At 32.2% G+C, this 127,732-nt stretch overlaps 3 protein-coding genes and 1 long non-coding RNA gene across 4 annotated transcripts in view; 1 reads left to right on the top strand and 3 right to left on the bottom strand.

Annotated features, from left to right (window-relative positions):
- Positions 1 to 18,677: 18,677 nt before the first annotated feature.
- Positions 18,678 to 20,868, bottom strand: LOC143044611 (uncharacterized). The gene has a single exon (XM_076216669.1). It carries the CDS (start codon positions 20,294 to 20,296, stop codon positions 19,127 to 19,129), a length of 1,170 nt encoding a protein of 389 aa, XP_076072784.1. The 5' UTR covers positions 20,297 to 20,868; the 3' UTR covers positions 18,678 to 19,126.
- A 7,895-nt stretch (positions 20,869 to 28,763) lies between these two features.
- On the top strand, positions 28,764 to 30,087 carry LOC143046695 (uncharacterized). Its single transcript, XM_076219798.1, has one exon. The coding sequence runs from the start codon at positions 28,851 to 28,853 to the stop codon at positions 29,706 to 29,708; it is 858 nt and encodes a 285-aa protein (XP_076075913.1). The 5' UTR covers positions 28,764 to 28,850; the 3' UTR covers positions 29,709 to 30,087.
- Positions 30,088 to 33,576: 3,489 nt separating this feature from the next.
- On the bottom strand, positions 33,577 to 110,281 carry LOC143044610 (kinesin-like protein KIF19). The gene is made up of 20 exons (XM_076216668.1): positions 109,977 to 110,281; positions 106,888 to 106,968; positions 81,191 to 81,301; positions 63,783 to 63,870; positions 61,509 to 61,645; positions 52,539 to 52,664; positions 51,392 to 51,671; positions 50,613 to 50,797; positions 49,714 to 49,870; positions 49,066 to 49,162; positions 47,075 to 47,152; positions 44,294 to 44,349; positions 43,206 to 43,393; positions 42,545 to 42,758; positions 41,906 to 42,030; positions 40,947 to 41,044; positions 38,106 to 38,631; positions 36,896 to 36,950; positions 35,296 to 35,358; positions 33,577 to 34,673 (listed from the first exon to the last, which is right to left on the bottom strand). The coding sequence occupies exons 1-20, from the start codon at positions 110,037 to 110,039 to the stop codon at positions 34,558 to 34,560; spliced, it is 2,844 nt and encodes a 947-aa protein (XP_076072783.1). The 5' UTR covers positions 110,040 to 110,281; the 3' UTR covers positions 33,577 to 34,557.
- A 16,160-nt stretch (positions 110,282 to 126,441) lies between these two features.
- Positions 126,442 to 127,732, bottom strand: part of LOC143044609 (uncharacterized) — a 4,572-nt gene continuing 3,281 nt past the window's right edge. Inside the window, exon 5 of the long non-coding RNA XR_012968734.1 lies at positions 126,442 to 126,840. This is a non-coding gene — a long non-coding RNA (uncharacterized LOC143044609). The remainder of the gene's footprint in view (positions 126,841 to 127,732) is intronic.

The following is a 127,732-nucleotide window of genomic DNA, read 5'->3' as shown; positions in this document are numbered from 1 at the left end:
ACTTACGTGTTTGGTTTTGAATAGAAGAAATAAATATAATTTACGGATCATGCAAAAATACACAACTCAAAAACACAAAATATGTTTAACTTAATGGTACTGCAATACACATTACCATCAATGTTATTTCTAGTAATTATGTTGTTTGATGGACCTGATCGAGATACACATGACACACATATACACCGGAACAAAATATATAACTTCCAAATTTCTAGTTTTTACCTTTTCTTTTAGTACCTATAATCACTCTCTCGTTTTTGGTATGAAAAGCATCTTAACTATGTATGCTTAAATTCATGTACAAGTGACATCTTTCAAACATGACTTGTAATCATAATATTCCACAAGACTGAATAGTATGTAATGGTACATATAATCTATATAAGAAGATATGGTATTAGTGCCAATAAGACAACTCTCCATCAACTAATATAGGTCAAAACGCGGTCTTTAACACGAACCTTGGCTTACACCGAACAGCATGCTATAATGGACCCAAAAAATGACTAGTGTATAAGCATTCAAACAGGAAAACCTCTTCATAACAAAAAACGAAAAACGAGAAACACTTATAAACGACAACCACTAAATATCAGGTTCCGGACTTAGGAAAAAATGCAAACAAATACAGCGGGTAAAAACGTTTTAATACGAACTAACCTTTACCCTTATCTGAAACAATAGTGTAACATCACAACATAGAAAGACGCACTATAAAACTTCAATTGGAATAGCTTGACTGAAATCAGACGAAAAGTTTAACGTTGAACATTGATCATCATTCAAACCAACAACCATTACGGAACTCACGAAGATCATTACAATCTGCACCATCAAAACACTGTGAACTAGATCCAATGCCTACCTATTTACTAAAATCTTGTTGAAACGAACTTCATCTTCTAGCCATTTTTCAACTACTAAATTGTCTGTTTTACTTACTAGTACACTTGGTACAATAAAAAACCTGATAATAAATTGTTCAAATAAGGCCTTTGAAAATAGTGGAATTAATTACTTTTGGAGTGTCAAAAACTCGTTGGAAGTACTTGATAAATTGCATGCATATATTGGTGATTTTGAATCTGTTCAAAGTTTTGATTTTTCTACCCTATATACCACTTTGCCTCATATTCTTATTAAGAAAAAATTCACATCCCTAATTAACTGGGCATTTAAAAAGTCGGAATGCGAGTACATATGTTCAAACTCTTTTAGATCATTTTTAAGTAGCAATAAACAAAAGAACTATGTCAATTGGACATGCTTTGATACTATTTATGCACTTGAATTTTTACTTGATAACATTTTTGTTCGCTTTGGAGATTCCGTATATCGTCAAGTTATTGGAATTCTAATGGGGACTAACTGTGCACCACTTATTGCGGACCTGTTTTTGTATTGTTATGAGTTACAATTTATGACTAAAATTAGCAAAGACCCATCAAAACAACATTTGATACAAAAATTTAACAATACTTTTAGATATTTGGATGATATATTGGCTCTAAATAATGACGACTTCAGTATGTATACTTAAGAAATTTATCCTGTAGAACTTACTTTAAATAAAGCTAATGATAACAATGACCACTGCCCTTTCCTCGATCTTGATATCTATATCATAAACGGGAAGCTTAATACAAAAATTTATGATAAAAGAGATGATTTTTCATTTCCTATTGTTAATTATCCATTTTTAGATGGTGACGTTCCCTTGTCACCATCTTATGGTGTTTATATATCTCAACTTGTACGATTCGCTCGTGTATGTAACAATGTATTAGATTTTAACGAGAGAAATTTATGTATTACTGAAAAATTATTACACCAGGGTTTTCGATATCACAAACTGGTCAAAACATTTACTAAATTTTATCACCGGTATAAGGAAATAATTCGTAAATATAACTCAACATGCAGACATCTTATACGTTCAGGTATTTCACATCCAAAATTTTATGGAAATATTCTTTATAAAGCACAAAAATGTCAGTATTCTCCTCAGAAACTAACAAAACCTTTAAATAGACTTATTAAAAGGGGATATAGTTACGATACTGTTGTCAGGTCATTAAAGATTGCATATTTTGGCTTTAACATTGATTCACTGATAGGGTCTTTGCATCGGAACTAAACACATTTATTTCTAAAAAAAACAGTTGTTGGCATGACACGGGTTATGTTCTTCTCATATATTTTATGATAGTATGATACGAAACCCCTAACGGGAGGGATTGTACCTGATATTCATATGATGAAGACATAATCTTTCAATCAGTTTAATTGAGGTCTGGAGCTGGCATGTCAGTTAACTGCTAGTAGTCTGTTGTTATTTATGTATTATTGTCATTTTATTTATTTTCTTTTGTTACATCTTTTGACATCGGACTCGGACTTCTCTTAAACTGAATTTTAATGTGCGTATTGTTATTCTTTTACTTTTCTACATTGGCTAGAGGTATAGGGGGAGGGTTGAGATCTCATAAACATGTTTAACCCCGCCGCAATTTTGCGCCTGTCCCAAGTCAGGAGCCTCTGGCCTTTGTTAGTCTTGTATGATTTTAAATTTTAGTTTCTTGTGTATAATTCGGAGTTTAGTATGACGTCCATTATCACTGTACTATTATGCATATTTTAGGGGCCAGCTGAAGGACACCTACGGGTGCGGGAATTCTCGCTACATTGAAGACCTATTGGTTGCCTTCGGCTGTTGTTTGCTCTATGGTCGGATGGTTGTCGCTTTGACATATTCACCATTTCCTTTCTCAATTTTATTTTTTACAGAGTTTGTCTTTAGTGCCGTGTGGAGACAGTAGAGTGCCTCCCCGTGCTTAAGGTTTATGCTCTTATATTATACTAGATTATGGAGTGTGTGTCCGAGCGAGAACTTCTCTATGTTCATTACTTTAGGAATATCTATCAAAAAGTAGTATTTTAATATTCAGCCCCATTCACCTATTTAGTCAGACGTCAGTCGCTACCTTGATATACCCTATCTTTTGTTAAATTTGTCGGGTAACTTATGACAATAAGCATTTGACGTCTTGAGCCGAACAGTTTTATCATTTTTACACAATTTAATCTACTGTGTGATGGTTCATATTCTGGACGCCAGTCTTTGCTCCTTTGATATAAATCTACATACCAAAAAACAAATATGAAGCTTAGAAATGGAAAAATATTAAATACTAAACTCGTTCAAAGGGTATCTACACGTCTCAATCTTCAGAATCGCTTATCTAAAAATACTACTATCGCCAACGTTTTTAACAATAAAAATCGTGGTTACCCTTCTATCGATAAGTGTCATGCCAAAAAATGACTTACGTGTCCCCGTCTTTCCACCAACAATACAGTAAGGTCCACATTTAATGGTCGCACATTTTCTCTAAATTTTGAAACTGATATTACTTGAAAAACAAACAGTATTATTTATTTACTCACATGAAACAAACCGGGATGCGGTATTCAGTACGTAGGTGAAACTGGGCGATATTTATCTAAACGCACGCAAGAACACCTGTATCGTTTTAAAAGACCCAATAAATTCAAAAGTATCATTTATCAACATCTTAAGAAGCACAGTCATCCTATTAAATATTTAACAGTTCAACCTTTAGAAGTAGTAAATAAGCAGCCTGGTGAATCTCATTCCAAGTTTGTACGATCACGAAAAATAAGTGAATTAAATTGGATTAAAAAATTACAGACAGTCTACCCTCTCGGTCTTAATGATAATATCATGGGAATTGGCAATATATCAAGAACCGATTCTGTTAACATTTTGGATATAGTTTCTAAAACTGTTCGTAAAAATCGTTCTCATGGACGCAGAAAAAATCGCAATCAAAGAAAATTTCGGACCAACCATACAAATATTTCGGACCTAATTTCCATTTCAAAAAACAACGGCAGACATTATCTGTTAACCAAGCTTTGTTCTTTACCTATAAATAAATTAAATAAAATTTTAGAGCATTGCAACACAATTTCATATTACAGTCCTAAGTATGAAATTGTCCAAATTATAATGGCATATTGTTATTCTAAACTGTTTCCAAAAATTGATCGCCCTGAAGATCATAAAAAACATTTTATTAAAATAAAGTATGTCAATAAAGGTTTTGATTTTGTAAATATTGCCGGTATTTTTAACGACCATTCTGTTAAAGACCAAATTCCTGGATATTTTGATAATACTGAACTCCCTCTCATTTGTTATATTTACAAGAAATCTACCCGAAAATATGTGTTTAATTATAGCCAATTGTGTAAAGATGTAAATATCACTGAAAATACACCTATGTCGTGTAATTGCAGTAATTCAGAATACACCTATGGACCAACTTCCCATGTTATAACAGGAGACCTTAACATCGTTCGCGACCGAGAGTTAAAATCATTCCTCAGTAAAGGACCTAAATATCGTCCCCCGTCAACTATTAACTGGAATGAGTGTCGTAATATCATCAACGACTCACTCCGTGCCTACTGTTTGAAATGGGTAAAACGGGAAAAAGCTGACAAAAAATCTTTGGACTCTTTTTTTAATTCAGTAATGAAGATAGTTGATATTCGAATACAACATTTTAAAGAACATTTTACCCTCAACAAAAACTATAAAAACCCTATTTCGCGTATCAAAAATAAACTAACAGAACTAGCCAAGCAATTTGTTTTTGTCCCGGCTGATAAAGCTGCTAATAATATCATTATTGTTTGACGTAAATTTTATATAGAGGTTCTGCAAAAGGAAATCACGAATTCACCAACATTCCAACTGACTTCATTTTCAGAAAACGACATCTGTAACAAACATAAACTTTTAGCTACTTCTTTACAAGCAGAACCAAACACAATGAAAGTCCCAACTATGTACTGGCTTCCGAAGCTGCACAAAAAACCTTACAAATATAGATTTATTTCATCTTCTAGCCATTGTTCAACTACTAAATTGTCTGTTTTACTTACTAGTACACTTGGTACAATAAAAAACCTGATAATAAATTGTTCAAATAAGGCCTTTGAAAATAGTGGAATTAATTACTTTTGGAGTGTCAAAAACTCGTTGGAAGTACTTGATAAATTGCATGCATATATTGGTGATTTTGAATCTGTTCAAAGTTTTGATTTTTCTACCCTATATACCACTTTGCCTCATATTCTTATTAAGAAAAAATTCACATCCCTAATTAACTGGGCATTTAAAAAGTCGGAATGCGAGTACATATGTTCAAACTCTTTTAGATCATTTTTTAGTAGCAATAAACAAAAGAACTATGTCAATTGGACATGCTTTGATACTATTTATGCACTTGAATTTTTACTTGATAACATTTTTGTTCGCTTTGGAGATTCCGTATATCGTCAAGTTATTGGAATTCCAATGGGGACTAACTGTGCACCACTTATTGCGGACCTGTTTTTGTATTGTTATGAGTTACAATTTATGACTAAAATTAGCAAAGACCCATCAAAACAACATTTGATACAAAAATTTAACAATACTTTTAGATATTTGGATGATATATTGGCTCTAAATAATGACGACTTCAGTATGTATACTAAAGAAATTTATCCTGTAGAACTTACTTTAAATAAAGCTAATGATGACAATGACCACTGCCCTTTCCTCGATCTTGATATCTATATCATAAACGGGAAGCTTAATACAAAAATTTATGATAAAAGAGATGATTTTTCATTTCCTATTGTTAATTATCCATTTTTAGATGGTGACGTTCCCTTGTCACCATCTTATGGTGTTTATATATCTCAACTTGTACGATTCGCTCGTGTATGTAACAATGTATTAGATTTTAACGAGAGAAATTTATGTATTACTGAAAAATTATTACACCAGGGTTTTCGATATCACAAACTGGTCAAAACATTTACTAAATTTTATCACCGGTATAAGGAAATAATTCGTAAATATAACTCAACATGCAGACATCTTATACGTTCAGGTATTTCACATCCAAAATTTTATGGAAATATTCTTTATAAAGCACAAAAATGTCAGTATTCTCCTCAGAAACTAACAAAATCTTTAAATAGACTTATTAAAAGGGGATATAGTTACGATACTGTTGTCAGGTCATTAAAGATTGCATATTTTGGCTTTAACATTGATTCACTGATAGGGTCTTTGCATCGGAACTAAACACATTTATTTCTAAAAAAACAGTTGTTGGCATGACACGGGTTATGTTCTTCTCATATATTTTATGATAGTATGATACGAAACCCCTAACGGGAGGGATTGTACCTGATATTCATATGATGAAGACATAATCTTTCAATCAGTTTAATTGAGGTCTGGAGCTGGCATGTCAGTTAACTGCTAGTAGTCTGTTGTTATTTATGTATTATTGTCATTTTATTTATTTTCTTTTGTTACATCTTTTGACATCGGACTCGGACTTCTCTTAAACTGAATTTTAATGTGCGTATTGTTATTCTTTTACTTTTCTACATTGGCTAGAGGTATAGGGGGAGGGTTGAGATCTCATAAACATGTTTAACCCCGCCGCAATTTTGCGCCTGTCCCAAGTCAGGAGCCTCTGGCCTTTGTTAGTCTTGTATGATTTTAAATTTTAGTTTCTTGTGTATAATTCGGAGTTTAGTATGACGTCCATTATCACTGTACTATTATGCATATTTTAGGGGCCAGCTGAAGGACACCTACGGGTGCGGGAATTCTCGCTACATTGAAGACCCATTGGTTGCCTTCGGCTGTTGTTTGCTCTATGGTCGGATGGTTGTCGCTTTGACATATTCACCATTTCCTTTCTCAATTTTATTCTACCGGCAGTGACAAACATTGTTAATTGCTCGTTGTCAGATTCACTGGTGCCATCTTCATTTAAGCAAGCTATCGTTCGACCATTGCTAAAGAAACCTAGTCTAGATCGTGAAGTGTTCAAAAGTTACCGTCCGGTGTCAAACTTCCGTTTTTTGTCAAAGGTCTTAGAAAAAGTTGTTTCATCTCGGCTTGAACACCACATAGAATCGAATAATCTGAACGAAAATCTGCAATCGGCATACCGAGCTCGTCATTTTATAGAAACAGTTCCTCTACGTGTTCAACACGATATAGTTTATACACTGGACAAAAACAATTGTGTTGTACTTCTGATGATCGATCTTTCGGCCGCATTTGATGTTATTGACCACAAGATTTTTACTAGAACGTCTGAACTATTCTTTCGGAGTCTCCGAGAGCGCCTTATGTTCGAGTCTAACTTGAAAAACATAACTCAGCAAGTTGCCATTGGCACCAAGCAATCTGACGATCTACGTCTTCAATATAGTGTGCCTCAAGGCTTTGTTCTAGGACCATAATATGCATGTACTCGAAACCTATTGGTGAAATATGCAGGCGACATAAAATGCTATACCACTCGTATATATGCTGACGACACTCAGGCATATCAAGTGATTAAACCGGAAGGTGATTGGGACGATCTGTCGGACCGTTTAAAAGCGTTTTTGTCAGAGATAAGCGACTGGATGACTTCAAATATGCTGAAACTGAATCAGGCCAAAACAGAGCTCATCGTCTTTGCTTCAAAACATAGAGTCAAACAGTTATCAAAGTATGAGCTACCCTTTGATGGCACTATTTTAAGTGATGCGAACTGTTTTAGGAATCTGGGAGACCTTGAGTATGTAACAGCAGGTAACAGCCGTCTCAAAATCATGTTACCACCAGATTCGAACCATCGGAAACATTAGATCATATATATCACTGAAAATGCGTGTAAGTCTGCTCTCTTGTCACCTCCAGATTAGAATATGGAAACGCTTTGTTATATAATGTAAACTCTTTCACTATAGCAAGACTGCAACGCGTTCAAAACACAGCAGCTAGACTTGTCAGAAGAAAAATGCAGTTTGACTCCATCACACTTGTTCTGATGCAGCTACATTGGCTCCACGTACAATACCGATCACATTTTAAAATTTTACTTTACGTTTTTAAAGCATTACACGATAAAGCACCTAAATATTTGAAAACTGAGTTTACCATACGCTCCGATTAGAACACTTCGGTCAGAAATGATCATGAAGGACTCATAACGAAACCAAGAGATGTCCGCACTAAAATATACTGTGAATGACACTGGAGCTACATTGTGGAATGACCTACAAACTCATTTACGGAAAGAACAATCGCTTCCTCTTTTAAAAAAAGGTTTAAAGACACATATTTTCAAACTGGCGTACTGTGATGTGTAAGACCTGTGATATTTATTCATTATTCTAACAGTTTAAGTGATAGGGCCTTTTTATTTTTAATTACTCAATTTTTTGTTTTCTCTGTGTTTTACTAGTTAAATTTCTACCTTATATTCTGTGATGAAAATATTTGAAAATCTTGTGTAAATGCATTCAACAAATTATCATAGAAAAAGAAGAAAACTGAAACAAAAAGGAAAATATTTCAAGAGTTGCCGTTCTTTTTCCATGATTTATTCATTTGCGGGTTGTTATTATTATTGGTTGAAACTAAATTGCAGCCTTAACAAACTATTTTCCTTTCAAGATCAGACTCACGAAATTATTCTTTAACATTCAAATCGTTTATTATTCAATCTTTTTTTGCGAAATATGTCATGATTTCCACCAAAAAGCTAACAAAGTTGTTCTCTTATCTGTTATTTCTGTTTATATCAAATACAATCCATGTATTGTGATTCATTATTTTTAGTTGGATACCAATTGTCGTGGATATCGTAGGTAGAGATGAACCACGCATTTAAAAGTTCAACGAATAACAAATTTCTATAAGGTCGTATGCAGATTTTTACAAAACCACGAAATCAAATATACACGAAATGCAATGCATTTCCTCAATTCACGAAAATTGGTACCAATGAATATAAATGAATCCACAATAGTGATTTTTGATTTATTTGCAATTGACAACTGTTACAGTAGAAGTACATTGTTTTTGTGATTGGAATATTTATACAATTGTGACGTGTTATTTGGGCTCTTATTCTCTAAAACGATTTAAAATGCATGGTTTCTCAAACTATTTGTCTTATATGCATCTGATAAAGGTTATTTTAGAACACATGTCGTGTTCACGGAAATCAGGATTGTTCTTTTTTTAAAGAACTGAATATGTCACGCCAATGTATAAGTAATCAAGTTGTAATAGCTATGGTTTTCCTGATTCAAATTTTATTAAACAGCTTATTAATAGTCAGACTGATAATTGCAATTCTTTCCTCATCAGCGTTCCTGGTGAAGGTAGATCACAAAATAGCGCTTCGGAAACAAAAAAATCCCACGTTCTATTTTCATTTATATAGCACTTGGCCGATAGGTCATCCATTGTGATATCGATAGCAGCTATTGTTGTGAATACTTTATAAACATATAAATAGGCAATAGCCTGTTCTTAGTTTAGCATGAAATTTGCCTTATTTTTTTATACAATATCGTACAGCATACAATGTATCAACTCAAAGACAAATAACATCTTGAACAGACACTCTCTGGAGTGTTTTGATGTCTCAGCTTGATACCAGTGTGATATTGAGAAAACAATTTCTTAATTTTATATAAATATTTAATGTTATTGTTAACAAGTGTAAATAATAGTAAATACAATTTAAGTAGTGTACCGATGTTCTCAAAAGTCATGATTAAATTAAACAATCAAAGAATTGCATTAACTTCAATCGAAGTGAGACTAGATATATTGTACGTTGACAAGTTAAACATCCCCTAGTGTTTTACAGTGTTGCACTATTGTGTCTAGAAGAGATATTTATATAACCAAAGGGGGAATCGAATACCTCTATTTTCCTGGAAATTATTGCAGATTATTGAACAAATAGATTTGTGTTCCATTGCAATGAGCGTCATGTCTGATCATACTGATTATCACATAATTATACAACTTATATGCATTCTAATACAAAAAATGTGAGATTTTAAACGTATTTGAGAATCCAGATGGTATCCCTAAATGCAATATTATGATACTGCTCAGAAATATTTATTTTTATATTCCTTTATTTAGATTAAAGTATGAGGTACTCTGTGGCGGTTCTTTCTATATCTTTAGCTAGTAGATTTATAACCATCATCTATTCGAGTACCACAAACGGTTTGACACGGATATAAAAATATCGTCTCCCGGATTTGACCCTTCCGGTGGGTTCGTTTTCCTTTTTGAGTTGTATAAATTCCCACAGCACGAGCTGACAATAAAGTGCATGCTTCGTATGAATGTAGTTACTTTTTAGAGAGGTAACTAGACGGTTTTGGTATACAAAATTTTATGTCCTTAATTAAAAAACTCTTTTGCCAGTGGCAGTCGACATTATATTTTGAAAAACCTACTTTTTGGTTGATCAATATGTTCTGAATATTAAGCATGATATATTTGACACAAACATCAATCAGTTAATACAATAGCGTATGGCACTGTCACAAGTTCAACTCCGACTGAAGTCATGTCTGTAAATTTCCCGGAAAAAAAATTAAAAATTACTTTACTGTTGTTTGAATCATATTTCACACCTCCAACTTAAAACTAGTTGTCAAATTTAACATGTGCTATAAATGTCCGATGTTGTTTTTTTATGTTGTTGTTCATTGTTAGGGCACAATATAGTGTTTCTAGAAGCTAAAATTTGTCTATAAATAAAGATTTTGAACTTTGGACTTAAGCTTAGAATATTTTGTTCATTTCAAGTACAAAAATGTGAAACACGACCGAAGTATAAATTCTATATGATTATTTGTAATAAAATGTCTTAATAAAATATGCAGCCTCCAAGGAACTTCATTAAATGATACGAATAACCCAATCAATTATTTAAATGTCTTAAATTACACACATTTCAAATACAGGTCATCTAAGTGATTTTTTTCTTTAGTTTAGGAAACAAAATATTAGTCGGTTTATTGTCCGTAAATACCTTACTTAATCAAGGCCACGAATTATGATGATTTTATCTGACATAGACCAAAGATAAGTTACCTGAGATTTACCTGTAATTATCAACAACGTAGTGGATTGTTTCAAAGATGATATTCCCGACTCTAGATAACATTTATATCATTGCCGAATGATGAAATATTAGATTGTTTAGTGATTAGTTACTAAAACAAAATCCCCAGGGGATCTTATTTGATGGAATTGCATAACCTCTTAACAAATTGTAAAATAAAAAGCATGCCGACCTTTGGGTGACAATCAAGATTGAAATAAATAGTATGGTGACCGAGTAAGAAAAAGACGCTTATTTAAGGAGTTTAACTGTCATTCGGACTATACGGCTATAAATCACAGTATTGGTAGTTCAAAGGTTAAAGCTGACATTTTAACTTGTCGTCAAAACATAGTACGGTGCAATTTTCGTAAAATGGACTTTGAAGTACGTTAGTTTACTTGAAGGAAAAATCGACTTTGAGGTCTACATTGTAAAAGAACATCCGTGTTATGATTTCTGTTGTAATATACACTGTTGTTACACCTTATTTTAACGATTTCAAATAAGTTTAGCAAAATTAATCCGTTATTAAAGAGTTTATGTAAAAGATTACCACTACGAATATTTTGCATTAAATAGAGTATGTTTCAATTTAGTTTCTTACGCAAAATGTAAAATAATTAACATTTATATGATATTTCATACCTTTATTAATCAGTAATATTAAATTCATTTATTTTAGAAGCATTATTTCAGCAATCCAAGCCATACACAATTCCAAATGCTCATATGACGGAGCTATTTGAAGCTCATACACAGACTCTTAAAGATGCATATAAGCAATGAGAATGTGCTGTATCACTTACATTCAAATACTAGGATATTTTCCTTGAAGCAGTAGACATTTTGCTTTCAAATGGTTGTGCAGAACGATAGAGAATGATCAATTCCTTGAAATCGTCATCCCAAATGTATCCTTATTATTTGTGTAACCAAGCGTACCAATTACTGAAGGTGGATGCCAGTTTACATACTCGATATGCTACAACTTTCTGAGAATTTTATAGATCGCTACTTTGCTTTAAGACAGACTCGTTGACATTATAACGGTACATGGGCCGACATGGCAACATTAAAGACCGTTATAAAAGCCTCAAGCGGATCAGGTGGCACTATATATGGGCATAACAAATCAAAAGTCTGCGCTTGTTAGATTGACCTTTACTAGACATTTCTAAGAATCCCTTAGTCGTATAACGCTAAAAAGAGCTGGAATGCTGCAAATAATGCAAATTTACAAGAGGAAACAAAACCAACAACAATGAAAAGAGATGAAGAACATGGTATTACCATTGTGAACTAGTTGATGATCCATGACTGATCAGTTTGATATCTTCTCCATGTCTTATTAATATCTCTTCTAGAATGCATGCTAAAAGAGATATTCATTTCTTTGCTCAAAGCTGTAGATGAAGGCTTGAACATGTCTAAACATTGTATCACTAGTGCTCTTTCTTTAGATCCAGTCAAGGAGTTTTTATAGTTCAATATCAAAGTCAAAACTAAAAGCGTTTGAACACATGACCACAAAAACATACCTTAAATATAAATCGGGGGAAATACTTTTAAGTCACATAAATCCATAACTAATATTTGGACGTGCACTTATTTTGACAAAATGTAGAGATGATGTTACCGTAGAACATGTTTTGTTGCACCCTGTAGGTCCCATTCGAATTTCCTTTTTTTTCAAGATAACAAAACCATGAGAAAATCATGCAAAACTTTGAAATATCCCCTATGATTCCACCTGATGTGAAATTGTCACTAACACTGTTAATGGCTGTCGTAACTTGTTTAGCACTCAATAGGAGACCTAGGTCGATACTCACTGCTTAACTTTTGACACAAAGTTCAGAGAAATGGGGAAAGAGCGGAAGAACAATCATACGGACCTCTATTACAAATGTGATTGGGCTGTGTGTTCACTATTTTAAATATATGAAACATGTAAGCGAGTTGTGATTGCAGATGGGGAACATTAGCAGTGTAAAGGATGGGCTGATATTTTCACCTATTCACTAACTATGTCTGTTTTCCCCAACAATTTGTTAACTATTAACTGCTGTACATGCAGTTACCGGATGAGACACAACTTTGTCTCTGTTTGGAGTAGGTGAACACACTGTTTACAAGATTTTGAATGACACGCACGACTATTTCAGTGGCTTTTAGAGTTTCGGTAATATTGACAAAGATAGACCCTCTTCTTGGGTATGGACGTTAATTCCAAAGCTTTATGGTAAGAAAATTCTTTTGAACTTGCCACCAGTAAATTTGTAGGTTTTTTCGGGTCACCTCCCTGTGAGGCGGTAGTGAAACAGCATGTTTCACGTACTTCGTTTCAAACTAAAAATTTGGACCGCCTTTCACATTGCTAAACCTCTATTCCGTCAATTTTACAATACAGTTGATGAAAGTTATATGATTCATTACACCCCGTGTATTTTAAAGGGCATATGTCAGCAGAATTCGTGCAGAATCTTGTGTTATCATTGAAGGAAAAATCTCCATGTAAAAAAGTCAGGTGTTTGTTCACAACAAAACCCTACATGTCCTGAGCTTTGCTACTGTAAAGGGTCAGAATTATGTAGAAATTTAAATCATATTCCTTGACAGATGAACCAGAAGATACTCCTGGTATAATTCTGTTGTGTGGGTCTCTTTGGTTCGATTTTTGAGTTGTAACTGTTTTCAAGGTATGAGTGCTTTTTGGTTTTAATGAGTTATATGAACGAGCTTAGGCAAAATACGCCTTCATTATATTAGGCTTCTCCAGGTAAAATAATAATATTTATCTTTTATTGCTGAGGTTGAATGTCAGCCGGCAAGGTAACTACTGTAACTTTAACAGAAATTGTGTAGAATAGATTTAAGTGTTTGAAAAACGCCAATGACAAGAATAAATCGATTTCCTAATTCATTTTTTTTTATACATTTTTGAGATAATTCATTGTTAATTGATTTGAAAACATGTCTGATTTTAAAAGGATGGAAGAAAAAAAATGTTAACACAGAATTTGATCTTTGACCCTCTTTCATGCAAAACTGTTATCCCATTTCTTTTTGACGACATCGATATTATAAAAGTACTCATTTTCCTGAATCCAATGATAGAATATAGCCATATAGTATATTTGACGATTAAATATAAAAAAAAATATTGGGTCTGGTCACCGTACTAAAAAATCTCCTACATAACGAAATGAACCAGTTTAAAATAACCGTAGTGATAATGATGAATATAATTTAACATAGTATATATGGTATTAGCAATTGCTCCAAAAGTTATTTTTTTACGCTGTAGCTCTCCCTTTCTTTTAATGAATAAAATTTTCAAACTACGCAAAGAGATGAAGGAGTCCAATCAACATTTTGTTTTGAAAACTAGTATATTAAGCAAACTCTCTATACTTGTAAAATTTTATAAATGAAGTTTCAGTCGTTCTGATCAGATCTTTGCCGTTGCTTTCATTTTTTTTAAATACATGAAATATGTATACTGTGTCTCTGTTTTGTTCATTTTTCCACATCCTGCATATGCTTTATTTACAAATAAAACGAAGCTGACCATAGAGAACAGATTTTTCAATCTGGTCACATGAAACTATATCATGTGTCTGTCCTGAGTAACCACGTAAAACTTCCCATTAGATTTCAAGAAAAGAAGACTTGGCAGCGGACACACACAAAAAGGCAAAAATGACAAACCCAGAGCACCTGAGCTCACCACAGGTGTTTAAATGGTCCACGTTACATGTTAGTTTTATTTAATGTGTTGTAGACTTCTGTGTCCTTGTGTTATTTGTTGGTTTGGTTTTTATACATTATTTTGAGTTTTTTGTTCTCCCTTTGATATCTTCCATCTCCCTTTTATTCCTGACCTTATCGACTCATTTACATCTAGCAGCTCCTTCCACTCAATTCTTCATTTTTTTCCTATTCCAAATATGCGTGGCCTATAAAATTGATGTAGTCGATACTTGACGTTAAACCAGCAGAATTGTTCGAGTTTATTTTCCTCAAGAGAGGTGACTACAAACTAAATTTAAGACCTCCATTTATCAGTCGTGTACCTGTCACATGACAGGAACCTGTGATCCAGCGGTTCTCGTTGGTTTTATTCATCATATTTGTTTTAAGCATACATCAGGCTTTTGTTTTATTTTTTGGAATATGAATGTTGTTATACAGGAGTATTTCTTGTAAGTTAAATGATTGATTGACTAATAGTTGATGTTTAACGCCATTTAAAGAGTTATTGGCTAAATGATCATGACGGTTATTTCAATTTTTTTGGAGGAAGACGCAACCAGATCTTAGACAGGAAAACAAGCACTTCAAGTCAATATAAACGTATTTACACTTGTAGCGTTTATTGGATTCGAGCGCATTTGCTTGCCACGTTCTGATATGTACTCACAACCTCAGTGTTAACAGACAAGTTATACACCAGATGATTGAACAATTTATATCACTCGACTATTGAGGCCCCTTAAACATTGAAAATGTGTGCCCTATCATTCGCCATTCCTCTCGTTTTGACAATAAAGTAGGTTTAAAGTACAGTATGTCGTGGCCTTTTATGGCTTAGTATACGGTTGTTTGAAGGTCGAACAGTTTCCTATTTAAAAGTTGTCAACACCCACACTATCGGATTTTCTAATTTTCATAAAAATTTGAAAGTCTAAAAGAAATGATTATATAGCATCAGACATTTTCAGTCATTAGTACTATAATGATACTAGTTGTCATGCAAGTATTTGTACTTTAAGGAAATTGTTTGGGATACGTTTTAATTAATAAACCATGATCATTTTGAGTAAATTAATTCTTTAAGTGATATGCTTTGAAGATTTTTCCTATCCTTAAAGATATCACTTCAAGAATCTTAATTTGAAATCAATAAGATAATTACTTTTTTATTATACCTTAAACCCAGTTTTAATTGTTTCAACGTCATATGTCTAGGCTTTATATTGCTACTAAAAATGCATCGCATTTCATCTTTTCAGAAATAAAGAAGACTTAACGAGATCTTCGAATTTTTTAATCCGATACAAATTGGGTTCGTTATTTGACTGGTATACTATTGATGTTTGTGGTGGAAAGAATCTTTGGTTAGAATTACAATGCTTTTGTATAGCAATGTATATGAATAAAAGCCATCTACATGTCAGCGTAAAGTCCTCTACAATCGAAAGATGTCTTGACATAATCGTCTGTAAAGTTTTTTTTTAAAAGAACAAAAAATATGCCGTTAACAACAAATAAACAAATTGCTTAAAGATTTGATTTTGAAATTAAAACAAACTGAGGCTATTTTTAGGTCCTTTTTAGTAATACTGCTCTTCGTCTCTTTCGGTTTTTATTCATTCTCGGTTTCAACTATTTAGCTTTGAGTGTTCTTGGTGAAGGTAATCAGTCCATAAAAGCGCTTCGGACGCATGAAATTTATCACGTGCTGGTTATTTTTTTTAACAATCAACAAAGAAGAAAATGTGGTGTTTACGTCAATGAGATTGCAACCAGAGAACGCGCTAAATCAACCAAAACTAGAAATAAGTTATCATATTACAGTTTTGACACATTTACAAACTGAAGGTTAATCAATACCGAATGATAAGAGGATCTAAAAGGTAAGAGGGTCTAATAGGGAGAGGTCTTCATTTCTATTTTTCGCGTCATTTTTCTCCGTTTCCGTATTCGTTTTGCCCAATTTTTTTCTTAAATATTGTTGTCTTTTTTTTTTTTCACATTTGTCTCCATCTTTCGTTTTTCCATTATTCGCTATTCTGTTTACATAACCCGTACCCTCATTTAAGACTCTTCCGTGAAAAAAGAAGGCTAGATAAATGTATATATGCATGTGGTAACGTGTGAATTTTAATCCCTCAGAAGGTGCAAATAGCGAAATCATATTATAGACAGGTGGACATTAAGAAATAGCAGATGTAAAACAGTATTTGTCCAACTGTTGTTGAACTCGCGTTTTCAATATGGATTTCTACAGGAGTTCTTCGTTTGTTTCTGGCTTCTGTGAAACATCAGGGTGATTGATCATTTAAAACTGGGGTGGGGTGCTTTTTGGAAATAAAAAAATCCGTCTCTGTAATTGACACAAAATAATAGTAGACACTGCATATTCGGTATAGAGAACATTCGTTATGGCAGGGTTGTGAAATATCTGCCTGTGCACTGTTGTCTTGTCAACTACACGTTATAGGTCCGGTTCAATGTGTTGGTCTAGAAGTCAGCATGTTTAATATTTGTTTAATGTGTTCCTGTCTTGAATATTCTTAAAAAAGCTGTCACTGAACTTAAAACAGTTTTTAATGCACATTAAATGCGATTTGGTTGCCAAGGAGATACGAAAGATACCGGCGGGCATATAATTATACAACTCAAAAGAAAAAAAATGAAATTAACAACGCCATTGCAAAAACCCCAAAAAGATAAACAACAGTACTAGTGTTAGAAATGCAGCATAAAAAACTTAAGACCGAGCGACATGATCTTTTGAGCAGATCCTGCTCCACGTGTGACACCCGATGGGACAATTATCCCCTAATATTCAAATAATGCGGATTTAAGCAATTACGCCCTTTAAGAATGAGAAAAAATGAAAACCATAAAGTCAACCATTATAACATGACCCCGCATGACAAATTGTAAAACAGTTCAAACGAAAAACCTAACGACCCGGGACGATTTAATGACAAAAACAATAAACGAAAAGCAAAAATGACAGACAGAAACCATTTGTCGTCAACATTGATCTCAAAATATTTTTTGAATAAACCAGTTACACGTCTGAAATATACTCATGATTTGTTCAGTCTTCCATGTAAAGACTGCACACTGGAATATATTTCCGATACCCTTACAATTTGGAAACAAAAGGTGCGAATGTACTCGCGACTATTAATAAACCAGCTGTAATGTTAACGTTGCTGCTGAAGAACACACATGGTCTGAGTTAACACTCCTTACAAAGTTTTATGAAATTTCGTCGAAGAATCGAATCAGGAAAAATATTGCCTAATCTTCCAGGAGTATATTTCCTTATACGTCCTTTCTCATCAAAGAAAATGTTGATCTCTTGGAGCAAAGACGAAAACAGCAACTAAGTAGACCTATTTCTACCTGGAAACATACCCTATCGAAACACTATTTCATATGAAACTGTGCATGATGATAATTTATTTTGCTTTATCTATATTTACATTCTAAGTGTAATTACCAAGTTGTCTTGAGAGTGCATAAGGTATGTTTCTGATTACCATTGCCCCTCTGTATTCACATTGTATTCATACCGAGTTGAATTTTAATGCCATCTAATTTTTAAAAAAATTGAATATTTCTAATAAATAGGATACGATTTATTTTCGGTGAATATGACTTTTCCTTACAAAAAAAAAACGAAAGCAAAAAAAAAAAAAAAAGCATAAGTACATTGAACACAGAGCATAAAATAGAAAACTAAAGACTGACCAACAAGAACCCCATTCGTCTCAACTCGGCCGATTCCGTACCCTCAGAAGGAGAGTAGCAGATTCTACCGAGGATTGCCGAATGCAAGAACCCCATACATTTTGGTTTCTTTTTACATTTAATATATGACAAACTATGGTGTATAATCAACAATCATTCTGTTTTGTACGTTTTATTATTACTACACTTACTTTCTGTAGTATTTTGAGCTTAATTGTTCTGAATCATTTCAATGATCTTCAATCACAAACTAAAAGGATTTACGAATATGTCACCTTAAGTGTGATTGCTTCCGAACACCACTCTATAGAAGCAATTCTTTCTCTCGTAAATTAACTGTTTACGTATATAAAAGTCTTGTCTACACGACATCAAAAGCATTTTAACAGTTAATGCGTAGTATATAAAAACTATCAAACACGAAACTGTCTAATAGTAACTAATTTTGGCTTCACTGTAATGATTGTCGTAAGATTTTGATAAAGCTTGTATAACAAATATGTCTACTCACATGACTTGATTGCAAATTGTTAGCAATGAGAACAAAAATTCACATTATTAGAAGAAATATCGAAAATGAACGTGAAACTAAATGTTAATGTATGTTAATCCGTCAAAAACGAGGGCTTCCTTTCGTTTTCTTTTTCATAGTTACTCGCCACCGCCTCGAATTCCTTACTGCATTTATATTTTAGATTAAATGGGTTACGTTTGAATGTCACTTGTTGTCTCCGAGAAGCAGACGAAGGAATCGGTGATTTCAGTTTTCCTATATGATTATTATATACTGATGACGTAGAATGTGTTTTAGCTGGAAAACTGTTCACAACAGTGTCTGTATTTTTGTCTATTTTCTTCAGGATAGAACGTTTCGGATTTTTCACTCGTGGACTTGTTCGATTATACTCATGTTTGGATTCCAAAGGAGGTAGCTTAACAGTTCGTTTTGCCTTTTGGTGAAGATTAAATTCCACCTTCCGTCGTTTTGAAACTTCATTTTCATCATTCGCTACAATGGTAGAGGTGTTGCTTTCGTCACTCGGGTTTGTTAGTGTGCTCTCTCGACTCTTCCTATCGAAAATAGGTTTCTGTTTTATTGGAGGCAATACGAGGCGGTTACTTATGTCACCTGTAATTGATTGTGGTGTGCTTTCGTCGTCTCGTTTTACCTTCTTGTTTTTCTTTTTCTTTGAATGTTTGTCTTTTTTCAATTTACATGCATACAGATGTGTTAAGAATTCACTATTATCTGAATAACGTTCTTTAACTTCATCCAATTCTTTAAGTTTTTTCGCCCAATATCCTTCATCGTGTTCCGACGTCGTTGAATATATCGTACTACGACTTTTCGTAGTTGCAGTACTTGTTGTACTGGTTTCCGATCCTATTCGTGCTGGTTTCCTACTAGGTAAAATGAATTTGGAGGGTGAAAACTGGTCGTGATATCTGTGATAACCTTTAGTCGGGGACATTTCTCCATCACTCATGAACATTTCTGTATCTGACACAACACCGTTCTTATTTTTCTTCCTTCTTGGCTTAGTATAGGAAGTGAATCGGTTTTGAAATTCATGGTCATCTAAATTCCCAATTAGTCTTAAATTATCTAAACCGCCTCCATATGGCACCGAAATGACAGCTGAACTAAGTTTCTGACGTATTCCACTGAAAGCAGATTCTCGTCTGTCTTCCTTGGAAAGCTTCCCCAGTTCTCGTCGAGAATATCTAACGTAACTAGGCAACGCAGTTAGTACATCATCATGAGAATCCATCATGAGCAGATGATACCGATTCTCGAGAATTTGATTAATTTAATATCTTTTTTCAATATTCCTTATCCAAATTATCTTTCCGAAATGTAATTCAACATGTGCTTGGTCAATTTAATCATCTTAACCTCATTACAGATACTTCAAAAAGACTGGGCCAAATAAAACCTATTTTCTTCAGGTAATTATTCTGATGAAAAATAGATCATGAATGTTATTCCTCAAGGCGAATTAATCCCATTTCACCGTATAATGTTATCTATTGCAAGAAGTAACTACGGATGCTTTTAAAAAATATAATCTCCGATTTTCACCTTGTTATCAAATTCTAATTAGAAATGATTATTCCATATTAGCACACATTTTTGTTAATAATCCGTTTCATGTTATATTTGACTGTTTTCTGTGTCACGATTGTATTTATATAATCCTGTTTTATTGGTGAAATATTTATTTTGCATGTGTTTTCAATATTAACGTACTAGCTAGATGTCGATTCCACAAACGACCATCCAAAAATGACAGGTAGATCTTAATTAAACGTCACTTGATACTATAATGACTGCTGTACTAGTTAATTTTATTTGTCTATCTGAAATGATACTTAAACATTAAAACAAGTCCAAAATTTAAAACATAAATAATCTATTGTTTAATGACGTAGATTCTATTACTTATATACAGATCACAAAAGAAAGACGAGAGCTATTTGATTTAAAACAAACAACATTTCATTGGAGATCGTAATCAGAGTTTGACTGAGAATTTAAGGACAGTTTGGATTGTTTGGTCACAATGTAGCCATCGGTTCGTGTAATCTAAACGATAACAAGTGTATATCTCTGTTAACCTTAATAATTGTAAAGTCCTTGTCAAAATAGTACATGCAAATCTAATTCTCGTGAAAGAAAGTTTGTCAATGAATTTTAATCTAGCATAACAATAAAATATATAATTTCTTTCTTACAAACACTGACATAATAATGATTATATATGATCTTTTCACCTTTGGCTTTGGTCGATTGCTTGTGGCACATGCAAACATAGTGGTATAAGGATAATCTATAAACCGGCAAAATATCCGACACATATTTCTTATGATAAATATATAGATTTTAGTATTCCTTTCCATTTCCTCGTGATTTAAAATATTTCTTATAGTTTTTCAACACTCCTTGTGTTTATAAGTACTTACGATTATTTGACTGTTTCTAAAATAACTCGGGAACTTCCATTCATTCAAGATGTCATGTAATTGTACATGCATACGTATAGGATATGTTGCACCTAGTTTCTTAGATGATGTTTTGTTATCTATTTCCAATACAGCATAATTAATTATGTTTAATGTCAATTAAATCAAGGTGGTTATTAGTTACCTTCACATAATAATGGTAAACATCATTTTAAGTCTATGCACATTTTTTTGTATAGGAAGAATAGAAAACATGTTCAAGACTTAACATGTATTATGCATCTGCTTCTATGCTTAACACGCAACAATTAAGAGAAAGAACGAAGACTGGTCTGTATAGGAGTTAGGATTATAAAGTGTCTGTTATGATGACATAGAATGATATCCAAAACAGTGTGGCTGTGGCCATTGCTTGACACATTAAATTCATCCATTGACTGGGACAATTTACGTGAACGTTTGTCTGTAACGACCACTGTTCACGACGTACCTTCGATAGACATTTAAACTGTGGGGTCACCAAAGGTTTCTTAACGCCTTTAATTATAAAATAATTCGAAAAATTTATCAGGAATAACCTTTATGTTTTGATTTATATAATTAATATAAATCAAAACATCGTGTTATTTCTGATTAATTTTTCGAATTACTTTATTAAGGTGTTGAGAACCTTTGGTGACCCCATAGTTTAAGTGTCTTAAAAAAGTACATAGTTAGCAGTGGTCGTTACAAACAAACCTTCACCTAAATTGTCCCAGTCAATGGATGAATTTAATGTGTCATTCAATGGCCACAGCCACACTGTTTTGAATTTCATTCTATCTTCCGATGACTTATTCAATTTCTTGAGAAAGAGAGGCGAAAGATACCACAGGGACATTCAAACTCATAGATCAAAAATAAACTGACAACGACCTGGCTAAAAAAGAAAAAGATAAACAATAGTACACAAAGCACAACATAGAAAAATAAAGACTAAGCAACACAAACCCCACCAAAATCGATCGGAGGTGATTTCAGGAGCTTCGGAATGGTACTTAGATCCTGCTCCACATGGGACACCCGTTGTGTTGCTAATGGTATTACAAACCCGTTAAATATTATAATTTGGTTGGTCACATTCGTGGAAAGGGAACGGAATTAGAGTTACGACACAATGAATATATATTGAGAAATAGCACGTTAAAAATCCAGCAACGTCAAATTTGTCATCAGCATCACCATCATGTGGAATAAATGAAGTTATGCATGATTTAAAAATAGATCTTTTGACCCTAAAATATGTGTATTGAAAGAATTTTATTCGTTGACTTTATAAAAGTTAAAATAAAATATATGTCGACAGCGTTTTGTTACATTCCTCAGATAGTATATGAGAAATCGAAACATTGATTTCAAGTAACCTGATAAAAATAATGCAAGTTGTGTCTCTATTTAAACACTAGAAATTCATTTATTATAATGCCCAAAGAAGATGTTTGTCAACAATACAAAATACCATTACAAGTTAAATATCTTATAATTTAAAATTGAGAATGGAAATGGGGAATGTGTCAAAGAGACAACAACCCGACCAAATAAAAAACAACAGCAGAGGGTCACCAACAGGTCTTCAATGTAGCGAGAAATTCCCGCACCCGGAGGCGTCCTTCAGCTGGCCCCTAAACAAATATATACTAGTCCAGTGATAATGAACGCCATACTAATTTCCCAATTGTACACAAGAAACTAAAATTAAAATAATACAAGACTAACAAATGCCAGAGGCTCCTGACTTGGGACATGCAGGCGCAAAAATGCGGTGGGGTTAAACATGTTTGTGAGATCTCAACCCTCCCCCTATACCTCTAACCAATGTAGAAAAGTAAACGCATAACAATACGCACATTAAAATTCAGTTCAAGAGAAGTCCGAGTCTGATGTCAGAAGATGTAACCAAAGAAAATAAGCAAAATGACAATAATACATAAATAACAACAGACTACTAGCAGTTAACTGACATGGCTTGTACAGCGGTGACTAAAAGTTTATGTTTGTTACAGATTTCGTTTTCTGAAAATGGAGTCAGTTGGAATGTTGGTGAATTGGTGATTTCCTTTTTCAGAACCTCAATGTAAAATTTACGTCAAACAATAATAATATTATAAGCAGCTTTATAATTTGAATACTTCAGCCCGGTAAGTCAGGAGCCTGTAATTCTGGGTTGTCTTTTTTTTTTTATGTGTAACATACTCAATTATTTTTCGTTCATTTGTTTGGTACATTAATTAGGCCGATAGTATTCGGCGACTATATATGCAGTATGAGCTTTGCTTATAGTTGAAGGCCGTACAGTGACCTATAGTTCTTAATTTCAGTGTCATTAAGTCTCTTACAGAGATTTGTCTCATTAGCAATCATACCACATCATCTTTTATACCAGAAAATTTTAACTACATGTAAATGAATGAAAAGAGAAAACTGATTAAATGCTGTAACTTTAGACAGTATACATGTGCATCATAGATATCAGGATTAAATTTTAAAGTTATTCAATTTGAATAAAATTGAATAGTGAATAGTGCAAAAAAACACAGTTCACTATTCATGAATTTTGAATAGTGAAAAGTGAAAAGTGAATAGTGAACGTACTTCAGCCCGGTTAATTTGAAAGATAAACTAAATGGGCTTTGTGTCCACGTCACAGAAAAATTGAACGAGATTCTATTTTCCGTATATATAGATTAATAAATATTTTATCTAGTCAATTTAAACAGATTTCTAAATACAACGTTCATCTCTAATATTCATGGAGTATATTTCCCACTGGACATAAAGCAAACAACGATCAACAATATTACAATTAATAACGAACATCAGTTATTCATTTCAATTATTTTGGTCTCGATTTGTAAAGTATGTGTTTTAATCAGCTAATAATGTTAATTCGTTTGATGTTCAGTGACAAATATTACAGAACAATGACAAATTTGATAAGTTAAAAAACAGGATAGTTCTGCAATATGATCAACCTGGATAAAGGACTGCCACTAGAAAAAGAGGCATAGATAGTGGAAGAACATTTGCCTAGAAATATGTCATATTTGAACCATAAAGGAACCGCCTCGGTTGTCGTGTTTTATCCAGTTCACATCGTGTGCTGTAAATGGTCAAACCAAAGACTTCAATATTTATAATTTCTGCTTCTCCGCTTAACACGCTGTATTTATAGGAGTAAAAGCAAGGATTTATCGAGTCGGAATAATATGTCCGGGTAGAGTCAACTGTCTACCTCATTGAAATTCTGTTTAGGCCTTTCTGTCTAATACAAATAACATTGAGAAAGGAAATGAGGAATGTGTCAAAGAGACAACAACCCGACCATAGAGCAGACAACATCCGAGGGTCACCAACAGCTCTTGAATGTAGCGAGAAACTCCAGCACCCAGAGGCGTCCTTCAGCTGCCCCCGAAAAAATATGTATACTATAGTTCAGTGATAATGGACGTCATACTAACCTCCGAATTATACACAAGAAACTACAATTAAAGCATAGTATATATAGCTTCATATTATCCGTTCCAACCCGACATGGCTGTTTATTTTTAAATTTAGCACAGCCAGTTACATGGCTCATCAATAAAGTTACGGTGATAAGAAGTCATTGTAACAATATTGCTTAAACCTTAAGCCCGGGTTATCAAATCAAAAACCAGTGCATGTGTGTTTGCTTTTCTACATTGGCTAGAAGTATAGGATGAGGGTTGAGATCTCACAAAACCCCTGTCCCAAGACAGGAGCCTCTGGCCTTTGTTAGTCTTGTATGATTTTTTTTTAATTTTAGTTCAAATATATATATTTCGGAGTTTAGTATGACGTCCAGCTGATTAACATTTTTGTTTAGGGGCCAGCTGAATCACTCCTCCAATGCGGGATTTTTTCGCTCTGTTGAAGACCCATTGGTGGCTTTCGGCTGTTTTCTGCTCTTTGGTCGGGTCGTCTCTTTGACACATTCCCCATTTCCATTCTCATCGATCAATTTTATGATTACAAATCTATATTAAAATCAAGTATTCAATTATGTTGACGGAATACACATCTAGAAATTAAATGAAGAGAGGATGCCAATCAGATTAAAACTCTTGTGCTCGTATAAGCTCTACATATTTACTAGCGTGCTCGTATAGGCTCTACATATTAACTAGAGTGCTCGTATAGGTTCTCAGAGGTGGATTTAGGGGGGCAGGGGGCCCGGGCCTCCCCTTTTTGGGAAAAAAAATTGGTTGCTTATATAGGGAATCACTGAAGCGTGACTCGAGCGGGCCATCTCTTAGGTCAGTCAGTGGGCTCCCACTGATGAAAATTTCTGGATCCGCCACTGGCTCTACATATTAACGAGTGTGCTCGTATAGGGTCTACATATTAACTAGCGTGCTCGTATAGGCTCTATACATATATTAACTAGTGCACATGTGCTCGTATAGGCTCTACATATTAACTATAGCGTGCTCGTATAGGCTCTATATACATATATTAACTAGTGTGCTCGTATAGGCTCTACGTTTTAACTCGCGTGTTCGTATAGGCTCTACATATTTACTCGCGTGTTCGTGTAGGCTCATACCAGTAACGACATCAGAGAAGAATATTTTAATTATATAGAGAGGATGGTGCATGGATTTCAGTTTAAATCTAACTAAATAACAAACAAAAAACTTAAATGTTTTAAAATTACCTTCTCCAAAAATATCCATGATATTACACCGTTTCACGAATGATTTTCATTCCGAACAAAGTGCCATTAATCCCTGATAAGGGAAAATGAAATTTATATAAGAGCCCTTACAATAAGAATGTTTTAATGATAGTTATTTTGAAAATTAATGAGCTCGTAAGGGAGAAACTTTAAATCCGCAACTCGGCAAAGAGTAGAGAATTTCAAATTAAATTAAATCATTCATCTAAATTTATCCGTACCTTATATTTCTTATTATCACCTGCTTGCAGCGATCAAGGAAGTTTGTTCAGGATTTGTGTGTAGTTATTATACCAAAAAGACTCAATAATTTATTTTGTGATTTCAACGTTTTGCTTAGAAATAACTTGATAAAGTTTCTGTTGACGGTTTTGTAATTCATCTGCATGGGATCAGCATTTTAATTTTGCTATTTTCAATTCCTGCTGCTACTAGGACTGTGCCACTGCTTTTGGACTGCAGTGTCAAATATTCCCAGATTTTCTTTATTTCTTATTTTTAAAATGTCCCATATTTTATTCCATGTCCTATAAATACTCAATCTTTTAAAAAATCACAAGAAAATATTTTTTTTCATGCCAGGTTTTACCATTGGAGTATTAGCATCAAATAACACCTCAGCTAACTAACAAGCATATTTTTCTTTTTTTTTTTTTTTTAAATTTTCAGGACATGAAATGAGGGAAATTTCGTATTTGCACTTATATAAGTATTTGCCAAAATCACGCAAACCCCTACAAAGGAATCATACACACATACATTATGGACAATCATAATTTAAAAAAATAATCTATTCCAATTCTGATTTGAATTCACCAGCTGAGTTCCGATCATCAAATTAAGATTCTCAATCGGATATATGAAGCAGAAGTGGAAAATTATAAAAGGATGGAATAATTGTTTTAAACCAAGAAAAATATTCCTGGCATTTCCTGTGAAGAGCGGATATCTATTGTAGGCAAGATATTGATCGATCATGATTCCTTGGTTTATACAAATACAAACACTGTAAATTTATTCCCAGTATATAGTTTTAAGAATTAAGGAGCGCTGTTGACTGGTAGTGTGTTTATCATTATTCTGGCGCTCCCCCTCCAATATATAGGATCGTACATGACCTACTTTTTTTATGAATAATAGGCACACACTTAATTATGTGTGAAAAATCTGAAACATATATAATAGTTCTTTCCTAACAAATTCTGCTACTGTAAATTAAATATGCACGGACAAGACGTGCAGCATCTTCGCTGTGAGCCAGGGGTTACGATCCTCTCGATCGGGTAGCGAAGATGACAGGACAGGTCCACGGAATCAGCTGAAAACCTGTCGTGACAAGTTATTTACTGTACCATCTGATTTAATAAAAACATGAAACTTGAAACATTCAATTCTATATTATTTATGGTACTAATTAGTTTAACTTATTATAATAATGTCAGTATGCCACGGTCAAAATGATTTAAGCCTGCAATCCACCCGCCTATTGTTACAATGTACAAATAAAACAGAGATATTGCTTGATTGCCCGTGGCCAATGAGTCAAATTTCTAGCCATAAAACCAGGTTTGATCCGTGACCATTTCTACACCATTTCTACATAAATTATACAAAATTACGAATACGGAAATTTTTAGATTTGATTCGGTTCAAATCTAACAATACAAAAATAAGCTCTAAACATAACATATATACATATACATATCACATACATAAAATATACATAACATATACATAACATGCCCATACATAACATATACATAACATATACATAACATATACATAACATACATATAACATATACAAAACATATACATGCCATAAACATAACATATACATAACATATACATAACATACATATAACATATGTACAAAACATATACATGCCATAAACATAACATATACATAACATATACATAACATATACATAACATATACATAACATATACATAACATATACATAACATGTACATAACATATACATAACATATACATATACATAACATATACATATACATAACATATACATACCATATACATATAACATTAAAACACACACCATGTGCATAATATATTTGAGCAACAAATCATTTCAACTTGCATAGAAACAGCACAGACATATTAAAATACAGGCAAAGCATTTCTAAACTACACATCTAAACATGCCAGAACTGAAACATAATTAAAATCAATCACAAATAAATTACAGCACACATGTATTCTATTTGTTTGATATGTTTGAGCAAGGAATTGTATATTTAAATATACAATTCCTTGGTTTGAGCAAGGATTTGTATAGTATACATATCCTTGGTTTGAGCATTTGATTTTGCTATAGGACTTAGGACTGTTGCCGTTTTGAATTTTCCTTGGTATTTTTGTAATTTTACTTTTTATAACCAGATCCTAATATTTGTATTTAAAAAAAAGCTTTAGAAACTTATGACGGTTAAATATATCAATTGGCTTAGTGTGTGCCTGTACAAGGAGGAATATAAACGCATCCGATACGAATATTGTAGATAATAAACTATCATGTTCGTCTCTGTCCCCTATCTTTAAATGTCCGGTCAAAAAATAGAACGCTTCACCAACCTTTGTGAATAACTTTGCGTCTTAATTTGTGAAAGATGACACACTATACAATAAACGAGGTGACACCAGAAAAATCAGATGTAACATTTCGTGGAATACCTTATGCTGACGCCGATAGGACAGGACATTGGAGTATATGGGCAATATCATTACTCTTTCAAGCGAACAGAGCTGTTAGTATGACGAATTCCTTCATGCATATGAACATATTGCGCATAAAAAACGTCGGGCATGTAATTACAAAACAGATATTAGACATCAACCCATTGCTTTATAGATACACATACAAGACACCTATCAAGTTGAGATTTAAAATGGAAATGAAGGAGATCGGAAACTCTTCCATCATCTTCAGCACGCGTCTATACGACGAAGAGACTGGTTTAAAACTTGGTCAGAATGTACTTAAGTTTGTCCAGATCAACACAGAGACTAGGAAGTCATTGCCATTTCCAGCCTGGTTTCAAACAAGTTTGTCTCATTTGAAAATGAACGGGAAGTATACCAGCCTGAATAGAGCCACCCTTTCTGAAACACCCGAAAACTGTTTTCGATGGAAAGTTATTGTTCGTTACAGTGATTTAGATAAAAACATGCATTCTAATCAAGCCACTTACTTGAAACTGTTCATGGACTGTTCAACCAAAGCAGCCATATCAGGATATTATCGCCATTTTAAAACTGATATGTGCTGGTTTAATGTGGAACATGTTGCTATTAATTATATCGGTGAAAGTTTTGTGGATGACGAACTTGAGGTTCATACCTGGCAAGACAATTCAGATGATTCTAAAATATTCTTTTCGTGTTGTAAAGACAAAAAACGGATTACCTTCGCAGAGTTTAGATATGGTTTAGAAAGAACTAAGCTTCTTTCATCTCCAAAGTTATAGCTTTATCGAACAACACACAACTATATGTAATTGGATAATTTATTGTATGCTACTCATTGGATATATTGGATTATAATCAGTTCAACATGTTCAATCTAATTGATAATTATATGTTCTGTGCTCATTCAAGGACTAAGTTCTGCCATGCACAATGATGCAATTTATGCACATTTGTATGTAATTCTATATAAATTCATTATATATGGACAGATAATATATTTTTAATTACCCCTAATGGGTTAGAATGCAAAAAAAATATACACAACTGTGACATGAAACAGAGATACTTGAAAAAAAGTGTTTTAAAACAATTGAAAATACTCCATGTGTACTCACATTTATAAATCAAGATGAGAGATAAATTAAAATTTATGAATGTATGCATGTCTTCTTATTTTAATATATATGCAAATTCCTGTATTAAATGTATTGACTTCAAAGGTTTTGCTGTGCAAGAATGCCATGGTAGATATGCATGATATACATGATATACATGTATGAAGAAGTTTATAAAAATGTTGCAGTACATATATGTATTACACTGTTCCCAGAGTACATGTATTTACTGGAGTATTTATATAGAAATTCTGTTGCCAGGGCTTTTCCAACTTTGCAGTATTAAAAATCCATTCTAAAGATCTTGAATGTCATCTAGTTGACTATTAACTATTGGATGTCTAATTATGTAGCCATGTCCAGCATGTCCAGAGCTAGTTGGAATGCTATAAATGTATATCTTCCAAACAATGCTTATGAGGGTTCAGGGCTGTAAATTCTGTTGCAAAATATCATCTTTTTAATGTCAATTTTCATTTCCAAACCTTCATCCCAGTCAAATATCTTTGGAGAATGTACCAATAATAATTCAGGCTTTATTGATTAATTTTTTGATTTAACTGCCTTAAAATGATTAAATCAAAATGATGGTATAATATGTTCAACTACACATGATGGTAAACAATCCTACAAAGTATGAGAGCTTTCTGTACAACAATCTCTGAAGTGTTAAATTTACTATTGTTAAAATACTAAGACAAAAAGTTAAAAGTCCCATAACTCCAAGTTTGGTCACATCAAATGGCAGTAAAATATTTGGTACACAAGCTGGCAAATAATCCTACCATGCATGAGAGCTGTTTGTAAATTGGAACAAGAGCAGTTACCTGATATTCAGTATAGTTGTTGTTTGTTGATGTTGTTCATAAGTGTTTCTTGTTTCTTGTTTTATAAAAGGATTACTGATTGAGAACAGCAATAAAGTTCCTTTTCTTTTGCATTAAATCATTTTGTAAATTGGTTAGTTGTTTCTGGATTTTTTGTTGTTTTTTGTAGTTACAAGAAAACTAAATTTGTTTTTTCGAAAATTCATATTTTATTAAATATAATGTCATTTTCAATATATATGTATATATATCATCAAAACATATTAACAAGATATCTTGTCCAATAATCAACAATGTAATTAAACATTTCAATCAAAGTTTTAATCAACTTGTGAAATTTTAACAGTAGAAACATAATGATAAAAAGACATGTACAATGTATGAAAAATCTCTCCAAAATTTGGAGTCTTAAAATGTTTCTTATAAAGTAACGTCTGCTTCATAATTGAATGTGTGTGATGGGTAGGGGGATACAGAGTACAGAGGGGTTCTGACACAACCATTGAGTTCTGGAACTGCCCTTTATACACAATTCAAATTCAAATTTTTACAATATTTCAAAAACTTTTTCCAATCAAATTGTCCTAAATTGCTAAAAGATGTAAATATTGAAAAAGATTTACGAAATTGTACGGCAACAATACCAAATAATTTTTACATTAAATTTCTATCATCAGTAGGTTTGTGGTGAAAGGGGGGGATTTTGGGGTTTAGGATTTATCTTTAGGTCATTTTTTGAAACAGACTTCCTCTAGTATCTTAAGCTTTCCAATCAGGAAATATAAATAATATCATTGACAATTGTCTAAATTTTCCCTCTGGGAAACATATGAAACAAATCGGGCATTAATTTAAATTGAAAACATGAGACAATACACGTAACTAATATCACCTATGTAGAAAAACAAAACTACCATGTAACAATGTAAAAACTAATAAATAACTAAAACAAACGACTAGATGTACAAAAAAATAGGCAATTGTGAGTTCATCGTAAAATGTTGTATATCAATTTTCTCTGCTTTACTGGTAAAAATACAGTTTTGAAAAGACAAATAGGCAATTACAAAATATTCTTAAAAAAAACATGTCTAAAATAAGATAGATAATTATACAAATGTATGTACATGTACATAATTTGTATCAAGTTTAATGTAAATGTGCAGAGGTTTTTTTTCTGCCATAATTTTCCAATGTGTTAAGCAAAATGGCTCTTCCTGTCATTTGCCAAAAGATTCAAGGAATCAAGTCATATAAAAATTCAAACCATGAAAATTGATATGCATAAATTAAGATGAATTCTCAATACATCTTTCCTTAAAATATTCTTTGTTGAGTATTCCATCTCAAAAATTCAAAAAGATTCAAAATGTTTCTTTCTGCTTTTCTTGTAATGAAATCCCTGGTCATATTTGGTTATACAGTTGAACAAATATTATAAAAAGAACTGTTGATGCCAGTACATGTCGTTCATGGATTTCTGGAGTAAAAATGGGCCATGAAAATTTAAGTGTTCCTCAAACTTTATATATACCATAATGCAGACTTTTAAAAAAAATAAAAACAATGGAATAAATTTTACATGCAAATACTCTTTTTCCTTTTTCCAATAACATTGTTACCCTGGTGATACAAATTTATGAATGCCTAGTATTTCAATTATAGATGTTCCCTTGTTAAATAAAATTGAGAAAGGAAATGGGGAATGTGTCAAAGCGACAACAACCTGACCATAGAGCAGACGACAACAGCCGAAGGCCACCAATGGGTCTTCAATGTAGCGAGAACTACATCCCACTTTTCCTAGTTCATACAATCATTTCAACCTCTGACACTCAACAAAGAATTAATTTAAGGAAGGCCTCAACATCATAACTATAATTTGTAAAAGATATATACCCACAGATAAATTGTATCACAGATCGCATTTTTTACATACTTACACAAAATCTAACAAGTTATAAAACACTTAACACAGAAATTAACAATTATGGATTCCGAAGCAAATTGTAGGAATTTAATATCAGATGAAACAGAAAACCTAGCAAAAAGGATTCGAAACATACATACTAGTTGGTATATTTGAGACAGCAGACCTAGATGATCATTACAAGTACAGGGGAAGATTTGGCCTTTTTGAAAGGGGGGAGTCCAAATATATGTACCCATTCAAATGCATTGATCCTAAAAAAAAAATGGGGAGCATACCTGCCAACTGTCACTATTTGCGGGGGATTTTCCCCATGGAGGCTCCCAAATTGAAATTTTGAAAGAGCAATTTTGTCCACAATTTAAACAAAACAATTAATTTTACAATGACTTAAGGCTTATAAAAGTATGAAGAAGTCAAAAAAAAAAACAACATTAAAAGGTATTTGCAGGCCTCCTAGAAGGTTTTTTAGGACTCTGACAGCCATCCCCATGGTGATTTTGAAAAATTGGCAGGTATGGGGGAGTTTCAACCCCTGAATTCATTTTGCCATATTTTCTATCATGTTTCTTCATACAACAGGATAATATGTGCATTTGAAGAGTGAACGAAACAAAATTTTCAAATGCAACATACGACTGTTCTTACTTTATATAACATAAATGACAAACAATTATAATTAGTGCAACATGTAAATAAATTGAAGTACAGCCATTTTCTCTGTTAAAAACTGGTGCAGAACTTCTAAAGAAAACAAAATGCTTTCAGGTCAAACTTGTGCAGCCTCAAGGTTTTTGTAATTGACAATCCAATAATGACAGACAAAATAATTTTCAAACAAATAACAAAAAATAAATTAATGACATGATGAAATACGAAAATAATGCAAAAATTACATAATTGGCTACTTTTTACAAAGTAACCTTAGTCATACAAAATACTATCTAGCACTTATAAAAGTTAGTATTGACACTTAAAGTACAAATACAAAATGTTCAGATCAAAACAATAACAGTAAAGACTAATACAATGTAACAGTACCGACAATACAAATAAATTATGATGCATTGTGGTTATATTAGAGATTTAACCACATGTTAGCCTTTTTAAAGTTTTTTTCAATTTAAGAAGAATTTCCTTCAAGTACGTATTATAATAATACCTTATACTGCTAAAATTAAAAAAACAAAGGCTTTATCCAAAACAATAATTTGATTAAAATGCTAAAATGTATAAACATGATAACAAGACAATGAAAAAATGTTTTCTTTCTGAAAATATTACACAACTGGACAATTTGTTTTGAGAGTATTTTTGCATTGCTTTTCTCATATGACAAAATGACTCATAATTATAATGATAATTTACATACAGCAATTATAATGAGACATTATCTTCAAATGATTAAAAGTTTTTTGCAACAATAAGACCTTACTTTAGCATGTTGATAAAAAACAACTGTTCTGCTAGTTAAAAGAACACAAATTCTTATCATGATTAAAATGAAGAAAAAATCTCACTTTCAACATGTACAAACAATGATGTTTTATGTTTTTGTGTAGTTAAACTTAATTATTAAAACAAACAATTTTCACAAACTTCTTTGGACAAATTTGATTGAGAAAGGTACCAAATATGCCACAAGTATTTATTAAATGCATGTCTATAACTGAAATTGTATGATTTGTTGCATTGATGAGCAGGGTTCAGTAACCAGCAGTAATTTTTCATCTTATTTGGCAAGAGTTGTCTCCCATCATCTTGGTACAGCAAATCCAGTGATGGTTATGTCCCCTTGTCTATATGCTGGAATTGTGGGAACATTTTTCTTCGATTTTGATTTCCTTTTAGGAGTACTTGCATTGGATGAATCTAAAACATAAAATAGTATAAACTGTTATCAGAGAGATACGTCTCGCTTTTTTGTAACTTTGGTTATGCAAATATTGACATTAAAATAGCAATATTTAACATGGTATATGTCTGGCATACAAAATTATAATCCTGGTACCCTTAATAACTATTTACATAAGTTAGGCAAATATTCAAAGTCTATGAATCATGACTGAGTTATTTGGCTAAGCAATCTGCATTTAAATGAGATGTGCCAATGCTAATTAATACAACTGCATACCAAATATGATTGACCTACAACTTGTCGTTCACCATAAAACTATACTTAACCACAAACTAATACATTGCTGACGGCGTCACCAGAAACAGAATACCTATGTCTCGCTTTTCAATTCCGTCAAGCAGAAAATGAAAACAAATTCTGCTTACAAATTATAAATTTGCTGTATCAATATATATATCAGTCCAGATATAATTGAACATATTAAACTTTTGTTCGAATTATAAAATAGAGAATGGAAATGGGGAATATATCAGAGACAAAAAACTGACCAAAGAGCAGAAAAGAGCCAAGATAAACCTTTATCAAAACAAATCTTTCTAGAGTTGATTGAATGTTGGATATTATATTCCAGCTTACCTCTGTATCCCTGTCTCTTTGTTTTGTTTCTGTAGCCTACAGGTGACAGCAAGTCTCTATCTCCTAGAAACAGAAAAAAATGACAACATTATAAAGTGTTGGGAGTTCCATAAATTCCATTTTTCTAACAGATGCTTCTCTAAACATGATTTTTTTAAAACTATTTTTCCAAAATCTGATAATTCACAATCAAGTTGAATTTAATTAAAAGGAAATTGAGTCCAAAATGAGTTTAATTTAACATATTGAACTCTAATATCAGTTTAAAATAATTGTTTTAAATTAATCTTTTCTCCAAGACAAAACAACAGTCATTTAAAAACAAAAATATAAATAATTCAGCTTTCAAAATTTTAGTGAAAAGGACATATGATTGATGGCTTTTAGTTTGAATGAAAAAATTACTAAGTGAAAGAACTTTTTTTTAAAAGCCTGTATACATTCACAGTTGCACAATAAATTGATGTAGTCAGGTAGTGTAAAGTGGCAATACAACATTCAAACTATCACCCTCTATCCTGCACATATTAACTTTGCACCAATCAAAAATTTGTGTTGCACAACTAAATACCCCATTTTTGTCTTAAATACTATACATGGAAAGACATTTAAGAAGGTTCATCCATATACAAACATTAATTCCATCATAAAAAGATTAAAGCAAAAGTTAGGATTCTTAATATAACTAAAAGGCATAAGAATCTTAAAATATTTTTTATTATTTTGTTTTTTTAAGCAAATTCCTGTAATTATTAGTATCTATTTGTGAAAAAATGGCATTAAAATTAGATTCTACCACATTGTTTTTTAAAACCAATAAACACCTGGAGATTATCTGCCCTTACTTAGTGATCACCTTCAACAACCCTTGTTCTCCTTTGTGAAAGTGCTCTACATGTGTCTGTCACCTTTATCTAACCTTTAACCTTTAACCTCACCTTCAGTTGACTTTGCCAACTCAGGAAATAACCCCTTACATGCTGGGGTCAAGGTAGGATGTCCCCATTGTTCAATATCTGAACTTTGGCCTATCAAAGTTGTGAAATTTACAATTTTTCTAGTTACACACATTATTTAATTAAGAAAACTAGGATTAACAAGGTTAATTGATCAAAATAACATTTGTAATATTAATAGATATGTAGCCTCTAAAAAATGTTTGTTTTTAGATAAAAAAAAATCTTGCATTCTGAATGTACAAGATCCATAGTTTTTACAAGTACACGGAACAAAAAATCATATTCAATCACAAAAAGTAATTTTTTGATACCGATAGTTTCTATGAAAGATGAACCTAGCACCTTTCTGCACATTTTTAGACTCAGAAATTCAAAATCTGAATAAAACTGTTTATTTGTGATTTCATTTTTAGCAAATCATACCAAAACACAACATTAAAATATTATTTAAATTATCTTAATTACAACCCGAAAGTGTTAGCAACATTAACTGGACTTAAATCAAAACATAACAATTTTTCAATGTATTGCATTTAATAGAAAATAATAGAATTAATTTTTAGCTAGTATACCCAAGGCTTAATTAGAAAATGCTTAAAAATTCACTCAGTTTCGTTATTCAATAAATTACTGGTACATACCTGTGCGTGCAGTATTAACATTGCTTTTTTCACTCAGTCTCCTCGCCCGTCCAAACTAAAAAATAAAAATTTCTTTATAAAAAGATGAACTCTTAATTTTAGTTTGGTTCATTTATCTAATATCAATCTAGTTTATTTCAAACCTTATAATTGTTTTTTAACATACTTGTTTTTCTTTAATCATTTTATATGATACAATTTAGTTTACAACACTGTGAAAGAAGAATGCACATTAATTAAACAACCCTTACAACAACTCTGGGAGAAGTCTGCAATGCAGACTCTGCATGTGGCCTGCTGCACTGTTTAATTCCTGTCCTTTTCAAAGATTTTCTCTTTTTATCAGTAAAAATATTAACCACTGGATGTTCAGAAAACAAAAAATCATCAAACAAATCAAACAACTACATAAGCACTATACACAAATGCGCACTATACACCCCAAAAGACGGTACTACATAAACCAGCATTCAAGCTTAAGTCTAGTAATTTAAAATCTATAAAGCAGTAATAGTAATATTTATCGGTCATCCAACTGTCTATATCAATCTGCTCAGCTCTTAATAAAACTCCATATCACGGCTTTGTGACGTCAAATACGTTGACCTGGCCTTAATAACTTTGACCCGGACATATCAGCGACATCATAATGTTTAAACCGACGTTGATAAGTTTGACCCGAACTTATCAAGTCAACTTCCGGTTGCTGGTGACACTAAGACAATACTTCCAAAAGACGCAAATACAGCCCGATAAATCAATTATCAGGTTATCGGCATATTAATATTGTAAAATATCAGCTGCTCGACATAATATGAAGGCTTTTTGATCTTGTTCGCTGCACTTACTCGACAAAAAGCTTCATATTATGTCTCACAGCTGATATTTTACGGTATCAACATGCAGACAACGTGATAATCGGTACCTATCATCTAGAAATTATGTTGGAATGAACTACTGACATTGTTTCAGCTCTATCAGCAATAAATAGTTCTTCATAATAACTTTTGCAAATGAAAGTTAAAAAAATAATTTAAACAAAAATATGGTATACATGCAACATTAGAATAATGAAATAATGGTACTGGACAAAATTCTGGTTTTGAATTTCTTATTGATCAAAACAGCTTTTAATGCATACATACTTGAGAGAAATAATTCAACCATTTTGAAAAAAAAAAAAATCAGTATCCAATAAATTCATCTGTACCTGTTGTGAGTAACCCAGTTCATTTCCACGAGTTCTTCTATTTTTCTTTAGATCAGCCTCTCTTTGAAGTGAATTCTTCTGACCTTGTCTGATTGGTGGAAGTGTACTATCCGAAAAAGAACTATTTTTAGTATTATGTGATAAATTATCATCACTTGGATCTTTAATCATTGGTAAAGTTGTATCGGAAAATTTTTTGTTATGTTTAGCTAACATATTTTGAGATAAATAACTATCGTTCGTTAAATCTTTTTCACTGTTAGGTCTATATAACGACTTCGTGTCGCCATATTTTTGTTCAATTATTGTCCGTTTTTTGGCTGCCAATGCAGCAATGTTTCTAGTACCAGTTGCAATAACAGTCCTATCTGTTTTCTCCCCTGGGGTAATTCTAGGAGTTGGTGTTAGAGGAGGGTCATCAGGACCACTCACATTAGAATTATTTCTCCAAATTCCAGATAAAGTTCCTTCTTTTATCCTCCTAGCCTGAGCACTCTGGGAAAAGAGTTTGTCGTCACTTTTTGCACTGAAATGAAAAGAGAAGTAAGTATTGCAATGTTGAATGGCAATATTTAGTAGAGAATCACTTGTAAAAGTTATTTCATGTCTTTTTTTTTTTTTAAAGTTGATTGCATATATATTTCCTTTTTTTCCACCAAAAAAATTATCTGTTTTGCAATTTTCTTTGCTGATAAAACAAAATACTCAACCTACAGCACATATAGCTTCAGTTTGCATATTTTTGGTGTCAGTGGTTTCCCTAAAAATTTTGGACTACTAATCAGATGGATTTTGTAGGTACAGATCAACTATGAATTAAAATGGTTAACTGAATGCCACTTTCTTTAAGACAATGTATGTAGAATTTGTGAAAACCACATTTCTAGTATCCATGAAAATATGATTTTTTTTTAAATTCACAAAAAATTCCATCTGATGAAAATAAATGAAACCACAGTGTTCATGGTGTAACCAGATAAATACCTTCTCAACTTGTGTAGTTGATTATAAATTGATGCTTGTTTAACTCCAGTCAAGGTCGTTAAAAACTTCTATCACCAGTGGCAAATATTTCATGCATGTTCAGATATATCAATTTGTATCAGCAGATCAAAATTTAAAGATGAATTTTCAATGAGGTATACCAAAGTTCCATTATATTATCTGAAGACTTCTTTCTTGTATTGAGAAGTCTTGTTGCCATGTTAAGAAAGTATTGAGATGTTTTGTTGCCATGTTAAGAAAGTATTCAGATGTCTTGTTGCCATGTTAAGGAAGTATTGAGAAGTCTTGTTGCCATGTGAAGAAAGTATTCAGAAGTCTTGTTGCCATGTTAAGAAAGTATTGAGAAGTCTTGTTGCCATGTTAAGAAAGTATTGAGATGTTTTGTTGCCATGTTAAGAAAGTATTGAGAAGTCTTGTTGCCATGTTAAGAAAGTTTTGAGATGTTTTGTTGCAATGTTAAGAAAGTATTCAGAAGTCTTGTTGCCATGTTAAGAAAGTATTGAGAAGTCTTGTTGCCATGTTAAGAAAGTATTGAGATGTTTTGTTGCCATGTTAAGAAAGTATTGAGAAGTCTTGTTGCCATGTTAAGAAAGTATTGAGATGTTTTGTTGCCATGTTAAGAAAGTATTGAGAAGTCTTGTTGCCATGTTAAGAAAGTATTGAGATGTTTTGTTGCCATGTTAAGAAAGTATTGAGATGTTTTGTTGCCATGTTAAGAAAGTATTGAGAAGTCTTGTTGCCATGTTAAGAAAGTATTGAGAAGTCTTGTTGCCATGTTAAGAAAGTATTGAGATGTTTTGTTGCCATGTTAAGAAAGTATTGAGATGTTTTGTTGCCATGTTAAGAAAGTATTCAGAAGTCTTGTTGCCATGTTAAGAAAGTATTGAGAAGTCTTGTTGCCATGTTAAGAAAGTATTGAGATGTTTTGTTGCCATGTTAAGAAAGTATTGAGATGTTTTGTTGCCATGTTAAGAAAGTATTGAGAAGTCTTGTTGCCATGTTAAGGAAGTATTGAGAAGTCTTGTTGCCATGTAAAGAAAGTATTCAGAAGTCGTGTTGCCATGTTAAGAAAGTATTGAGATGTTTTGTTGCCATGTTAAGAAAGTATTCAGAAGTCTTGTTGCCATGTTAAGAAAGTATTGAGAAGTCTTGTTGCCATGTTAAGAAAGTATTGAGATGTTTTGTTGCCATGTTAAGAAAGTATTGAGAAGTCTTGTTGCCATGTTAAGAAAGTATTGAGATGTTTTGTTGCCATGTTAAGAAAGTATTGAGAAGTCTTGTTGCCATGTTAAGAAAGTATTGAGATGTTTTGTTGCCATGTTAAGAAAGTATTGAGATGTTTTGTTGCCATGTTAAGAAAGTATTGAGAAGTCTTGTTGCCATGTTAAGAAAGTATTGAGAAGTCTTGTTGCCATGTTAAGAAAGTATTGAGATGTTTTGTTGCCATGTTAAGAAAGTATTGAGATGTTTTGTTGCCATGTTAAGAAAGTATTCAGAAGTCTTGTTGCCATGTTAAGAAAGTATTGAGAAGTCTTGTTGCCATGTTAAGAAAGTATTGAGATGTTTTGTTGCCATGTTAAGAAAGTATTGAGATGTTTTGTTGCCATGTTAAGAAAGTATTGAGAAGTCTTGTTGCCATGTTAAGGAAGTATTGAGAAGTCTTGTTGCCATGTTAAGAAAGTATTGAGAAGTCTTGTTGCCATGTTAAGAAAGTATTGAGATGTTTTGTTGCCATGTATCAAAATCATCTTAGATTGATTTCATCATAAAATAGGAAAATGAACATTTCAAACAACAATTATCCCTGCCATTGTGTTGACTATCCCTGATGCATACCTTTTCTTTCCTCTTCTATGATCCTCCTCCTCTGTTAAAGCACTCATATGATCTGTTTCTCCATCACCATACAGTCTAGTACTAGCCACTGATGGTACCTAAAACAAATAATTATAAACAACATTTACAGAAGTGTTCTATTAAAAGTAAGCTTCTTTTTTATATTAATTTTTTTTTCCAAAAAAGAAAACATTTCAGCCATCTTTCTTTTTTTTTAACATATCTCTAATATTAACAGATGATTTTGTACTTATTTTTACATCTTCAATCTTACTGCTTTAAATTTTGAACTGCTAAGATTTAATACCATTAATTATTTTTGGCATATCAATTTGACAATATTGAAAATCTTAAAGATGTGCGTTTTTAAATTTACTGACTTATCTGCATTTGTTTCCTTTTTTCAAATTAGAAAAGTCTTTAATTTTTCATTGCAATGTTATTGTTTGTCAAGTAATATTTGTCTCTGAGCTTTTATAGTGGGTCTCATTGGGGTCTAAGCGTGACGCGGGATTGCCGATTTTTTGTAAGCGGGACACGTGAAAGTCAAGTTATTGTGTCATGAAAACGGGAAATGAGGTCTAGTGGGACCCAGGAAATGACCAAAAAATGAGAATTGCTTATGTACATAGTGTAAGCGGGATACGGGAATCTGACAAAACAGTAAGCGGGATCTAGGATCGGAACCCCCCCAATGAGACCCCCTTTATAAACAGCAATGCTGTTGATTCATTAATTTTCATGAGTACCAATTTTCGTCGATTGAGGAATGCCTGTATTTTCGGCAATATTTGATTACTTTGTGGTGCCAAAATCTGTATACAAAGATATAAAAATTTGCAATTTGTTGTTTATCTAAATTTGTGGTTCACCTGTACCTGAAAAATCTACAAAATTGGTATCCAACGAATAATAATGCATTCACAGAAAACTGATGACTTCATGAAGAATCATCTTACCTTGCTTCTGTATTCTGGTGTCAGATTTAGAAGTGTCTCCTCACTGAACAACATTCGATCTTCTTTCTCTAACTTATATAATTCCATCAGTTCTTCTAACTCTCTTGTCAATGGTATATCGTTCTCTAGAGAGGAAGATAATTACACTTTTAAAGTTGGACATATTTGCTTGTGGTTTGACTTGAATAATTTTGCAGTTGAAATAAAATCATGAAAATCTTCCATTGTTTATTAATTTTAAGAAGGATAAAATCTGGAGAAGAAAATATTAAAATAAAATCTCAGTAACATGTCTGTTGTTGAATTTAAACTCTGCCGTGATAAAGCACTAAAAATTATATTTTTTCAGACTAAATCCTAAATTTTTCTAGAACAAAAGTCTTCTGAAATATTTTTCTTCAAGATTATAACACATTATTTTCTGGATATAAGATGGAATTCAACTTTTCACCATATATATGGGTACATCTCAACAACAACAAAAGTGAAGTTTCCATAATTTTCATAATTTGTTACACATCTACAATCTGTTGGAAATCTTTGAAGTTCTTTTACGAATGTTTCTATGAAATTACCAATATTATCTGAAGCATCTATTTTCCAACATATGAATTAATCAATCAAAATTCAAAGCTTTACCTTCTAGCAAAATTTTCTGTTTCCTGATGATTTCATCACATAGAGTTCTGTGTTGACGAAACCTTACGATAACCATATCTTTCTTCTTGATTTGGAAGTCTCTGATCAGACAGGCGGACTGTCCCTCCGTATTTTCTATTTCCAATTCATGTACTTTACACATCAACATGACTATCTCTGTCTGGTCTTCGTCGCTGATTTTCTGAGGTACAGTCTGTCAAAAAAAAATAATGAAAATCTTAACAAATGTATCATTTAGTTTTATTACTAGCCAATGACAGATATTTTCAATGAAAGGTCATCATAATTTCCGAAAGCTACTAAAGAAACTTCTATGAATAAAATAAGATTTGGGATTTATGTCAATTTGACAGCAATGCAATGGCAAAAACAACCAAAAGTTTGGTTCACTAATTAATAAAAAAAATCTCTTCATTTCTTTAACTTTTTATGTGTAATTACAATTGCTTTATGTCTCTAAAAGATTCTTAATTGATCTTAATAAATAAAGCAATGAATCTGAAATGAAAGTTGTTTTTAATGCACAATGTTAAAAATGTTAAATTTCATTTAAAAAAAGCCTCAACTTTTTCCATACCGTGGTAAAGAAAAATAATTTAGATATAATGGAACTATGCCAAGGGAAGTAACTGCAACTTACCTCCTCTAGTTTTCTAGTTTTTGATTTAGCCTGTTCAAGTTCTTTATACACAGTGGTTCTGATTTTTTCTGTTCTGTATTTTTCATCATGTAAAACTTTGATTTCATCCCTTGCAACTTTAACTTCCTCTGGTTCAACTATTTCATCTGATCCTATACCAGCTAGTTCCATAGATTTAGACATTTGTCCTGGAATAATAAGAGATCTTTTATAGTGATTCTTAAATTCTAAATTCCGATTAATATTTTATGTTATCTATCTGCTTATATTGTTTTCGTAATGACTTATATAAACAGTTTGATGTTCAGGTTTGTCAGGCATAACAACATTCAGAATTATTATTTTTAAAACACTGCAACATTTCTTTTTTAAATGACAAAACTGACAAAGTATACAGTGTTCTCCCCAGGGCCTTTAAGCATCATGGTAATAATGCGATGCTATAATCTTAAATGTGATGCTATCTGACGTGGTTTTCTAAAAGATAATGTTATGGATGTGATGCTATAATTTTTAGAAACAAGATGGTATTTCAATTTCACCTGTTTACCAGGATGCTAAATGAAATATCTGGGGAGAACACTGTCAAATATATGGAAAACATATCTGCAGAAGTTATTGTGGATTATGTAATTTTCTTGTATTTTGTAAGGACTAATAAGTAAGCCACAAATCTAAAATGTTCAACAAAATACCAAATTTCTATAGGCTTGTATGCAGACCTTCACAAAACCATAAAATCAAATATCCATATCAATCTAACATTAAGGTCTAGAATTTATTTTCTCCTCAATGTCAATTTTTAAACTATTTTGTCTTGTTCACACATCCTTGTCAATATAATGGAATTTAATGTGACTGTCATACAAGTGAGTGTTTAGCTACCTATGAAACCAGGTTAAATTCTACATTTTTCACATGAGAAAATGCCTATACCAAGCCAGGAATATGACATTTGTTATCCATATATTTGATGTGCTTGAGATTTTGATTAACCATTTGATAACAGACTTTCCGTTTTGAGAATTTTCCTCAGAGTTCAGTTTTTTTACGATTTTACTTTTTTTCATAAAATAAATTTCACAAACCTGCATTATCACCCCCTTCTTTCCGTAATGATGACTTTGCTCTCTCTGCTTGCCATCTGAAATACAACAAAAATTAAACTAGAACTGTGTGTGTATTCATTCAAGATACTCACCCCAAACAATAACATAACAGTACTTTATATTTCAAATTTTAAATAAGTATGTCAGCTTGATTATCCCCCTTTTAACATGTATAACAATCTCCACATTAATAATTGAAATAAGGGTTTTACAGGTCGAGAACTCTAGATTTTCTGACGTCAGAATATATTTGCATAGTAATTTCCAAAACACAAGGCCAATATGGCCTTGAAAAACTGACCAATCCACTCAATGAACTACAATGCATTGTGGGCTACTACGAGTAAACTACTACTTAAATCACGTGGAATTAGTGGGAAAACAGTCAATTAATATATTGTCTGGGACTCTCATTACCAAAGTTTTTATCCTGCAAATATATTTAATGTAAAATATATAACGTAATCTTCAATTTGCATGCATAGATTAAAAAAATATTGTTTATTGGCTTCACGATTCGACTTTCTTTTTCGCCTTGCAAAAGTAGTTGAACCGGTTTTGTGCATTGTTATGAATTGAACCTGCATCAATTTCACGACATGACACAGTGAAATATTCAATGAAGTGACCACTGTCCAGTAAGAAAATCATTTGAGCTCTTTTAAATCTGTATAATGTCATTGCAAAATCATTTCTGCCTAGAAAAACACGAAACTTTCATTGAAACACTTCTTTCTGTACTGAATGTGTATTTTTTTTTAAAGCGGCAGGGGCGGGTCCAGCCATTTTAAAAAGGGGGGTCCTAACCCTGGACAAAAGGGGAGGGGGTTCCAACTACATGTCCTCGTCCAAAAAAAGGGGGTCCATCCCCCGGAACCCCCGCCCCCTGGATCCGCCACTGAGCGGGTACAGTATATAGCTCAATACATTTTTTTATAGTTTCATCCATCGATAATATCCGTTTGTTGCTAATTTTATCACAAAATATACCTCAGAGGTTTTTTTATCGTTCGGCTGCTGCCCTGTTGACATATGTAGAATATCTCCAATATTAAAAGTCTCTGGATCATAGTGGGTGCCATATTACCTATTATTTTTTTTCTAAAACGTTCTTTGTATATAGAAATAAGAAGATGAGGTATGAGTGCCAAATAAGACATCTTTCCAACAAAGACATAATTTAGTAAAGTAAGCAGTCATAGGTCCAATGCTGAAAAGTAAGCTATTAATGACCCCAAAATTACTTGTGTAAAACAATCCAAACAAAAAAATCAAAAAAAAAACGGCCCAATTAATATATAAAAGGACAAGAAATCTATCCCATCAAAAAAAAATATATTGTATAGGAGCCTGTATTTCAGTGGTTGTCGTTTGTTTATGTGTTACATATTTGTTTTTCGTTCATTTTTTTTTTTTAATATAATTAAGGCTGTTAGTTTTCTCGTTTGAATTGTTTTACATTGTCATATCGGGGACTTTTATAGCTGACTATGCGGTATGGGCTTTGCTCATTGTTGAAGGCCGTACGGTGATCTATAAATGTTAATTTCTGTGTCATTTTGGTCTCTTGTGGACAGCTGTCTCATTGGCAATCATACCACATCTTCTTTTTTATTATAGATCCAATGCTGCAATTTTCACAAAATATATCAAATTTTCCACCTTGTCGCACACACATATGGATAAAAATCCTTACAGCTTATTTCCTAATGCACGTGGAGCAAAACTTTGGTTAGCTTGCTTGCTTTGTTTGTATATTGTACAAAATATAAAATATACAAGTTAAACTATGCCTATATATATATATATTGTTTAAAGATGTCAATCTTATTTTCAAAGCTTGTATAAACAACTATACAAACAAAGCAAGCAAGCCAACCAAAGTTTTACTTTGCAGGTTTAAGAAATCAGCTGTAATGATTTTATTCAGTTTGGCAAATGTCCGAGCCCGTTAAAAAACGAACAAACTGAAACTACAGTTGCTGACTTCACTACCTTAAAAAAAAGGGAACAGTTTGGAAGTCCCATATACTGAAATGTGACCAACAAAAATACTTATAAATTTTGTTAACACTGCCATGTATGTAAATATTTCTTCGCCTTTTTTACGAACACAAAATTCAAGGATCCCACATTTGCCTTTAATTATCTATACGAACATTGCTGTACTCTTGAATATCAGCACCGGCTGTTATCGACAGCTTACTTTACACCAGTAAGTTTGTCTCATGAGTAATTGTGTGTTTCGCTGTTGTTTCGTTGCTTCTGGTGGACAAATACATGAAATCTCTGTGCCATCATCAAACATGTTAATGGCTATATATCGGGTAATTCAAACCCTTTTTTCTTCGCATAGAAACAACTCTTCGTTAATCTGAGCATGGAAGTAATACTTTATATCACGAACTATAAATGAAGATACACAAAATGAAAAACTAAGCGAAATTGTGAATCCCGCATTGCACGAAAAAATGTGTTGTATTTCAGTAAATAACACGTGTTCTTGGTTGATTGTAAACACGTAGTAGTCCATCATGCATTGTGACTCATTTTGTGGATTGGTCAAAAACCTAGGTAAAAATAAATTGCGTCACATGTAAATAAACAATTACATGTGAGAGAACATAAGTATGCTAATTTATGCATTTCCATATAAGGTAGTGGTCCCGACCTGTTTTATTTTTGTTGAAACCTGCAAAAGCTGTTTATACTTTTAAACTCGAAACAAAATGACCTTTCGGAACAGTATAATGTACTCACTCAGTAATAATCATCTGGTTACGATTTGTCTCCAAGCTAATCTCCATAGTAGCATTGTTCAGTTCCATCAAACTTTTTCTATAATCAGAAATAAGTCATTATAAATACAAAACCCACTTGAACTAAGGCTTCATACAGATTTACAACCAATGGTTTTAGTTGACTACACATATATGTACATGCAATGCAAGGATCTGGAAATTTTTTCACCTAATTTCGGTCATTTTCGGATAACTTAAAAGTTGGTGCCCTTTTTCAAACAAAGATTGTGTGTATGCTCAAACAGTCATACTCGTAGCATCAACAAACTTGTTTAACTGTTGCATCGCATTTACTTCAGAAATTTCCCTACCATTTTCCTTAAAATCGATCTTGAGCAATAAAAGGAAGGCAACAGTTTAAAAATGAAATGATTTTAATGACTCAAAACGATAAATTTCTCAAACTTCGCTTACGTTTCTTTCCATTTTGAAGAGAAAATTATAACGGGAGGTTTAACGACAATAGTAAAACGACCAATTCCGGACTCATTTCCGGGATTAGTTTTGTTTATCAAATTCACAGGAAATCGTCGGCTTTTTAACTGTTTTACCTTTAATAGTGTTTGAATATTAATTATAATAGTTGGACTTGTTTAATTTAGCATGAAATCATTTTGAATTTACGATTTAGTGTCTAATTTTTGGAAGAGCATTTCAAGCATGCGTATTAGTAAACAAAGCACGTGTGTTTGTACTGAGACTACTATAACACAGAGATTGGTCACTACCGATTTATCGTGTAGTGTGAGTCTCCACTTTTATAGCTACGTTAATGTAACGTAGTTTCGTGTTATAGTAGTCTCAGGTTTGTAGTGAAACAATATTTTGTTCTACGTAAATTAATTTAATTTTAATTTAATTTTAAATCAGAATTGACAATTGTCTTAGCTGAGAAAAGTAATTAAATAATGCAGACAGTTGTTATGAACTTTTAATTTCTTTAAAATATTAGTTCTGAGCTTGTGATCAATAGAAAATTTAATTAAAAACACAGGTAAAAAGATTAGCGATCATTAGCCAAAATTCCCCGAGGCATTACTATAGTTATTAGGAGGGCCCTCAGGATTATAACACTTTACTGGAGTGGCAGTTTTATAACAGGAAAAGGATAACAACAAAAAATAAGTTCAAAATGGCGATTTAGACAATGTTAGAAACTCGATCTCAACGAAATGACATTAAATGACCGAAATTGTTTCTGTAAAAAAATAAAATTTGTCCTAAATCCCAATTACTCATTTAGGACAAATACTTTCAGTTTAGGTCAAGACTGGCATATATGACCGTTTCCGGACAGTACATGTAAACTACTGGTTTTAGTTGACTACACATATATATGTACATGTAAACTACTAATTTATATGTTATATAATTTCCAAATGTTTTGTAGGTTTAAATGCAGACATTTTGATATTTTTTAGTGTGTCTTTCTATGTTGTCATGTTATACTATTGTTTCAGAAAAGGGAGAAGGTTCAGTACCATTAAAACATTTAGTCCTGCTGCAATTGTTTGCACCTGTCCTAAGTCAGGAATATGATGTTCAGTGGTTGTCGTCTGTTTATGTGGTTCCTAAGTGTTTCTCGTTTCTTATATAGATTAGACAGTTGGTTTTCCCAATTGAATGGTTTTATACAAGTAATGTTTGGGGTTCTTTATAGCTTGCTGTTTGGTGTGAGCCAAGGCTCTGTGTCGAAGACTGTACCTTGACCTATAATGGTTTACTTTTAAAAATTGTGACTTGGATGGAGAGTTTTCTCATTGGCAGTCATACCACATCTTCCTATATGTATTAGGCAAAAATTGTGAAATCAAATACACAAGAGCATGAATTTTTCCAAAATCCATGAAAAATGGTATTAATTGAATTATTAGGAATGCACAGTCAGTATTTTCATAACAAGTTAATGGAATGCCAGATTAACTTTAATTATTACATATTGATTCCTACCTTAATTCCATCTGATCTTTAAATGATATTAAAAGTTGTTCCTTCAGTTTGTTTAGTTCTACTTTATCTAAGTTCCTCTTTGCTTCTAATACTTGAGCTGTAAAGAAAGACAGGGTATGTCATAAATATTGAGATTTACACTGGTACATATAAAATACCTGAGTATGAAATGATCATGTATAAATAGATTAACAAAGACATTAAATTATTCTTTCAATAACTAAACTGCAGTACAATGAATGTATTGACAAATTTAAATGTGTGAATACTGAGGAAAGAATATTAATGAAGATGCACTTTTCTTTTAAAATCTAGGTTAGTCTAAGGCATGATGTTTTTGTCCTGAAGGGAATATAAATTGAATCTGTGAAATCTGTATAAAAATACCCAAAATTTCTGTGAAATACTCATACGGTCTAGGGAAATTGGTACATAGCATTAGTGGTCGCCCAAGTAGAGAAGAAACATTTCTTATATTTCATATATATCATAAAGATTAAACATACAGTAGCTTAGAAAAATTAAGCTTTTGTATTCAAATTAACAAGTACTATTATTTTAGATTTTTTTACCTGCACATGTATAATTGTAGTGCACATTGTAAATTTTAATTTTTACAACAAAATTGCCAGCCGATTTTTTATGTACCTTGAACAGCCTGTATAGAAGATCCTCCATGAAGGCTGACAGAAGTGGTCTTATCATTAAGTTTAACTCTCAGTCGTCCTATCTCCTCCCGTAATTCCTGGATAATGTTTGTGTACTGGGCTATATGATATGATACATCTGTCACATTCCTTCTAACCTGTAAGGAGAACAAATTTAAATAAAGATGTTGCAGCTTCTTCCTCATTTCATTAATTAAAAAAATAAATCAGCTGATTTCAATTTGCAATGAAATTTAGTTTTGATTTTTTTATTATAGAATCAGAGGAGTATGTTTTACTTCAAGTGAGCATTAAATAAAAGCTGTGTTTCCTTTTGTATTTGTGAAACATAAATGAACACATATGTATGTTGTTTTATCATTTTAAAGTTTTCTAATTTAAAGATAGGAAATAGCATTGATTTTTCCACTCAAAAAAGAGGATTTATAAAAAGAAAATTGAGTTATCTCCCATAGACAATTATTCAATGTATAACAGGTTGATACAGCAAATGTAATTTGAATTGCATGTAATTCTTTACTGCAGATAATTAAAATTCAGTGCTGATAAGCTGAGAGCAATAAATTTTATTCAATTTTTATTCCTGTTTCATATAAATTGAATGTCAAGAGTTAACCATTGTTTGAAATTAATCCTACTAATTATTTTTTTCTTGTGTAGGTTTTTTTTTCTATAACTGTTCATATCCATCAATGTTACTTAAGGAACTGGAGTTGATTTATTTCTTATTGACTTTTTATTTTAATCACCCCATACAATAAATATGGATCTGTCTATCTATTTTTGAAATCTGCAAATTGACTTTGTTCTCTAGTTTTTACTAAGTGTCTACTGGCAAATATTTTTCTAAACTCTTTAGTCTTGAAGATGTGTACTTGCCTTTGTTTTGATGTGTTTTGCTCGATCTGCATATACCAGTGTATTTCTGGACTCCTCAAATTGTGAGGAGGCTGGACTGATATGGGCTATCATCACAGTTTTACAGTTTCCACCTAAAGCATCTTTAAGTAGTCTTGTTAGTTTACTGTCTCTGTAGTTAATATACTTGTGTCCATTTTTGTCACCTGAAAAATAGTGAAATTTTTCTCAAAAATATTGTTTATTAAAACTTTAATTTGCACTTAGTCTTACTGTTTAATATTATTATTCTTGGAAATACAATTTTGTGAATTTTGTGGGTTATTTTTGTTGTTGATAATTCCTCTTTAATTGATATCTAAATGTAGATTTTAAAACAATGAATAAAATTTTGTTCTCGAGTGACTGTCCTATAATAAAACTTTTGTGTATGAGACCTACCAAATTAGCCCATTTACCTGGTTTGTAAAAACATGAGCAACACGACGGGTGTCCCATATGAATCAGGATCTACCTACCCTTCCAGATCATCCCCAGTTTTTGGTGAGGTTTGTGTTGTTTAGTCTTTAGTTTTTTACATTGTGTCTTGTGTACTATTATTTGTCTGTTTGTCTTTTTACTTTTTTAGCCATGGTGTTGTCAGTTAATATTTGATCTATGAGTTAGAATGTCTCTCTGGTATCTTTTGCCACTCCTTTACTATAGGTTAGCTGTTTCTTATTCTAAATATTATAAAGTATATGTTGTATATCAGCTAATTAGAAGAGACATTAATTAATCAGATTAAAATGAAGCCATACTTAAAGCATTGATACAGTTTCCAAGAGCCAATAGTGACCGGTTTATATGTGCGCCCTCTACCATACGTTTGCCTCTATTGTGTGTGGCTGCTGCTCTTTCTGATCCAGCTAAATCAACCATAAATAATTTGCCGACTCGTACTTCTTGCACTGTATTCCTTACTCGGTTTTGTTGTTTGACAATGACTTGGAGGACGGCATGAGATCTGGAAGAAGTTTTATTTGCAGCAGTAGGTTCTTGAGTTCTCTCTTTGTTTCCTTGGAATAACATATCCATTACCTATAAGACAAAACAAATCAATTATCAAATTATCAAACTATCTTTAAATTTAGGCAGCTTGAACAAGGCTTTATTGGTCTTACGTGCATGATTTTTTTTATTAGTTGTTAGTGGCTTCGGACTAGCTGTCAGTTACTGCGAGTACTCTCAGATCAGTACTAAGTGTATGTTGTTGGGTGTACAAGTACCCGGCCGTGTCCACTTGTATTTGTAGTATTTGTATATTTATCCATCTGATGAGTTAAGCCTTTTTCAACTGATTTTTATAGTTCGTTCATATGTTGTACTGTTACATCACTGTCTCAGGTTAGGAGGGGGATCCTGCTAACATGTTTAACACCACCACATTCTCTATGTGCCTGTCCCAAGTCAGGAGCCTGTAATTCAGTGGTTGTCGCTTGTTTATGTGTTACGGTATATATTTGTTTTCCATTCATTCTTCGTACATAAATAAGGCTGTTAGTTTTCTCGTTTTTTACATTGTCATTTAGGAGCTTTTTATAGCTGACTATGTGGTATGGGCTTTGCTCATTTTTGAAGGCCAGACAGTGACCTATAGTTGTTAATTTCTGTGTCATTTGGTCTCTTGTGGAAAGGTGTCTCATTGGCAATCATACCACATCTTCGTTTTTATATTTATGGTTTTAATTGGAAATAAAATCTTTATTTTATACTTTCAAAGGTCACCCTTAAACAAACTGTAATGCATTTAGTTGAAAAAAAATTAAGGAGGTAGGTAGTGCGCTAAGAACAAATGCTTATAGAAACTTTGAGGTAGACCTTAAAAAAATAGGAAAACCTGTAATACAAATATTAGGTATCAAATAATTTCAAGTTTAAGATTCAAGTTTCTCAGAGACTAATTACCTCATTTGTTGACCTTGTTGTGACCTCAGACAGACCTGCCACCTGGACACCACCCTTGGCATCTTCCCGAAGGTCAAGGATACCTGACGATGGATTTAACAGATCTCGAATCATTTCATTATATATCTGAAATAGATAAAGAAATTTTGAATAACAATCATACTATTTTCTGTAATGATATAGACATCAATCATGGTTGCAGAGCTCTTAGGTAATATTAGTGTCTGGGGTTGATAAAAATGTGATATTGAAAAAGCCATATGATTGATTGATTGATTGTTGGTTGCTTAATGTCCACTCCAGTGGCACATATTCCATGCATGTTCTGGACAAGAACAAGTTAACAATGAATACAATTATGAGGTAGGTCTTGTAATAGACGCCATCCGGGAAGATTGTCAGGAAATTTGGACTGCCACTGGAAAATGAGGGTATATTGGATAGGGACAGAAATTTAACCTTACAACAGGCCACTTATAGACCCCTCAAAGAGTTGTTACAAGGTCTCTTAACATGCAAACAGCGTAAAGCCATATGACATTCTTTATGTGCATGCATGTAGTTCATAGATGATAAGTTAAGAATCTACCTACAGTAAAAAATCCTTACAGGTAAATTCTTCTTACTTATTGTACTCTAGGGTAAATTAAATAGTGATGAATAATATCATTATGTAAGATTTTTTATATGGTACTAATGATAGTTTACTCTTTTGGCACTAAGCTCTTCTGCTGATAGCTGCAATTTTATCAGTATCATGGTTAATCACATATAACAATCCTTGTTACCTCCAGAGGGATTTAAATTTTATACTACTAGATAGTTATTTGCTCTTATAAACCATAGTGCAAATAAGTGCTTTTCAGGCCATAAAAGAATCAATTGCTGTGCTAATTACTGCCTAACCATATATCAGTTTTCAATCTCCAAGAAAAAGAATCAAATTTGTTAACATTTTTCCTTTTTTTTAAGTTTATATCAGAATTTGAACAAATTAGGAATCATCATTTTCTAATCTATTATATATGAACCAAAATTTATAACTTATTGAGACAGTTATTCACCTTGAACAAAAACAGATTTTAATCTTATAATGTAATATTTATGTTTATGAATCTCTTGACAATTTTCACTATATGACAAATGGAAATATTATTGTCTTCCTTTCAAATATTTCATATTTAATATTAGTTTCAAATAATATTGTTCTTTCTATTCCCTTTAGATTCAGTCATAGTTTGTTGTTATTTGTTCAATATGATAATGAATTTAAGGAGATAATGGTATACTTGTCAATGTTCTCTTAAGGAATCATTAACTAGAGGGTCCAAGGACCCTGTGTCGCTCACCTGATATTTTTATTTACAATTGTTGCATGATAAATGCAACTGTTGTACTGTCGTTTAGTTTCAGAGATATAATACTAAAAAGTGCATTTGAAACCTATGTTTAATTTCAGCCATGTGGGCAGGCAGGGTCATCATACACAGTGGTCCCTGGATATCCTAGTGGTGATTTAAACCAAGTTTGTTTAAATTCAACAGTTGTTTCAGGGGAGAATTTTTGTAAAATTTATCTAACAAGAAATGCAAAGTAATGAGAAAGTTGTGAAGTAGTTTTGTTGTTGCGCAACCACCCCCCCCCCCCCCCCCCACTTTGCCAAAAAAACCAAAAAGGTAATAAAAAATTATCATATAAGGGCAATCTATCCTATTAATGATTTCTGCAAAATTCAGTTGATTGTGTAAGGGTTGTATAGCCAGCTGAGGTCGTTAAAAACTCTCTTTCTTCTGTTGTTGCAGATAGATCTTGACCTGATAAGCAATTCTACCACATGTCAGATTTGCTCTAAATGCTTTGGTTTTTGAGTGATAAGCCAAAAACTGCATTTTACCCCTATGTTCTATTTTTAGCCATGGCGGCCATCTTGATTGGTTGGCCGGGTCACCGGACACAATTTTTAAACTAGATACCCCAATGATGATTGTGGCCAAGTTTGGTTTAATTTGGTCCAGTAGTTTCAGAGGAGAAGATTTTTGTAAAAGATAACTAAGATTTACGAAAAATGGTTAAAAATTGACTATAAAGGGCAATAACTCCTAAAGGGGTCAACAGACCATTTTGGTCATGTTGACTTATTTGTAGATCTTACTTAGCTGAACATTTTTGCTGTTTACAGTTTATCTCTATCTATAATAATATTCAAGATAATAATCAAAAACAGCAAAATTTCCTTAAAATTACCAATTCAGGGGCAGCAACCTATCAACGAGTTGTCCGATTCATCTCAAAATTTCAGGGCAGATAGATCTTGACCTGATAAACAATTTTACTACATGTCAGATTTGCTCTAAATGCTTCGGTTTTTGAGTGATAAGCCAAAAACTGCATTTTACCCCTATGTTCTATTTTTAGCCATGGCGGCCATCTTGGTTGGTTGGCCGGATCACCGGACACAATTTTTAAACTAGATAACCCAATGATGATTGTGGCCAAGTTTGGTTTAATTTGGTCCAGTAGTTTCAGAGGAGAAGATTTTTGTAAAAGATAATTAAGATTTACGAAAAATGGTTAAAAATTGACTATAAAGGGCAATAACTTCTAAAGGGGTCAACAGACCATTTTGGTCATGTTGACTTATTTGTAGATCTTACTTAGCTGAACATTTTTGCTGTTTACAGTTTATCTCTATCTATAATAATATTCAAGATAATAATCAAAAACAGCAAAATTTCCTTAAAATTACCAATTCAGGGGCAGCAACCTATCAACGAGTTGTCCGATTCATCTCAAAATTTCAGGGCAGATAGATCTTGACCTGATAAACAATTTTACTACATGTCAGATTTGCTCTAAATGCTTCGGTTTTTGAGTGATAAGCCAAAAACTGCATTTTACCCCTATGTTCTATTTTTAGCCATGGCGGCCATCTTGGTTGGTTGGCCGGATCACCGGACACAATTTTTAAACTAGATACCCCAATGATGATTGTGGCCAAGTTTGGTTTAATTTGGTCCAGTAGTTTCAGAGGAGAAGATTTTTGTAAAAGATAATTAAGATTTACGAAAAATGGTTAAAAATTGACTATAAAGGGCAATAACTTCTAAAGGGGTCAACAGACCATTTTGGTCATGTTGACTTATTTGTAGATCTTACTTTGTTGAACATTTTTGTTGTTCACAGTTTATCTCTATCTATAATAATATTCAAGATAATAACCAAAAACAGCAAAATTTTCTCAAAATTACCAATTCAGGGGCAGCAACCTATCAACGGGTTGTCCGATTCATCTGAAAATTTCAGGGCAGATAGATCTTGACCTGATAAACAATTTTACCCCATGTCAGATTTGCTCTAAATGCTTTGGTTTTTGAGTTATAAGCCAAAAACTGCATTTTACCCCTATGTTCTATTTTTAGCCATGGTGGCCATCTTGGTTGGTTGGGCGGGTCACCGGACACAATTTTTAAACTAGATACCCCAATGATGATTGTGGCCAAGTTTGGTTTAATTTGGTCCAGTAGTTTCAGAGGAGAAGATTTTTGTAAAAGTTAACGACGGACGACGACGACGGACGACGGACGACGGACGACGGACGCCGGACGCCGGACGCCAAGTGATAAGAAAAGCTCACTTGGCCCTTTGGGCCAGGTGAGCTAAAAATTAATAATTTTTGAGCTTATTTATTATTTACTTGATCCTTGTTAAAAACAATTAATTTAATGACTTTGAAAAAAAAGGCAAAAGATACCAAGGGAACAATCAAATCTTTTGAATAATTCATAAGTCAAAAAGAAACTGATAACGCCATGGCAAAAAAAAAAAAAGAAAAAAAAAGGCAAACAATTCCACACAACATTAACATAGAAAACTACAGACTGACAATAAACAATCTTTTCTTAGATCAGATAAATGGTAAAACAGAAATAATAATTTCATGAAATGTGCAAGAGTATGATAAATTTACATTGTATCATAAGTGGTTAGAGTTAGTTCCCTTCAGTATGATAATTTCATTGTATCAAAAGTGATTTAAGAGTTAGTTCCCTTGAGTATGATAAATTTGCATTGTATCACAAGTGATTAGAGTTAGTTCCCTTGAATATGATAAATTTACATTGTATCACAAGTAATTATAGTTAGTTCCCTTGAGTATGATAAATTTACATTGTATCACAAGTAATTAGAGTTAGTTCCCTTGAGTATGATAAATTTACATTGTATCACAAGTGATTTAAGAGTTAGTTCCCTTGAGTATGATAAATTTACATTGTATCACAAGTGGTAAGAGTTAATTACCTTGAGTATGATAAATTTACATTGTATCACAAGTAATTAGAGTTAGTTCCCTTGAGTATGATAAATTTACATTGTATCACAAGTAATTAGAGTTAGTTCCCTTGAGTATGATAAATTTACATTGTATCACAAGTAATTAGAGTTAGTTCCCTTGAATACTTTCAAAAAGTTTTAAAACAGTTTCAGTTGCTTAATGCCATTATGGTAGTGCTCCAGGTTTAAAACACATTTAAATGGTAGTACTAATCAATATTCTCTACTATTATAACTATTCAGACCATACATTAAGAACCAATATCACTTAAAGGTTTAAATTACACTTAATTAAATACAGTATTTTTATCAAAACTCCACAGTTAAAGCCCTTTACTCTACCATGTCTACTCATGAAAAATATCTTATTCCAATATTTGCTTTACCCTTCTATTATATAATAGTGGTAATTTGAAAACTGTTCATTAGACATGATATAACTACACTGATATCTATAGCTATGATGTATGCAATCGCCTTTTATTACATATACAATAGCTGTCATTTAATTCAAATAGATATAGCAGTCATTTCTTGCCAAATCTTCATGAAGTCTGTAATTTTACTAAGTGCTTTTAAATTTGTCGACAATTAATTATTGCAGATATGACACAGCAATCCCACTTTTCATCCATCAGTTCTTATGGTAATTATACAAAGTAATTAAAATTTATATCAAGAATCATTTCATTCAGATATATAAATAATCTTTCAGAATTGAAGACCAAGCTATATTGTCAACTCTAAAAAATTTATTTATAAACTTATAAAGAATATATAAGAATTAAATACATAATGGCTGTATAATGTTATTTAATCAACATATAATCTTACCACTTAATATACGTCATGTTTAACCCTTATCAAGCCAATTAATGCTTAATACCTATATAAAATAAATTATACTCATACAAATGTAATTTGGAAATTGAATTATTGACTCACATGAAGTGAAAAGATAATTCAATCAAGTGATTTTAACATTCATAAATTGTATATTGGGCACTTGGACATGTTGACAAATATTTCTATCTTTAATATATGACTTCAATAAAAGCAATTAAGGATAAATTTTGACAAGTTTGAGATTTATTGTACAAGTAAAATCACTTAGGTGAGTCTTTCTCCTAATGTATATAAATTTTCTATAAAATTCAGCATATTATGAGCCATTTATACGTTTGTTAATATTAAAGGCCCTTTGAAAAATCAGTATGCCCTTGGTTTGAGAGGACCGAATTAAATTTGAAACACAACCTATTTATATGCACTACCTTGCTATGTGGCTTCTGATGTACAGTAGTTGTCGTTTGTTTATGTAATTTATACCTGTTTCTCGTTTTTTATTTTATAAAGATTTATCTGTTCGTTTTCCCGTTTGAATGGTTTTACACTAGTAATTTTGGGGCTCTTTATAGCTTTCTGTTTTCGGTGTGAGCCAAGGCTCCATGTTTAAGGCTGTACCTTGACCTATAATGGTTTACTTTTTTTAAATTGTTATTTGGATGGAGAGTTGTCTCATTGGCACTCACACCACATCTTCCTATATCTATCAACATGGTTTTGTATGACCTGAAGTCTTGATGAATTTGACAGACAATATTTCGACAAGACTTTTGATTTAAAAGGACCAGTGATCAGCCTTCCAAAATTTTATAAACAGAAAACCAGATCAGTCTAGAACAAGACTTCGCTTCAAAATGAACTTAAAATCTGAGGCAATTTTTAAACATGACCTTGAAATTACCATACTGGAGTCCCTTATATTCTAGATGAAGAATTGAAAAGAATCTAAATCTTTGATTGTGTGAGGTTAAATGAACAATACTATTGAGTAATGACGCAAGTTGCTGGGCTGCAACCAGTGATTTTGGTAGTTATTCTTTTTACTGGTAAATAGTTTCAAGATGATGTGTCTCTTAAATTCTAAGTACTGTAAGGGCAGCCAATATTCATAAACACTGACTGTACAATGACTTTTTGAAACCCAATAAATAAAAGAACTAAAAATGAAATTTGTTGGGCCTTAAATTCCCAACCCACCTTTATTTCTATTTCATCTGATTTTATTATTTGTTGAAATCTTTGTTTAGATTAAACTATTATTGCCTTATTTACATTTGTTCTTTTGACTTTACACCTCACAGTTTCATTTCAATTTGTTTTTCTTTATTCAGTTTCAGGATTGAAATTCAAAACAGAGAATTTCAATCATTTGAAATTATTGAAATCCTTTAATTTAAATTGTAAGGTTAACAAACATTGAATAATCGAAAAGTGTTTGTACTTAAAAGGCTGTTGCAATAATATTGTTCAATTCAAACAAATCCTTTCATAAGCTGATAGTGAAAAATACCCTTGTAATTTGCATGGCAATAATATAAATACTAGTGAGCCTCTATGAAAAACATTTAACGTGTTTATAAGATATAACACTTTGCAAAAGGTTAGAAATAAAGTCCAATATTTGGTAACATTCCCTAATACAGCCAAATAACAAGTTACAATTAAGTATATAGTGCTTTGAGCATGTTTTCTTACACTCAAGTCCTGTAATTTCTTTTATCCAATAAGTCCATTTATTTTCTTTACATATCTTGAAACGAACAGACTAACGAGACGAAAGGTAGTCCTGACTAGCATAGAAAATAAAAAAAAAGTAAAAAAAAACAGGATAAAAATTATTGAAGCAAGAGCACATATATCAACTTTGGACATACAAGACATCAGTTGGCATGGTTGGGTGTCAATGGGACAGCAATAAAGAATAGATTTATCAAAATTAAAAATGAGTTTGTACTCTGCATAAATATGGCCTTTAAGGTGGTACCCAAAACTTTCACTAAAATTAATTTGGCTCGTTTAATTTTCATAACATTTTGTCAAAGTATTTACTTTGACCCTTTAACAAAAATATAAAAAAATTTTAAATTTTGAACCAACCGTTTTGTCAGAAAAAATACACTGGTTATATAGCAGTTTGACAAACACCAATTTTAATCATTGAGAAGCTTAATATTCTGTTTCAACACAACGTAAATAAAACGTTTAGCTGACTTTACAGAGATATCTCCCTGTAGTGTTAGGTACCACCTTAACTATGACGTTGAGATGAAGAACATCAATCAATACCTGCTCCTTTGTTGTTATTGATTCATTTGATGTGTTTGTGATTTTGATTAAAGCCATTTGATTAGGGACTTTCAGTTTTGAATTTTCCTGGGAGTTCAGTATTTTTTTTATGTTACTTTTTGCTTTTTACTTAGTTTTCTCAAGAGCATATAGAATATCTAGATGTTACTGACACCATACAACATTTGACAATTGAAAAGAGCCCTAGCACTTTATGTACTATAAAATGTTTATAAAACATGAACTCTAAAGCTTGACATTATAATGCATTGATTTATATAAATTTTTGTTAGGTAAAGAAAAGTACTTTTAAAAATCAAATAAGAAATAAATGAAGGTTCAAATAACGCTTGTAATAAACAATACTAAGTATTGCATACAGCTTGAAACAACATTACCAGTGGTTAAGGTCAAGGAAAGGTTTCTTAAGACTTCTTATATAATACATACATAGTCAAAGTCCATAGTGACCTAGTTCAACTTAATCTGCGGTTTTAAGGTGATACAAACTGTTTGTAATTGTAGAAAATTAAATGTCTCTATCTAAAGAGTTTTTTTGTTACGGTAGTAAAGTTTAAATATATTAAATTTCCTAATAGATACAAATAGCACAAAAACTAAAAGTACAAAATTTATAAATTTATGACATAAAGCTTTGGCACAACCTCGTCAATAAAGATTGCTCTTTTAAATATGTATCTATTTAATGTGTCAATTTCTACATGTCTCCAAGAAAGGTTGTTAATAAATTCAATAGAGACCATCAAATTAATATCATTCATGAGGGACAAATTCTGTATTAAGAAAGATTATAAAAAGCACTATCATCATAAAGATATATCATCTTCACCGATCATGAATGAAACACAATCAAGAAAACAGTGACGTCACTAGAAAATTGGGACACAATAGGGTAATTTCCGTACTCTTTAAAGGTTACGCCTAAAAAGTGGCCATCGGAATTTTGTGACAAGTCTTGCACTTTTGTGAAAGTTTTGTTTCTTTTTCCTACTTATAAGTTAGTTACTCGTTCTAACAGACTATATGATATTAAAATGATAAAAAAGTAGGAGGAAGATATGCAGGTATAATGTTTCATCCCTGAGGTTGGGAGAGACAGAATAATAATCGGACCCTTAGGAACCACAATATAGTTAATAATACAACAAGAGAGAAATAATCCAATTAACTAAGCACGCTTTATATCCTTATTAAATACAATGAAAACATTTGCTTAATTTAATGTTTCTGAATCATTTTGATTTTGCCAGATTCCTCAAGTTTCACTAGATTAAAAGCAACCAACAATCAATTTAAGATTCAAAATGAAATATTCCTGTTGACCATGTTTTATAATTATTATTTGTGTTCTATATTCATTCAAAATTTATACTTGCTCGTTTCAAGATTACTAAGAAATCAATTTATCCACAATGCTGTAAAATAAAATTTCTGGCACATGCATGACATGTTCTGTGTTATGATATATCAGACATAAGTTGATACCTCCAAATAAGACATGGAGACTTTGTATTTCATTTCTTCTTTCGTTCTGTCCATCTCTACAAACAAATCGTTTAGTCCCCGGGCCATGATTCCTGGTTCATCATCTGTACCCAACATGGTGTATGTTTTTCCAGCACCTGAAAATATACAAATATATAAATGATTTTCAGAAGAAAGTTAACTTATTTTTAAGCTTGAAGTAACCATTGTTACCTTATTTTCAAGAAATACACATGTAAATTAATATCCATAAAAATCTTAGACTCTCAATCAATCTAAATTTCCAAGAGAATATGGATGTTAGATTTTTTTTAAAGAAAACTGACAAAAAGAAAGAACATGCCAAAATTGAGGCCAATGAATGGGCACCCCAACAAAGCATACAACAAAAGAAAAGAAATAACTGTGCTTGGTTAGGAAAGGTCTAAAGTAGACTAAGATAATTGTTAAAAAAAAAAAAAAAAAAAATGACTGTCCCAAGTACACGGATGCCCCATCAACACTATCATTTTCTATGTTCAGTTGACCGTGAAAATGGGATAAAATCTCTAATTTGGCATTTAGATTAGAAAGACCATATCATTAGGAACATGTTTACTAAGTTTTAAGTTGATTGGACTTCAACTTCATCAAAAACTACCTTGACCAAAAAATTTAACCTGAAGTGGGACAGAAGGACAAAGGGATATATGGACGAACGAACAGAAAGACGCACAGACCAGAAAACATAATGTTAATAAATGGAGCATCATAAATGGGGCATAAAAATTACTTGAATGTTATGTAAATTAATGATAGGGTAACCAATAAAAGTGCATCAGTCAGATATTACTCTAAATTCTGACTGCCTTTTTTAAGGACTTACTCAGGGGTCAACAAGTCCTACAATCGCATTAATTTTTTTTTTGTATGTCTGAAAAATTATGCACTTAATCATTCAGGCAGAATGAGCACACTTGAGTTAAAATCTGATTTTTTGGAAGAGCTCAGTTTCTTATGGGATCAAAACAATCATTCAGTTTAGTATTTTCAAATCTGAAAATCTTATTCTTTGAACAGGAAAGTCTCCAATAAAATAAAATTTCACTTAAATCAATGTCTTATAATCATTATGAAACAGTGAGTCAACATTGTTTATCAGAATGCTTCTAAATATTGATATATCTTTTTCCTTCTTCTTCAGTTTTTGCCAAATGACATAGCAATATTTGATTGAGTCGTTATAAAACTTAATGTACCATTCAGCATAATATCTCATAACTTCCAATCGTATCGAAATACATCATTGCACATGAAAAGTAGAATTAAATATTAACATAATACTTTTATGGAATACATATTAAATGCTAGATTAAACAAGCACTATTAAATTTATGTTCTTCAAAAGTATTGATTTAAAACATCCTATATGAATTACTAATGCGATTTTTTTTCAAAAGATGACAAATGTGAGATCCTTGGATATTATACAAACATAAATAAATACATAGGATTCATGCATGCAAATGTTACTTCAAATGTAAAGAAAATTGTAAATCACCAGTCTTTTTAGCCGATGATTGAGGGTTACTTTAGTGTAAATGCTTGCCAACTTTTGTATTTCTATTCAACATCAATGCTCGCTGCTTTTTGGCAAGAAAGTTCAAATGCAACCTGGTGATTGTACATTTATTTTTCTTTGTGGTATAATACTTTATTTGGTGTAATTGCACATTAAATGTTATTATTAGACACACCCATCAGGGCATTAGAACGATTGAGTATATATATCTGAAATATACACCATGATGTTATGGATTATAAATATTGATAGATTTCAATATTTTAGGAAGGGTATATCATTTCGAAATTTGACCTTAGTTTATTGTAAAGCATGTCGATAAATCATGTAAATACAGGATCTGGAATAACAGTTTAATTTGTCAAAGTTTTAGTTTTGCTGAATTTCTATTACTGTGCTTGAAGTTTTTCTTCAGTGTAAAAGTTAGTTTGTCCAACACAAATAAATAATATTTACTAGTTTTTGGATTTCCTGACATTTTTCAATAATAATTTACAATTAATTTTGAGAGACAACATTAAAACATGTTCAAATGTGTCATGCAAATTGCCAGACTATATTTTTCTTACTTAGTACATTTTTTGAATCCTAAGGAATAAAGAGAGCTAACTTGGTCTATAGATTATTTTACAGTCTCCAAAAAATTATGCATTGTAAGAACTTGGAAAAGCTGATAAGTGATATAAATGTTAGCCTGAATAACTAGAACCTACCAGTTGCTCCATAGGCAAACACTGTAGCATTGTAACCATTTATGATATTTGGCAGCAAAGATCTCGTTGTATTCTTGTAAACCTCATCCTGAAAAATTAAAAAAGATCATTATATTTACCAAAATGGACAAAGTTACACTTTTCATTTTTTTGTACATAAATTAGGTCATTAGTTCTCTCATTTGTCATATTGGGGCCTTTTATAGCTCATTATGTGGTATAGGATTTGGTCGTTGAAGGCCATAGGGTGACCTTGCAGTGATAGTTGTTAATATCTGTGTCATTTGGTCTCTTGTGAAGATTTGTCTCAGTGGCAATCATTATGTGACGGTTCATACCACATTTTCTTTTTTATAATTAGTATTCTCCACCCCTGACTTTCCTAGCTTTCGTTTTTTGTAAAGTTTTGAAATTTAAACTTCAGTGTTTTATATATCAGCACAGAGCCTGAAGATGTCTTTGAGGGGGTAAGTTGGGGTTAATAGTCGAACTACTTCAGAAGAGGTTCAAAACCCTTGGCTTTCCATATGTATGTTTTGTACAATTTCACTCTTGCATATTGGTCATAGAACATGTCAAACTTAAAATTTTTCTATTTTTAAGTGATAATTCTGATTTCATAAAGTGCCTGGCCACTTATATTTAACAAATATTGTTATCTATTTTCATTAAACTTGAGAATTTGAAGTGTTTAATAACAAAAGCTCTACTTAATCACGTTCAATGCAATGATAAAGCTCTTATACAAATATTTCCATTTGTTTTAACAGCAAAAATCCCTTTATCATGTGCCAGATCAGAAAAAATAAATAATTCCGACTGCATATCATATAACAATTTTGTCATTTATCTGAACAATGCCATTGTTTTGTGTATTTAAGAACATATAAAATTTGTCTTCATAGACAATAGTTTTGTTTTTGTGTATTTAAGAATATATAAAATAGGTCATCGTAAACAATAGTTTTGTTTTTGCATTACATGCAAATTATATGTTTTATCTTTAAAATCTTTTAAGTTTTTGCACACTTGGATAGTTGACAATGATCATTAAGATAATTATAGTAATGTCACCTTGATGAGGGGTCAAAGGGTTGAAACTAAATCCACAAGGTTTTTCGGTTTGTTTAGATTTGATTTTATATTCGAAAAAAATTGCATTCTTTTTTTTGGAGGGAAATTTTGAATGTCATATATATTTGAGTGAGAGACTAAATATGTTTTATTAAAATGTGACATCAATTGAAATAATTGGTCTTTTTGAAGATGTGTTAATGCTGAAATCAACAGAATGGTTGAGTTTCTGTGATGCCAATATTCCAAATAATAATCATAAGAACAGAAAAGAAAAGAAATTATATTATTATACTATAGTAGCAGCACAATGACTGTATCAATCATTCTTTTGTATAAATTAGTAATCTTATATAGATCAAATTCTTTTTTTTTGAAAATAAGAAAAAAAATTCTTAAATTAATTGTCTTTTCAATAAAAGCAGGTCATAATTATCTATCCATGGAGACCTCTATAGGAATTTTCTAGTATGTTTTAAAGTTGCTCAGGGTTGCAGTTTCATGTTAGTTAACGTTACATATCTTTTCCAAATGCACAGTCTTAATCATATATCTAAGGGATTGTCAACTTTAGGGACGACATCAAAAGTTCAATGAAGGATAAAAAACTTAATTCAAATAGTTTTTTCACTGACCCCCCTACCCCCCTATTAACTTAATTTGGGGAAAATTGATTGACCCATATGGATATATGTAAAAATCAATGTCGGATAACCAAATCTTGCAGCAGTTCAACCCCCCCCACCCCCAAACTATTTGAATAAAGTTTATTATCTTACATTGATCTTTTGATGTCGTCCCTTATATGTCTTGCTGAAAGAGATTTTATATCATAATTAATGATATAAAATTAAGGGTGAATCCATGACTTCAATGTTGGTATGTAGAACAGCTGGGGAAGATCACTTATTAGGACAGCAACCTTTCCCTCTAAGAGTACTTAAATTTACACTCCTGAACTTTAGAAACCAATAAATCAAATTCCTCGGCTACAGATTCAAACAAAAAGTGCCTTTTTATTCTCCATTACATGAATTTTATTATTGTCTTAATAGAAATTTCCTTTTGAATTTGAATAAATTAGATAGAAGGATCAATGAATCAATGACTGAAATAAGTAGCTTTGATAGGTCAGGTCAGTAATCTTTTCTACCATCATGTCCATTGTTATAAATTAAGTCAATCTCCAATCACAAAACTTATAAATGCTAAATAGATATATAAGAAGATGTGGTATGAGTGCCAATGAGACAACTCTCCATCCAAGTCACAATTTGTAAGAGTACACATTATAGGTCTAAGTACGGTCTTCAACAAGGAGCCTTGGTTCACACCAACCAACAACCTACAAAAGGGCTCTAAAAATGACTAATGTAAAACCATTCAAACAGAAAACCCAATGGTCTAATCTATATAAAAATGATGTATATAAAGGAGAGGCTAAAGATACCAACAAGACGTTCAAACTCATGTATAAAAAATAAACTGACAAAGGCATGGCAAAAAAAATGAAAATATACAAAAGAAAAATAAGAAAACTTAAGAATGATCAACACTAAGCCATCCATTAATAGAGGTGATCTCAAGAAGGGTAAAGCAGATAATCTGCTCCACTTGTGTTTTTTCCCCCAATGATATTTCTAACAAAATATGACTGTATATACTGAATATATATCAAGTCAGCAACCTTGTGTCATTGGTTTTGGTCATATCTCAGTTGTTTTGTATTGTCCATGGAATAATTTGTCAATGGCAAATTTTAAAATGTCTTTAATAATTCTGTTAAAATTCACAACTTTTATAATTAAACTCAACATAGATAATAAATAAAATATAGTTGATTTGGAGCTTGAAATATTGTTACTGTATAGCTTTAATTCCGATTCTTTAAGAATGTTTATTGCCATCTAGATGTTTTTTTGTTATTTGCATCCTTCATTTCTTTTCTCATTAATAAAAAATGAAGCTTGAAATATTGTAGAGTCTCAAAGAGTATAATAATACATGCATTGCCATCTAGATGTCTTTTTGTTAGTTGCGTCCTTCAAGTTGTTTTCTAATTGATAAAAATTGTAGCTTGAAATATATATTGTAAAGACTTAATTTTGATTCTCAAAGAATATATATTGCAATCTAGATGTCTTTTTGTTAGTAAGTGCGTCCATCGAGTTGTTTTCTAATTGATAAAAATTGTAGCTTGAAATATATATTGTAAAGACTTAATTTTGATTCTCAAAGAATATATATTGCGATCTAGATGTCTTTTTGTTAGTAAGTGCGTCCATCGAGTTGTTTTCTAATTGATAAAAATTGTAGCTTGAAATATATATTGTAAAGACTTAATTTTGATTCTCAAAGAATATATATTGCGATCTAGATGTCTTTTTGATCATTACGGCCTTGAGTTGTTTTCTAATTGATAAAAATTGTAGCTTGAAATATATATTGTAAAGACTTAATTTTGATTCTCAAAGAATATATATTGCGATCTAGATGTCTTTTTGATCATTACGGCCTTGAGTTGTTTTCTAATTGATAAAAATTGTAGCTTGAAATATATATTGTAAAGACTTAATTTTGATTCTCAAAGAATATATATTGCGATCTAGATGTCTTTTTGATCATTACGGCCTTGAGTTGTTTTCTAATTGATAAAAATTGTAGCTTGAAATATATATTGTAAAGACTTAATTTTGATTCTCAAAGAATATATATTGCGATCTAGATGTCTTTTTGATCATTACGGCCTTGAGTTGTTTTCTAATTGATAAAAATTGTAGCTTGAAATATATATTGTAAAGACTTAATTTTGATTCTCAAAGAATATATATTGCGATCTAGATGTCTTTTTGATCATTACGGCCTTGAGTTGTTTTCTAATTGATAAAAATTGTAGCTTGAAATATATATTGTAAAGACTTAATTTTGATTCTCAAAGAATATATATTGCGATCTAGATGTCTTTTTGATCATTACGGCCTTGAGTTGTTTTCTAATTGATAAAAATTGTAGCTTGAAATATATATTGTAAAGACTTAATTTTGATTCTCAAAGAATATGTATTGCCATATAGATGTCTTTTTGATCATTACGGCCTTGAGTTGGTTTCTAATTGATAAAAATTGTAGCTTGAAATATATATTGTAAAGACTTATTCTCAAAGAATATATATTGCCATATAGATGTCTTTTTGATCATTACGGCCTTGAGTTGGTTTCTAATTGATAAAAATTGTAGCTTGAAATATATATTGTAAAGACTTATTCTCAAAGAATATATATTGCCATATAGATGTCTTTTTGATCATTACGGCCTTGAGTTGGTTTCTAATTGATAAAAATTGTAGCTTGAAATATATATTGTAAAGACTTATTCTCAAAGAATATATATTGCCATATAGATGTCTTTTTGATCATTACGGCCTTGAGTTGGTTTCTAATTGATAAAAATTGTAGCTTGAAATATATATTGTAAAGACTTAATTTTGATTCTCAAAGAATATATATTGCCATATAGATGTCTTTTGGATCATTACGGCCTTGAGTTGGTTTCTAATTGATAAAAATTGTAGCTTGAAATATATATTGTAAAGACTTAATTTTGATTCTCAAAGAATATATATTGCCATATAGATGTCTTTTGGATCATTACGGCCTTGAGTTGGTTTCTAATTGATAAAAATTGTAGCTTGAAATATATATTGTATAGACTTAATTTTGATTCTCAAAGAATATATATTGCCATATAGATGTCTTTTTGATCATTACGGCCTTGAGTTGGTTTCTAATTGATAAAAATTGTTTATACCATTTCATTTGAATAGAGTCTTGTTTTGCATCATGAGATGTAAATTAATGCAATAATCTGTATCAAGGTTGCATTAAAATCTAAGACTGCTACAAAAGCTTCTCAGTTTATCATTGTGTCTGTAGACTACATCACTAGGTTTATAAGGTTACCGAATATTTTCAATATATAATTTATAATTTCATGGAGATTTATTGACAATGAAATTTGCAATTTAATATTATCAACTTAATGAAATCAATCATTTTTTTTTTATTTCATTCAATAAATTTGAAAAATCGATGGTGAAAATAAATCCCCCTTTACAAATTTTATTCAATGGTGTTTTGAAACTTAACAACTGAAAATGTTTTGTTGTGCAGATTCCATTTGTTACAGTTAAAACTTAGAATGACAACAGCTGGGAATTTGTCTAGGAAACAACATCTCAACCAAAGAGCATAAAATAGCCCAAGGCCACCAATGGGTCTCAAAAAAGTGTGAAAATACATCATCCTAAACAAAAAATACATCATCCTAAACAGAAAATACATCATCCTAAACAGAAAATACATCATCCTAAACAGAAAATACATCATCCTAAACAGAAAATACATCATCCTAAACAGAAAATACATCATCCTAAACAGAAAATACATCATCCTAAACAGAAAATACATCATCCTAAACAAAAAATACATCATCCTAAACAGAAAATACATCATCCTAAACAGAAAATACATCATCCTAAACAGAAAATACATCATCCTAAACAGAAAATACATCATCCTAAACAAAAAATACATCATCCTAAACAAAAAATACATCATCCTAAACAGAAAATACATCATCCTAAACAGAAAATACATCATCCTAAACAGAAAATACATCATCCTAAACAAAAAATACATCATCCTAAACAAAAAATACATCATCCTAAACAGAAAATACATCATCCTAAACAAAAAATACATCATCCTAAACAGAAAATACATCATCCTAAACAAAAAATACATCATCCTAAACAGAAAATACATCATCCTAAACAGAAAATACATCATCCTAAACAAAAAATACATCATCCTAAACAGAAAATACATCATCCTAAACAAAAAATACATCATCCTAAACAGAAAATACATCATCCTAAACAAAAATGTGTACATGTACTTATAAGTTTAGAGAAAAAAATTAACTCTGAAACATACAATGGATCAAAATCTAAAAAATTATGTATAATTTCATGCAAACTTCACCAGCCAATTTTTTTTATACTGCACAATCCTTACAAATTTGTGCCAAAAATGATTTCTCGGGGTTAGGATATATGAAAGGAGATCAACATAGAGAAAATTATGTCAATGATACAGAAATTAGAACAAAAATTTACAAAAATAGATATTTAGAGGATAAAACCTATAATCTTTACTTAGTGTGACAAGTCCCCACAATGTTATTAAGGCACGTTTTAAACTTATGAGCTTTACAAAATGTGAATTAATTCAGCAGAAAGGATAAAACATTAACATAAAAAGTAGTACTTATAATAGACACTTAGATCTTGTTTCTATTTCTGTGAATTTTACTTTCTATAATCTTCTTAAATTCATTTTATATCTTAAAAATTCAAACACAATTATTACGGTTCAAAATTGAAGACTTTTTCAATCCTTTTGTTATTGAGTTTACTAAAAGGGCATCTTATTGAACTTATTGAATGAATTGTTGACAATTCAACAAAGTAGAGATCAAATATCATATGAATTTGATTGATAGAAGATTTACCCTTATCGTGTTTATTGATTTTAAAAGTCAATCTATTTTATAAACAAACACTTAAAAAAATTCAATATAAGTATTTGAACAGTACTCTTACTATAAATACATATATATGTACTTAAAGATCAGATTCCAAAATATTAACAATGCAACCATGTTTGAATAAAATCTATCATTTTCTTAAGCAAGAATCATTTTAAAATCTGGACCAAGCACTTAAAAAATACTTTTGAAAGAAAAATGTCTGAACTTTCGATTGTTTATTATGTACTTAATACCAATATGCAATTTATAAAACTCTTTTCACAACTATTTGGTTCATCTTGATTTATCTTTCTTAAGATTGTCTGATTTTTGACCAAATCAATTTTTTAAGTCAGAAAATCATACTTTCTTTACAGTCATAACAGTGTTACTTTCTTTTTTAGCTATAATTTTAAGCATTGTTAGTCCAAAACCCTTCCTATCTTTTTTTTTATAAAAACTTTAAAGTTGACCTTTTTTGGTCAAAATAAAATTGAGAATGGAAATGAGGAAATTTATGTGTCAAAGAAACAACAACCCAAATAAAGAGTAGACAGCAGCCGAAGGCCACCAAAGGGTCTTCAAAAGTATACATGAAGATCCTTACTTTACTACCTAACAGCAACATGATGGAGTCAGACACTCTATAAATTTGTATTTGGAAACGTAAGAAGAAACTAGAGGCTCTAAAGAGCCTGTGTCGCTCACCTTGTTCTTGTGCATATTAAACAATGGACATGGATAAATTCATGACATAATTGTGCTTTGGTGATAGTGATGTGTTTGTAGATCTTACTTTACTGAACATTCTTGTTGCTTCAATTATCTCTATCTATAATGAACTTGGCCCAGTAATTACAGTGGAAAATATTTTCTAAAAATTTACAAAAATTTATGAAAAATGTAAAAAATTTACTATAAAGGGCAATAACTCCTAAAGGGGTCAACTGACCATATCAATTATCTCTATCTATAACAGTACTTTCTGTGGAAAATGTTATTGAAAATCTTCAAATTTTAACAAAATTGTTAAAAATTGACTATGAAGGGCAATAACTCCTTAGGGGGTCAATTGACTATTTTGGTCATAGTGACTTATTTTTAGTTCTTACTTTGCTGTACATTATTGCTGTTTACAGTTTATCTCTATCTATAATAATATTCAAGATAACAAAAAAACAGCAAAATTTCCTCAAAATTACCAATTCAGGGGCAGCAACCTAACAACCGATTATCCGATTCATTTGAAAATTCCAGGGCAGATAGATCGTGACCTGATCAACAATTTTACTTCCTGTCAGATTTGCTCTTAATGCTTTGGTTTTTGAGTTATAAGCCAAAAACTGCATTTTACCCCCATGTTCTATTTTTAGCCATGGTGGCCATCTTGGTTTGTTGGCCGAGTTACCGGACACATTTTTTTAACTAGATACCCCAATGATGATTATGGCTAAGTTTGGTTAAATTTGGCCCAGTAGTTTCAGAGGAGAAGATTTTTCTAAAAGATTACTAAGATTTACGAAAAATGGTTAAAAATTGACTATAAAGGGCAATAACTCCTAAAGTGGTCAACTGACCATTTTGGTCATGATGACTTATTTGTAGATCTTACTTTGCTGAACATTATTGCTGTTTACAGTTTATCTTTATCTATAATAATATTCAAGATAATAACCAAAAACAGCAAAATTTCCTTAAAATTACCATTTCAGGGGCAGCAACCCAACAACGGAATGTCTGATTCATCTGAAAATTTCAGGGCAGATAGATCTTGACCTGATGAACAATTTTACCCCTGTCAGATTTGCTCTTAATGCTTTGGTTTTTGAGTTATAAGCCAAAAACTGCATTTTACCCCTATGTTCTATTTTTAGCCATGGCGGCCATCTTGGTTGGTTGGCCGGGTCACCGGACACATTTTTTAAACTAGATACCCCAATGATGATTATGGCCAAGTTTGGTTAAATTTGGCCCAGTAGTTTCAGAGGAGAAGATTTTTCTAAAAGATTACTAAGATTTACGAACTAGAGGCTCTCAAGAGCCTGTGTCGCTCACCTGTTAATGTGTTTACTGATGTCGGCCATCTTTGTTGGTAGGCGGGGTCATTAGACACTCTTTTTAAAAATAGATACCTTAGTATTATGATTGTGGCCAAGTTTGGTTAAATTTGGCCAAGTAGTTTTAGAAAAGATTTTTATACAAGTTACAACTAGAGGCTCTAAAGAGCCTGTGTCGCTCACCTTGGTCTATGTGCATATTAAACAAAGGACACAAATGGATTCATGACAAAATTGTATTTTGGTGATGGTGATGTGTTTGAAGTTCTTACTTTACTGAACATTCTTGCTTCTTACAATTATATCTATAATGAACTTTGCCCATTAGTAACAGAGAAAAATATTTGGTAAAAATTTACATAAATTTACCAAATTAATGAAAATTGTTAAAAATTGACTATAAAGGGCAATAACTCCTAAAGTGGTCAACTGACCATTTTGGTCATGATGACTTATTTGTAGATCTTACTTTGCTGAACATTATTGCTGTTTACAGTTTATCTTTATCTATAATAATATTCAAGATAATAACCAAAAACAGCAAAATTTCCTTAAAATTACCATTTCAGGGGCAGCAACCCAACAACGGAATGTCTGATTCATCTGAAAATTTCAGGGCAGATAGATCTTGACCTGATGAACAATTTTACCCCTGTCAGATTTGCTCTTAATGCTTTGGTTTTTGAGTTATAAGCCAAAAACTGCATTTTACCCCTATGTTCTATTTTTAGCCATGGCGGCCATCTTGGTTGGTTGGCCGGGTCACCGGACACATTTTTTAAACTAGATACCCCAATGATGATTATGGCCAAGTTTGGTTAAATTTGGCCCAGTAGTTTCAGAGGAGAAGATTTTTCTAAAAGATTACTAAGATTTACGAACTAGAGGCTCTCAAGAGCCTGTGTCGCTCACCTGTTAATGTGTTTACTGATGTCGGCCATCTTTGTTGGTAGGCGGGGTCATTAGACACTCTTTTTAAAAATAGATACCTTAGTATTATGATTGTGGCCAAGTTTGGTTAAATTTGGCCAAGTAGTTTTAGAAAAGATTTTTATACAAGTTACAACTAGAGGCTCTAAAGAGCCTGTGTCGCTCACCTTGGTCTATGTGCATATTAAACAAAGGACACAAATGGATTCATGACAAAATTGTATTTTGGTGATGGTGATGTGTTTGAAGTTCTTACTTTACTGAACATTCTTGCTTCTTACAATTATATCTATAATGAACTTTGCCCATTAGTAACAGAGAAAAATATTTGGTAAAAATTTACATAAATTTACCAAATTAATGAAAATTGTTAAAAATTGACTATAAAGGGCAATAACTCCTTAAGGGGTCAATTGACCATTTAGGTCATGTGGACTTATTTATAGATCTTACTTTGATGAACATTATCGCTGTTTACAGTTTATCGCTATCTATAATAGTATTCAAGATAATAACCAAAAACAGCAAAATTTCTTTAAAAATTACCAATTGGAGGGCAGCAACCCAACAACTGGTTGTCCAATTCATTTGAATATTTCAGGGCAGATATATATTGACTTGATTAACAATTTAACTCCTTGTCAGATTTCCTCTAAATGATTTGGTTTCAGAGTTATAAGCAAAAAACTACATTTTACCCCTGTTCTATTTTTAGCCGTGGTGGCCATCTTGGTTGGAAGGCCAGGTCATCGGACACATTTTTCAAACAAGGTACCTCAAAGATGATTATGGTTAAGTTTGAATTAATTTGGCCCAGTAGTTTCAGAGGAGAAAATTTTTGTAAAAGATAACTAAGATTTACGAAAAATGGTTAAAAATTGACTATAAAGGGCAATAACTCCTAAAGGGGTCAACTGACCATTTCGGTCATGTTGACTTATTTGTAAATCTTACTTTGATGAACATTATTGCTGTTTACAGTTTATCTCTATCTATAATAATATTCAAGATAATAACCAAAAACAGCAAAATTTCCTCAAAATGACCAATTCAGGGGCAGCAACCCAACAACAGGTTGACCGATTCATCTGAAAATTTCAGGGCAGATAAATCTTGACCTGATAAACATATTTACCCCATGTCAGATTTCCTCTAAATGCTTTGGTTTTTGAGTTATAAGCCAAAAACTGCATTTTACCCCTATGTTCTATTTTTAGCCGTGGCGGCCATCTTGGTTGGTTGACCGGGTCATGCCACACATTTTTTAAACTATAAAACCCCAAAGATGATTGTGGCCAACTTTGGATTAATTTGGCCCAGTAGTTTCAGAGGAGAAGATTTTTGTAAAAGATTACTTAGATTTATGAAAAACGGTTAAAAATTGAATATAAAGGGCAATAACTCCTTAAGGGGTCAACTGACCATTTCGGTCATGTTGACTTATTTGTAAATCTAACTTTGCTGAACATTATTGCTGTTTACAGTTTATCTCTATCTATAATAATATTCAAGATAATAACCAAAAACGGCAAAATTTCCTCAAAATTACCAATTCAGGGTCAGCAACCCAACAACAGGTTGACCGATTCATCTGAAAATTTCAGGGCAGATAGATCTTGACCTGATAAACATATTTACGCCATGTCAGATTTCCTCTAAATGCTTTGGTTTTTGAGTTATAAGCCAAAAACTGCATTTTACCCCTATGTTCTATTTTTAGCCGTGGCGGTCATCTTGGTTGGTTGACCGGGTCACGCCACACATTTTTTAAACTAGATACCCCAAAGATGATTGTGGCCAAGTTTGGATTAATTTGGCCCAGTAGTTTCAGAGGAGAAGATTTTTGTAAAAGATTACTTAGATTTATGAAAAACGGTTAAAAATTGAATATAAAGGGCAATAACTCCTTAAGGGGTCAACTGACCATTTCGGTCATGTTGACTTATTTGTAAATCTAACTTTGCCGAACATTATTGCTGTTTACAGTTTATCTCTATCTATAATAATATTCAAGATAATAACCAAAAACAGCGAAATTTCCTCAAAATGACCAATTCAGGGGCAGCAACCCAACAACGGGTTGACCGATTCATCTGAAAATTTCAGGGCAGATAGATCTTGACCTGATAAACATATTTACCCCATGTCAGATTTCCTCTAAATGCTTTGGTTTTTGAGTTATAAGCCAAAAACTGCATTTTACCCCTATGTTCTATTTTTAGCCGTGGCGGCCATCTTGGTTGGTTGACCGGGTCACGCCACACATTTTTTAAACTAGATACCCCAATGATGATTGTGGCCAAGTTTGGTTCAATTTGGCCCAGTAGTTTCAGAGGAGAAGATTTTTGTAAAAGTTAACGAAGACGGACGACGACGGACGACAGACGACGGACGACGACGACGGACGCCGGACGCAAAGTGATGGGAAAAGCTCACTTGGCCCTTCGGGCCAGGTGAGCTAAAAATGAGGAAAAGTTGTTTAATATTGACTCTAAAGGGCAATAACTCCTTAGGGGGGTCCTCTAACAATTTTGATCATGCTGACTTATTTGTAGATCTTACTTTGCTGAACATTATTGCTGTTTACAGTTTATCTCTATCTATAATAGTATTCAAGATAATAACCAAAAACTGCAAAATTTTCTTAAAATAACCAATTTAAGGGCAGCAACCCAACAACAGGTTGTCCGATTCAACTGAAAATTTGTGAGGGGATATATCTTATTCTGATGGACATTAAAATCTTGAAAGATTTGCCCTAAATGTCTTGGTTTCAAAGATATAAAGCAAAAACTGCATTTTACCACTATGTTCTAATTTTAGCCATGTCGGCCATTTTGTTTGGTATGCTGGGTCAACGGACACATTTTTTAAACTATAAACCACAATGATAATTGTTGCCAAGTTTGATTAAATTTGGCAAAGTAGTTTTAGAGAAGAAGATTTTTAGAAAAGTTACAAAAAATGATGAAAAGTTGTTAAAAATTGACTATAAAGGGCAATAACTCCTTAAGGGGTCGACTGGCAATTTTGGTCATGTTGACTTATTTGTAGGTCTTACTCTGCTGAACATTATTGCTGTTTTCAGTTTATCTCTATCTATAATAGTATTCAAGATAATAACCAAAAACTGCAAAATTTCCTTAAAATAACCATTTCAGGGGCAGCAACCCAACAACAGGTTGTCCGATTCATCTGAAAATTTCAGGGCAGATAGATCTTCACCTGATAAACAATTTTACTCCTGTCAGATTTGCTCTAAATGCTTCGGTTTTTGAGTTATAAGCCAAAAACTGCATTTTACCCCTATGTTCTATTTTTAGCCATGGCGGCCATCTTGGTTGGTTTGACGGGTCACGCCACACATTTTTTAAACTAGATATCCCAAGGATGATAGTGGCCAAGTTTGGTAGAATTTGGTCCAGTAGTTTCAGAGGAGAAGATTTTTGTAAAAGTTTACGGACGACGGACGACAGACGACGGACGACGGACGCCAAGTGATGAGAAAAGCTCACTTGACCTTTCAGGTCAGGTGAGCTAAAAATGGTTAAAAATTGACTATAAAGGGCAATAACTCCTAAAGTGGTCAACTGACCATTTTGGTCATGTTAACTTATTTGTAGATCTTACTTTGCTGAACATTATTGTTATTACAGTTTATCTCTATCTATAGTAATATTCAAGATAATAACCAAAAAACAGCAGTTTCCTTAAAATTACCAATTCAGGGGCAGTAACCTAACAACGGGTTGTCCGATTCATCTGAAAATTTCAGGGCAGATAGAACTTGACCTGATAAACACTTTTACCCACCGTCAGATTTGCTCTAAATGCTTTGGTTTTTGAGTTATAAGCCAAAAACTGCATTTTACCCCTATGTTCTATTTTTAGCCGTGGTGGCCATCTTGGTTGGTATGCCGGGTCACCGGACACAAGTTTTAAACTAGATACCCCAATGATGATTGTGGCCAAGTTTGATTAAGTTTGTCCCAGCAGTTTTGGAGGAGAAGATTTTTCTAAAAGATTACTAAGATTTACGAAAAATGTTAAAAATTGACTATAAAGGGCAATAACTCCTTAGGGGGTCAATTGATCATTTTGGTAATGTTGACTTATTTGTAGATCTCACTTTGCTGAACATTTTTGCTGTTTACAGTTTATCTCTATCTATAATAATATTCAAGATAATAACCAAAAACAGCAAAATTTCCTTAAAACTACCATTTCAGGGGCAGCAACCCAACAACGGAATGTCTGATTCATCTGAAAATTTCAGGGCAGATAGATCTTGACCTGATAAACACTTTTACCCTTGTCAGAATTGCTCTAAATGCTTTGGTTTTTGAGTTATATGCCAAAAACTGCATTTTACCCCTATGTTCTATTTTTAGCCGTGGCGGCCATCTTGGTTGGTATGACGGGTCACCGGACACAATTTTTAAACTAGATGCCCCAATGATGATTGTGACCAAGTTTGGTTAAAATTGGCCCAGTAGTTTCAGAGGAGAAGATTTTTGTAAAAGTTAACGACGGACGACAGACGACGGACGACGGACGCCAAGTGATGAGAAAAGCTCACTTGGCCCTTCGGGCCAGGTGAGCTAAAAATGGAAATTGTTTATGACAAGTTTAAGGTAGATAGGGTGTCTTCCTCCATTTTGGATTTGGAAATACAGTCGACTCTCGTTATGTCGAAGTCAGCCGGACCAGAGAAATATTTCGAGATACACGTAGTTCGACTCAAACGAACACCGGAAGTTCGACAATCTAAGGGACACAACTCTTGCTTAGCTTGGTAAAGCTAAAATAAATCCGGGTGAATATGACAAGGGGATCGATATTCTAGTATCAGATCGATGTATTTGTATGTCACAGTCTTTTATTATTATAATGACTGTTATTTTTACTTATTCAATTGTTTCAATTAAAAAAAAATCCTATGGCTTTTCCAAGAGAGTAATTTCCAATCGACAGTTTCGTAATTCAGGTCGCTAATAGCTTACAAAATTGTTTATTCTCGGATACAAGAGATTTTAGAAAATTTTGATTTCTATTCATTTTGTTTTATCTCACTCTTTGTTTTCAAAAGACATATAATAAGATTAAAGACACCGTTTGAGTAGTTTTTAGGTGATCATCAACGGAAGCCATAATCCTCACTTTATACACACCAAAGCTCATTAGTGTAAATCACAAATTAATTGTTTTGTAAACAATTAAAATACTTTTTCAGGAACATTAACAATTTATCACTAATTATTTATAAAAATTCTACAAAAGATAATCTTAGGAAAACACTCAAATAGTCATGGAAATAGCATGTCATAAATCAATACAGTGGTCAGTGACCGGAAATTTAATTACACGTGTATTGTCAGATTAACTCTTCAATCCATTTAAATCCCGGAGGTCATGTTTTGAAATATTTGTGTATTAGTTCGAGATAAAAAATGATTTTTGAATGCTTTTGTTAACTTTGGGACCGTAAATTTAGTTCGACTCAACCGAAATTTCGACTCATCCAATTTCGACTCATCAGGAGTCGAATTACATACTTTTGTATGGAATAAAGTTCGGGACCACGTGAAAACTTCGACTCATCCGAAATTTCGAGTAAACCAAGTTCGAGACAACGAGAGTTAACTGTACTAGAAAACAAGGACTAGATCTTTAAAAGAATGTGCAAATTTTGAGAATAGTAGGAAATTCATGTGTAAGAACTTTCATTTCAATATAGAAAATGACATATTTTTTTTCATATTTATGGTTGTTTTACAAAAAACAGAAAACTTTTGTTTGATTAAATTTTTTCCAACTTTGCCACATAAGGGGAGGCAACTCAAATGCAAGGGCAGATAATTCAGATAATGGTACTTTAACAATAGAATGTGTTAGGAATTTACCTATTGTATTATGTAGCAAGAAAATAGGTCCGGTGACCCCAATTTTTCTTTTTCTTAACTGAAAGCATACTATTAAAGCTATGTTATCTCAAAATTATATGGTGTAGTTTACGCTTTATTGCAAAAAATTGGGTTTTCCACGCATAATCTATACAAAATTTGTCAATTTTGAACACCATGTAGCGTGAAAATAAGCCCCGAGACACATTCAACTGAGTTCATGACAAGTTATTTAAATTTCATTTCTACAGTCAAGTGGCCTAAATATACTATTTTATATAACTCTCAAGGGACTATAACCTCTGAACTTAATAAAAACTAAAATAGAACATTAAACTTTTATCAACAAAGCATTCAGTGACCGTAATGAATAGTCCCTCTTATTTACAAGTACAAATAAGTTACAATATTGCCAGATTTTTATAAACATATATCATGTATTCCACTTATAAGTACAGCTTTAATACTTTTCAAATAAAGCAGGTCAAAAGATCAAGATGTGAATACAACTAAACAAGGGTGTTAAAAATATATCTCAAATAATAAATCAACCAAAAGGGAATATTTCAATAATATCAAATGAATATAGGTCAAAAACATGCACAACAAATCACATGGGATTTGGTGGTCCATAAAAGGGAGATAGTTGCTCGATTTCATTAATACTTTATCAGTCCATGTCAAAAAGATCTGGCTTTATTGCTAGGATTGGTATACAATTGATGAGATAACTAACAGATTTATGGACGTGAAGAGTGATACCTTTCAAGATATTTGTAAGGATTTTAATGGAATTAACCTATCCAAGAATATTATCTCTCAATAATATGACATCTTATATCATAATTGCTTCTGATAACTATAGTATAAAGTAAAATCACAAAAATACTGAACTTAAAGGAAAATCAATTCGGAAAGTCCATAATCATATGGCAAAATCAAATAACAAAACGAACCAAAAACGAATGGACAAGAACTGTCATATTCCTGACTTTGTACAGGCATTTTCAATTGTAGAAAATGGTGGATTAAATATACTATGATTGTATCTAAAGAGAGTCAGTTTGTTCCAACCATTATAATAGTCAGTTCCCAAACACTTATAATCATGCATTAATTATACTGTGGACTCATTATTATCTGTTAAGGTATTTCATTACTTAAATTGTTTTTCATAATTCAATTTGAAATTAAATAACTACACCTTGATTATAGGTTTACCGGTATTCAATTTACAACCTTAGAATATCCAAAAAAACTGTTTATGCAATTAGTCTGATTTTTTAAATGTATCATGTGTATACTACTTTTTTTATTCAAATAGTTATATTGATAATTTCATTAAACCACGATGACACACATTGACACACCAGAATCTAATGATAATATTATATTACAGGTGTCATATCATGATTAAGTAAGTACATGTAATACAAGAAAGGGAAAAATTAACTCTGGGATTATTTATTACATAATAAAAGTTTTTGTAGGTCACAAGGTCTTAATTACAATTAATAATTAAGATAAGAATACATGGAATAAGAACTTATATAATGACCAATAAAATGTCCACATCATTTTTTTTAAAAGAGACAGGGACTAGATTCAAGGGGGATAATTCTGAGCCTACAAGTTGTTTTTTTCCTACAATGAACAATATTTCGTTAGTTACTGATGTATGATTCAGCTGTTTTTTCTAGTATTATGCAATTTGTTGAATATATCCAATGTTAAGAACATTTTCAACCAGTCATAATCCATAAGCTATATAAGCTTCTCATGCTTATGAAATGATACCAAGATTTCATTGATTCTTAAATGGTGAATTTTCTTCATGAATGCATGTATATTTTACCTGTAAGGCATTGCTGTCAAATGTACAATCGAAAACAAACTGTTTTTCTCGAGACCTGTTTGCTCGGAGGACGTCGTCATGATCTTCCATAGGATCCATAAGTACAACCATCTAAAAAAGACAACAAATGACACATATTATATTAACATTTCACCAGTTTATTTTGTTTTACTGATTTTATTTTATACATCACTCTACTGCAAATCCTGAAATAAAGGCAGCTTAGACTCCTTCATTGTTCTTGACAAAACTTGACTTTAATAAACGATTGTATTAGAGTAATTCCCATGACTGACTACTATGCTAAATTATAAATTAAGATGTATAATTGTCCTTATAATGATGCCATTATTATGGAGATATATTGTACATAAAATGTATACATTATGATGGTATAATCATATTTCAATAATGTGAAACATGATTTATTCAAAATAATTTGTAAACTTTCTTTGTTTTCTAATTCTCATGATATATGATGATATATTATATAATTCTGTGTTTACCATGATGATATAAAACATGTCTGAGAGCACTGTACATACAAGACATAATTCATATTGCAAGATCTAATGTAAAGAATATATTGTAAATTCTTCATGAGTTTTGCTAAATATTTGATAGAATCCTTGCATGCATGTCCATTTTTTACTTCTTACTTATGAATTATTATTTAGCCTTTGTTAGTCCTGTATGACTTTTAATTTTAGTTTAAAAATCTTGTGTATAATTTGGAGTTTAGTATGACATCCATTATCACTGAACTAGTATATAGATATAGGAAGATGTGGTGTGAGTGCCAATGAGACAACTCTCCATCCAAATAACAATTTAAAAAATTACACCATTATAGGTCAATGTACAGCCTTCAACACTGAGCCTGGGCTCACACCTAACAACAAGCTATAAAGGGCTCCAAAATTACTAGTGTAAAACCATTCAAACAAGAAAACCAACGGTCTAATTATTTCATGTATTTGTTTAGGGGCCAGCTGGAAGGATTCCTCCAAGTAAGTGAGTTTCTCACTGCATTGAAGACCCATTGGTAGCCTTCTGCTGTTGTCTGCTCTTTGGTTGGGTTGTTGTATCCTCTTTGACACATTCCCCATTTCCTTTGTCAATTTTATAAACATATATTCAGACTTGTGCATGGGCCCAGAGTGAACATGCATGCAGCTACCTAATGTTTTACTCTCAATTCATTAAGCAATAAAGCATAAATTCATAATAATCAGGAGAAAAATTGAAGATAGAATAGGTGTGAAGATTTTTTTAAGTAGATGATTATAATATCACCACAATTATCAATATAGGCCAAAACTTCACATTCGTCCACAGATAAAAATATGACAATCACATCCTAATAACTATATATTGACAAGTCCTTGAATAGAACAAATTTAATGTAATATTGAATTGCTTTTATTACATCTGACTCATAATTGAATTCTCGTGTCTAGATAATCCAAACAATTAACTTGCCATGGATTGAAAAATGTATGACAAGAATTCGAAAGGCGTGAAATTCTGCAGAATTTTGGTCACTATATGCCAGCATTGTACTACATAAACTGCATTTTATTTCACCTGATTCATGGATTAATAGTTGTGTAACTATCATTCAATAAATTGACTTCCCACGGACATTAAAATGTATGACATAAAGAATTTATAAAATGTGAAATGTTAAAATGTTGTTATGCCACCATTGGACACTTCATGTACTGATCCTTAGGTCTAACATCTTACTCCCATGTTATTACTATTGCTAACAGTGATCATAACACTGACTAACATTGGGAGGAGAAAGTGAAAGAAAAATTTATAGATAGGCCAAGATAAAATAAAACTTGTTGTCTGCTCTTTGGTCAGGTTGTTGTCTCTTTGACATATATATATTCCCCATTAGAGGCATTTCCATTCTCAATTTTATAGGGTACCAATACCTACCAAAAATTTTATTCTTTGAAAATACATCAAAGTTTTTATTGACGCTTTTTTTAGACAGGACAAATTGCAGATGGTCTAGTTATAGTTAAAGTAAAAAAAAATGAGCAAAAATTTTAATTTTTTTTTAAAATCTTACCGGCCCTGTTTTTCTTTTAAAAGCATTTTGAGGGGAAAAACAACAGTATTTAAGTTCCTGCTGTTCAATGTGGATATAAACATATGCATAACAATAAGGAGATGTGGTGTGCAACTACATATGGTGACTAAGGCTAAAATGAAGCTGATGTATGCAATTATAGGTAACCTTACAGCCTTCTATAACGAGAAAAACCCATACCAAAAAGTCGGCTTTAACAGGCCCCAACAAGAAAAATATGAAACATCTCAATTGAGAAAACTATCAGCCTTATCAATAACAACCCAATTTACAAAAAATAAATATGACAGACATGAACCAACAAACTATAGTCTTACAGCAATTTACTTTCGACAATTTTAATTTGATTCAAATTAAATTAAAACAATCCTATAAAGAACTTGTAAACAGTGAAATGAAAGTCAAGATTTTCAAGTCAATGTTGGTCACCTGATAATACACATCCAATATGTTTTAAGCTCATCAATTTATTTATATATTTGATATGGAGAGAAGATTACCATTTTATGTTCATTTTTCTTTTAAAGCTCATTTAATCATAAATTGATAAAATAGACTTGCTGTGGACAAAGAAATTACAAGAATTTAAAAGTCATGGGATGCTAGGATGATTTTGGTCATTATTACTATGGATGAAAAATGCTACTGGCATTTAAATCCAATATGTATGTAAAATTTACTAAAAAGACCACCCTAATATGAATAATTTTATGGGAAAATCTAAAAGCTGTTTTTTTGTTATATAGATGGCATAGTTCTTATTTGACCTTTTAAACCTTTTTTAAAACAAGAATGTGTCCTCAGTACACGAATGCCCCACTCGCACTTTCATTTTCTATGTTCAGTGGACCGTGACATTGGGATAAAAACTCTAATTTGGTATTAAAATTAGAAAGATCATATCATAGGGAACATGTGTACTAAGTTTGAAGTTGATTGGACTTCAACTTCATCAAAAACTACCTTGACCAAAAACTTCAACCTGAAGCGGGACAGACGGACGGACGAATGGACGGACGAACGAACGGACGAACAGACGAACGGACGCACAGACCAGAAAACATAATGCCCCTCTACTATCGTAGGTGGGGCATAAAAAAATATTATTTAGAAATTTCCCGATGGCTTGAAAATTTTAAAATAATATATTTCAATAAGTATCTTTGTATATATCTATGTTTCTATTGCTTCTGAAGTGCAAGTCAGGACAAGGTGTTAATTTATATTTCATATATTTTATCTTAGTAATCCAATTCGACAATTTGGAAAATTTTAACAGGTTTCAAATTCGCCTTTTATATATCTGTACAATAGAATTTCATTAAACATTTTTCGTCCAGGAAGCTCCTTACAATTATATATCTTAAACTGTTTTTGGCAATATTAAAATCTATGATGAACCAACTAAATATGCATTTTCATAAAATAAGAAGCATTAAATTATCAGCACTTGCACATTCATGTGACATTTTATCTGTTTTAAATTGACAGAAGAGAGAGATAAAAGATGAACAACCCTATTAAATATTGCTTATAATGCCAAATTAGTACACTTTATTACAATATCAAAAGAAATTTCCTCAAAATATGATAAACTTGATTAACTTCACTTCAACTGTTAAGTTTCAATAGTGGACATCAGCTTTAGGAGAGTAGTACAAATGTATTATAAACTTGAAACGTCAAACAAATAATTATATTCAAAACCATAAATAAAACAAGAATGTGTCAATAGGATGCCATATCATGTCCTGCACGTGCACTAATTTCACATTACCATGTGAAGTGGCATACTTATAAAAAAAAGTTCACATCATAATGAATATATAGATGCAACATGCATACTAAAGTTTGAAGTTGATATGACCACAACTGAATCATTGTAATATTACTAAAACCAAGGAAGTGTTAAAAACAATATAATATTTCAATGCTTAAACCAACACGTAAACCTGATTAGGGGCTTCAGAGTGCATAGACAAAACAGAAGGACTAACAGATTGACGCAAAGACTAGAAAACATAATGACCTCTTCTAGTGTAATACAGTAGTTAAACTACTTGAGACAACTTTGCAACTTAGGCCTCATGGATTCAGAATGATTAATGAAAGACTTCTTATTACATTTTAATAATGGAATCATGGTTCAAGTGTATAAATCTTCATGTTTTAAGAACCTTCAGTAACAAAATGGCCAACCTATTCCTAGCAAATTTGACATGAAATGTGTGTCCTTTATTATTTACTTTGACTTGAGGATGTTTAATTTTAAAAGAAAAATAGTGATATGCGCCTAATCACCAGTATATCAAATTATTTCAAACAAATCCAAATTCATTAGCATGCAGAGATATCCAAGTTTTTATGGAATAATCGTATCTGCGTGCATATTCAATACTAAAGTAAATATACATATGCAATCTATTTCAAAAGATATGGACGACTTGCATGAAATTAAGTAATTTATCTTCTTAAACAAACTCAGATCTTTTTACCAATTAGAATATCTTCTACCAAGAGACATTGGATTGTCAATAAAATGTTTTGTTTGATCCTAAAGCTCTTTTGAACTTTTGTTCACGATACAATTCCTTTTTTCCAGATTAATCCTCTAGATATATACTGTATGACATAAGAACACAAGGACTTAGGTGCATATATATTTTAGATGTGATTAAATATTAAAGTAGAATGAGTTACATGTATAAGTTAAGGATGTTCGCTACTCTGTTAAAAAATAACAAGCTTTTTAAAAGACTATTATGAATTGATAGTATATTAATAAAGAAACTCAAAAAGTAGAAAAAAAATGGAGGGTCCGTGTGCTCATTTTCGAGATATAAGCCATTGAAAATTTGGCGGGAAATAATTCTCTCTAGATTTTTCATATATTTAACATTAGCACCTTATTTGTTACAAAAATATGAAAAAATAACAAGAATTTTATAAAATTTTGAAATATGGCTTTTTAAACTTTATGTAATAAAATTATGAAAAGAAAAGTAGGGGTTAGTGGGCAAAATTTTATAATGACAATACATGGATAAAACCAGAGGATTCTGAAAATCTGGCAAAAAATCAAAAAATGGAGGAGCAAACATCCTTAACAGTGTTCAAAGGTACAGCAAATTACAAATTTGACAAACAAATGTTTAAAGATTTGTTAAAATATGGCAAGGGTATAAACATGAATTCTTATACAACATGTTTTGTAATGTTCATTTTGTTTGGATAATGTCCCCAATTTTCATGGCATAATAAAGCGCTAATGTGTCACCAGTGAACTTATTTGACACCATCAAATCACCAATTACTGCCATCATAGCTTAAAATACAATACAGTTATCTCCTAAATGTATAACTGTGAATTTGAATATGACTCAAATTATTTCTCTATTTGATGACTAAAAACATTCAGTGGTGGATCCAGAAGTTTCATAAGTGGGGGCCCACTGGCTACCGAAGAGGGGGCCCGCTGCCTTCAGACTTCAGTGATCCCCTATATAATCAACCAAATATTTTTCTCAAAAGGGGGGCCCGGCACCCTGGGACTCCCCCTAAATCCGCCTCTGACATTATCATGAATCAATTAATGTTTGATTTAGAAGAAAATAGAAGTTTTGGCAATTACATGTCACTAAAATATAGTCTTTCATTGTCAAAAGCAATTAATATACATTTTATATTATTTCTGTGTCATTTGGTCACTTGTGGAGAGTTGTTAAAATAGGACAAAGGTATAATCATGTTTTCTTGGCAATTATACAACATCTTTTTATCTTTATATGCTGCTAATGCAGATCTGAAATTATATCAGTGAACCAACACCTAGAGTGCACCTGGTGATACAGCTAGGGTAAAACCAGTTGTCAAAACATGTCGAGTGTAAACATTTTAATGGTACCAAACCCTCACCCTTGTCTGAAATAATAGTGTAACATCACATAGTAATGTACAGTAGATGTTAAATTATTATTCCAATGCCCTTATTCAAAATGAAATTCAGACATGGGTTAAAGGAAAGGAGGAATGTTCCTCCTAAAGCCCCCAACATTCACTTAAGTATTAGAATAAAGGATAACACAGAACACAGCCCAATATGACACTGGACAGTATAAACTTCTAAATCTTAGGAACATAATTAACATAAACTCTGATTCAAAAGTACAAGCTGATAGTTTCAAAAGAATAAATTGGATGAAAAATACATCAAAAATAACAATTTCATAAAGAATTGAAAGAAAAAACTAAATTAAAATTGCTCAAGTTTATAAATTGAAAAGGTGCATGAACTAATAACACTTCCTCAAGGAGTGTTTTAATTAGTTTTTACAAATTAATAAGAACTTATCATAAACCTAAAATAAACAAAAGGACATAATACTGAGATTTTCCAAAGACAATTCCATTATGCCGCATAAATAGTCTGTACTGACTTAACTCCATGTAGGGTGTTAGAAGGGTCAACAACTCTGTTGAGACACTCAAGATTTTGATATCAATTAATTGATATTTATTAATATCGACAAACTGGACCTAAGTTAAATTGATTTTTGTAAGTACAGGGTTTATATAATAGATCTTAAGTGATTATAGATCTATAAACAAGATTACGTTATATAGTGACAAAGCTCGAAACGGCAATTTGTAAACTATTGATCATTTATCTGTCTTTATACTACTGTGTGTGGCTAAAAGGGACGGGTTTATTTCATTTGTATCTTTGTCATCTTGCTATATATAGTTAAATGGGGTTTGGAGGGAAGTGTTAAATTTTCCACTGAACTAAGATTTTGACACTGTATGTATGCCACAATCATGGCAGATTTTATATAAAATAAATATAGTCTTGAGAAACATGTTTGTCTAGATCTGATTGTCAGCCAACTGCATATGATTTTATACAGAAAAGGGGGAGGGTCATACATTTTCTAATTAAGCACTGTGTGTGGTTAAATGGTTGTGGTTTTAATTCATTTATTTATTTAATTTCCAGGGCAGTGGTTTTCCTAAATGTTTACCAAAACAAATTTGTTTTTGTTTTCTTTCTGTCAATGTCCTATTAAAGGTAGAAAAATGTTTTATCATTTTATACATATCAATGTAATATTATTTTTTAAAATGAATTATGGATAATTCATATGGCTATTACCCTTAAGTTCTTAAAACTGTTTTGTTGCCAATATGTGGCAATATTGGAATTAAGAGTTATTTATTAGCTCCCTTTTTAGCTTGAGCATATTTACATTTTTATATAATTACTATTGTTTACATGAAAACTTTCACCTGTGTGTATGTACACAATAACTTTACTCCTTTTCTAAACCGGTTATTAAAAGTTGAAGGTAAGATGGTGGTGCTTAAATTGCAAATCTTATTTCAAGAAAGTACCATTTGTTAGGTCATTTTGATATTAATTATATACTGAATTCACATTTAATACATTGTCCAGAATTCATACTTTCCTCGAAGGTAACTATCAGTATTCATTACAGCCATGCTGTTTACTATTACTGTTCTGGACCAATTCGTCTCTTAAATGTTTTGGCTTCATTTTGGGTTTAAACTTTAGGACTTGGGTATAAAATGGTTTAAATGATACAGTTTAAAATCCCTACTTAAAGTAAGACATTTCCCCCACTTTATTTAACTTCTGTATTGTTGTACAACTAACTGCCATAATATTAGAATATCTATTGTGTATTTTGGTATGAAATAAATATGATTATTGAGGTATTATTTCTTTTAGACTTCTTTTCCTAGAATGCTTATACTTGCCCAAATCATTATCCGGTCAAGTATTAGCTTTGTCCTCCCAGAGAATTGTCCGTTATGTCGGTTGTTGTAGACACTTGTCCCCTAGTGTGACAAGGTGTCCAGGGCAGAATTGGTCTTCATTGTTTATGTAAAGAACCTGGGTTTATTTGGTATTTCGTGGCTGCGCTAGCATTAAGTAAAAAGGTATCCGGAAAACGTTACTTTTACTTGAATGTTAGATCAGTCCGTTCACATTTTGGTGCCGTGACCATACAAATTGCCCTTAACATTTCTGTTATTTTGTAAAATGGCATATTCAATAGATTATGCAAGCGGTATAAGCCAGCATGATAAAGCAAAAATTGAGCATTCTGATAGATTTTCAGATAAAGATGAAGTTAAGTATAGACATGAAAAAGATTTCAATTTCAGAACTCCATTAAAATCATTTGTTACTTTATCTGAAACCTATGATGATTCTGTAAGGGATAAATCTATATTGAAACATCCAGATTATAAAGTAGATAGAAAATTTACTCCAAAAAGATACCAAGAACCACATTTTAGTAGGAGACCAAGTTATGAATTGTATGATGATAGGGATAGATTAAACAAGAACCAAGGATCAGATTATCCCCCAAACAAGAGATATGTTGATAAGGATACATTTTCAGAGGACTATCAATCCTTAAATAGGTATTCAACTGACAAATACCCCAGTTATGATTTAAATAGGCATGAAGGGGTTAAGCACACATCTTCTCTTGATAACTGGCCAAAACCTGTTACCTTACATGAAAAACGTATAGTAAGAAGAGAAAAAGAGCCTCAATCATTTGATGGCAAAACTATTGACTGGCAAGACTATTTGGTTCATTTTGAACAAGTTGCAGAATGGAATGAATGGAATGATTTAGAAAGAGCTAAACAAATTGTTATGAGTCTAAGAGGTCCTGCTCAGAAAATTTTGAGTACTTTAAGTAAACAAGACCTTGGAAATTATAATAAAATTAAAGAAAGTTTAAATAATAGATTTAATCCTAGAGAAAGAGAAGCCGCATATGTTTGCGAATTTGAAGCAAGAAGACATTCTAAAGACGAAACTGTTTCTGAGTATGGTCAAGCTTTAAGAAGGTTAGGTTACTTGGCTTTTCCAAATGAAAAACAAGATTCTGAAATGATGGAAAAAGTTCTTATAAATAAATTCATTAGAGGATTAAATAACTTGGATTTACAAAAGCATGTCCAGTTTCAACGTGCAAACACGTTGGATACTGCAATTTCATACGCAATTGAATATGAAGCATTTATAAATCCTCAAAATAATATGAGAAAGCCAATGCTAACTAGCAATGAAGTCCCCATTCAAGCAATTAAGGATAATAAAAAGGAAAGTACAGAGTTATTAACTCTTGATGAAGTTGCTAAATTAATTGATGAAAAATTAAGTCAACTTAAACATTTTAATACAGAAACCGAAAATAGGAACGGATATTATCAAAATAGGCCTCCTAGATTTAATAATAGGAGCAGAGGAAGGTATTATAGGAATCAAAACAGCACGACTGATAGAGTCTGCTATAAATGTAATGAGATAGGACATATTCAGTACTATTGTCCATTGAACAATCAGGGAAACGATTAAAAGCTGATTTAGAGGCCAATACTTCAGCTGTTAAAAATTTAGAAAGGCCACAAACCAAAATTGAAAGTTTGATATCAGATCCAATTAAGAGAGTTCAAATAAATTTAGTGGATCAAAATTGTCTTTTTGCTTTTTGTAAAATTGATGAAATTGATGTTAAATTTCTTGTTGATACTGGATCACCAGTTTCTCTGATTTCTTTTGATACTTTTGAGAAATTAAAACTGAGTTCCCAGTTGATTAGCCTAGATAGTATTTTAACAACTGCCAATGGCAATGCTTTAAGTGTTAAAGGCAAATGTATTTTGAATATAGCAATAGGTCATTTATTAGTTAAACAAGAAGTTATTGTAGCTGATATAAAAGGGTCATCTGGGATCTTAGGAATGAATTTCTTTGAACAAAATGAAATTGATATTCAAATTAAAAGCCAATGCTTAAGTATCAATGGTCAGAGTATTCCTCTTTTTAAAGAAAATAGTTCCCAGTGTTCAAGAATTCAGATAGCTAGGCAAGTTTCAATTCCTGCAAATAGTGAAATGATTATTGAAGCTTCTAAAAGAGATTCATTTGTAGATGGTATTGGCATTATTGAACCATTAGAATGGGTGAAAAGTAAAGGTCTTTTAGTGGCAAAAAGCCTAGTTGATACAGAAAATACAATTTACCTAGCTATCATGAACTTGAATTCAAAATCCGTTAAACTTAAACAAGGTGAACAGATTGCAGACTTGATGACAATTGAACAAGTTTTTGATGAGGATAATGTTGAGTCACAAACAGATTCAAAATATAATGACATATCAGAACAAGTTAATACTGTAAAAGATGTTGACATGCCCGAGCATTTAAAATCTATGTTAGATAAAGTATCATCAGACTTAAAAGATGAAGAGAAGCAAAAACTGTCTTCACTTATACACGAGTATAAAGATATATTCGTTGGTCCTGATGGTTCTCTTGGGCGAACTGATAGAGTAAAACACTACATAGATACTGGTGATGCAAAACCTGTAAAGATATCTCCACGAAGAGTAGCTTTGAAACAGAGGGATGTTCTTGAAGAAGAATTGAAAAAAATGATTGACAAAAATTTAATTGAACCCAGTTGTAGTCCATGGGCAGCACCAGTGTGCCTTGTAAAGAAAAGGGATGGGTCTATTCGATTCTGTGTGGACTTTAGAAAATTAAATGAAAGAACAGTAAAAGACGCCTACCCTTTACCGCGTATTGATGACACTCTTGATACCTTGAGCGGCGGAAAGTGGTTTTCATGCGTTGATTTAGCCAGTGGTTATTTTCAGGTAGAGGTTGCCGAAGAAGACAAATACAAAACTGCCTTTTCGACACATAAAGGCTTATATCAGTTTCTTGTAATGCCGATGGGTTTATGCAACTCTCCCGCAACATTTAGCCGGCTCATGAATCAGGTTTTGGGTGGTTTACAATGGCATCGTTGTCTTTGCTATTTGGATGACGTCATAATTTATGGAAAAGACTTTGAAACAGCTTTTGATAATTTGAAAACCGTATTTCAGTGTTTTAGAGAAGCAAATCTTAAACTGAAACCGAGTAAATGCTCGTTTTTTCAAACAGAAGTCAAATTTTTGGGACACATTGTCTCTGCAGAAGGCATTAAATGCGATTCAGAAAAAATTCAATCGGTTCAGAATTGGCATACACCATCAAATGTCAAAGAGTTACGAAGTTTTTTAGGCTTCGCGGGTTATTACCGCCGTTTCATACCAGATTTTGCAACTATCGCTCATCCTCTGACACAGTTAACTCAAAAGAATAAATCATTCATTTGGGATGATAAATGTAAAATCGCGTTTGAGACGTTAAAAGAATGCTTAACAACTGCACCGACATTATCATTTCCAAGTGAAGATGGCGCTTACATACTAGATACAGATGCTAGTCAAACAGGAGTCGGAGCTGTTCTTTCGCAAATCCAGAATGGTGAGGAACATGTCATTGCATATTCCAGTCGAACTTTAAACAGAGCGCAAAAACAGTATTGTACCACAAAACGTGAACTGCTAGCGGTCATTATTTTCTTGTGCCAATTCAGACATTATTTATATGGCCAGAAATTTACTTTACGTACAGATCATGCGTCGCTCAAGTGGCTAAAAAATTTCAAAAACCCGGAAGGTATGATCGCGAGATGGATTTCTATCATAGACACATACGACATGGAAATTCAACACCGCAAGGGTTCATTGCATACAAACGCAGATGGTTTATCGCGCACACCAAAACGGAAATGTAAACGAATCAATTGTCCAGAATGTACCGAAATGAAAACAGATATAGAATATTTTGAAAATGTCAAAACTACGGATTGTATTGATGACCTGAATACCGTCAAGGATGGCCATGCCTCCTGCTTAAGTGTTCAATCAGTTATCAATGACACGGAAACTGACGGCGACACTGATAGCGTCAGAGGTTGTCTTGCGACCCATTTAGCTATCAGACCGGTCAATGTCAATACAGAAGAACTTAGTTTTGACATAACATCAAACTGGCTCAGTTATTGGTCGAATTCGCAATTAAGAGAAATGCAAGAGAATGACCAAAATATAAGTTTTATATTGAACAATTTGTTACAATCTGACGAAAAACCCAAAAAGTCTGAAATTCAAAACAAATCAAAAGAAACAAAAATTCTTTATGGGTTATGGGAATCCTTGACCATTCAGAATAACCTGTTATGTAAATTTTTTGAAAGAGAAAATCAGGGGCTGGTTTATCAATTTGTAGCTCCGGAACAGATAAGAAATTTCATTTTTCAACAGTTACATTGTACAAAATATTCAGCTCATTTTGGAAGAGACAAAACTTTAGATCTCATAAAGAAAAGATTTTATTTGCCAAATATGTCAGATTCTATAAAGTTATGGATTAATAGTTGTGATCTTTGTGCTAAAGGGAAACCTGGACCAGGGAAAGGGAAATCACCTTTGAAATCCAGTGTTTCTACGTATCCTTTAGACAGAATAGCAATTGACATCATAGGTCCTTTGCCCATTACTACGGGTGGAAATGAATACATTATGGTAGTGGAAGATTATTTCACTAAATGGACAGAATCTTATGCAATACCAAATCACCAAGCTCTTACAGTAGCTAATAAACTTGTTACAGAGTTCATTTGCAGATTTTGCTGTCCATTCCAAATTCATACAGATCAAGGCCGAGAATTTGAATCTGGCCTATTTGCCGCCATATGTGACAAATTAGGAATTGACAAAACTCGAACATGTCCATACAGACCCCAGTCTGACAGAATGGTTGAACGTTTCAATCAAACTTTACAATCTATTCTACGTTTATTTGTTAATGAACATAGAAATGATTGGGACGATCACATTCCATTCATTAATATGGCATACAGAGCCACTCAACATGCAAGCACAAAATGTTCTCCAAATCTCTTGATGTTTGGACATGAATTAAGATGTCCAATTGATGTTATGTTTGGCTTACCTCAAGGATATAAAAGTATACCTTGTCCAATTGCATATGTTGAGTGGGTTCAAGAAGCTCTTAGAAATGCATTTCAGTTAGCACATACACAATCTGGTTTAAGTGCAAATAGACAAAAAGAAAATTATGATAAAAACTTGAAAATAAGAAGTTTTGAGGAAAACTCATTTGTTTGGAGATGGTATCCTCCAGAAGCAAATAAGAAACTTGGATTAGGCTGGACCGGTCCATACAAAGTTATTAAGAAAATCACTGATTTGACATACAGAATACAAAAAGACACAAGTACTAAACAATTAGTCGTACATGTAGATCATTTGAAACCATACCAAGCTGCACATACTCCAACTATACAAGAGCATATCGTTACACCACACGAAAATGTACAAACGTTAACTCCACCAGTGACAACTCGCTTTGGTCGTGTTGTTAAACCAAGACAAATATTTACTCTATAATTTTGTTTTATTGTTTCGCTCATTTACTTTTAGTACTTGTCTACATTACTGTTTGTGATGTTGTGAAAGGGCCCACACGGCATCATAAATGGTATTGTTAGAAGGTATGCATATATATACATAATTTTTGTGTTTGTATATAATATATACAGGAATAATGAATATTTTTTCTTTACTGTAGATTTTTGCAGATTGATATATATATTACTGTGAAAAGATTTATTGATAATAGACAAATTTATATGTTTATTAATTATGTATTTTCAGAATGGAGTTACAATTACATGTATGTGATAATGAGTATAAAAGTTTTCAAAATGATCACTTGAGAGATTTATGGCCAGCTGTGGGAGCATATTGTAACATAGAAGAATGTGGAAAAAACCAATTCTTCCGCTCATTTAACGAGTACAAGTCACACTTTGGAGGTGTACATAAAGAAAAGTTGACCTTATATACCTGCCAGATATGTGATTTGTCAAGAAGGAAATTACAGGTACTGAAGAAACATCTCGTTAAGGACCATAAATGCTCTGAAGATAGATATAGATGTATAGAGGTTGCCAATAAAAATTTCATTGACCCGAAGGATGTTTTGCCTTATCGAGTCGGCGACGTAAAGGAAAGGGAGGAGGCAAAACAAACGAGGGAGAAAGTTGAGGAAAGGAAGAGAAAAGCCAAGGAAGAGGCTCAAGAAACACGTAAAAGATATGTGAATTCGGGAAAGAAACCAAAAGTAGAGGACACACACTATAATTCGAGGGACGAACATTTGAAATTTAATTTCGACAAGAATACTTTGACAAGGACAGTAATAAAAGCGAAGAAACATTAACGTTAAGTGACCAATTTTTGTTTATATTCCGTTTATATATTGATGGATATTTTGATGCATATTTTTTTAAATATTTTGATACATATTTATTGAACTTTTGTATACATATTTATTGAACATTTTGATATATTTTTTATATACATGTACTATTACGTCTAAAGATTTCTTCATATATTTTTGTTAGATAAAATGATGACATTTGATCTTTAAGTGGGGAGGAATGTGGCAATATTGGAATTAAGAGTTATTTATTAGCTCCCTTTTTAGCTTGAGCATATTTACATTTTTATATAATTACTATTGTTTACATGAAAACTTTCACCTGTGTGTATGTACACAATAACTTTACTCCTTTTCTAAACCGGTTATTAAAAGTTGAAGGTAAGATGGTGGTGCTTAAATTGCAAATCTTATTTCAAGAAAGTACCATTTGTTAGGTCATTTTGATATTAATTATATACTGAATTCACATTTAATACATTGTCCAGAATTCATACTTTCCTCGAAGGTAACTATCAGTATTCATTACAGCCATGCTGTTTACTATTACTGTTCTGGACCAATTCGTCTCTTAAATGTTTTGGCTTCATTTTGGGTTTAAACTTTAGGACTTGGGTATAAAATGGTTTAAATGATACAGTTTAAAATCCCTACTTAAAGTAAGACATTTCCCCCACTTTATTTAACTTCTGTATTGTTGTACAACTAACTGCCATAATATTAGAATATCTATTGTGTATTTTGGTATGAAATAAATATGATTATTGAGGTATTATTTCTTTTAGACTTCTTTTCCTAGAATGCTGGCTTATACTTGCCCAAATCATTATCCGGTCAAGTATTAGCTTTGTCCTCCCAGAGAATTGTCCGTTATGTCGGTTGTTGTAGACACTTGTCCCCTAGTGTGACAAGGTGTCCAGGGCAGAATTGGTCTTCATTGTTTATGTAAAGAACCTGGGTTTATTTGGTATTTCGTGGCTGCGCTAGCATTAAGTAAAAAGGTATCCGGAAAACGTTACTTTTACTTGAATGTTAGATCAGTCCGTTCACATATGGCTATTACCCTTAAGTTCTTAAAACTGTTTTCTGTGGCAATATTGGAATTAAGAGTTATTTATTAGCTCCCTTTTAAGTTTAAGCATATTTACATTTTATATAATTACTATTGTTTACATGAAAACTTTCACCTGTGTTTATGTACACAATAACTTTACTCCTTTTCTAAACCGGTTATTAATAGTTAAAGGTAAGATTGTGTTGGTTAAATTGCAAATCTTATTTCAAGAAAGTACCATTTGTTAAGTCATTTTGTTATTAATTATATACTGAATTCACATTTAATACATTGTCCAGAATTCATACTTTCCTCGAAGGTAACTATCAGTATTCATTACAGCCATGCTGTTTACTATTACTGTTCTGGACCAATTCTTCTCTTAAATGTTTTGGCTTCATTTTGGGTTTAAACTTTAGGACTTGGGTATAAAATGGTTTAAATGATACAGTTTATATTCCCTACTTAAAGTAAGACATTTCCCCACTTTATTTAACGTCTGTATTGTTGTACAACTAACTGCCATAATATTAGAATATCTATTGTGTATTTTGGTATGAAATAAATATGATTATTGAGGTATTATTTCTTTAAGACTTCTTTTCCTAGAATGCTGGCTTATACTTGCCCAAATCATTATCCGGTCAAGTATTAGCTTTGTCCTCCCAGAGAATTGTCCGTTATGTCGGTTGTTGTAGACACTTGTCCCCTAGTGTGACAAGGTGTCCAGGGCAGAACTGGTCTTCATTGTTTATGTAAAGAACCTGGGTTTATTTGGTATTTCGTGGCTGCGCTAGCATTAGGTAAAAAGGTATCCGGAAAACGTTACTTTTACTTGAATGTTAGATCAGTCCGTTCACATTTTGGTGCCGTGACCATACAAATTGCCCTTAACATTTCTGTTATTTTGTAAAATGGCATATTCAATAGATTATGCAAGCGGTATAAGCCAGCATGATAAAGCAAAAATGGAGCATTCTGATAGATTTTCTGATAAAGATGAAGTTAAGTATAGACATAAAGATTTCAATTTTAGTACTCCATTAAAATCATTTGTTACTTTATCTGAAACCTATGATGATTCTGTAAGGGATAAATCTATATTGAAACATCCAGATTATAAAGTAGATAGAAAATTTACTCCAAAAAGATACCAAGAACCACATTTTAGTAGGAGACCAAGTTATGAATTGTATGATGATAGGGATAGATTAAACAAGAACCAAGGATCAGATTATCCCCCAAACAAGAGATATGTTGATAAGGATACATTTTCAGAGGACTATCAATCCTTAAATAGGTATTCAACTGACAAATACCCCAGTTATGATTTAAATAGGCATGAAGGGGTTAAGCACTCATCTTCTCTTGATAACTGGCCAAAACCTGTTACCTTACATGAAAAACGTATAGTAAGAAGAGAAAAAGAGCCTCAATCATTTGATGGCAAAACTATTGACTGGCAAGACTATTTGGTTCATTTTGAACAAGTTGCAGAATGGAATGAATGGAATGATTTAGAAAGAGCTAAACAAATTGTTATGAGTCTAAGAGGACCTGCTCAGAAAATTTTGAGTACTTTAAGTAAACAAGACCTTGGAAATTATAATAAAATTAAAGAAAGTTTAAATAATAGATTTAATCCTAGAGAAAGAGAAGCCGCATATGTTTGCGAATTTGAAGCAAGAAGACATTCTAAAGACGAAACTGTTTCTGAGTATGGTCAAGCTTTAAGAAGGTTAGGTTACTTGGCTTTTCCAAATGAAAAACAAGATTCTGAAATGATGGAAAAAGTTCTTATAAATAAATTCATTAGAGGATTAAATAACTTGGATTTACAAAAGCATGTCCAGTTTCAGCGTGCAAACACGTTGGATACTGCAATTTCATACGCAATTGAATATGAAGCATTTATAAATCCTCAAAATAATATGAGAAAGCCAATGCTAACTAGCAATGAAGTCCCCATTCAAGCAATTAAGGATAATAAAAAGGAAAGTACAGAGTTATTAACTCTTGATGAAGTTGCTAAATTAATTGATGAAAAATTAAGTCAACTTAAACATTTTAATACAGAAACCGAAAATAGGAAAGGATATTATCAAAATAGGCCTCCCAGATTTAATAATAGGGGCAGAGGAAGGTATTATAGGAATCAAAACAGCACGACTGATAGAGTCTGCTATAAATGTAATGAGATAGGACATATTCAGTACTATTGTCCATTGAACAATCAGGGAAACGATTAAAAGCTGATTTAGAGGCCAATACTTCAGCTGTTAAAAATTTAGAAAGGCCACAAACCAAAATTGAAAGTTTGATATCAGATCCAATTAAGAGAGTTCAAATAAATTTAGTGGATCAAAATTGTCTTTTTGCTTTTTGTAAAATTGATGAAATTGATGTTAAATTTCTTGTTGATACTGGATCACCAGTTTCTCTGATTTCTTTTGATACTTTTGAGAAATTAAAACTGAGTTCCCAGTTGATTAGCCTAGATAGTATTTTAACAACTGCCAATGGCAATGCTTTAAGTGTTAAAGGCAAATGTATTTTGAATATAGCAATAGGTCCTTTATTAGTTAAACAAGAAGTTATTGTAGCTGATATAAAAGGGTCATCTGGGATCTTAGGTATGAATTTTTTTGAACAAAATGAAATTGATATTCAAATTAAAAGCCAATGCTTAAGTATCAATGGTCAGAGTATTCCTCTTTTTAAAGAAAATAGTTCCCAGTGTTCAAGAATTCAGATAGCTAGGCAAGTTTCAATTCCTGCAAATAGTGAAATGATTATTGAAGCTTCTAAAAGAGATTCATTTGTAGATGGTATTGGCATTATTGAACCATTAGAATGGGTGAAAAGTAAAGGTCTTTTAGTGGCAAAAAGCCTAGTTGATACAGAAAATACAATTTACCTAGCTATCATGAACTTGAATTCAAAATCAGTTAAACTTAAACAAGGTGAACAGATTGCACACTTGATGACAATTGAACAAGTTTTTGATGAGGATAATAATGAGTCACAAACAGATTCAAAATCTAATGACATATCAGAACAAGTTAATACTTTAAAAGATGTTGACATGCCCGAGCATTTAAAATCTATGTTAGATAAAGTATCATCAGACTTAAAAGATGAAGAGAAGCAAAAACTGTCTTCACTTATACATGAGTATAAAGATATATTCGTTGGTCCTGATGGTTCTCTTGGGCGAACTGATAGAGTAAAACACTACATAGATACTGGTGATGCAAAACCTGTAAAGATATCTCCACGAAGAGTAGCTTTGAAACAGAGGGATGTTCTTGAAGAAGAATTGAAAAAAATGATTGACAAAAATTTAATTGAACCCAGTTGTAGTCCATGGGCAGCACCAGTGTGCCTTGTAAAGAAAAGGGATGGGTCTATTCGATTCTGTGTGGACTTTAGAAAATTAAATGAAAGAACAGTAAAAGACGCCTACCCTTTACCGCGTATTGATGACACTCTTGATACCTTGAGCGGCGGAAAGTGGTTTTCATGCGTTGATTTAGCCAGTGGATATTTTCAGGTAGAGGTTGCCGAAGAAGACAAATACAAAACTGCCTTTTCGACACATAAAGGCTTATATCAGTTTCTTGTAATGCCGATGGGTTTATGCAACTCTCCCGCGACATTTAGCCGGCTCATGAATCAGGTTTTGGGTGGTTTACAATGGCATCGTTGTCTTTGCTATCTGGATGACGTCATAATTTATGGAAAAGACTTTGAAACAGCTTTTGATAATTTGAAAACCGTATTTCAGTGTTTTAGAGAAGCAAATCTTAAACTGAAACCGAGTAAATGCTCGTTTTTTCAAACAGAAGTCAAATTTTTGGGACACATTGTCTCTGCAGAAGGCATTAAATGCGATTCAGAAAAAATTCAATCGGTTCAGAATTGGCATACACCATCAAATGTCAAAGAGTTACGAAGTTTTTTAGGCTTCGCGGGTTATTACCGCCGTTTCATACCAGATTTTGCAACTATCGCTCATCCTCTGACACAGTTAACTCAAAAGAATAAATCATTTATTTGGAATGATAAATGTAAAATCGCGTTTGAGACGTTAAAAGAATGCTTAACAACTGCACCAACATTATCATTTCCAAGTGAAGATGGCGCTTACATACTAGATACAGATGCTAGTCAAACAGGAGTCGGAGCTGTTCTTTCGCAAATCCAGAATGGCGAGGAACATGTAATTGCATATTCCAGTCGAACTTTAAACAGAGCACAAAAACAGTATTGTACCACAAAACGTGAACTGCTAGCGGTCATTATTTTCTTGTGCCAATTCAGACATTATTTATATGGCCAAAAATCTACTTTGCGTACAGATCATGCGTCGCTCAAGTGGCTAAAAAATTTCAAAAACCCGGAAGGTATGATCGCGAGATGGATTTCTATCATAGACACATACGACATGGAAATTCAACACCGCAAGGGTTCATTGCATACAAACGCAGATGGTTTATCGCGCACACCAAAACGGAAATGTAAACGAATCAATTGTCCAGAATGTACCGAAATGAAAACAGATATAGAATATTTTGAAAATGTCAAAACTACGGATTGTATTGATGACCTGAATACCGTCAAGGATGGCCCTGCCTTCTGCTTAAGTATTCAATCAGTTATCAATGATACGGAAACTGACGGCGACACTGATAGCGTCAGAGGTTGTCTTGCGACCCATTTAGCTATCAGACCGGTCAATGTCAATACAGAAGAACTTAGTTTTGACATAACATCAAACTGGCTCAGTTATTGGTCGAATTCGCAATTAAGAGAAATGCAAGAGAATGACCAAAATATAAGTTTTATATTGAACAATTTGTTACAATCTGACGAAAAACCCAAAAAGTCCGAAATTCAAAACAAATCAAAAGAAACAAAAATTCTTTATGGGTTATGGGAATCCTTGACCATTCAGAATAACCTGTTATGTAAATTTTTTGAAAGAGAAAATCAGGGGCTGGTTTATCAATTTGTAGCTCCGGAACAGATACGAAATTTCATTTTTCAACAGTTACATTGTACAAAATATTCAGCTCATTTTGGAAGAGACAAAACTTTAGATCTCATAAAGAAAAGATTTTATTGGCCAAATATGTCAGATTCTGTAAAGTTATGGATTAATAGTTGTGATGTTTGTGCTAAAGGGAAACCTGGACCAGGGAAAGGGAAATCACCTTTGAAATCCAGTGTTTCTACGTATCCTTTAGACAGAATAGCAATTGACATCATAGGTCCTTTGCCCATTACTACGGGTGGAAATGAATACATTATGGTAGTGGAAGATTATTTCACTAAATGGACAGAATCTTATGCAATACCAAATCACCAAGCTCTTACAGTAGCTGATAAACTTGTTACAGAATTCATTTGCAGATTTGGCTGTCCATTCCAAATTCATACAGATCAAGGCCGAGAATTTGAATCTGGCCTATTTGCCGCCATATGTGACAAATTAGGAATTGACAAAACTCGAACATGTCCATACAGACCCCAGTCTGACGGAATGGTTGAACGTTTCAATCAAACTTTACAATCTATTCTACGTTTATTTGTTAATGAACATAGAAATGATTGGGACGATCACATTCCATTCATTAATATGGCATACAGAGCCACTCAACATGCAAGCACAAAATGTTCTCCAAATCTCTTGATGTTTGGACATGAATTAAGATGTCCAATTGATGTTATGTTTGGCTTACCTCAAGGATATAAAAGTATACCTTGTCCAATTGCATATGTTGAGTGGGTTCAAGAGGCTCTTAGAAATGCATTTCAGTTAGCACATACACAATCTGGTTTAAGTGCAAATAGACAAAAGGAAAATTATGACAAAAATTTGAAAATAAGAAGTTTTGAAGAAAACTCATTTGTTTGGAGATGGTATCCTCCAGAAGCAAATAAGAAGCTTGGATTAGGCTGGACTGGTCCATACAAAGTTATTAAGAAAATGACTGATTTGACATACAGAATACAAAAAGACACAAGTACTAAACAATTAGTTGTACATGTAGATCATTTGAAACCATACCAAGCTGCAAATACTCCAACTGTACAAGAGCAAATCGTTACACCACACGAAAATGTACAAACGTTAACTCCACCAGTGACAACTCGCTTTGGTCGTGTTATTAAACCCCGACAAATATTTACTCTATAATTTTGTTTTATTGTTTTGCTCATTTACTTTTAGTACCTGTCTACATTACTGTTTGTGATGTTGTGAAAGGGCCCACACGGCATCATAAATGGTATTGTTAGAAGGTATGCATATATACATAATTTTTGTGTTTGTATATAATATATACAGGAATAATGAATATTTTTTCTTTACTGTAGAATTTTGCAGATTGAAGTCAGTGACTTAGATATATATAAATATATATATATATATTACTGTGAAAAGATTTTTTGAAAATAGACAAATTTATATGTTTATTAATTATATATTTTCAGAATGGAGTTACAATTACATGTGTGTGATAATGAATATAAAAGTTTTCAAAATGATCACTTGAGAGATTTATGGCCAGCTGTGGGAGCATATTGTAACATACAAGAATGTGGAAAAAACCAATTCTTCCGCTCATTTAACGAGTACAAGTCACACTTTGGAGGTGTACATAAAGAAAAGTTGACCTTATATACCTGCCAGATATGTGATTTGTCAAGAAGGAAATTACAGGTACTGAAGAAACATCTCGTTAAGGACCATAAATGCTCTGAAGATAGATATAGATGTATAGAGGTTGCCAATAAAAATTTCATTGACCCGAAGGATGTTTTGCCTTATCGAGTCGGCGACGTAAAGGAAAGGGAGGAAGCAAAACAAACGAGGGAGAAAGTTGAGGAAAGGAAGAGAAAAGCCAAGGAAGAGGCACAAGAAACACGTAAAAGATATGTGAAGTCGGGAAAGAAATCAAAAGTAGAGGACACACACTATAATTCGAGGGACGAACATTTGAAATTTAATTTCGACAAGAATACTCTGACAAGGACAATAATAAAAGTGAAAAAACATTGACATTAGGTGAACAATTTTTGTTTACATTCCGTATATATCTTTATGGAATATTTTGATACATATTTTTTTAATATTTTGATACATATTTATTGAACTTTTGTATACATATTTCTTGAACATTTTGATATATTTTTTTATATACATGTTACATTACGTTTACATATTTCTTCATTATTTTTGTTAGATAAAATGATGACATTTGATCTTTAAGTGGGGAGGAATGTGGCAATATTGGAATTAAGAGTTATTTATTAGCTCCCTTTTAAGTTTAAGCATATTTACATTTTATATAGTTACTATTGTTTACATGAAAACTTTCACCTGTGTTTATGTACACAATAACTTTACTCCTTTTCTAAACCGGTTATTAATAGTTAAAGGTAAGATTGTGTTGGTTAAATTGCAAATCTTATTTCAAGAAAGTACCATTTGTTAAGTCATTTTGTTATTAATTATATACTGAATTCACATTTAATACATTGTCCAGAATTCATACTTTCCTCGAAGGTAACTATCAGTATTCATTACAGCCATGCTGTTTACTATTACTGTTCTGGACCAATTCTTCTCTTAAATGTTTTGGCTTCATTTTGGGTTTAAACTTTAGGACTTGGGTATAAAATGGTTTAAATGATACAGTTTATATTCCCTACTTAAAGTAAGACATTTCCCCACTTTATTTAACGTCTGTATTGTTGTACAACTAACTGCCATAATATTAGAATATCTATTGTGTATTTTGGTATGAAATAAATATGATTATTGAGGTATTATTTCTTTAAGACTTCTTTTCCTAGAATGCTGGCTTATACTTGCCCAAATCATTATCCGGTCAAGTATTAGCTTTGTCCTCCCAGAGAATTGTCCGTTATGTCGGTTGTTGTAGACACTTGTCCCCTAGTGTGACAAGGTGTCCAGGGCAGAACTGGTCTTCATTGTTTATGTAAAGAACCTGGGTTTATTTGGTATTTCGTGGCTGCGCTAGCATTAGGTAAAAAGGTATCCGGAAAACGTTACTTTTACTTGAATGTTAGATCAGTCCGTTCACATCTAGATCTGATTGTCAGCCAACTGCATATGATTTTATACAGAAAAGGGGGAGGGTCATACATTTTCTAATTAAGCACTGTGTGTGGTTAAATGGTTGTGGTTTTAATTCATTTATTTATTTAATTTCCAGGGCAGTGGTTTTCCTAAATGTTTACCAAAACAAATTTGTTTTTGTTTTCTTTCTGTCAATGTCCTATTAAAGGTAGAAAAATGTTTTATCATTTTATACATATCAATGTAATATTATTTTTTAAAATGAATTATGGATAATTCATATGGCTATTACCCTTAAGTTCTTAAAACTGTTTTCTCAGAATGCTCTTATCTCAGTACAAAGGCATTTGGCCTTTAAATTTCATGGATTCAGATTCAGGACACTTTATAACTTTACAATATATTAACCTGATTGAAGGACCATTTAAAAAACATATTCAATAATAATTACTGAATTAATGAGTATGTTCAATAATTATTTTCCCAGAAGAGTCTTTTCATGGACATGATACAGGAATTACCAGGAACTTTAATAGCATGCATGAGAAACTATAATACTTTTATTGGAACACAGAAGTTCATCCCCAGTTTAAGTTGCAATTTATTCATTAGCTTTCTGGATTGTAAGTCTTCTTCTTTTAACAATTTACATTGTGTTGCCTACATATGAATAAAAGGAGATGTTGGTATATATCAATGAGGCAGCAGCCTGACAACACTAGTACAGATAAAAAGACCTGAAGTAAATAAACAATTCTTCAACAATATTAAAGTCAAGCTCTAATACATGCTAATACAAAATTAATGAATTTTTTTTTGTTCATTATTGAAGGCCGTATAAATGATGACCTGTGATTGCTTAGACCCACGTTGCACCCTGTTGGTTAGCTATTTCATTTGCAAGCGTACAATATGTCCTTATTTAATATTAATTGATATACACTACCAAATGTCTACCTCAGTACCAAATGCACTTTTTTTTTCTTTGTGTTCTTGATTTTTTTAACAATTTCATTTGCTGTTTTCTCTTCCAATTCAAAGTTAAACATGGGTCAAAAGTTTTAATCTAGGCTGATACAATGTTTATTTCATAACTTAAACTAATTTTTACTTTGTTATTAAATATAATAAAAAAAATATAATTTGTATTCAATACATTTTAAGTTTGAAATCTCTATAATTAAAATATATTCAACAATTGAATTATCTATTTATTTTACCCTTTCAAAGGAGTTTTTATTGATATATTCAATATAGATTTCCAATAATAAATTTCTTTACCATCAAAGATTGTGATTAAAACCGTATGTGATGTTTATATGCTAGGAATATGTTATAATTTCTTTTCTTTATCTCCTAATCAAAGATACAGTACATAAATAGAAAATGTCATATCTTATTTATGATGGGATGAATAAAGACAATATAATCTGGCATGAAATATAAACTTTTTAATTACAGGACTGACGAGGCAAAAAATAAATCCAATTTGAGCAAAAGTACAAGAAAAAAGCATTGAAGTTGACATCTCAGAAAAAGTAATCCATTTCAACATGAAATCAACAACAGGATCAAATTTCCTGTCCTACACAGAAATATTTTCAAGGTCTAAGGCACTATTGATCAGACTGTTCTATAATTTTTCCATACTTTATTTCTTTGGTAAGGCTAAATATGTTTACTATGCAGTTTTAGCAATGGAGTTGTGAGTTTTTTTTATCTAGTATATATATGAATTTGAATGTCCCTCTTGTATCTTTTGCCCCTCCTTTGTTTGTTTGGTTTTAGATTAACATGAATCATGATTAAGCATTAATTTTCATGTATACCCTACAGGCTGTACTTTGTGTAAATGTAGCCTTACCTCCAACTTATATGCTTATATGACAGTTAGGGTAAGAATAGGTTTTTTAGGACTAGGGCTAATGTAAAGGTAATGTAGTAATTAATATTGGTATGGGCTATATAATTACTTTCAGGTTGTATGGATAGCTTCATAGGGTGCCCCCCAAGAAAATGAAGGCTTGATTCATTGATTGAGTAATGATAATTTAAAAATGCATCAGGGTTGCCTGATTTTGTGTTATTAGAAGAAAAATGTTAACCACACAAAAATATTGAACTGCACTTGAAACACATAAATTCTATAAATGTATTTAAACAATCTGACATTCAAGCAATGATTCTAAGGCTATACATAGACTCATATATAACATGCTATAAGCTTCTTAAATACCTTGGCTTGTACTTTATGTGCAATACTTTTCGCTCCATTGTAATTTTCATCTTCGTTCAGAGGTCGTATCCTTAAAGCTACCTAAAATAGAAATTATATATAACATAATCTATGATTAATCAGAAATTGTTTTGCAATTTAAGCCTGTTTCCTAAGTTATCCTTACATGTATGAATGTATCTATAATCTACAATGTATCATGTCAATTTGCTGTGTGAATGTGAATATCAATGGTTCATTGTTGTGGTTTGTCTTTTTTTGCTGAACAATACAACAGAAGACGAGACGAGACAAGATTTTGTCAGTACTTTTCAATGGACCAAAATAAGTGACTTGTATTATATGTCTATAAGAAAAATAAAGGTACAATGTATATATATTGGGGAGTTGGGGGGGGGGGGGGTCAGCGGGTCCTGGTCCCGAAATTTGCAAAAAAAATTCCAGGATTCCTAAAGGATCAATCGCTACCTCAAAAACACCCTATCTACTGTACTACTATTGAGTCTGTTCCCAGGAATTCAGCAGCATGACTTGTAATAGCTGCGGAACCGTAACTCTTATCATTAAAGTCTTATGGTCCTTTTTTATTCATTTTTTATTATTTTGCGGACGCGGTCCGCAAATATAGATTAGGTTGCTCATATTCGCCGTGGACACAATTTCGCCGTTTTGTGATTTTGAGGTGTAAAAACTTCAAAGGATGGTTGTAATGGAAGAAATATGCCGGTAAATTATATTTTTATAACAAATATGATTATTTTTTAAACTGAGACCAAATTTCGGCACTTACCCCAAAGGACCGAAAAACAGACAACGATTTTCAGCCAATTTCCTGAATGAAAAAAAAGATTTCAAAGAAGTATTTCTCAGTAATTCTTTGATTGATTGCCCTAAATTTCAGTTTTTTACACCTTTCAAATGTCTGCTATTCATCTATAAGGAAATTTATTTGATAAATATTGTTTAAAGCTGCAGTTATTTGGTTTTAAATAGATGTGTAAAAACGGAGAATATGTGTCCCCCGTTGACAAAAAATCAGGAAATTTCAAACACCTTTAATCCAACTTTTCAGATGATATTTCTCAAAACAAACACGTTTTTAAGGTTCATCATAACAAATGGACAAATATGGCCGTATTTGCACCTCAAAAACTACTCTGTGTACAGACTTACCTGTGCTGTTTGGAAAGTTTTAATGCCTAGCATCCACTAGATATATAAAAGTTAAATGCATTTTGTGTTAAAGAAAGATCAAATCTTTTTTGGTTTTTGCGGGGCATTTTTTTTCCTTTCTGCAGAAGGTGTTAAAATAAACAAACACCTGAATTACTTTGATACTGTCCACTCACTGACTCAGATGAACTCTTTTACTCACCTGTAGTTGTGAAGATACCTCTTGTCCATGTCAATTAAGGACAATCAAAACAATACAAACCGGTTTTTTACCTGAGGGAGCATCTCATAGTTGTACCACAACTTAGTTAATTTTCAGACCTTTTGCATGAAGGAAAAAAAATGCCCATCGAAATCCAAAAGAGATTTTATCTTTTTGAAACACAAAATGCATTTAACTTTATTATATCTAGTGGATGCCAGGCATTAAAACTTTTCCAACTTCACAGGTAAGTCTGTACTCAGAGTAATTTTTGGCATGTAAATACAGCCATATTTGTCCGTTTGTTATGATGAACCTTAAGCTAAGAATATTTTGCATTTGAAGTTATCTTCATATAGAAATATCAGTATACTTCAAAAACATAAAGACCTGAACAAAAACTGAAAAAAAAACATGGAAAGATATGGCGAAAATGAGCACCCCACTCTAGTAAAAAAATAACACAAGGACCTAAGAGCTACGGTTCCGCAGCTAGACTAGTAACAGCTACATGAGAAGAGGTTAACTAATGCCCCAGTTTGGCTTTACGGTGAAATGATACTACATGGTGCCTTCTTTCTTTGACTTTGTGAAAGAAATCGTTCTTCTTGCTGTAATACAGGAATGTTTTTTTTCGTGGCAACACAATTTTTTCCGACAGGAAATCACTTTACTAAATGTCAACTCAAGTACGGTACTGCAGCAATGCGGACAATAATGCATTTGTTTGGAATCTCTAGAATATAAGAAATGTATGTATATGTTTCTCAAGGTTTGAAAATTGAATATAATGATTTTAATTTGTCCGGATATACAAGATAAGGGTCTCAAGTGTTAGTCTATGCTAAATCGTTATAAGCTTTCCCAAATCAGTGGCGGATACAGAACTTTTAATAAAAGGGGGAGGGGACTGACTAACCTAAAGTGGTCCCGCTCCAGTCATGCTTCAGTAATTCAATATATAATCAACCACAAAAATCCCCCTGCCTCCCGGGATCCACCTTAGATCCCCACTTTCTTATTATTTGCCGTATACTGTGTGTTAAGTTTTTTAAACATCTGTACCGTTCACTATTATAATATTGATACAGATGCATGTATTAGTCCTAGGATTTGTTTAGTAAGATCTTACAATATAAATCCTTATTGAGTTAAAGCAGGGATTTGTATAGTAAAACTATACAAATCCTTGGTTAAAGTAAAATTTTCAATTAAAAGTCTCTATTATATCAGCTCATGTACATGTATATATATACGTGTTTTTGTTTTACTGGTGACAATGATTGGGAGTAGTTTGCATGTCTTCATCCTTAACTTCTGGAATTTGTTTAATATAGAATAACACATTAAATCAAGACCTACACGTAGAACTCAAAATATAATTTATTCTTCATGGATTAAATAAAGGAATAATGGGCTGAAATAGTTAATAAAGCATTCATATCGAAAACAGCTATAACCGTGAAAGAAAATATCAAAAGGTGTTTTCCTTTCAATAATACCATAATTAATAAAAAATATAACAACAAAAAAAACACATGGTTATAAAATAAATTTGTTATTTGTTAATTCTTCAAACAAAGGGACAGAAATTTTATATAAATTTATTGAAGATGATTTTAATTAAATTTCACAGATAATTTTTAAATAAAGCGGAAATTAAAATACTGTAGACCGAGGTGAAATGATGGAAGCATTTTTTTAATGATCTTACCGTTAGGTTTTGTTCCCCTCCCCCTTTCGTCGTCGTTTTGGTGTCATTTGCAGGCTGTGCCATGACAATTGACCATGAAAATATTCCTTTATATATATATATATATATATATATATGTATCTTTCAGGTATATTCCATCCTAAGTAATACAATTATTAACAGAACTAATATTTAGATCCCACCAAGCAGTTAAATCAAAGTCTAACAACTGCTTGTCACATTTTTCAAAATAAATTTAAACCGTGACATTATCAATATATCAATTTAAAACGATTTGTTTGACTTTCCGTAAGGTACACAACAAAACTAACGTGTCGAAACGAGATCCCGTTACGGTTAGGTAATTCCCAACGCACCAATCAGTTAAGTTATTGATTTCTCAGGTGTATACAGGTATAGGTGATAATCAAACTACAATTAGGTATCATAGATGTACATACAACAGAAACAATACATTTGATTGCTTAATTGATTTGGAATGATTTCTGACGTCATAACAAAAATAATTAACATAATTTGTCCAAATGTAATTAGGTCATTTAGAACGGTGTGACCTGTATAAATGAAGCATGTATAATAGGTACGGCGAGATGCATTAGTATATCTGGATAAATGTGTGAATTTTAGATTAAGAGAAACAAATATCAAAAATAACAATTTTCGTGTTTCTTTTATTTTAAATGAATGATCTGCAGCCAGCACTGATACAAGAGTGTTTGATTGGGTTACATGATTAAAGAATAATGCCCTTAAAAATGAAGATTAGAGAATAACGGGCAAAAAAAAATGAATATTAGGGAAAAAAAGGGGTTAATGTTTTGAAGATTAGAGAAAAAAGGGGTGAAAATTAAATGTTAACAGAATAAATAACAGACCCCCCCCCCCCAATCCAGACCCTCAATACAAGTATATATTTTCCTCCTATCTTCATTTTATATGAGACTTTGTGATTACTGACAGAATTACATCTGAGCCTGGTGAAATAAAAATAGTTATGGAATGGAGTGGATTAAAACTATTTTAAAATGAGTATCCAAACTATCAAATTAACTTTAAAATCAGCATGCTATTCGGCTTAAAAAAATTCTATAGATATACACATAAATTTTGCGAAATTATTTAGACAATTCCAAATGTACGTATTTGAATTTCACTAATAGGATCAGCATGCATGTAATGGCATTTGAACATTGCATATATAGTAAACTGAAGAGGGACGAACGATACCAAATGGACAGTCAAACTCATAAATCTAAAACAAACTGACAACGCCATGGCTAAAAATGAAAAAGACAAAAAAACAACAGCACACATGACACAACATAGAAAACTAAAGAATAAACAACACGAACACCACCAAAAACTGAACAAAGTACTTGACAGATTTTTCAACAAGATTTTTTTGCATTTTAAACATTTATTCATATAGCGATTTTATAATATTCCTAGAGATAGTATGCCCATTAAACATGCTTATCTGGTTGTGCTGAAGACGAAATACATTTCCTGATGTGATCATGGAATTGCACTCTTTGTTTTTATTACGAGTACTAGAAATTCCAAACACACTACAATGCGCAACACTTTTTTATGCGTTATTGTGAACCATAAGACAGTTTGGGCCTACTGCCACTGGACAGCTGGAAAATTTACATATAAATTAAGATTACTTGCTATTTATTTTATTTATAACGTATGATTTGGACACTTACTATAGAGGCTTTAAGTCGATTTAAGAAGATGGTGTATGAGTGCTAATGCATGTGACAACTCTCCCTCCAAGTCGCAATTTGTAAAAGTAAACCATTATGGATCAAAGTGCGGTATTCAACACGGAGCAAGGTGCCACACCAAGCAGCAAGCTATAAAGGGTCCCCAAAAATTACTAGTGTAAAACTATTCAAACGGGAAAACCAACAGTCAATAATTTAAATAAAACACGAGAAACGACAAACATTTATGAACCGCATCAACAAACGGCAACCACTGAACATTAGGTTCCTGGTGTATGCATGGTACTAGTAGGTAACAATGAACGTTGAGTCGTTAGATTTGCCCAAACACGCATTATAGTCGGTTGTTCTGCGGTTGCAGGTTTTTGCACTTTCACCGCCAAATGTCAGAACGAAGACAGGGCCGGCGAAACACATGTATATGCAAGTAAGTCCATCATTTCTTTGGAGAAGAAAGACAATAACAATCAAAACCAAGGAGTAAACAAAGACTCCTAAAATCAAAAGACAACAAGTTAACAACACAACACATCAACAGTTATAAATAATAAATAAGAAACAACACGAACTCCACTTAAAACCGGGAGTGAAATCAGGTGCTCCGGAAGGGTAAGCATTTCCTGCACCGTATACGGCACCCGTCGTGTTATTTCAGTTTGTTCAGTTCTGTAATGATGGAAGGTTATTATTACTGAGGAAGAATATCAGATATGATTTCTGACACACTTTTGTCATAATGGCCAATCAGCTCATGATGTCGACCGTAAAATTTCTTGAGTGATGACCTAAATTTTATTGATTCATAGCCCTGTCTTTGCAACTTTTGAGAAAGCAATATTCCTCTTCAACAAAATTAACGTACTTTGGGCTAGCTCTATAGTAACGTATCATTTGAGACACATATACTCCATATTCTGGTGTCGCTAGGATGTTGCTACACAGAAATGGGAAGTTGACTATAGGAAAATTAAAATCATCGCGTTTGTCATAAATTTTGGTATTTAACCTATCATCAGTAGTCATTTCAAGATAAAAAGGTCTAAATGTGAATCATCACGGAACTAAATTTTCGGTAAGACGAAAGGCATTGAATTTTCTCAGGTTAAATTTGAATTGTCCAGCAAATTCAGTTTGAAATTGTCCAATCTTATGACGGACAATGACGTTTACGCCCGGGGGGGGGGGGGGTGGGGAGGTATTACTGACTATCCTTTTGGGTATAACTGTGCTGACAGCACACTTGTAAAATCATATCCTGTTCTAACCAGAAAACATTGAAACACATAGTTACTCTGTTCTATAAAAAATATTGAAAAACATATAAAAAAGAAGATGTGGTATGATTGCCAATGAGACACCCGTCCACAAGAGACCAAAATGACACAGAAATCAACAACTATAGGTCAGAGTACCCTGTTCTATACACGCTCAGAAAGTGTATACCTCAAGTTGTTGCAGACCGTATAAAATAGTTGCAGTTTTAGATTAGGGTTTTAGACTTATCTTAAACAGTTAAATAAGCGATCTTGTTCTAGACAAATACTTTGTTTAAAAAAAGACACTGTTATCACCAGCAGGGCATGGAAAAGCGATTCTGTTCTAACCAGCAGGACATGAAAAAGAAACCCTGATCCAGCAAGGCATGAAAAAGTGACCCGTTTTGCGGCACACTCATACCACTAAAAAAAATAGGAAGTAATACCCGGGCGTATACGTTACATGTAGCAGGGTCTAATTATAGCATGCATAAAAGCATCACATACTTTGGTAAAGATAATTATGGAGATGATTTAACCACAAGTTTCTAAAAAAAATAAAAGAATTCATGAACATTTTTTCTAGTCTGCACAGTTACTAACACAGTAACTTGCCAATTGGAGAGAATGCGCATTTTTGCAAGAAAAAAATCCCTACATCCATTAACAAAACAAAAAAAACAAAGGAACGGCAACAAAGTCACACATCGGTCTTCAAAAACAGCGCACTTGTCACATTTTTTGTGCAGTAAAACAATGTTTAAGAAATAATTGATGCAAGCTATACTTTATTGTAGTTTTAACATGGGTAGGCATTATATTCGTGATTGTTTTTTCCCGAGCGATAGTGAGGGCTAAAATAACACGTATATAATATAATGCCAACCCATGTTAAAACTATAATAAAGTATAGCTTGCATCGAATTATTTCGATTCTGATAGGACAATTTAGGTAATTTCTATGTCCGATGTGTATAAGTGTAAAGCGATTGTGTAGGCTCTTCCATAACCTCCCTTTTTTGTTTAAAAAGAAACAAACGGCTGGCACTGTGATTTCTCAGAGGGAGGAGTTTTAAACAGCCAGTATGGTCGGTTGTCGTATTTAGGTCAAATATGTAAATTTCGAAATGCAACACATTACAGTCATAATTAATGAATTACTAACAACATGTGCATCGTTTAGTAGTTTTGAAGTGTTTTAAGTTAATGAAATATATTAAATGCATGCCAATTTGATAACATTCATTATTCTGCAGTAGTCAATATACGCATGTGCAAAAAAAAAAAAATATAGGATTCAGAGTATGGGTTTATTCATAAAGCGAAAGAAGCACGTCATATTAGAATCACCAATAAAAAGTTAATACATTTTTGCTTTGATTGAATCAGCCGTCATGCAATAATTGAACTTTAAAGTCATATGCAGATTCAAATGTCATGCACAAACTTGATTTAATGACCATATTCAGTAATCTTCAGTGGGCAAGTCAGTTTTTTTTGAATTTGTTTAGTGATACATCCAATAGTTATAGTATGTATAACTAGAGGCCCTTAAGAGTTTGTGTTGCTCACCTTGGTTTATGTGCATATCAAACAAAAGACACTTCATTACAAAAACCTGTATTTTGTTGATCTTTTATTAATGATGTTTTAGTCTGTTTAGTTTCCCTCTATCTTCTATAGTTTTAGCTCAAAACACAAGAGAGGGTGAATCTTAACCCCATTTAAGAGTATTCACTCTTATGAAGAGTGAAGAGTGACAGTCTACCTTGTTTGTTGATTGTCTATCATTTTTTGTTTTGCACTTTGTCTATAGCTATAACAATGTTGCTGTTTACAGTTTATCTGTATCTATAATAATATTCAAGATAATAACAGTAAATAGTTATCAAAGGTACCAGGATTATATTTTAGTACGCCAGACGCGCGTTTTATTCTTTATACGCGGTAACAAATTAAAACCGAGGGAAACGCATTAAATATAAGAGAACAACGACACAACACTAAAATGTAACACACACAGAAACGGACAATAATATAACAATGGCCATATTCCTGACTTGGTACAGGACATTTTTAAAGGAAAAAATGGTGGGTTGAACCTGGTTTTGTGGCATGCCAAACCTCGCACTTTAATGGCAATGTTAAATATAACATTGAAATGACAACATAATATTACAGGACTACAATACAAATAAATAGGTTTAAAATTCAATACGTCAGAACACGCCTCGTCCACACAAGACTCACCAGTGACGCCCAGATATAAATACCAAACATTATCAACATTTTAATCCAGGTCAAATTTGCTCAAAATGCTTTACTTTCCGAGATATAAGACAAAAACTTCATTTTACCCCTATGTTATACTTTTAGCCATTTCGGCAATCTTGTTTGGCAGGCGGGATCATTGGACACATTTTTAAACTTGATACCCTTATGAGTTTGGTTAAATTTGTCTCAGTAGTTTCAGAGAAGGTTCTTGTAAAATTTAACGGACGCATGATGCAAAACAACGGACGACGGACGACAGACGCCAAGTGATGAGAAAAGCTCACTTGGCCCATAGGGGCAGGTGAGCTAAAAAGGAATACTCATGAAATTGTAACAAGTTTACTTATAAATGGACGAGAGATGAACACTTCAACATTAAAAACGCTTACCGAACAAAAAAAACAAATGTTTTACAAAAAATCAACCCCCGTTCGTCGAAATCTGCTTGTGCAAAGCGAGCAGTTTAGATCATTGTCTTTAATCTGACTTTGTTGTTCCTAAATCTCAAAACACTAAACCGACAGGCTAAGCTGCCAAGTTTTATTTGCTTTCTTTCTTCTTCTTTTCTTCAGCATAGTTGTGAAAACAATACCAAAATAAACCATTTCTATTCTCAATTTTTATGATAAAGTTTTCGGTTTAAGAGATTTATTGTTAGGTTGCATTCATTATGAGTTGTACAGCTAAAAGTATACCTCAGGTAAAGAAATTAATGTCTCGTCCACACGTACATTTAATTCAAATTGAATTCGAATCGAATTCGCTAATCGCGTTCACACACTCTTCTTTTTTAATTCGAATTGATTCGAATTCGCTAATTCGAGTTATCAAATTCGCATTAGAAATACGCTTTTGTAAATACAAATAAAAAGTAAACGTCGTTTGGACAGTTTTGCGAATTTGATGCGCATTGCAATTCGAATTAGAATTGACGTTAGGACGTTAAACGTTTCGAATACCAATTAAACTAATTCGAATTAGTTAATGCGAATCGAAATCACATGCATTCAAAGACAAAAAGTGATCTGCTTAAAAAATGATAAAGTTGTAATGCAAATTTCACTTAGCTTGATTCACTCACGGTACCAAAATCTATAACTCAAAAAATCCTTCTAGATTTTTCATAATTTGCATATGTTCAAGCGTAAAGCAAAATAGCAATTAACATATTAAATATTTACATATTCATTTTGATAAAATATTGCAAATTTACTATCAAAATTATTTGTGATAAAATATTGCAAATTTACTATCAAAATTATCTGTGATAAAATATTGCAAATTTACTATCAAAATTAATTAATTTTTACATATATATTTTATATTAATCATTTTCCCCCGAAATTGTAATGCATCAATTTGTGATAAATTGCAGAAATTATATATTTATCAATTATGGAATTTAAACGACTCTGAGGTTAATTCGTGCACGTTATATATGGACCAGTTCGGATTATATTGACCAATGACGAAATCCGTGATACAATATTTACCTAACAGGTCCATATAACGTATTTACTGAGTGAAGATCCTTAACTCATATTATATATATATATATATATATATATATATATATATATATATATATATGACGCCCGACAAGCAAAAACGACCCTTATGGCAAAAATTATGAATTATCGGATTTTTTATTAATTAAACAGAAAATACTTATGCCAACTCAATGTAAAAAATTTGAAAACGATCGGTGAAAAATTAGTTGAGAAATTTCAATTTTGGTAACACATGTGTTCTAACGTAAAATTCAACGTAACGTTGGAATCATACACTTTGACGTCGATTTAAGTTTGCTGCCATTTACTACTTTACTCTACTCCTGGTACTTGACAAAATGTAGCCTGATATTCCTTCCTAGCATATGGACGATTTTTTAAATATAGATGTTCCTACCGAACACGTGCAATTCTGAATGCAGGAATAACTACAGGACGAGCCAACTTATCGAACTATTATAAGTACGATGAAGAGTATGTTTTTCTTTTTATTTTGTGCATTTTTTTGCAAAATTAATTTCTGATTTATCATGAGCAACGATGAAATAATGGTACTTTCTGATACCATAGAATAGGTTTAATCAAAACAGATAAAATTGGTTTCTAATCTCTCCATGTTCTAAGTAGTTTCATCGTTCTCTTGCTTACAATGTTAACCAACTTATCTTATTGATGATGATTTTTGGAAGAATTGTGCCCTATGCGATACAGTATCACAGTTTGATCGTCAATATTTTTTTTTAGCTTGACAAAATCTACCAAACGTTTAGTATGACCAAAGGCTTATTTTTCTAATAATGTCCAGTTACATGTAGCACACACAAAGCAAGATAGTCAGTCATATACCGATTTTTTTTCTCCTACAATAACAGAACAATAAAGACTTTCATTTGTTGGATTTCAAATATAAAAGAATTCTTTTTATTTTGGTAGAGATTTCAGTGTTATCTTAAATGTAATAAAGAAAAAAAACCACACTGAAGTGTGAACTCCTGATTCTTCCGAGGCACTATCTGTTTTTCATGGGTTTCGTGTTGCTCAATTTTTAAATTTCTGTGTTATTTTTTTTGTTTCACTCGTTTGATTTTAAGACATGGTCATCTGAGTTTTCTGTTTATGATTTATGATTTCACGCGTGGTGTCTGTTTGTATTTATTTGATATTAAGGATCAACTTGACTAATTTTTACACTTAGGCAGCAACCATTTGATTTTCTGGGGGGGGGGGCTATGGTTTTTTTTGGAAAAAAAGTTTGTTTCCAGGTTTTGGTGAAAAAAATAATTTGTTTTGGACCCTGAGAAAAAAAAATTGTTTGTTTCACCCTCAGCTCCCACTATATGTAATGCTAAAATTGAAAGAAAAAATTTGTTTTCGGTTTGTCGCTAAAAAAATAGATTGTTCTTCGCCGAAGGCGAAAAAAAAAGTTTGCACAGAAAAAAAAAACCATAGCCCCCCCCCCCCCCCCCCCCCCCAGAAAATCAAATGGTTGCTGCCTTATTCGATCTTTCTCAGGTTCAGATTGAATCAATTCATATTGCCAGTTAAAACAGTTTGGCCATTCAAAATCAAATTGACAATAAAATTAGAAATGAAATATAGATTAAAGGAGCTCAATATTGGAATTTGTCGTGGAAGGTCAATGTTTTGAACATTTAATCTAAAGGAGTGGAATATATTTTGCCAATAGGGCGTTTAATATACTGATATCAATTGCAATTTACAGCCGATTCTATTGAGTGTGAAGGCAAAGGTAATAGCTTTGGTTAGCTTGATTCGCGGCTAGCTTAACCGTGAAGTCATTTTTAGTTCAGGTAAACTACACTCCTTTAAAAGTAGACTCATCCGACAGATAACCAATATATCTGCCTGTAAGACCAGGCTACTCCGAAAGGATGGTCGTATACCTTAGCTAACCAAAGATATTACCTTTGCCTACACACTCAATGAAATCGGCTGTAATTAATTTAATTGTTTCATATTTTTCATATCGAGGTCTTTATTAGCCGACGGTACGGTATGTTTTATCTCAATGTTGAAGGTCTATAACTACGACCTAGGACTATTATACTAGTATAAGAGTCCCATCTACGACACACATCAGAATATATAGATGCAAATATTATGTGCGGACAGCAAGGCGACCAGACATTTGTCCATTCTGTTCAGTGGGCTTATCTAGTCTATAAATCCTCCGTGTTGAAGACCGTACTTTGACCTATAAGGGTTTACTTTTTAAAATTATGACATGGATGGTGAGTTGTTTCATTGGCACTCATATTCATCTTCTTATATCTACATCCAGTTCCATTTGTCTGAAATGCTGATACATATGTGTCAAAACCCGACTGTTTTGATTCACAAGAAGATAACACAATCTGAGGTTCAGAGTCATGTCTGTTATGATGTACTGTTTGTGGTAAACCATGCAGACTAGCATAATTTTTCAAATATTGTACCATATTTGAAATTCCCTCAAATGAAAAATGTATTTTTTGGACGTCTATTAAAATTTTGATTTTTCTTGGTATTTCTATTACTGTTGATGTGTTTAATCAAAGATTTTAAACGGGACTCTCGAATACTATAGGTAACAGAAAATGGTATGTAAATAGTATAAGTTTGAAAATGATATTGACTCCATGTTACTATTTTCACCATGGTAAAACAGGGACAAGATCTTTTTTTTTTAAATTGTAACGTCAAATTACAATGTGAAAAAGTGAGAAATACAGCATATATGAAAAAACACGTGACCAAATCAACCAATGAGATACACGAAAAATTAAACTATATGTAAAAAAGTTAAATATCCAAAATACTGAACTCCGAGAAAAATTCAAAACGGAAAGTCCCTAATAGAATGGCAAAATCAAAGTTAAATGAACTGTCATATTCTTGACTTGATACCGACATTTTCGTATGTACCAAATTGTTAAATAAACATCACACGTGCATGACAGTCACAAAATGTGGAGCTTTATTCAGTCATTACTTTTTATTCTTAACTGTATTCTTTGATTTTTTGATAAAAATCGACATGGCTTACATGTGGTTAATAAATAAAGTCAACAGAAGTATACTGCTGTTCGAAATTCAGAAATCGATAGAGAAAAAACAAATCCAGGTTACAAACTAAAACTGAGGAAAACACATCAAATATAAGAGAACCCCGACACAACAGAAACACAACATTAAAATGCAACACCCACAGAAACGAACTATAATATATCAATGGCCATTTCCCGGACTTGGTACAGGGCATATAAAAATGAAAATGGTGGGTTGAACCTGGTTTTGTGTCATGCCAAACCTCCCGCTTTAATGGTAATGTTAATTATAACATTAAAATGACAATGATACATGACCGAATTACAATACAAATAAATGAGACAAAATATAGGACCGAGAAGCAAATGAATAATAGCCAACAAATGAACCAGTTTAAAAATTTAATTCGCCAGACGTGCGCCACGTCCTCTCAAGACTAACCAGTGACGCTAAGTTTGGAGGCCAACACAAGTACAAAGTTGAAAAGCACCGAGGACCAACAGTCCCAAAAACAAAATTTAACCAATACGCCTGGGACAAGAACATCATTATTATTTAGAATTTAGAATAATTCATACTTTTGTGAACAGTAAATTTTATAAAATGACTATATAATAGATTTACATGATTAAACTGAAGTGGTGACTAGCTATAGAATAAAAACGGACACATTACAAAAACACACAGCCGTGTTGGCTAAAACCTAGCTAAGCCAGCTAAGCCTCTCACGTATATGACTGGAACATCAAATTCCATTATATTGAAAACGGTATGTGAAAAAAAACAGACATAATATGTAAAAATTAAAAAAAAACCCAAGGGAACAACGGTCAACACCGTGTTATAATCTTAATCACTATAAAACAAAAACATATGTAACAAAAATGCACAAAAAGGCATAGAGATAAAGCACATTAGCAGAAATTAAAGACAAGAATACAAACATTTACCGTAGCACAATAATACATGACGGGATGTATAAGTACAGAGCTTCGTCATTTATATCAAAGAAACATAATTTATTCATAAAAAAAATCAACGACAGATACAAGTACAATAAGTAATCATAATATAAAAATTCTGCCCGTATTTTGAATTTCAAGTTGATATAAGAAATTATCGATTACAATTAATAAGCAACGTTTATTTTGCCTGTACCAAGTCAGGAATATGGCCACTGTTATATTATAGTTCGTTTCTGTGTGTGTTACATTTTAACGTTGTGTTTCTGTTGTGTAGTTTGTTTCCTCTTATATTTGAGTGTGAATTCTACTTTTCTATCCCAAATTCATGTATTTAGTTTTGGTGTTATATTTGTTATTCTCATTGGATTTTGTCTAATGCTTAGTTCGTTCCTGTGTGTGTTACATTTTAGTATTGTGTCGTTGTTCTCCTATTACCATAGTTTCAATATAAACACGAGATTCACAAACGAGGAAATTGCAATGAACTCATTCAAAACTACGTTTCCTTGAAATCATTTTAGCTCACCTGGCCCAAAGGGCCAAGTGAGCTTTTCTCATCACTTGGTGTCCGTCGTCCGTCGTCCGTCGACCGTCGTCCGTCGTCGTCGTTGTCCGTCGTTAGCTTTTACAAAAATCTTCTCCTCTGAAACTACTGGGCCAATTTTTACCAAACTTAAGCTTGGCCACAATCATTATTAGGGTATCTAGTTTAAAAATTGTGTCCGGTGACCCGGCCAACCAACCAAGATGGTCGCCATGGCTAAAAATAGAACATAGGGGTAAAATGTAGATTTTGGCTTATAACTCTGAAACCGCAGCCTTTAGAGCATCTCTGACATTGGGTAAAATTGTTTATCGGGTCAAGATCTATCTGCCCTGAAATTTTCAGATGAATCTGACAACCTGTTGTTGGGTTGCTGCCCCTGAATTGGTAATTTTAAGGAAATTTTGCTGGTTTTGGTTATTATCTTGAATATTATTATAGAGGGCCAAGTTCATTATAGATAGAGATAATTGTAAGTAGCAAGAATGTTCAGTAAAGTAAGATGTAAAAACACATCACCATCACCAAAACACAATTTTGTCATGAATCCATCTGCTTCCTTTGTTTAATATTCACATAGACCAAGGTGAGCGACACAGGCTCTTTAGAGCCTCTAGTTTTTAATCAGATGACTTTCGTCCGTCTTGTTCTGATCTTCAAAAGTGCAAAGATAGATAACCCAAATTGTATCCCTTCGTTTTCAGAACGAAAAGACCAACTTAATCAAGATATACCGATTTATGTCTTTTGAGTCGGATGTATAGAACAAAAGGTATTGATTTTGGAAGAAAATGGGATGTCGATTTGTATTTTATTTTGAAGGCCATTTTCTGTAAAATATTATTTTACTATATTTCGATATATATTATTACCTTATCATTTATTATTTTTTTTTTTGTCCATTTTGTCTTTTTTCTTATGTTTGTTACTCATTTTCTTTATGATATAAATCTAGAATTATCTGCCGTTGTTAAGTGTGCCAACACATTAAACAAAGATTATAGAATACTCTACCATTGTTAGGAATGATAACAAATTAACTCAAGATTTTAGATGGGTGCACCCCTACTGGCCGGTTTGTTTTTGTACTCATATGCAGAAAACTTCATATACAGGAGTGTATATGCACATGATGTTTTTGTTTTTTTACACAGTTTGATTTAGAAGAAAAACTGACATTGGTATACAATACCAATAATTGCACCATCTACTAACATTTGTTGTTATTCTGTAGTTTACATGTTGAAATGTACTATTATATCATTTATTCATGCATTTCTCTGTCTTGTGTGTTCTTGCATTTATTTATACTATATTTCTGTCACGTAATGTTGCCATTTTGGCGGTATTTTTAACATTGCCATATCAGCAAAAGCCTTGGCCAGCCATAAACCTAGGTTCAATCAACATTTTTTTTCTGATAATGTCTCGTCAGGAATATGGCGGTTGTTATTATATAGTTCATTTCTGTGTATGTTGTCGTTTGTTTTTGTATCAGTTAAATTTTTGTTTGTTCCTTTTTTTCCCCTAATAGTTGATGTGTTTCCCTCAGTTTTTGTTTTTTGACCCGGATTTTCTTCAATTAAACGAAGATTTTGACTTTTGAACAACGGTATACTACTATTGCTTTTTTTTTGCCATACATACGAATTTAAAAACAAATAAATAAAGATGTTAGAATAATCTTCCATTGTTAAGCTGGACGACAGATTTGTAAAAGCAAATTGCTTGTTTCTGAATCCTTAATATTATTTCATTTGTATAATATCGTTTAATGTTGATTTATCTGAATAAATATTGTTTAAACTAAGCTGGACGACGAATGAATCAAAGATTTTAGAATGATCTGATATTGTGAAGTATGACAACCAATTAACATAAGATTTTTGAATGATCTGCCATATCCTATACATGTCATCGATTGTCACTCTAAGGTTGTAATCCATTCCACTATTACATTTAAAGATCTGAGTTGTCTCCCCTAATATATTTTATTTGGGGAAATTACAATTATAAATGTTTCATCAAATTTGAAGGCATACGTAATTAGATATGTGACCCCATGAACCTTTAAAATTAAATGATAAAAATGTTGGCATGATAGTTGGTTTACTCGAAAAACTCTTTATATTGATTTCAGAAATAATAAACTACTCAATTAAGTGATCTTCTCATTTAGATTGGCTGCAATGCCGATAGTAGTAGTGCTTACATAGTTATGATGATAATAATCAGAATTCTAAAAAGTGTATATAATATTATAAACGTTTTTTCTAGTTTAATTTAGTATTACACTCACAATTGTACATATATACACAGTTTATATCAATATATAGTAATGCGACCAAACAAAATGCAAGGACATATGATACATTTTTAATCAAATTATCAAGTTCATATGTCCTACTAGCGAATTTCATGCGACTCCCTAATTGTTTGTTTGTTACCTCTTGTTTTTCTCTTTTCGGTCGTGTTTTATAGCCTAGGGATATCCTTCTTTTTTCTCCTTGTATAAATCTACTTTACGATTTTTTAATATTTCGACGAAAGAGCGTCTCCAGTGACCTGCCGAGAAACTTCTTTACCTTGTCAAATTCTTACAAAAATGTACATCTTATATATCCCAGTGATTTGCAATTAAGGATACCACTGATGCTAGAAGGACTGCTTCATACCTTGACCTTTTCATCAATATTGACGCAGATAGACGAAGTAACACTAACATCTATGACAAACGGAACTATTCCAACTTACTAAATATGAAATTTCCGTTTTTCAGCACTAACATACCCTCTGCCCATCGTATGATGTTCACATATCTTAGTTGATAAGTTATGCTTGTGCATGTTCACATTATACGGACTTCATATACACAAGTGTACTCCTTACACAGAAACTGCTCCAACAGAGTAATGGGGAACGAACATTAAACAAGACGCTTTGTAATTTTATGGACATCATCACTATTTGATCTTTACGACGTTTTCACCACGTCTTAGATTGTGGTTTACCATCTACGGCGTCTAGTATGCTAGTATATGACTGTTTTTCCGATTGTACATTCGAATAGAAGTGTCAGTTTTTATACATCCAATATTTATATATTTAGTTTTGATGTTTTATTTGTAATTCTGGTAGGATATTGTATTATGTCTTATCATTTGTGGTTTTGATTCAATTTGTTTCTATATGTTTAGAAACTACAAATGATTACACCATTATTAATACAATTTTATATTAAATAATTTTGTAATGGTTAGAAAGTACCAAAAAAAAATCACAACAATACTGAACTACAAGGAAAATTCACAACAGAAAGTCCCTAATCAAATGTCAAAATCAAATGATAAAACACATCAAACGAATAGACAACAACTGTCGTATACAACTAATAACACCATTACAAATTTAATTTATATCGAGGCTTTAGAAATTTACTTGTGCCATCAATTTTTATGGCGTTGATACATTCGTGAGACGCACAGTTCATAATTATTTTGGACTGTTGTATAATAATTTAGGGGGTCGTAGTGGTTTACATGTTTAAATGTCCTGTTTTTTTGGTGTATTTCTCTGTCCTGAGAGTTCTTGTATTTATTTGTACTGTGTTCCTGTAACGCAATGATGTCAATTAAGATGTAATTTTAACATTGTCATATAAGCTGGGGATTCAGCTAGCCATAAAACCAGGTCCAACCTACCAGTTTTCCTTAAATGTCTTGTAGCAAGTTAGGAATATAGCAGTTGTTATCAAATAGTTCGTTTCTGTGTTTTTATTCGTTTGTGTTGTAGCAGAGTTTTATTTATCTTGTTCCATTGTTTCCCTCGGTTTTGGTTTAATGACCTGGATTTATTTCACTCAAATCGATTTATGACTTTTAAACAGCGGTATAATACTATTTATTGCCTTTATTCAGATGGGTTCCGATAGATTGGCTACTTACAATATAGAAAAGTTACTTGTAATGCAAAAGACATCCCTGTAAAGCAAAACAGCTGATTTGTTTTAATCTTTATTTATATACATTAAATAGTATACAAATGAAATGCCGGGGAAGAAATACAAGAACACAATAAACATGCGTTTTTCATGTATTTAAGCCCTAATGCTGGCAAATGCTGCTTTATTTCATAAGGTCGTTTATTTGTATCACCCAAAAGTAACTGAAGCCCTCGAAATTATAACTAAAATCCTTAATGTATGTCCAGAAATTGTGCTAAAGATTTTACGGTAAGTACAGCTGCTACAAATAATTTATAAACAATTTTAGATGTTTTGTAAAAATCATGAAATGTATTTCTTTCAGATTGAAGTTAGTATAGTACTGTCAGTCACAACTACCATGATACACTTTTAGAAGACACAAGCCGTCATTAGACACTTAAGACGACACAACCCGTCATTAGACATTTTAGAAGACACAAGCCGTCATTAGACACTTTAGAAGGCACAAACCGTCATTAGACACCTTAGAAGACGCAAGTCGTCATAATACACGTTAAAAGATCCACGACCAGACGCGTATCGTCGCTCACTTAATTTATTCCATGGGAATCCATCCGGGATAGAAATGATCAGAATAGTTCGAATAAAGTTTAGAAAACTCTGACCCAGGCGTGGCCGGATGCTTGTAGTAAACTGTCTTCCCCTGTGTCATCCATCCAGCCATCCAGCCAAATGTTCCGACGGTCATTATGGTATGATTCGTAAGTGTTAACATTGCAAGATCCACTGGTGCGGAATTTCCATCGACAAGGAAAATATCATCAGTTTGTGGAATATTCTTTTTAGTCCATTTCATTTTAATAGAAAAAATGAGAAATAAACACTTTTTATACAGATTTCTGAAATAGTCCATGGCATGAATTATATACTCTTTTGGTGCATTGTTTTTACCAAATTCATCTGTATCATACCTTTCGAATCTACGTATATGTACCCCTATTGTTGTTAAACCTTGATCATTTTTGTGTTTTGAAAGAATATTATGAAACTGGGATTTAGCTTCATGTAAAATATTATCCTGAAACTGAAGTATTTGTCTCAGTTCATTCTCATAGTTTTTCCAATATCTCCAGGATTGGAAAAATCCTAAAAATGATAAATCTTTGTCACTAGGTAAATGTTCTAATTTTTTGTCATATCCGCAATCAAATCCTTTATCCTTTATTAATGGAAAACAACCACAAATACCTGCGTTTAAATCATAATCCCTCCAATGATATGGCACCAATTTGAAATACTGTGTTAAAATATGTTCCCTTGTTAATACTAAATGCATGTTTTTCTTCCGAGCGATAGTGTATCCAAAACAAAAAGCGAACATTTGATTTCCTAATCCTCCAGCGAATTTTACACACACAGATTTGTTTCTTTCGATTCCTATTTTATCCATATGAGCAATCGAACTGCAATTATATTTTTCTGAAAGATCTTGATAGGGTAAATCATGATGAGCAGAATGTTGGTAAAAAAATGTATAATAAATCCCAGTTAAAAGCATACAAATGACTGCAAGTTTTTTCGCTGTTCCTGTTAAAGAAAAAAACGAGTTATTCATGGTTGAAATTGGGTAACCACAACTCTTTAAATTTAGTGGTTATAAAACTTTTTTCGCGTGCATATAAATCAAAAGCACAACAAACTTTACAGAATTGCTAGAAAATAACCAATCACGCTATCACGCCTTATAATACAGGAATATGCTAATGACTTATATTTTTCCTTGTAATGTTACTCATGAAACTAAAGAATACAAAGCACAGACAGTCTAAAGGTCCGCTATTTTCGTCGCAGCTTGCATAACCGAAATGTTATTACACTAACTTGTAATATAGCAAACTTCAGTATTGTTTGAATATATATTTCCGCTTCAAATGTTATGCAAATAACAAACAACAAATCAGTATAAATTCAAATTCAAATTCAAATCTTTATTGCCATAAAACTACATATTTATAATATGTGACAAAACATAACAAAATGAAAATTAAAAATAACAACAAGATATTAATGATAGTTCGAAATTTGTAAGAATGTGTTCTTCCTCTCACCTTGCCATTATGAATCTAACCCTATACTTGGAAGTAATTGACTCGAGTACACCATGGTACTTTGACTACGGAGCCAGGCTTTTGAAAAAAAAGTGGAAAACTAAGTAAGGAATTCCTTTTTTCATAGGCATCTCAAATTCATACAAGCTTGTATAACTCAAATGGCAACTTAAGTACTACACAGTCTTATCCTGGACGCCTCACATGTATTTCTAAATAAATCCGAATCTTTCGAGAATTTAGGAGGATATCATATTAAAAGGTGACTTTAAACAAAACGGTGACAGTATTTCTTCATAAAACCCTTTTATGATTCCATTCCTTCCCCCTAAAATTGTCTTTTAAAAATCGTCTGCATTAAGACAAATGTT

This window comes from Mytilus galloprovincialis, chromosome 9, assembly GCF_965363235.1.
Source record: "Mytilus galloprovincialis chromosome 9, xbMytGall1.hap1.1, whole genome shotgun sequence".
Classification (NCBI taxonomy): Eukaryota; Metazoa; Mollusca; class Bivalvia; order Mytilida; family Mytilidae; genus Mytilus; species Mytilus galloprovincialis.
The sequence above is the reverse complement of the archived record's forward strand: the minus strand, read 5'-3'. Positions and strand labels throughout refer to the sequence as shown.

Coding starts and splice junctions, on each gene's coding strand:
- LOC143044611 (XM_076216669.1), bottom strand. CDS start 20,296: ATGATGGATTCTCATGATGATGTACTAACTGCGTTGCCTAGTTACGTT.
- LOC143046695 (XM_076219798.1), top strand. CDS start 28,851: ATGACACACTATACAATAAACGAGGTGACACCAGAAAAATCAGATGTA.
- LOC143044610 (XM_076216668.1), bottom strand. CDS start 110,039: ATGGCACAGCCTGCAAATGACACCAAAACGACGACGAAAGGGGGAGGG. Junction 43,394..44,293: donor AGAAGGGGGTGATAATGCAG/GTTTGTGAAATT, acceptor TTATTATTCCAG/GACAAATGTCTAAATCTATG. Junction 34,674..35,295: donor AAAGAGACAGGGATACAGAG/GTAAGCTGGAAT, acceptor TTTATGTTTTAG/ATTCATCCAATGCAAGTACT.